Source organism: Passer montanus, unplaced genomic scaffold, assembly GCF_014805655.1.
Source record: "Passer montanus isolate IOZ18808 unplaced genomic scaffold, ASM1480565v1 scaffold49, whole genome shotgun sequence".
NCBI lineage: Eukaryota > Metazoa > Chordata > Aves > Passeriformes > Passeridae > Passer > Passer montanus.
The window spans coordinates 6,577,952-6,701,376 of NW_024369818.1; the positions used below are offsets into that span (position 1 = coordinate 6,577,952).

The 123,425-nt window shown below is 44.8% G+C and overlaps 4 protein-coding genes across 9 annotated transcripts; 2 read left to right on the forward strand and 2 right to left on the reverse strand.

The window, feature by feature from the left end:
* Positions 1-4,682: 4,682 nt before the first annotated feature.
* SLC9A6 (solute carrier family 9 member A6) lies at positions 4,683-29,172 on the reverse strand. The gene is made up of 17 exons (XM_039722565.1): positions 29,132-29,172; positions 27,835-28,190; positions 21,752-21,951; positions 21,314-21,391; positions 20,597-20,673; positions 19,567-19,679; positions 17,923-18,028; positions 15,004-15,145; positions 14,671-14,776; positions 14,356-14,444; positions 14,025-14,138; positions 12,309-12,420; positions 11,271-11,424; positions 10,711-10,741; positions 9,443-9,522; positions 8,750-8,855; positions 4,683-7,978 (listed from the first exon to the last, which is right to left on the reverse strand). Exons 1-17 carry the CDS (start codon positions 29,170-29,172, stop codon positions 7,703-7,705), a joined length of 2,181 nt encoding a protein of 726 aa, XP_039578499.1. The 3' UTR covers positions 4,683-7,702.
* Positions 29,173-33,900, forward strand: MMGT1 (membrane magnesium transporter 1). Its single transcript, XM_039722566.1, has 4 exons — positions 29,173-29,292; positions 29,833-29,885; positions 30,719-30,822; positions 31,795-33,900. Exons 1-4 carry the CDS (start codon positions 29,211-29,213, stop codon positions 31,955-31,957), a joined length of 402 nt encoding a protein of 133 aa, XP_039578500.1. The 5' UTR covers positions 29,173-29,210; the 3' UTR covers positions 31,958-33,900.
* Positions 33,901-43,584: 9,684 nt separating this feature from the next.
* LOC120508691 (integrator complex subunit 6-like) lies at positions 43,585-83,558 on the reverse strand. 6 transcript variants are annotated; one of them, XR_005629046.1, is made up of 19 exons: positions 83,295-83,545; positions 83,134-83,211; positions 64,701-64,850; positions 64,179-64,268; positions 63,686-63,869; positions 62,759-62,887; positions 60,753-60,916; positions 59,551-59,703; positions 57,844-57,976; positions 52,035-52,129; positions 51,169-51,279; positions 49,297-49,512; positions 48,693-48,816; positions 48,013-48,155; positions 47,440-47,671; positions 46,447-46,839; positions 45,028-45,121; positions 44,308-44,609; positions 43,597-43,871 (listed from the first exon to the last, which is right to left on the reverse strand). XR_005629046.1 is itself a non-coding variant. In XM_039722546.1 (18 exons), the coding sequence occupies exons 1-18, from the start codon at positions 83,403-83,405 to the stop codon at positions 44,510-44,512; spliced, it is 2,700 nt and encodes an 899-aa protein (XP_039578480.1). In that variant the 5' UTR covers positions 83,406-83,545; the 3' UTR covers positions 43,585-44,509. The 6 variants fall into 6 exon arrangements, 4 of the variants coding, with proteins under 4 accessions (XP_039578480.1, XP_039578481.1, XP_039578483.1 ...); XR_005629045.1 differs by having other exon boundaries at positions 43,600-43,871; positions 44,233-44,609; XM_039722546.1 differs by having other exon boundaries at positions 43,585-44,609.
* Positions 83,559-108,799: 25,241 nt separating this feature from the next.
* On the forward strand, positions 108,800-117,780 carry MOSPD1 (motile sperm domain containing 1). Its single transcript, XM_039722696.1, has 5 exons — positions 108,800-109,056; positions 109,240-109,315; positions 112,030-112,256; positions 114,181-114,342; positions 116,721-117,780. Exons 1-5 carry the CDS (start codon positions 108,903-108,905, stop codon positions 116,750-116,752), a joined length of 651 nt encoding a protein of 216 aa, XP_039578630.1. The 5' UTR covers positions 108,800-108,902; the 3' UTR covers positions 116,753-117,780.
* The last annotated feature ends 5,645 nt before the right edge of the window (positions 117,781-123,425 follow it).

Sequence of the window (123,425 nt, forward strand, 5' to 3'; positions counted from 1 at the left end):
GCCCAGCCAGCCCTGCAGACAGAACTGCTCCAGCCAGGACTGCCTGGCCCAGCTGGGCTCTCCTCCCTAGAGCAATGGAAGCCAGTCTTGCCAGCACTGCTGAGGCCAAATGCCAGCTCTGGAATCTCAAACTGAATATCTGTAAAGCCAGGATGATCCATTTTTTCCAGGGAGTTTTTTGACCCAGCCCCTACACCCTTGTCACGAGCACTGTGTCTATTATCAGCTCTGTCACTGGAGCACAGATTGCAGCTGAAGCAACAAGTCCCTGATGGAGCTGAGTTTAGGAATGCCACAGTGCCACAGGCCTGGCTTCTCTCTAGCAGGACCACAGCCCTGAGCCCTTTAGGCATCTCACCAGAACTGAGGTACAACACAGCAAATATCTCAGCAACAGAGCTCCAGCCCGTGCAGAGCAGGAACCAGCCACAAGGGAAATTTGTTTGCCTTTTGTAAGAATCTGGACATTTTTGTGTGAGCAGAAGACACAGGTGTGGGGTCCCATGGTGGAAAATATATTCCAGACATAGCCTGTGCAGTTTCAGAACTGCGTCACCTGAGCTGGCCCATCAGAGGAATCCTTGATTTTGCACTTTGAGAAATGGACACCAATGCAAATAGTCACCTCAGACCACTCAGACATCATTTAGCTAAACGGCTTTAGGATGTTCATGGCTATTTCAAAGCTAAAAATTAATGGCAGAGTACATGGAGAAGGGAAGAAATTTGCATTAAACCTGGCCCATCTGTCACTGAGATACACAGCCATTTCCAATTCTCTCTTATTGCAGATGTCAAAAGCTTCAGAACCTGTGAGAATTCACATAGCACATCCAAAGCACCAGTGATTAATATTAACTACCTGAAAAAAGGGAAAAGCAACCAATGCTGCATCTCTTGTTCTCTTTTCTCTTGTAGCTGTGGGAATTCTAAGAGTGAGCTGTATCACAGAAGAGCAGATTCAGCCATCCATCATCAAAGGGTGAGAGGAGATGCTTCAAGGCACTGCAGGGAATGAGGATGCTGTGAGGATGTGGAGACCTGCTGTCCTTAGCTGGTTTCAAGGTCATACCCCTGGAGCTACTACCCAGAAAAGGAACATTTTGGTTCAGACCAGTGCTGAGAGGAGGAAGGGCAAGAGAAAAATCTTTGCTGCTGCCTCAGCCCAGACACATTTACATTGCCAAGTGTTTCCATGCTCAGCCAGTTGGTGTTTTCCTATTCTCAAAGCATCCTTTGCCCTGCAGTGCCTGCCCTGCCCAGCACCCATGTGGGCAGGCTGGCATAACTGCCCTGGCTGCTGCAGGTGGAAGGGCTGGCATGCTGTGCAGAGCTGACAGCTTTAATTTATGCACATTTTCAATCTTTTCCCACATTCCTGGGAGCTTATGCACACAGGAAAGGGAGCAATGTTCACACATATCCTTAAAAGTAGCCATGACCACACTATTGTGGAACATGCAGGCTTAGGAGATTGCAACCATATATGGGCTCCTTGGGGCTGGAGCATCCCTGGCACCCCTGGGAGGAGGACAGCTGGTGGAATTTCCTATGAAAGAACAATTAATAAAGACCCAATCCTTTTGTGTATACACATGTCTAAATATTGGACAACAGATTCAAGGCTTTGCTACCCCAGAATCCTGAACCTTACCGGGCTCCTGCACTCATTCAGAGATTTGTAGCCTCTGACCCAGGTTCCAAGAGCAGGGACTGTGAGGGCTGGAGACAGGAAAAGCACCAAGAGGGGCTGTTTAAGGTCTGCAAGTCCCAAAGGAACATGCTCCAGAGCCCTGGTCCCCAAACACTGCTCTGAGAGCAGACCTCCAGCAGCCCTGAGTGGTGACAGGCTGGAATTCTGCTTTCCCTGGCTGGGAGGGGAAACAGCTCACCCCAACACCTCACCTCTGCAGCACCCTGAGACTTTGCTTTTCTTCTTATCTGAGCTCCAGGAGCTTTCAGGGACATCAGAGCTGCTGTGCCACTCCCTGCTTGGCCACAGCAGGGACAGGGCAGCAGGAGCCAGACTGTGCCCAGGGCTGCCACAAGGTGCAAAGCAGCCCCTGGGGTTAACCTGGCTGCAGGCACCAGGTGTGCTGCAAATGCTCTGGGATAAATGAGGCTGCTCCCAGCTGAGAGGGGGAGGTGGAAAGCAGGGGCACACACAGGGTTTGTGCTGGGCAGGGCTGCCACTCCTACACTGGACACAGAGAGTACACAAACACTCCCAGTCCCTGGGTTCCCTCACCAGCCTGGCAGATTTTGTTAGGGTTGTCAGCAAGGACACAATTTCTCCATTTCCATATTAATTGCCTTGTCTTCCAATTATTCTCCAATCACAGACACATGTGGCCAAAAGAGTTTTTTTGGTTTTTTTTTCATTTACTGTTGTGAGATTATAATTGGGCTCACTGGCATCTGACAGGCCACCTCAGATGGCATCTTCACCTCACCAAGAAGTGTTTGTGTTTCCTCCACAATACTCCCCACATCTGGTGAGAAACACTTTTGGAGTTGTGACAAGAGAAAGCCCTCTTGCAACAGTGCAGGCAGCCATGATGACCACAAATTGGCTGCAGATGTCAGCAAAGCCTGTGCTAGGAATGGCCCAGTGCCCAGGTGATGTGGGACACACACCTGTACACACGGGGAGCTCGTGGGGGAAGGTGCCCTTGTACAGCTCATCTCTGACCAAAAAACTCACCCTGCAGTCAGCTTTGGCCACTGGCTTTAAACTCATCATTCTGAAGCTTAATAGGGGAAAAAATGGCCAACAAGCATCTGGGCTTAAAGGGGAAAACAAGGCACAGGGGAGATGTCTGTGAGCTCCCCCATACTCCAGGGGTTTGGGAAGCTGGTGGCTCCTGCCAGGGCTGAGGCTGTCAGAGCAGTCAGTGCTGCAGCAGGGTCTCCTCTCCTTTGTGCACCCCAGGACTCGGCCGGATGGTGCCTGAGGTCTGGTGGGCCCGGCAGGGCAGGGGAGGGTCCCTGGAGCTGGCCGGGATCTGCAGGGACACGGTGCTGATGGACAATTGCTGTCCTTTCCAATATTGCCATCTAGAGGACCCAGCAAGGACCAGAGCTCCTTGCAGGCCATGATGAGATAAGGAAGAAGAATCAAAGCCTTGCTTTGTTTAAATTTTACCCCATATAAATGCTGGTCCAGCATGATGTGGAGAGGGAGAGCCAAGGGTGCAGAAGTGCCTGTGGTTTTGGGCACAGCAAACAGGATTGCTCTAAACACAGCCCTGTGATTTTTTTGAGGCTGTAGATACCCAGTGCTGGCCCATTTCCCAGCACTTTACTGATCCCCACATGAAGGTGGACAGATGGTACCGACTGAAAGCTGCCCCTCATCAGCTCAGACTGAGCAGAACTAATAAAACAGGGACTAATCAGCAAATGGCAGCTCTGTGCACCTCCCTGCAGGGGAAATCCCCCTCCCCAGATCATGCAGGGGACTGCCTTGTCCCTGCTTGCTGTGCCCCTGAACAGCACCCGCCCAAAACACGTTTGCATGGCTGATATGAGATGCACAGGGAGCCCATCCCAGGGGTGCCCAGCTGCAGCTGCCTGGGCTGGGGAGGCTGGACACAGACCAGGGCATCCCAGCTACATTTTGGGTACTGGGGATACCACTCACCAGTGGTTTGGGGCCTGAATCATACCTTGTTTCAAGGAAACAATGCATTTGAAGGGGTCTGCTGCACTTCTTGGAGGGTTTGGGAAGGTGAAGGGCTGCCAAAAGGCATTTGTTCAGTTGCTAAATGATGCCCTTGTTTGCTTTATACGTGCCCAAGCCCAACCCCAGCTGGGCTGGACAGCACATGTCCAGTGGGATTAGTGCTGTTTATTCTGTCAGGATGTTGAGGTGGGAGTGCACAGCAGAATTAGCATCACTTCCTAGCAAGAAAATCATGTAACACCTTTGTCTCCTGTCCCATTGCTGTGACTTCCAGTAGCACAGGCCACCCACGAGCAGCTGATGCCAGGCACCCCCCTCTCACTCACAGCTTTTGTGAGCTGCAGGCTCAGTTTTGGGACAGCCCAGCAGGACAGTTCAGGACCCACCACCCCACACAAAGGCCACAGTCCCTTTGGAAAGCAGCACAGACAGACCCTCATCTGCTGTGGGTGGGAGATTAAGTGTGGTAAACACCTACCAGGTAAATAGGTGTACAGGTACCTGCCTCCTGCAGCCAGGCACAGCTGTGACAAGGTGGTTTTACACCATCCAAGGGATGAAAGCTGTCCTTTGCAAACCAAAGCCCTCAGAAAGAGATTCCTGAAATTTCTGAGGTGCCCTCCGTACTGAAGGGTTGTAAAGAATTTGAACTTTTCAGCACGTGGCACCAAATAAATTGGTGCAGGTGGGAGTCAGAGGGCAGAATCACCAGCCAGGAGCCCACGTGCAAATTCAACAGTCCCAGGGATATAAAAGCCTGGCAAAGCTCAGGGACCTTGGTTTTGCAAACAGCCCATGGTGATGCCTCTGTGCAGGTCCACTCCCTGCCCCAGGGCTGGGAGTGAGCAGCACCATCCCAGCTGGATTTGCTGCTCCTGGAGGAGCTTTTGGCAGCCAGCATGGCTCTGCTCCCCAGCCCAGCTGCCCTCCAGTCCCTGGGGTCAGCATCCCTGGCTGCTGCCAAAGGCCATGAACAAACTGCTCTCAGAAGGTCCAGTGGCACGTGGTCACTTTGCTACAGATTTATTTCCATGTGAATTAATGAAACGGTACACACAATTCCAAAAAAAAAATAATCATCTTTTATAGGCCCATAATCCTTCTTTCACAGTACAACGCAACAGTAAAGGATTTAGTCAGTGTAAACAGAAGGTCCAATAGTGATCATCAGCTATCACAGATCAGCTGCACAAACACCACAGCTACGGGGTTAATGCCATTACCACACAAATTGACAGTACCAGTACAAATCATAACCTTACCTACAATGCTTTTTCATGTGCAAAAACCATGGAAATTCAATTTACAGAAGAAGGGCACCTTCTCTAAATCTTCATGGGGGCTGTAAAGTTCCTCCTCAGGGCTGGCTTATCTATTTGGCAAAGGTCTCAGGCCCTGGTTTTCCAAGGCACCCTTAGCTCCATCTGCAGCACAAAGCATCAGGGCTCTGCCTCTGCACACCAGGCATTCCCAGCACAGGAAATAATCAGCTGAGGATGAATCCCATTCATTTAGGAAATCACTCAATAATTTAAGCTTAAATTCACTCATTGACTAAGGCTATTCAAAACAGTCCTGGTTATATTATACATGGATCACAGTGCAACCCATAAAATCACCATTGGTTTACTTTTTTTCCTTTCATGTAACTGAACTGCTGTTGGTGTCAAAAGCTGAGGCTTCTGGCAGTGAGTGGATGAATTACTGAAGTCAAGGGGTCAGAGGAAGAGAAGAATGCTACCAAAGCCGTGGGAAAACATCACCTTGTGGTCACCTTGCAGCAAATTTGCACCTCAGCTGGGAATGCCTGGGAGGGAGCCCTGGGGCAGCAGAATGTCCTGCACCTCCAGCTGCACCAACTCTGTAAATTGAATTCATAGTCAGGCTATACAGGAAAAAACAAGAGGTAGTTATTAATCATACCTCTTCAAAAAGGCAGAACGAACAAAAAACAGGACGTAGAAGTGATGCAGTAAACCTAAAATCAACAGGTTTCTACTTTTTTTTCCTCTTTTTTTTTTTTTTTAAACACATGAAGTTAAGTTACAGACATCATATAAAATGCACACTCACTTTATGGAATTCCTGCATAGTAGGAAACAAAGGCCAGTGCTAATCCAACAGCTTTGTTAACAGCGGGATGCCATTTACAGGTGCAAGGAAGATGCCCCAAATATATCCAAATATAAACAGAGCATTACCTCCCTTCTAGGGAAGTCCTATGGCAACACTTACACATTTTGTTCAGAAGGAAAAAGAAAGCATTTTCTTGGGGATAAACTGCCAAAATAATTATCATTTCACATCCATAAATTTAAGGCAATGTTACTTAGACCTGAGAAAATGAAAAAAAACCAAACAAACTGTGTAGATTTATTTTCTCAACTATACATATACAATTGAAACTTCAGGATTTTCTGTCTCCTCCAACTCTCAGGTGGTGCTGGGGAAAACAGCTGTGGGGACACTGCTCTGAGGCCTCAGGGTCAGATCCTGAGAGATGCAGAGTTTGTTCCAAAGACAGCTAATGGGAGCTGGGAGTGCTCGGACTCACCTGGCTCTCTTTCATGTATTTTCATTTTAAACACCTCTGTTTAAGCCCTCTGGAGAGGGTTAACTCCAGAATGGGCCTGTAGTGCACCAGTAACCCTGAAAGGTTTGTATAGAAAAACTGTAGATAAAATAGACAATAAAATTACATACAGTAAATTTCCATGATTCCCCCTTTCCGGGATAAAAAAGATGTCAGGGTTAGCAGTTTCACTGCACCTTTAGCCATTCCCATAACTACAGAATAAATCCTTTAACACTAGTGTGAAATCGCAAATTGTTCTGTGCTCATCCTTGAAAAAAAACAAACGTAAATTAAAACCAAAAATCAACTCACAAACATTTGTCATTAAATGATAAGAGACACAAGAAAGGTCGGGTGGGGACTGCAGACACACAGCATGCTGAGGAGTTACCAAACAAAGTGCAATGGTTTCTGACTCTGCGGGAGGACGGACGGACAGACGGACGGCTCCCCTTCGGTACCAGCTGATGCCTCTGGAGAGCTCCGGAGGTACCGTGTGGATCTGCAGCCTTAAAGCTCGAGTTTGAGGATGGCTGTGCTCCACAGCCCCATGTGCAGCTGCAGCTGCAGCAGCTCTGCACACCTTGGCTACATCTGTGACCGCAGGACAGGGATTGGCCCGCGCAACGACACGGCCGCTTCCCGCACGGGAAACTGAGTTGCCAAAAGAGGATTTGATGGCTGGGTCGAGAAAGCTGCTTGAGCCACAGCTGAGAGATGGACTGAGACCTAAAATCTGTGCACGCCTGGTGTAGTTTCTGTGGGATTGCCTCCTTCTCCTGAACACAACTACGGACACCAACCATCCCTCTCTCCTGCTCCCATCCGGGCACCCACAGCCCCTGCTGTCAGCTTTGGCTGGGGCCTGCCATGAGCCCACTAAGGCAGGGCTTGGGCAGAGGGTCACTAAGAAGCAGAAAGTCTCCAAGTTCCCACAGTGAAACAAGTTTATCACCATCCACTGCCTGGTAAGAGGGTCTGTGAGCAGATTTTTTGCTGGTATTTCAAACGTGACTATCCAAAGATCAGAGACCAAAAGAAACTCAGCAAACCTCATCAGACCAGGAAGCAATTTCCACTGCTCACCAGCAACTCCCTACCCTCCTCTCCCAGGTTCAAAGGATGAACAGGGAGTCACAGCTCCTTTACTCACCCGCTGGGAACTAAACCCTTCATCAAATCACACATTAACAAAGCTCACTGTGTGCAAAAGACTCTGACGCTAAAACAGTTCCACCCTACATAGTGCAGTCAACACAGTTTTTAACTTAAATTTGCAGCTTGTTCTTTACAAGTGCTTGGCAGAGAATATTTATATTCTTTTGACACCATATAAATAATATTTATACAGCTTAGACATTTTGAGACATGCATTAGACTTTAGGTAGTACATACTTCTTGATCATATATGCAAATATTACTGTCAATTAAACCGAGCAACCTTAGGCTGGGCCGTGTCTCGCGCTGTCCAGGACGTTTGAGGGGGGCTCCGAATCGTCCATGGGCAGGACCAGGCGCGTTCCCCGGATCACCAGTTCGTGGTCCCCAAAAGCCAGCTCGCGGTCCAGGGCGTCCTCGGAGCCGTTCCCCGCGAAGCGCCGGGGCGCGCCGCTGGGCGCCACGGCGTCGGCGCTCACCGCCGAGTCCCCGTACGTCAGGCTGATGTCCCCGTCGTTCAGAATGAGGTCGGAGTCGTCGTCCTTCAGCTGCTCCTGGTTCTGGGGAACAAGCAGCAGCAAAGTGCTGTTCAACTCTTCCAGAATGGCTGTTTACAATCGCGTGGTGATGGTGACTGAGCAGAGACACGGGCACAGAGCCACAGGCTCTCCTGCACCCTGACCAGAGCCAGACGTGGCACACGCACATCTCGGAGCCCAAGTGACTCACAGCACGCAGAATTTCTCTGCAGACTGCCTAAAAGGGCTCTCCCAGCTCTTTTCTTTCTGGTGCCATAGCCAGGTACAAGGGGAATGCAGCACTGAGTGGCTTTAGCCACACTCATGAACACAGGAATTGCATTGCTGATCCCTCACAGCCATTTCTGGTTTGTCAGGATGCTGATACTGTGCAGATAGCACAAGAAGACTCCTGGCATGGAGAGCTGCCACTGCAAGGGGCCCCTGGGCACAGCAATACTGGCTGCCTTTCTGGTAGTGAGTGATGCAGCTGAAAGGGCTGCAGGAATGGCTCAGCTGTAAGGCTGGAAGCAAGCAGGGGACAGGGAATTGTGTGTCCTCCCAGCTGGGCCTGAGGAAGGACAGCTGTGACAACTTCATTGAGCCACTCACTGAGGAATCACCATGAATACACCCCAAACCCTTCCATGACCTAACAGCAGGCTGGAAAAGCAAAATCCTCATGGGAATTAGCTCACCAATACCTGATTTCCCTCATGCCCCCACCTTGACACTACAGAGCAGCATCCAAAAGAGAAACATAAACACATCAAACCCACAACACTGTGACAGAAAGGACACTAAAGAACTCACCTCATACGCCTGTGGGCTCGTCAGGCACCGGGCAACAGGCCCACAGCACCCTGGGAGTGTGGTGGTCAGAGGGGGACCACTGTGTGTCAGGAGAGGCTTTAGATAGCTATGGAGAGGGTTAAGGAAAAAAGAGGAACGGGGCCATGTTGGTGAGTAAAGGGCTGGGAGGGCAGCACTGAAGGACTTGGCATTGTGAGGAAATCACAGAAAGAAAAGGAACACAAATGTGTGCAAGCACAGAAGTTGTAATGGTGTGCAATGAGGATGCAACCAAAGACAGCAGGACACAGTTCTGGTGAGATGCTCAGCAGCACTGCTTGTCCCACCCTGTGCCCCTCAGCCTCACATTGCTCCTCCACTAATTCACAGCATCTGGAAAGGAGGACAGGCACACATCTGCCAAGGGGAGCTGCAAGTAAGAAAACCCCCATCCTCTCCTGCCCACCTGCCCCTGGGATTAAGGACCCCCAGGATGCCAATCTTGGAGAGCCCAGCTTTGAACAGAACTGCTGCTGCCCTCTCACAGACAGAGGGTGGAAATCGTCATTTCTTGCAGCCACAGACAGGAGCAGGTACAAAGCAAAACACAGCAATGTCACAGGAAAGCAAGCACTGGCTCCTCTGCAAGCAGGGAGGAACTCATGGTCCCATGAGAGTGTCTGGCAGCACACACCCACTGCTGCCCAAGGATACTTGTGGTCGAAGTTGTACCACATGCGGAAAAGCCAAGCGCTCTCAGCCTTCGTGCTCCTCCTCTCGCTCTCTGGGACCCCCTGTGGGAGAGAAAAACAGTAAAGAGGGGCAGGACAACAGGCCACGAGCTGGATCAGGGCCAGGAGACCCCATGGGACACTGGATTATCCCCCAGGGACACAGAGACACAGACTTTCCCACTGCCTCTTCAGAAGAAGCCTTTTGGTGGGTGTGTAAGGATGTTCACACCACAACAGGCTGCATTTAGCAGCATTTGACTGCCTCAGGGAGGTGGCATCAAAGCACAGAGTGACCATTTTGCTGCTACAGCCCTCCAGTGTCTGGCCCCAAGGTTTAAAAGTGCCTCAGAGCCAGCAGCTGCGCCCAGACACCACATTTAATAGTGACTGACAGATCCAACCTCCATCAGATCTCGCCTGACACTGCTGCATGCAAATAATTGTGTGGTATGGGAACTCCAGGCTTCCTTTTAGTCAGAGAAAAAAATATAAAACTGTTTGGAGGGCACTGTGAGTTACAATTACATATTTCATAGAAATCTGGCTTACAGATTTATGGCCCTGGGCTGCCTGTCACATTTGACGCTTTCTCTCCAGGAGGTGAGCAGCCCAATAAATGGGTCTGAATAAAATGAATCTCCAAGGTGCAGAATCCACACTGAAACCAAGGACAGCCACAGCCACAGCACGACCAGCTGCAGACACATGAATGAGACAGCTGGAACTACCAGGCAGGAAAACTCCCAGGGCTGTGGGGCTCCAGCATTGATCTCAGTGTGGTCAGTGGTGCCAGGGCTGCCACGGAACTACCCATAGGAAAATGGGTAAGCAGGGGCTGAGGGTGCCCATGGGTAAAAGTGGGGCAGATGCTACAAAAAGTGAGTCAGTTAATGGTGTTCCTGTACTGCCCTGGACACTGGGATGGGGCAGAGCCTCCATGTCATGCTCACTTTGGGATTTATTTCAAACCCAGCAAGGGAGAGACCGACTCTATTGCAGCAGCAACATGAACTGACTAAACAGTCCAGCATTGCTTCTGTGCCCTTCTTTCCAGCTGAGTCAAAACAAGGCTCATGAACACCAGAGAGCACAGAAAAGCTGTGATTCCCACTGACTGCAAACTCTTTCACAGGGGGAGCTAACACCTCCTGCAGCTGGAAGGAAGCAGAGCAGACAGGCATTCACAGGGTCAGGATGTGACCCCTGCCCCGAGGGCGCAGTGTAGCTTCCCCAGCAGAGCACACTCACCACGTTCTCCTGGTCTGCATCCACACCGACCCTGCAGGAGAGAACAAGCACAGAGTCACACAGCACGCCTGGCCTGGGGTCTGGGGGAAGGACAACACCAGGGATCTGAGACACGAGCAGAGGAGCTGGGAGCAGGTTGGGGGAGGCTGTGCTGAGGCAGGGCAGCCCCGCACTGACCTGCTGTCATCATGTTACAAAAGTTCCATACTGTTGTCTCCTCATTGCTAAAGTTTCACACCTTCTTGGTGTTTTCTAGTGGGCAGCTCCTCAGAGCACTGACTCTTTCTTTCTCACAAAGTCAAAGTCACCAACTGACTCCAGTTCCTCACAAAGTCACCAACTGCAGTTCCTTACAAAGTCACCAACTGACTCCAGCTCCCCTCTCAGCCAGCCAACCCACTCTTTTACAGCACTCTTCTTCTCACTGGTGACAGCTCTGGCCTGTTAGAGCCAGGCCTGTTCCTAACCTTGGTAACCGGCCCAGCTGCACTCCTCAGGGGTGAGATTACTTTCTGCACCATCTTTATTTTCCTCCATCCCATCCCCGCCCCGGCACTGACCGGATGTTGAGGCAGGACAGCATGGCCGTGGTGCCCCCGCCGAACACCCAGACAGTGAAGAAGACGATGAGCAGGGTGGTGCTGAACATCATCTGCCGCGCGTAGGTGGCCGTGTCGCGGATGGCCAGCGCGAAGGCCATGGCTCCACGCAGCCCTGCAGAGGGGCACAGAGCAGCTGTGGCAGCTCCCCACGTGGGCTTCACCTCCTGCTGCCCCTCTGCCAGGACACCCACCACCGGGGGAGAACGGGGATGGTTTTGTCACCCCTCTTTCCGAGCCCTGAAAGGCAACCCCTCCTCCCGCCCTGTAGCAGTGTGGGTTTTGTTTTATTAGCATGCTTGCTGTTTGATTTGTAATTTCGTAATTTCCTCACCCTGTCGTTTTTGTTCCTGTCGTTTCCCCGGAACTTTCCTCACTCCTTCTTTCATTAAATATCAGTCTTTCCCTGAACCTGCCTTCCCTCAAGAAACTTCCCTGTCAATTTTGTATTTCTCCAAACTTTATTAGTTCACTGAAGCCGTTCTCCTCCCTTGAAATTCTTTATTGGTTTATACATTGTATTCCCCGCCTTGTTTCTCACTCCAAATTCTCCTGATTAGCTAAAGATTGTATCCCCCCTTGAGACCTGCCCCCTTACATACGCTGTTGTTTGCCCTCAGTTCAGGGTCCTGGGATGCTGAGGAGGAGAAGTTTTGCCATCAAATAAAGCTCCCCCAGTTCCAGCCCAGGACCCTGGTGCTGCTCTTTTGTTTCCACGCTGCACCATCACTGCTGGCTGGGATTCAGCAAAGCTCAAAGGAAGGGGGGCTGTCACACCCCTGTCTGTCATCATCTAGCCAGGACAAGTGACACTGGCCCATGCCAGGTACTTGAAGCAGGACAGGAGGAGCTCATTCCTACATTTCACACCATGAGTCCCTCCCTGCCCAGCCTCCCCTCCAGACATTGCCCATAAGAGATTTAGAGTTGAATAAGGAATGTTTCCAGGATCTCAGGGGCAATGGGCCACGTGGTCAGAGGAAGGATGCAGCAACGTACCAGCAAACATCATCATGTGCTGCAAATTCGTTCCAATCTTATTTCTTCTCCCCAAATTCAGTAAAAATGACAATGGGTAAATGTTGGCAGCTCTTCCTAGGAAGATAGCAAGCTGTATTTGCACATGTTAAGGAAATTGCTCTTCCTGTGTCTCCCATCACATCCTACCTGCACACAGAGCCAGTTTTGACTGCCCAAAGGAAACTGGGAGCCGCAGAAAATGCTGGTGCAAAGAAAATAACCCAGCCCTGAGTGCTACAGCACTGTGGGCAGAGCAGGCTACTGCCTCGCTGAAACACAGCCCACACTGCAGTTCAGGAATATCACACAGAGACAAGCACAAATAAACACAGGTAATGATGAAAGGACATGTTAGACAAGTGAGAGGAGAGAAAAAACACCACTTCCCCGCAGTATGCTCTCTGCTGCCAGGCCCATTTTGCACCCCAAGAATTATTTGTCTTCTGTGAAGCTCAAGTTATCACAGCTATGACAACCCCTCTGACACTCCCCAGCATGTCAGCATGTCATTCCCCATTCCATACTTCACAGCTGGGTTTGAAGCTTTAAGCCAAGTCTCATTCCCAAAGATTATTCAACAAAATGAAAGCAGCAGCAGTTGAGAAGGAAAAAAAAAAATCTAATACTCTTTCTGTTTTCATAGCCTGCGAGATACAAGAATCACCAGCCCCTTCATATTGCTTTTTATCTTTGAAGCTGTATCTTTTAATACCAGCACCCAGATGGCAAAAATAATCTTGGAGCCAGTATTCAGCACAGCCTTGAATAATATGGAAAATGCTTCTAGCTTTTATGTTCTTTCCTGAACATCACAATTTGCATAAGAGACGTATTTCATGATCTCTCTCATGAATGAGCTATTTCATCAGTGAGTTAGCCAGTTCCCACTGAAGAGGCACAGCACAAAATTCCAATATAACAGCCCAAATGGCATTTCTCTGCTCTCCACCCCTTCTGCCCCACTGCAACCCCATAAAAGCTGATCAGGGAAATTCAGCTGAGCCTGCTGAAAACCCACGGACCAGCACTGGCAAAAATGTTTTGTTTACCAGTATAAATTTGCATCAGTGCTGACAAAGGGTGAAAATAATTCTGCAGATTTAACTGGCTTTTCTGTGATGTGAAAAAAAAATCCTTCAAAATTCTTGTTTTTCTGAGACATACCAGGGCCCTTGTTCCCATTAGCATCAGGCTGCAGAACAGGAAATCCTTTCTCATGACATCATTCAGAGGCATCTAGTGTAGCTGCAACTGTGCTGTTTGACCAAAAAAAGGCTTTTTTTCAGGGTTAACCAAGTGCACTAGCAGAGAAGAGGAAATAAATGGCTAAATCAGGCAGCCCCCCTTTGCAAAGCCTCCCCTGGTGCCACATGACAAAGCCAGGCATTGGCATCTTGGTCACATTGAATGATGAGTCCCTGCAGCAGCTGATTCAGATGCCCACAAGAGGAGAGAAGACAGGGAAAAAAAAATAAAAAATAAAACAAAAAACAAACAACAGAAGAGCTGGGAAAAGAATCTCCATCTTCTTAAAATAACCAGCAAAGGCACCACTACGTGGCAGAAATCCCCTTTTAAAAATAAAGCTAGACTGACTGAAAAAAAACAAACCCACTCATTTGAATGAAAAACACAAACTGGAATGAGGCACCTCTCCCTTTCTTTCTGTCCTATAAATTGGGCTCCAAAGGATACAAAGGCCCCCACCACAAAGGTAGGGTTGAAGACATGGTTCTGGAAGGTGAACAGTGCAAGTCCCATGTAGGAGAAGATGAAGTTTTCTGCCAAGAAATTCAGAAGCTCAAACAACTGAAAGAGAAAAACAAATGAAAAGTGAGTTAGACATAATATAGATTTAACAAGAAAAGCATGTTAGCCCATCTGTCATGCAATAAATACTTCTGCAGAAGCAACCCTAGTGAAATGCAGCTGTAAGAAGACAGATGCACCTAATTCTGGCTAGAGGGAAAGAAAAAAAATTTAATTTGAAATTCAGAGAGGCTGAAAGGGTCTGAGGAGTTCTCACCTGCTTAGTTCTGTGTTGGGACTCTGTAGATAAGTTGTTATAGGTATAATGAGCCTGTGTGATCCCACAGAAGAGCACAGCCACCACACCTGGGGAGCAGAGCATCACATTAGACTCCTAGTCGGGAAAAGGGAGCCAAGCTGCACCCCAAGCCTGTAGGGAACTGAATGCAGCAACCCCAAAACCCAGAACCATTAAACTCCTGCAGGCAGAGGGAGAGCCCTGGCTACAACTGATACTGAGAGACGCAAAACTCAGTGGCCCCATCAGCCCTGCAGATCTCCAGGCCAGAGGCAGGGCTGTGCTGGAGCTTGCCTGTAAAGCCACACGCTTCAGCCAGCAGGAATGTGCTCCAGGACATCAGGAAGAACAAGCCAGTCTCCAGCAAGGGGAACTCCCGAAGTTTGGTGAACTTGGTGACGTTGCAGATGGTTAAGGACAATTTGGAGAGACACTGCAGGCTAAGAGCATATCAAATTCCAACTGTGTATCACAGCTACACAGTCTGCCCCTAAAAAGGCTATGGCACTGTCCTTCACTAATTTAGGGGAAAAAAATTAAACATCTGGGTGAAATGCAGTGCAGGAAAAAAATAAATAAGCTGTTATGCAAACACTTGGGAAAAAAAACAAACAGTGAAAAGGATATTAAAGCTGTCACAACTCCAGTAGCTGCTCCCATTGCAAAAGATCCACTGAATATCCCCAGGAAGATCCCGATGGACTTGAACATTGCTGTGACATCAAATGTGTGGCTGTTGTCACCCGCTGGCTGATACGCAACTATTGAGCTGGAAGAGGAGGGAAACACAAGAACAGAACTGCTCAGTCTGGAGGGAGAGGCACCTCACGGTGCTACACAAGCCTTGCAAAGTGCTACAACTGCTGCAAACACCGAGCCTGAGCAACCAGGGAGACACAGCAGCCTGCCATCCCCTGGGATCACAGCGTGCAGTGGCTGCACCCCATCATTGTCCTGGGGAGTTTGGGATCAGCCACCCCCTCTAGACCTGGATGTGCAGTTACTCCTGGACATCAGAGAGCAGGGGACCAAAGCCCATGCCTCATGTGACATGTGGTATTTATGGTGGTGTTTGGGGGATTTGGCAGCAGCTCTCTGTAATGCCAGGTGCTGTGGGACCAGGGAGCATTCGAGCAGGAAAGCTCCATTTCTCCAGCGAGGCGGCTGCTGTGAGCATCCCTGGAGAGCTGTAACTGCTCCTGTTCTGCCACATTTAACATGCACTGCGTTTAGTCTGCACTGCTCTGGGCTCCAAAGTGCAACACCACAGGGTAGCCAAGGCAGACAGTGCAGCAACACCATTCCCTGCATCCACCAGACCTCAACAGACCTCTGTGATGAGACGGCAAACAGGTCTGCAGTGCTCTCAACCTGCTCCCTCCTAACTCCTGATGAGCTGAGCCTTGCATTAGTCATTGTTCTACCTGGAAAGGCTGAGATACAGGGGGACCCTTATCCAGCTCCTAAATCCCATTCATCAACTCCTTACATCACCTTCCTTGATGTAAACTTTTCAGAAACATTAACTTCCTAGTTAGCAATCCCCTGGCTCACTCAGTTAAAGCTCCTGGATGTGAACTTTAAACGTCTGCTGTTTAAACTGCTGAGAGCAGACACTTACTGCCCTGCACACACATATTGCAGCTTTCTCCCCTAACTATACATCAACATTTTTCTGCAACAGAAATTACAAACCTTCCCTTTCCAACACAGGTAATTTCCCTTGCTAAAATTCCCTGCTTTTAATACAGCTCATTTTTCTGCATTGCCTTTCACACTGCAAGCTGCAGATTTCTCCATGCTTTAATTCCTTTCATCAATTCCACCTTATACTCCTCATTCACCAACATGCATTCATTCTGGGTTTTCAGGTTTTATTTTTTTTTTAAATCCAGACTGGTTTCACTTCCCCTCCATAACCAACTCTTTGAATGTTGATTTTGCATTTTAACCTCTTACAGTTCTCCTTCTGGCTTTGTTTTTTGCATTGCCAATAAGACACTATTGCCAGCTGCCCTTTATTTCCTTTTTTGCTGCCCATAGGGCTTCCTGTTGTGTTTAATCCCTGTGAATCCTCCCTTTGGAAGAGGCAGGTTGGGAGCCTGCAGCTGCATTTACCCCTCTGCTCCCAAACTGCAGCTCTGGCACCTCACTGCCCACCAGCTTTCAGTTCTGGGTTCAATTCCTCTTCATCCTGCTACAAGCCACACCAGGCCAAGACAGGAACAGAAAGGCACAGATCCTGCTCCTTAAGCATGGGAACAATTTGCCCAGGGCTGAAAGCAGGCAGGAGAGGAGCCTTGGGGCACCCAGACTGGGCAAAGCCCCTGAAGAGCCCAGCTCCTCATCCTCCCCTGCCCGCAGTGCTGAGGCAAAATAAAATAACTGCTGAGTGAACTCAGAGCTGCTGCCTCAGTGCAAATTATCCTGTTTTGGGGAGGGGGTGGCCTGAGCTCAGCTCATGGAGAGAGGAAAGCAGGAAATCAGAGCAACAGCTCCAGAGCTGGCACCGAAACAGAGCAAGAGGCAAATCTCTGCGGGTGGTGCTGTCACCCACAAACTCCACCACAAATTCCATCGCTCTGAAGATGAATCCACCCACTCCCACCCAGAACCTGCCAGCACAGCCTGCAAGACCCCATCCCTTCCTCACTCATGACCACTTCTGAAACACAACCTGGCTGTGCAGCGTTTCCTCTTGCACCAGCAGTGACAAACACAGCAAAAAAGCCAGAGTGAGCAACACAAAGAGTTCCAGAAACCTCAACAGAAACAGTCAATTCAGTAAATACAACACACAGCTCACAGTGTGTTACTTGCTGCCTCCAGTGAAACCCACACAACCAGCAGCCTGGAGTGACAAGTATTCCAGAAATATTTTCTCCATTAGTCTTAGCTATATGTTAAGCTGTCACCATTGCAGGTATTATATATTATGGAACAAATTGCCATGATGACAACACAGTGAAAACGCAGATAAAATATGTCCTGCATGCAAAGGACATAAAATATTAAAGAATATAAAACATTCTTTAGAAAGGCAGCAAGTTTCCCATGTGTTTAGTCAAGGGCATTAACTCCAGCTGTAAGAACATTAACTCCTCAAGTGGGGAGAGAAAGGAAACAGCTGCTTTACCAGCTATTTCCACCCAAACAAAAACAAGGGTTTGTGGGTGGGAAGCGAGGCAGGTAGGAGCAAAGCCATCAGCAAGGGGTTTCAGTGGGACCTTGTGGCTGAAAAGGAGACTTGGTGCTTTTCCTGTTCCAGAGCGATATAAAAACTTCCCTGTGGATGGGTCAACTGACCACAAAAACAAAACAAAACCATCCATCAGGCAGGGGGAAGATGTAAAGGCAATCCATAATCCCCAGCAGTGGTAAGCAGCGAGGGCATGCATCAGGATGTCACTACAGCTTTTTGGGACTCTTAAGATGCTCTTGCAAACACCCATGCTCCTGTTTGACAGGGGCAAGGCCGAGAGGCTGCCCTCAACTCCTGACATGCAACACACGGAACAATTGTAAATGAAAGCAGGAGACACTTACGAAGACAGCACTATGGCAACGGCATCGTTGAGGACGCTCTCGCCAAAGAGAAGGGCATACAGCTCCACATCGACCTGCAGCTCGTGGAATATGGCAAGGACAGTCACTGACAAACAGAAAAATAGAGACATTCAAATAGGTGCTGTTATTTCGCTGTAATCAAAGACTAAATGTCCTTTTTAGAAAGCTGCCTTCCTGCACATCTGTGCCACTGCTGCGATGGTGCCAGCTGCCCCCCGTGCTCTCTTTGATAGTCTTCCTTCTGCTCTTTCAGATTTGGATTTGATTCATCATTTCCCTCCTCCTTTCACTAAAACACATCTTGGCCTACTGAATCTTTTGCAGGCAGACAAAAACAAACTCTGCTCGGAGCTTCCCAGGGTCTGAGCTCATGGGCTGGGCCATAGTACCAGGCTGGCATGAGCCACCCAGCTGTAGGGATGCTGTCAGCTCAGAGCACCAGGGAGAGCCTTCCTGCACCTGCAGAAGGCCAGAAGGACCAGGCTTGTCCAGGATGATGACTGCTTTTTCTTTCCATTCCTGAAACTCTGAGAGAAATCCTTGGATTCAACACATTCTAAGTGCCAGCACAGACACAACATTTCAGATCTGACTGGAAATAGCCAGGCATCAGCTCAAACCCCATGTGGGGGTTTCTGTGATTTAGGACCACATGGCAGAGATCAGAGCTCCCTCAAGCTCTTCTGTGATTCAGCAGCTCCAAGAAGATAATGGAAAGCAGCAGGTTTTGCATATCAGCCTCACAGAGACACCACAACATCCAAAACTAGCAAGACGTGACACTCGGTGCATTGGGCTGAGCCAATTCCAAACAACTTCTGTGAGGCTTCTCAAACAGCACTCTGGGCACACTGAGGGGGGTTTAACCCATTTATGCACAGGGAAATGCTCCATCTCCACCTGTGAAATCTTCTTGTTCCTATTTCAAGCCCAAAGAAGGAACACGACACCAACAGCTCATCCGCAGCATTTCTAAGCATTTGAAGATTTGCAGCCCTGCTCAGCAAAGAGCAGGAGCAAACAGAGCCCTTTTTGTGGCCCTGTGTTTCTACATGAAATGAGAGCATGCAAGTGAACAGCTACGACATACAAGCTATCATGAACTAACTTCAGTTATTTGGACAAAGCATATTTTCCACAGTTTTGACTTAGAAAGTGCATCATTAAACCAAGGTGTCACTACTCCTCAGTACTGCTCATTAAGGTGTCTCATTAGTCTAATTTCAATTAGATTAGCCCCTGTCAAAATCCAGCCAAACTGGAAGCAGGACAAAATAGTTTAACTAACTAAAACCACCAACTGAACCCTCCTCACATCTTGTTCTGCAACAGCTGCTGGCACAGGGAGGCAGAGACACAATGCCAAACCCCAGCAAAGTCAAAAGAGAAGTTGCCAAGGACTTCACTGCAAACAAGGATTCAGGAAAGCAGAGGTTTGCTAACTGTATTGCACATAACTGAAGAAAATTAAAAGGCACAGAGACAAATCTGACTTCTAAGAATGTCACAAATAAATTAAGCTCCAAAATTCAGAAGGAAGGAACTCACAGAGGTTTCAGACTTTCTTCCCCTCTGCCCCACAACTCAAAACAGGCTAAAATGTAGGGAAAGCTTGTAACACACCTGGGTCAGTGGCTGACACGATGGCCCCAAACAGGAGGCAGTCAGTGAAGTAGAAATCTCCCCCGAGCTGCCCGGTGACTTTCATCAGCGCCACGCAGCCGTACACCACAGAGCTGGGGATCAGAAGAGGCAGTTACACATCTCTGCAATGCACTGAAACAGCATTCACATGGGCTTGCTTTCCCTGCATTTACCAGGTTAAAGCTATCCAAATGCCAGGACACCAAAGAGCTGCATGGGAAGCACAGAGCCTGGTGAAACCCCAGGGCAATGATCTTGGAGGTGAATGCTGGACCACACAGCAAAGCACCCTCTGAACTGGAGCACAAACATGCTGCCAGGAGGGAACTGGGGCCAGAACCCCTCCAGGAGCACAACATGCCTAAAGAAAAGCAGCAGCCAGGCTTATGGGGTCACAAAATTACTTTGCAGTGCTGCACATTAACACAGTTCAGTGAGGTCACCTTGGACTGACTCTGAAATGCCCAAAACTTTCAGTGAGGAGCAGATAATGCAGATGTTGAGTTTGCTTGAACCCACTGGACTCCAGTGGAGAACACCCTGTGTCAGCCTGTGTGCTACTATCCAGAGTTGGAACCACCCAGCAGCTCTGCACTGAGGGATAAACAATCTGAAACACATCTGTGCTCACTAGACACCCATCTCTATGATCCTGCCCTCTACTCTTGTGCCTCGAGTTTAGGAGGCCTTATGCTTCCAATAATTTGAAGTTGCTGATTTATCAAGACAATTTTCTCTGAAGTGTGAAACTTTTCTTGCCATGAATAAATATTCTCATGGGATGCTCAGATGCTGAGAGAGCACTTCACAATTAGACAGCAACCATCCTGCCCACACAGCAAGAAGTTTGCACAGTAAATAGTATTATTTGCTGCTGCTGAGCAGCAGTAGCAGAGCCTGTGTGACCTTTCAGGGCTGGGATTAGCAGCTTCAGCTCCAGGCTTAGAGCACTTCTCCCAAGCACAGCTCAAACCCCTGTGGAAGAACCAGACCAGCTCCATCTACTCACCCAATCACCAGGCAGGAAATGGCGGTGCCAAGGAAAGCATATGCCAGGATGGATCCCAAGTTTCTGAAGAAGTGCCTCTAGCAGGAGAAAAAAGCCAAAAAACTGAATTATATTTGCTAACAATTTATTTCAAGCCTGCACAGGCACCCATAGTGTCCACAGCAACTTGGACCCAGCTCAGACACCATGAGCTGGACAGGCACAGGGTGCCCAGCACAGCCCAGTGCCAGACCAGGAGTTAATGCACCATTAATGAACGTGAATGCACCATGTTCTCATGGTGGGTGTTTAATAAGGTGCTATTCCAAGTCCTGGGAACTGATTTCCTAACCCAGCAGCATTCCTCCTTCCTTCTCCCGCAAGCTAAACTGCATCATTCTCCTCTCCTTCCAAGTCAGCATTTCAGAGAGCTGCTGCTTTCTAAAACCTTCCCACACTCCCATGTGCTTGGAGAGCTGGGATGGCTGAAATGACCCCAAAAACCCCTGCTGGAAACAGCTGAAGTCACTGACCCTTCCTGACAAAGGGTCAGGAAGGGGCAGACGAGAATGACAGGGGCACCCTCAGCTCTGCTTCCCACAATCCTACATTTGCTGGGTAAAACCATACCCACCCCCACAGACCCAGCCTGCTGAGCAAGCATTAAAGCACTCACAAGTATTAAAAATTCTCTGGAGGCAGAGGAACTAAAAACATCAGCACTGTAAAGACACGTACCCTTTTCAAGCTGTAGCCTGCATAAAATATAATGGGGGGAAGCAAAATGTTGAAGAATACTTCAGGATCAAAAGTCACCTGTTAAGAAAGAAAAAAATCCAACAGTAAAATGATTTGTTAAAATTTTGCAAGACAAAACACAAATAAGAAAGTAACATATGGAGGAAGCCCCATAACCCCACCATGGGAATCCTGTTGGGTCAACACTGAGGATGTGTCTGGGATCTTCTGGAGACAAATCTCAGAGTCTGAACAGCCTAAATTAAGATGAGCCAAAACTAGAGTTTCATTACATTGTGTTTAACATATAAATTACTGTTTATCACAAACACAAGTTAAAAAACCAAAATAAAAACACTTAATCTAGCAGATCCAGGACCCGTTCCCATGGAGAGAGCGGGAAGCACCGCTCACCTCTCCAGTCACTGCCTCCCTTACCTTCCTCAGCATCTCATTATCCTGGACGTTGTTGAGCTCCTGGGCACTGATTTCCCCCTTCAGGGTGTACTCATAGAACTTGCCACTGACGTTCACCAGCAGCGTGGCCGGGCTGCTCTGCACCTGGCAGCTCAGGGTGACGTTGTTGACGTCGCTGGGGACGTGGATGCCGTAGCGCAGGACCACGCCAACCAGGACACCTGGGGAGGGACACAGCTCTGTGAGACAAACCACAGCAAAGCCCAGAATGATCCCTCTGAGCATGGATGCAGCACCAGGATCCTGACCCCCGCTCAGCTGCTGAGCACAGCCACAACCCAATAATTGAACCATCCTCATCCCCCATGAGCCAGGTGAATGCTCCGTGCTCATTGGGAGTTTCTAACACAGCCATGGAAAGTCCTGAAGGATTTGAGCCACCCAGCAATCAGTTAAACCCTCACTCCAGGGCAGCCAAACATTGAAGGCACGCTGGGTTAAGGTGAGCAGCTCATACTGCTGGGCCAGGTGCTGCTCCCACGTGCCCAAACTGTGCCCCTTGCACCTTGAAACCTGACATTGATACATCAAACTCTTCATTTTGGCAGGGATTAAAGATGATACCCAGCAACCACCCTGATCACTCTGAGGCTGGCAAGCATCTTTCCTAAGGTGCTGCAGCACTATGCAGCCTCCTCCCAGCCCTCCCTGTTTTTATAAAACCACATTTTGAAATATAAACATATAAAACTGTTTTCCAATCCACGCCAACCACCCAGATCTACTCCTTGCCCCTACAAACTTCAGGTCTGCACCACAAGCAGCAGCCCCAGGGCAGCCTGTGAGGCAACTCTGCCTCCAGCTCAGCAAAGCAGGGGCATTTTGGAGTTAATTTGCAAGTCAGCAATTTATAAGGCATTTTTCTTTTGTTGTCTGAGGTCTCAAATCCAGACTCAAGTGTGTTGAGTGCTCTCCTGGCAGAGTGTTTTGACATCTGCAGGCTGGGGAAGAGGGGTGTCCCACAAGACACCTTTCCACGCAGCCTTCAGCACAAAAGGGTTTGGAAACTCCTTGATGAGGGCGGCCCCGAGCTGCCACAGAAATCCTGGATCTTAACCCCATCTCTGAACCACACATTTATGAAAAGCTCTCAGACACGTGGGAACTGAACCCAGACCGCAACGCTCTGCGGGCTGCTCCATTTGCCTCCCAGGACTCCTGTTCCTGACTGCTGCCTCAATTACAGCCTTGCTCTCTGCTTTCCTACAGGGAGGGCACGGCCCTGACTGGGAACACCCAGCTCTTCCTGTGCCACCACCTCTCAGAGCAGAGCCTGGGCAGGACACTGTGGGGCCACAGCTCGTTCAGCACCTCCTGCAGCCAGCTCCTGGTCAGCCACACACTTTTTGACTTCTCCTCCCTTGGCCATAGTTTTTCCAGGACAAGATTTGCCATTTTTCCTGATGGCGAGAAGAAAAGCCCCCAGCTCCCATCTCAGGGGTGCCACACACAGCAGGGCCACCAGAGCAAACACCCAGGCCACGAGCACAGGCAGAAGAGGTGGCTGCACACAAAGTCACCACTGAGCTCAGCTCAGGGACTGGGCAGACCCAAAACCCTGGTCTAACACAGCACTTTGCAGCACAGGTGAGCTGAAAGGCTACAGATGCTTTTAAGCCATGCACATCAACCATGTGCTCACCACTCTGGGCTTTATCCTGCCCTGCATCACCCCAAGAGTCACAGAACAGCTCCCTCTGGGCACAGCCTGGCACCAGCAGCTCCAGCAGGGAGAGTTCAGGGCACATCACACTGTGCAGAGCAGCTGAGGGCTGCTCTTACACCACCACCACTTAGAGGAGACACCAAAAGTAATTCTTTAGCTTACTTTTCTGCCAGCCTCTGCTCCTCTGATCTTCCAGTGCTCCAGAAATAAAAGTATAGAATGAAAGCATGTCAAGCACATCATGATGCCACAGCATGTATTCACAGGAGCATGTGGCAGTGGCTGCAAGGCACCACAGCAGTGGGACAAAACACCCCATTTTCCTTTCACACACAAGATGACAATCCTAGAGATACCACGGGAAACAACCAAAACCCCTCACTGGGACAAAAGGAATTTCAAAGGGCTGTTAACATCTGCTTATGGCTATTAAGGTACACCATACTTTGCAGCCCTCGAGAACTACCTGGGCTGACTTTTAAAAAGTTTCTTCTTTAAAAAAAAAGTATTTCAGAGGTTCATGCAGGAATCAGAAACCAGCAGCTGTCTGCCCTTGCTCAGATGGAAGGAAACCCACCCAGCAACCCCTTTAACACCCAAGCTGAACACTGTGAGATGAGAGACCGCACAGGAGGAGGGAGGGACAGACAGAAGGAGGCCCTGCTGTGAATTCAGAAGGGATCCTGACTCACAGCCTCTCCACCCTTAATCCCTGTCCCAAAGCAGTGCTACATCTGACAGCACCCCTGCTCCTCTGCCATCTCCTTATCCAGGCAGCTGCTCCTGGCCCTGTGTGCCAGCCAAGCTCCACACAGGGCCAAATTCCCACTCTGGCCAGGAATGGGGTAAGAGAAAAGGGACAGAAAAACCTACAACATCTGCAAAGACCCCTGTTTGGGAGTCCCCAAATCATACTTTTTTGTTTGCTCAGTAATAGGCTGCCTGGGAGGCTGCCAGCTGGGGAAAGACACCCACGTGCAAATACACAAATACACAAAATTCTCCTGGGCATTGAGTGTGACCCTGCCAGCAGCCCTGACACAGAGACACTGGCAGAGGCACCTGCAGGGAAAGCATCCTGCTGGACACCAATTATCCCACCAACATTAAATGGCCCCACCAGCAGCCCCTCCTGCCCCATGGTGGGTCTGACCAACCCTCCCTATCCAACGATGCTCACAGGAGGCACCTGGGACAAACCTGACATGGTTTTCCAGGCACCAACCCAGTCCTGAGCTCTGGCTACCTGGACCAAGCCCAGGGGACCCTGCAGGTGCTCCTGGCTCCAACAGGCTCTCAGGAAATAGTTCAGACTCTCCTGGCACACACAGGGCTGCCCCAGCAGCAACCTGTGAGCCAGTATCGACATGTGCTTGCTGCCAGAAGCTTTACAAAACTGAGCCCTGGGAGGGAGCTGAGCTGAGCTGAGCAGAGGGAACCCAGCACTGAGGAAGCTGCCAGCTGAAAGCTGCAAGGAGTTGAGAAGCTGAAGGCAAAGCCGGCAAATTAATTGAGTTCTTTTATGCAAAGTGCAAGAGATTATTTTCATTGCATTTCTCCTGACTTCATTAAAAAGAACAAAAGCCCATGGGCTTTTTCTTTAGGTGCTGTTGAACATTTCCGAGGTAATGTTTTAAATGAAGACTAATATATTACCAACCCCAGCACTTAACAACAATGGAAGCAGACAGGATCCCCAGGCGAGCATTAATCTGGACACCAAAAGGGAAGAGAAATGTAACAACTGAAGACATCCTGACAACAAGCAGTTTAGACACACACAATCCACGGGTCAAGTGGGAACAAGCACGAGGAAACTAAACTTCTAGAGAAGCCACCATCAGACTCTGAGAAGAACTGAAACAAAATTGTTCAATTAATCATCCCAAATGCTGAACACCTCAGATGTGGGAACCTCTTTTTAAACACAAAATGAAGCTTAAGGGCTACTAAGCACTTATTTTCTGTAACTGAAATTACTCCAGCCAGTGTCCAGCTCTTGAACATCAGCTCTGAGCAGACAGTGTGATTTGCACCATAGAAATCCACCTGGAGCAAGAGCTTATAAATTCCAGTAAAACAAAGAGGACAAAGAAACTTATGTGTTTTGCCAAAAGAGATATATGCAAAAGTTTTGACTTAGTTGTTGTTGGGTTTTTATAAACAGAAAAAGACAAGCTTTTGCAAATTGCTTCTCTTGTTCAGATTTCAGGGTCTGTTCTGCAGCCCCTTCCACGTTTTCAGTGAACTTCCTTGGGGCTAAAAGCATTGCAGGGAGCCAGGGACAGCAACACCTCCTTTCTTCCCTGCAGATTTCAAGTTGTCACAGTAAAACAACAGCATCTCACCACTCCCTGGGAATCACACATCCCTTTTGCTATGGTACCTTCCACCACCTGAGAAGCAAATGCCAAAAGCCTTGACACCGAGGAAAATTTGGGATTTTCTGTGTGATCAGACAGGTGACGTTACTGAATTCACTAGCAATTCCCTAAGCACAGTCTGCAGAAGAGCAGACAGAAAAGGTGCATTTTGTGGACCAGCAGGAGACTGGAACAACCCAGGCTGTGCTCTGAGAATTAAGTGAGCACTCAGGTACGTCAGGGAGAGAGGATAGTCAAGAGGAAGAAATGTCCAGGAGAAGAAGAACAATGTTAAGGGGAAGTGTGAAAGCATGAAAGGAATAGAAAGTCACATGTTGGGAGCTTTGGGGCAGCAGGAGAGAGAAGACCTTCCATGCTGGAAGCACGTTCACCCACAGCACAGCTCCTGTCCCAGGAGGTGGCCATCCCCACCCTGGGCAGGAGGCCAGAAACATCTGAACCCCCCGAGTGGTGGCTGGAAGGAATGTGAAAATGCAGAGCAGTATTCTGTGCCCCTGAAAAAGCAGAGCAGTATTTCATGCCCCTGAAGGAGCAGAGCAATATTTCATGCCCCTGAAAATGCAGAGCAGTATTCTGTGCCCCTGAAAAAGCAGAGCAGTATTTCATGCCCCTGAAGGAGCAGAGCAGTATTTTGTGCCCCTGAAAATGCAGAACAGTATTTCATGCCCCTGAAAATGCAGAGCAGTATTTTGTGCCCCTGAAAAAGCAGAGCAGTATTTCGTGCCTGTGCGCTGACGCAAGTGCCTCCACCCCTTCATTTGGAAGGACACTTCCAATTAACTGAAACTTGGGATCACAAAAGCCCAAACAGGTCAAGTCACAGCCTTTGGATCAAAGCTCTCTGCTGGGTGGGAGATTCAGCCACATCCAACTCTGTGTGGTCACACATCACCCCCAGCCAGCAAGGGCCACGCAGAGGACAGGCACTAACTACAGCACACAGCAGATGCCTTCTCAACCCTAAACTCAACAAATCTTCCCTAGATACAGACCCATGGCCATGTTAATCATTCCCCAGCACACGTCCCAGTCCTACTCTGGTTGAACTCAAAGTCATGCCAGAGAATCCAAGGAGAGCCATGCACGGCCTTGTCATACCCTGCTTCAGGCCTCCTCACGAGGCCATGGCACCTCAGGAAATCACAGGCCACCACTAAAACCCAAATGTCCACAGCCCCACTGCACTGACCCCAGCCTTGCTCCGTTCCTGAGGGAATACACATGGGCTCCTCTCCAAGAGCTCCTGTCACAGCAGGAGGAACCCCAAAGGTTGTGCACCCAGATCCCCAGGCAGCAGGACAGAAGGCTCGTGGGAGAATCCCCCAAATGGCCTCTCCATTATTCCTGGGCAGCTTCTGGAAATCTGGATGCTCCATGTTGGAAACACAGCCCCAGCATGTGGGATCACAGAACCACAGAATGGTTTGGGTCGGAAGGGGACCGTGAGGACCATCCAGCTCCAACGCCCTGCCACGGGCAGGGACACCTTCCACTAGAGCAGGATGCTCAGAGCCCCATCCAGCCCGGGATGCGAGGCTCCTGACCAGTGCAGCAGCTGGTCTGTGCTGCCCCAAGTCCCCACTCTCAGCCCTGGAGCAGGTAAGCGTGACCCGCCAGGGCCTGGTGACACGCCAGCCCATGACCCTGCCAGCCTCACCCCGTGAGGCCTCTGGAAAAACCCAACCACATCTCACTGCCAGGGATTCGGGAGCGACTCTGCCTTCCAGAGCCCTCCATATCTGGGGTTTGGAAAACAACCAGCCCCGACCCAGCACCGCCCAGATAAGGCTCAGCACAGCGGCGCGGGGCTGTCCGGGTGACACAGCACCCACCGAGGCTGTGCCGCGTCCCCCAGACAAGCCCCGGCACAGCCAGGGCCCAGCAGGAGCGGGAGAAGGACGGCTGCCCCGGGACAGCCGGGCTGGCCGGGCTGGGCTCCCCGCTCCCGGGGCAGCTCCCGCACGGCTCTCCGGGGCGCGGCGGGCTCCGCTCACCGTAGATCATGGCCAGCCCGGTCTCGTGGAGGAAGCGAGCGCGGCGGTGCTTGAAGAGCCAGATGGTGAGGATGGTGAGGGTGAGCAGCAGGATGAACACCAGCAGGTTGGCGCTGTCCTGGCGGTGGCTCTCCTCCGCCGCCTTCTCGGACACGATCTCCTCCTCCAGCGCCCCGGGACGCGCCGCCGCCACCTCGGCGCCCGCCGCGCCCCGCGCCCACAGCCCCGGCCCCGCCGACACCAGGAAGCGGCGCTGGGCGCAGGCGCCGGGGGCGGGAGCAGCGCCGGGAGCCCGGATAGGGACGGGCGGCAGCGACGGAGCGGGAGAGGGGAGCGGAGAGCGGGCAGGGCAGCGCCTGGGGCGGCGTGGGAGGGGGAAAGCGGTGCCGTGAGCCCGGGGACGAGTCCTGGGGAGCGGGATCGGAGTTCCGAGGGGTTGGCAGGAGGGAACAGAAATGCCCAGATGGATTTGGCGCAGGGTAGTTCAGCGCGGGTGTTGTTTGTGCGGGATGTCCTGCGGGACACAGCCCGGCTCACGGGGACACGGGGCCGGGAGGATGCTGCACCGTGCCAAGGCGTGTCTGTGGTGCCGAGAGCCGCTTCAGCCCCCCGGTGCGGTCAGGGTAGACTTCCCACCTTTTTTACCAGGAAATAGAGGGGGGATGCGTGGAACCGGTGAGTCAAAGGTTACAATAAATGCCAATGATCAACTTAAAGGTGACATGTGGGAAACGTCCTCAAAGAATTGCTTTTGTGCAATAAAGAAATAGATGGGGGGATGCGTGGAGCCGGTGGGTCAAGGTTGTAATAAATGCCAATGATCAGTTTAAAGGTGGCTTGTAGGAAACGTCCTCAAAGAATTGCCTTTGTGCCTTGGGGGCATGGAAGACCCGGGGTGTTCAGCTGTGCGGGACCCCGGTGTTTTCTCGCTTTGCCCCAGGCCTGGCTCGGCCAGGGCCGTCCCTCCTGCACGTGTTGTGTGCTCCCCTTCGTGTCGCTTTTGCTTGCACCGGTTTCTCAAGCTTTGAGGTTAAACACGTGCAAAGTGGGAATTAACTCGGGCGCCGCTGGCCCCAGGCTCTGTTTTCGGCTGGAAGGGATCCGGCCTGGCCCGGCGGAGGGAAGGGGCGGTTCGGGGGGGTCGATGGACCCCTTCTCCCGCAGCCGACCCCCAGGAGCATCCCTGGCTCCCGGATCCACTCCTCCCCTGGCATTTTATCAATGGCCCCGCGTGGGAAAGCGGCGGCGTGGCCCCGCCCCCTGCCGCTCAAGCCACGCCCCCTTTGCCCCGCCGCACTCCTCGGGCGCGGCCCGGCCCCGCCCCCTCGGTGACGCCATCCTGGCGCGCCGGGGCGCCCTGGCGGCGGCGGGCGGCGATGGCGGCGGGGTCGGTGTGGAAGGGGCTGGTGGGGCTCGGCCTCTTCGCCCTGGCACACGCGGCCTTCTCGGCGGCGCAGCGTGAGTCACCGCTGCGGGACGGGCCGGGGCGCGCCGGGGCACCGCCAGCCCCGCACGGCCGGCGGGGAACTCCCGGGGCGGGGGCCGGGCCGGGCCGGGCCGGCATCATCATCATCATCATCATCATCGCCCTCAATAAACAGCCCGCCGGCGGGGGCGGCCCTGCCCGTGGGGCCGGGCTGGGGGAGAGCGGGGCGAGCCCCGTAGCGGCGGGAAGGGAGGGAGAAACGAAGGGTGGGAAGGGGGAGCTGCCGCCCGCCGGGTCGCGGCTCCAGCCCGGCCCCTGCCTCCTTCTCCAGCCCGGCCTCTGCCCCCCGCTCCCTCCGGCTCCAGCCCGGCCCCTGCCTCCTTCTCCAGCCCGGCCCCTGCCGTCCCGCTCCCTCCGGCTCCAGCCCGGCCCCTGCCGTCCCGCTCCCTCCCGCCTGCCCGGGAGGGTCGGGCTGCCGCGAGTCTCCGCAGCCGTTCCCCGGGGGCTGGCGTTGCCGCGCTGTTCACTCGCGGGCAGTGTTTGATGGGTGCCTGTGTGTTTCTGTTTTGTAGATCGCTCGTACATGAGGCTGACAGAAAAGGAGGATGAAACGTTGCCCATAGATGTAAGTTCTGGCGGTGTGTGAGGGGTGTAGCTGTGGGGTGGCTTAGTCTCTCAGTTGCTTCCTTTTGATGTGCTAGGCAAGCATAAAGGGTAAAGTCGTTTTTAAGCTGCACTTTCACTGGAGCTCTCACTGTCAAAAAGAACCCACACTTTTCATCCCAGCTTCCTGATCATGGTGTAGCTGTCAGTGAAACCAAACCCCAGATCCAGACCTCCCTCTCCTTTAGAACTACCCTGGAGCTTCTTGTCCAGGATTCCCTGGATGTGGCTCAGAGAGCTTTTCCACCCATGCCCTCCTTTGCAGCATAAACATCCTGCACCCCGTGGCTCTGGGGGGCTGACACCTGTTTACCCAGTGTGGCTGTTTGGCCCTGCACAGCCTGCTTCAGGGAGGGGGCTTTCATTTACTTTATTTGCTTGCTTTTCAAATTTCCACTTCAGTCATCTGTTCCCTGTCTCCTTAACCAGAAGGGCAGGGAGACCAGGAGAGCCAGGCACAGTGCCTGGCCCAGGCTGCACAGTGTTCCTGGCAGGAGTTTGGGTCCTGGAGAGCCCAGAGCACAGGGCTTGGTCTCAGCTCTTGCTGAGGAGCCGTGTGAGTTGGTTCAGTCAGTGCAGCCCAGACCTGTGCTGGGGCAGCTGCAGCTCTGCTGTGCACACGGGAGGGAATTTTAATTCTCCTGTGCCTCAGTTTCCCCCCTGCTGGACTGCCCACCTCTGTTTGCTGTCACTGGATGAAAAGCAGCAGAGATCCTGTGTGGGAACTGAGATGTTTTGGTACATGTGCAGAGCACCTGGTGATGTGTGTGTTGCACTGTGCTCCCTCTGTTGCAGATAGTCCTGCAGACCCTGCTGGCCTTTGCAGTCACCTGCTATGGGATAGCACACATTGCAGGAGAGTTTAAAGACATGGATGCCACTTCAGAACTCAAAAATAAGTATGTTTTATTTCTTCTTTTTGTACGTGCTGGTGTCTGCTTCTCTGTACAAACTGAAATCACTCATCTTTAGCTCAGTCCTTCAATGCAGTCTGTGGGCAGTGACCCCAGGGGAGCAGCCACACTTCCAAAAGCCAACAGTGCCTTGAGTTCTAGGGAGAGTTAGATAACAGGCAGAAATCAAATAAACTTCTTGCTTTTCCTCATCTGAAATGCTGCTGTGCAGACTTGGTAGAGGAATGAAATGTGGAGGTGGGAAGTGGAGCTCAGGAATCACCACCTGCTGTCATGATGTGGTCTCAGACTGCACGTCTGAGTCACTGGAGTCTCACACAGTGTATTCAAGGCAGGACATCTCTAAGACTTTAAGAAAATAAGGAATTTTGAATCAAGGTTTTGAAGAGGATGGTTAGAGCATGCCAAGGTCGTGGGTTCAACTGCTTTATGAGCCATTCACTTTGGAGTTGGACTCAATGATCCTTGGGAGTCCCTTCCAACTCAGAATGTTCTGTGGTTCTGACAGGAAATTGGATGGGCAGACGTTGCCTCTCAGGCCATTTCCAAAACCACAGGGGAGTATGGGAAGTGAAAAAGTTGACCTAATTGTATTTCAGAGTGCTCACCTAAAGCCTTTAGCCTGAGGCACCGGGGGATGGAAAGCTGAGCATCATCAGGTGTTAGCACAAGTGACAGCTGGACAAAGGCTGGCACGTGGTGTGTCTGCAGCAGCACCCACGGGCTGCCTGAGCTCCAGAGAGGAAGGGGAAGTTGGTGACGTGGACATCTTGTGGTCTTTTTCACAACTGGCTGTGAATTTCCTCATTGGTTCAGTTTAGAAAACTTAAAAGCAAGCAAGAGTTTGTATTGAAAACTTGTGTTTTTGTGTCTGAAGTCAATACACCCCAGAGTGACTGTTCTAAACTCCCTGCTCTGAGAGAGTATTAACCTTGGCTTTTTGCATTTATCTTGAAGGACATTTGACACATTAAGGAACCATCCATCTTTTTATGTATTTAATCATCGTGGTAGAGTGTTGTTCCAGTCCCCAGACACAGTGAATTCTTCTTCAAACCAAGACGCTTTGTCATCCAGCTCGGCACTGAAATTTCGGAAACTTGAACCTCTGCGCCGCTAAGACTTTTACAGATGACACCAATAACCCAGGACACTGAGATGTAATATTCAAGTCGGGGATGTAAACACTTTTTTAATTTCTGGAGCAGTATTTATATTGATCTTCCAGACTTTATAAAATATATATATATATAAATATATATATATAAACTAATGACCTTCTTTGTACACTGTTAATGAGAATGACTGAATTGTGGATTGGCAATGCAGTGTAAATTCTACAGTTATGCTGTGAAACACATCTTCAAAGTTTCAGATATTAAAATGAGTTGCAGCTAACTTAACTTCAGTTAAAACAAAAAGCAAGCTAGTATTTCCTGCAATTAATGTTCTTTGGCAGGAGGGAATGTTTGAGTGTATTTATTTTCTCAGTTTGCTTGCACTACAGTCTATGGATCCCCTCTGAAATGCTGTGTGCACTGCATCACTGAACAGCAGGAAAAGGGGCACCACCTGATCCTAGAATGCCTGTGGGACACCAGCACAGTGTGGCAGGGGAAATCAAAGAGATTGCTTTCATTTTTATTTGTTTTACAATGCTGAAAAACAGTTGTGTGAAGGGTTATTCTTTTTCCTGTTTTTCACTACCACATTATTTCCTCGTTGCCCTCCTTTGTTCCGTGTGAGTTGCCCCGGGTTGCCTGGGCTGTGCCTTGGTGCTGGTGTGGGGAGGCAGCTCAGCTCAGCTGCCACACTCCTCGTTCTCCAGCTGTGAACTGGGGAATGCTGAACGTTGTGTGTGTGCTGAACACGGTGTTGGCACCAGGTACAACCTCCAAGTCATCTTCATATTTAAGTATCAGTAAGAGCTGTCCCTTCTGTGAGTGATCCAGGGGTAGGGTCCAGCAGCTTGCTCTGTTTGCTGGCACTAGTCCAGGACAGCCACCCCTTTTCTGCCAACAGAGCTTTCCACTTGATTTTTTCAGCTGAGCCCCTCATTGATTTAATATTACTGTCTTGATTTCATGTATTAGAACTGATCATACTGTCCTTAACTCTTACTTATGTCTAAATTCTTATCCCCCCTCAGGGGCTGAATCAATGCTAAAATCTCTCTTGGTCTGGCTTTTCACCTCCATGATGCAGGAGAGGGAGGGTAGGTTGGGTTACTGGCGAGGCCAGCAAGAATTTGGCCTGGTTGGAGGATGTTTCACTGACACAGTGGAAACTCAGCCTTTTGTCCTGGCATATGTTGTGTTTGGTATTTTTTTAAACTGTTAATAACCATCAAAGGCAAAAAGCTTGGCAAAAATACTGTGTAAACCCAAGTCTCTTTCTAGCTCTGCCCATCCTATGGAGTGGGTGCCCCAGTGCTCGAGCAATATCCATGGCTGCTGCTCTACAATCACTCCTAAGCATCTGGGTTTGATTAGAAAGGGTTACTCTGCCAGCTGAAAGCATCTGAGCTGCAGGATTAGTTCCTAAAGTGTCCTGGTTCTCCTCTTGCTGGTGTCACAAATTGGCTCCTGCCAGCACCAAAGGCCTCGGAAATAGTCTTGGGTCATCCCTTCACTGCACAGAGCTGAGGCTGAACGTGGGCCAGGTGCCCTTGTGGGGCAGAGGAGAGACAGAATGAGCAGAGGGAGGCAGAAGCACAGCAGGAGCTCAGTAGCCACTGTCATAGACAGGTTCTGCAGCCATGGTTGCACTGAGCCCTTTGCAGAGGGCCTTAGAGCAGAGCTGCTCACACAGAACATCTGAGAAGCCTCGTTTGTGCTGCTGGAAGGCTACAGGGACCTGCCTGAGTGTGAGGTGCTGCTGGGACAGGGAGGTGGAGAACATCACCTGCTGCTCAGAGCAGGTCCTGTGGGAGCACCTGGGGCTGCCCCAGGGCCCTTCTCATGAGGAGTAGCCTCACTCTGCAGCGGTGGTTCTATCACAAAGCTGTACAAATTATTTTTTCTTATTGATCTCACAATGTCAAATAAAAATTGATATCCTAAAGTGTTTGTTTGTTTGTTTATTTCTGACCATCCTGCAGCAGCAAATCCCGGGTGAGTGACTATTTAAAAGTGACTGCCCAGCACTGACATGAAGTGATTGCCTTAATTATGGCAGTTCTGTGTGAGAGTGCTGTCTGGCCTGGTGTCCATTACTGGGAGATAAGATCAGAAGGGGGGGATCAAAATAGCTGCAAGTAGCTGAGTAAAACACTTAGGAGGGAAATATTACCAGCCTGGGGATCTGCTTGCCTTTGAGGCTCCTCGTCATCCTCTCTGGCAGAGCTGATATATTTTCTGTCTTCAGTTTAACCACAGTAAAGGCTTTTCTGCCATGTGCTAATCTACCCTGCCAGCCCACGGGACAGGCTCCTGCAAGGTCTGCTGTTGCAACAGTCACTGGGGGAAACACTCGGGCTGCTCCCGGGGCTGGCGATAGTTAAAATCCTGGACTTGAGCAAGATCAGTTTTCACTCCTTGCTCTGCTTTTCCACTGGGGGAGGTTGAAAAGTTAGCAAAGCAGTGGAGGAGTTTACTCAACTACAACATCCATCAGGATTGCACCAGAGAGAGCAGCAGTCTCACCCCTCATCTGCTTTCTGTGCTGCTGCAGTTCTGCACCCAGCACAGCACACAAGGGGAAAACACCAATGAAAGGAGTGTTTGGGGAAGGGGCACCTTAACCAGCTCCCAAAGCCACCTCTTGCCTACCTTGCAGCAGGGGGTTCTTCACAGATGAGCTTCTCTTCTTCAAAAGCAAAGCAAGAGCTGAGCCAAGAGTTTCTTGAATTAGACTGGAGAGTTTCCAGCCTCGCCCAATGCACATTTACAGCCGTCACATCTTGAATTGCTTTGGCTACAAGCCGTGATATTTCTACTACATTAAATAGTGAAATAAAAAATATGTGCTGGTAATTTCCATTCATTGCTGAAGTAGCAGCTTTAATCTGCATTAATTTTGCTGGGTTTTTGAACTATTGCAGTGAGAGCTCAGTGGGGATTGCTAAGGAGGGCAGCAGTCATTTCCACCCTTGCAGGTGGGGGCATGGGGACCACGGTTCGTGTCAGAGATTGGTCACTCGTGCAGCCCTTTGTGTGAGGCTGGGATGGGAGTGCAGCTGGCAGAAGCACTTATTCTAGAGGTCAGTGAGGGCTGAAATGCAGCACCATGTGTGGAAATCCCTCCACATCTGATGTGTCCCCTGTGTGTCCCAGACAGAGCCATCGCTGCAGTCTGCTCCCATGTCCCCACTTCTGCCCAAAGTGGAGCACAGCTTTGTCAGGAAAGCTGGCAGCTCATGGCCCCTTCCAGGTGCTCTGGAGCGGTCACAGTCCCCCTTGCTGAAGAAAGCAGGGAATGACTATTACTTTCTAACCTTAAAATGATTTTTTGGCTTCCTTACCACTCGCTTCCCATGGTTTGGGTTCCCTCACACTTCACCACACTGCAGCAGATCTGCCCTTCTCCACCTCTGACACCTTCAGCAAGGACATTACTGTGGGGACATCCTCCAGCTGCATACAGCCCCCCACCGAGAGTGGCCCCATTTCTGCTCCCTTCTGCCACCTGCACCAACAGCAGCAGTTTTCCACCAGATAATTTGGGAAGGCTGTAGCTCACCCCGCAGCATCCAGGGTCAGTGCTGCCCCCAGGCTCCCAGTGGGAAGCCCCCAGCCGGGCAGGGAAGCTGCAGCTCTGCAGTTCCTGCTGTCCCAGCCGTGCTGTGCCAGACTGGCAGGCTGCCTGCAGAGGGGAAGGGCAAAGCAAGGCTATTTTGAATGTTAAACAAGCAGAAAAGACTTTGGTACCAGCTTTCCACAGGCAGCACTAACAGCAAAGGCAAAACACTCCTTGGATTTGGCCTTGAGGTTCACCTTGAAGCCATAATCACCAGGGGCAGAACCCCAGAGGAAATAAATCTGATATTCCGGCAGGTAAAAGCCTTTTAATCAAGCCCAGCTTGGTCTCAGTGACACAATGCCATTTCAAAACACTTCGGACTGCGACGAAAGCTACATCCTTAAAATGGCAGCTAATTAATTTTCCTGTCCTGCTAACTTAATCCTTTTTCCAGCCAAGAAAGGCAAATGGGAGTTCACAGAGGCAGCCGGGAGTCTGGCAGCGTGAGCAGGAACACAAGCCCCAGGGCTCCTTGGCAGGGACCCAGGCTGTGGTGTCACAGCTTCCCAGGCCATTTTAATAGGAGGGGAGATGGAAAAAAAAATAAATAAAAGGTGACATTTGCATTATCAATGGCTCACCCTATGCCAGTGGTCCTGGGGAACCCACAGCCCTCCACACAGAGAGATGTGGATGTTTATTCCCACTTCACACCCGTGCTGCCAGGCAGAGCACCCACACTGGCAGTGCCCTCCCTGCCCAGGCTGGTGCTGGCTGAACCAGTTTCCCCGGGATCTGCCGGAGGCAGGCCGTGCTGCAGGGGCACTTCACTTTGCATTTCAGAAAAAAATAATAGAAGAAAAGATTCCCCTCCTCCCCCAAGGTATTTCTGCTGTGTATTTTAGAGCAGTTCAGGGCCAGCCACAGAAGGCCAGTGCTGATGTCCCCAGAGCCCCAGGCTGCTCCAGAATCCCTTGTGCCTGCCCCAGGTCTCTGCTCCAGTGCAGGATGCAGGAGGAGCATCCTCTGCACACAGCAAAGGCTGAAGCAGAAGAGCACAAAACAGGATGCAGCCCAAAGCAGTTTTGGAGCAGCCAGTTTGGCAGGCAGTGCAAAGAGGGCCTCCTGTTCCCCACATCCACACCAGGCTGTCACTCCCTGGCCCATTACTGAAGCCTCCAAGGCACCCACAGGCCTGGGGGAGCCCCCAGTGAGGCTCCCAGCACAATGCCAAGCTTATGGAGGGGAGAAGAGAATGCCCCCTCCTTGCCCAGTGCCACCATGCTGCTCTACAGCCTCCTGGCACACACAGATCCCTTGGAGGGACCTTGGAGATGGTGGCACCATTTCACCACCACCACCACTCTGAAGCTGGAGCCAGCTGCTCCTTCCACACCTGCTTAAATACACTTCAGATCACAAAGGGAAATGCACAGCAGGGTGAGACCCATGTTCATCTCCACGGGAGGGACTCACATATCCTACAGGTTGCACCAGGGCTGGTTAAAAACCCCGCTCTGCTGGTGGCCAAGCACGGCCACGGCCACGCTGCTGCCTTGGGCTGTCCTGGGCTGGCAGGGAGGACAAACAAGGGAGCAGCCTGAGCTGTCTCCCAGCATGGGAGCAGTGGACAGGGGAGTCTCAAGGCACTTTGTTCTCTGCCTTTGCTTCTTGTGCTCAGGCAGCATCTGCAGAGCTTGAAAAGGGCAGACATGAAGCCCAAACCCACCAGATTCCGGGGGCAGAGCAATGGGATGCTCCACAGAGACAAAGTGCAAGTCAAAACAGGAGCAGTGAAATAAGAAGTGAGTCAGGACAGATGAGCTCCAGACAGAGCAGAGCACTCCATCTGCACAAAACCCCCTGGCAGGGCCCCACGCCAGCCTCACACTGAGCACAGCCCTGACCTCCCAAACTCACCACTGGCCAGCCCCTCAGAGGAGCTCCCACCTCATGCCTGAACAAGGAAAGGTTTTCAATCTCCTTCTGCTTTCCTACCATAGCAAGAGCTGTCCCTTTCGTCTCACCTTCACAACCCCTTCTCCCTTCAACAGTGGGTACACCAGGGCCAGGGTGCAAGGAGGGCCTGTTGTATCTACATTTGCAGGAATTCACCTTTGGCCACTGGAACCCAGACAAAAACCAGCTTTTAGCTGCCCCACGAGGTCAGAGCCTCCTCAGGGTCCTGATGTGTGAAGAAAAGCCACCACCATCGCTCAACCCATTATGCAGCAAGCGTTTCCCATGGCAGCCCGGGCCGTGACTCACCAGGAGCTGCCGCTCCTGCAGGGAATTCAGACAGTTCCCAGGAGTGGCTCTGACCCGGTTTCACCTGCTGGGAGCCGCAGGCGCTGCCGCAGCAGCAGCTCCTCGGTGAGAGCCCTCCCAGCTCACCGAGCCCCAGCACGTCCTGCCCACATCCAGCTCCCGGCATTCCTGTTCTCTGACACAACTCCCGCGGGAGGGTTTGATGGATGTGATACACTTCAAACAGCCTCTTCCAGAGTCCCCCACCGTCTCCTTTTCCACTAATGATCATTTTGGATAGCAGCTCCTAAGTTCTGTGTGTGCAGAGGGAGGAGCCCTGAGCCCAGGGATGCCAGCACAATTTCAAAATGTGCTTTCAATGAGCTGGGAAAGGAAAGGTGCTGGAGCAGCTCAGGTCGGAAGACAAACTCCAACAAAGACGCAGCATCACCACAAGTGGCAAAAGGCTTGGGCAGCTTCTCTGCAGCCCTCCTACCTTCCTTACCAAGCTCCTGCTTTTATCCAGCCCCAGAAGAACACTTCCAGCCAAAAGGAGCCACTGCAGCCACCTCTGTGTGGAAGCAGTAGGGAGCCAGCCCTGCCTCCACCGCACGCTGCTCCCATGCCAGAGCCAGCTGGGAGGTGGGAGAGCACAGGGAAAAAGGAACCCACTGACATTACAAGAGCCCAGCAACCAGTGTGTTGGTTTGTGGTGGGATTGTCCACACCAGGGAAATAATTCAAGTGTGCAAGACCAAATTAGGGCACAGATTTTATAATCATCTTTGTTAGTGACACACTATATGACCTTGGGTAAGTCCCTCCATCCATCTTTAAAGACTCAGAGGAGAGCCACAGGACTTTAATTAGCAGCCCTAAAAGTGCTCAAGATAGCTTGTCTCTCTTCCAAAATAACCAACTGCAGATGAATTGGAACAATCTTATTTTCAAATTCTGCAAGCAACTGGGATCCAGGCTGCTCTCAGATCAGTCACTTCGACAACATAATCAAAGTTAAATGTGCCAGCTGTGCATGAAGGGTTTTAATATGCTGTGCAGACTGGAAAGCAGCTCAAAGAATCAATGTTATTTTTCCATGGCTGGGATGTCACTGTCGAACAGCTGCATTATAATCATCTGCAATCAGCAAAATGCCCTTTTTTTAAATCACTTTCTAGTCTTGGGGAACAGGGCTCATTTTTATTTCTGCCCTACTTAGGAAAGCACCCTTGATCCCTGAGTCACCCACTGCCAAGGGATCAGGCAGCCACTACAGCAACGTGTCCTGACCAGCCCTGTGGCTGCTCAAACCCAAATACCCAACAGCCTCCTCAGCTCCACGAGTTGTGCCCAGACAGGAACTGCTCACACTGCTACCACCACCTCAAGGAACAGCAAGTGCATTTCCACAAACCCAGCAAAAATCAGCTCCATTTGCCTACTGCCACTGATCCAAGAGCTGGGATGGTTCCAGAGCAGTCTCTCCCTGTGGAAAACCTGAGCACAGCTCAGCATCCTCCTCTGCAAGGGCCACCTCTGCACAAGCACATGGGTCACAGCTGCAAGATGAAGCAAAGGGGGAGGTCTCCAACTCCATCCTTTATAAAAGACTGAACCTCTTTGATATATTCTACATACTGACTATTTACAAATACAATTTAACATTAAAATATACACCTGCTCTGGAGTAAAAGACAGGAAACAGGCTGACCATGCAAAAAGAGCTTTGCCCCAGTAACTACCAAAATGCTTTGTAACCTCTCCTCCTGTTCAGCATTCTGCAGGGCTCTAACTACTTTGTAAATGAGCACACACCACGGGGATCACTCCCAAAAAGCTCTGTCCCTCCTACCAGCTGCTCAACAGTGGCAAGTGGAGCACTGGGATATAGCAAATTGCCAGAGGTGTCCAATATTTTAAGGGACATTATGCAAGACTGTTTGCATTAGAGGAGTGACAGTGATGGAGATGACAGCAAGCATATACAAATGCCAAGGATCCAGCTACTTCCACTGCAGCTGGAGATGGTCCAGGACTAGGAAACAGCCATCAAATTCCCACTGCAGATGAAAAGATAAAACTTCCCCAAGCTCTCAAAAACATCAGATCTCCAGCAAAAATCTCATCTCAGGTTTCCATTCCACCACCTTTCCCAAGCCAAACTGTTCTTCTGGACTTCAATATAAATTGTTTGAGAGCTTCATCCCGAGCTCAACAACCTGAAGAAATATGTAGCTGCTTTGAGCACATCTCAGCTCGTGGTGAAGGGCAATTTTCCTTACATGGTACCAGCAGTCCCCATTCCTGGCAAAGCCATGTGGGTGAAGGCATGTGCAGCTCAGTTCTTCCACTGCCTATGGAAACATCCTCCAGCATTTACCACGAGGCTGTACAAGTCTGTACAACAATTAACTCCTTCCTTGGCACATCCATCCTCTGAACTCTGAGTAATCAGCTGCTCAAGGCACCAGATCTGTGCTCCCAGCCCTGAAAAGCATCTTGTGCACTTCTGAAATGAAGGCTCTGGCATGGAAGAGGTGAAGCTGAGCCACCTCCCACAGCACACAAGCAGCACCTGCCTTTTCCACCAACTCTTCTCACAGCCCCTGTCTGCATTTCCAGCTCCAGGGACAACCACAGGGCTCCCCTGCCATGCTGCTTTAGCCACTACCAAGAGACAACACCATATCACAGAGAGAAGAAAAACACCAATGCCAAAGCCAAGCCAACAGTCTTTCCGTGATGAAACAACATGCCAGATTGCAGCTCAACTCAATGGATAATTTCAGGAAAGTTCAACATTTTTTGTTTAGTCCATCCTCCTTGAAATGATCTCAAGATTCAGATTTAGAATACAGTTTAACAATTCCTGCAGGCCAGAAGATTTTTGCTAAGTCCCAAGGCATTCTTCTTCTCCAGTTTCTTCCTTTTCCACTTAGGATAGACTTCAACTTGTTTTTGCAGACCTGCAAGCAGCAGCTCCTTTTAATTCCAGTGACTAACATCCTTCCTTCAGCTCTCTGCCAAACCTCCTGTCTGCCAGATCTGGTGTCTTTGGCCTTGTTTTCTGCTTAACTAGGTTGCACATTCTCAAGACAAGCACTCTCAAGTCCATTTGCTAAAGGTGTGATGTTGCCACGTTGCTGGTATGAAATACTGTAATTGAGCTATATAGGTTTTTTTAACCATTTGTTTCTGTCAGGTAATGCATTTCTTGTATTTTTCCATCAGAAGTTTCTTAGTAGATAGTAAAAAACAGACCACAAGAAATGAAACTCAACAGCCTACGCTGCTGCCATTTCAGCCAGGCAGTTTAGAAGAACCAGGAGAAAACTACCAGATGGAAAAAAAAAAAAAACCAAAAAATAGGTTTGGGGTTTTTTTACAGTTTCCTGCAAAGGGAGACATACAATTGCTTGACCACAGTACAGTAACAGCCTCCGCAGCTGCTGTTTTGGAAGATGACAATCACTCTCTGATGCTGGTTAAACCTGGGCAAGAATACATGTGCCCACCATAAATGCACTGCACCCCCAAACTGGGAACAGCAGCACCCAACAGACACCTGCCACAGTGACCAGCCTTGGAGCTGCATGGCTTAGGAGGGAAAACCCTTGATGTCTACAAGGGAAAAAATAAAGCTAACACACAGAGAGGAGGCCTAGTTAAGAGAGGGTCAGAAAACCCTCAGATGCAGCAGAACTCTCACTAGTATCCAGACTCCAAAGCACCTAACAACCCTTCCAACCCAAGGAAGGCAAGTGCTAAATTTGTTAATTCAGATTGTGCTCTTTACAGGAAACACAGAGCTGCATTTCTTCCCTACTTCCCAACATTCAACTGTGCCACATTATTTCAACCTTACATAAACAACAGCTCAAACCCTTAAGTCTGAGCCAAGCACAAATAGCTTCCAATTCCAGGATGCATCAGTGGACCCATCCTCTCTCCTGAGCCTTGCTGAGGGACACTCCTGCTGCCAGAGGCTCAGCTGTCACACAGGTACAGTCCTGGTGACACAGCTCCTGCTGCTGGCTATGGTCTGTACCAGGAAAGGCAAGCCCTGACAGCAGTGTGGCTCTCCTGGCTGTCCCTGTAGTGCCAGCACAGCTTGGGACTGCACTTGTCCAAAAGCACATGCCACTCACATCCAGCACTGGGGTCTGGCTCACAAGGAATTCTCTCCTTTAAGACTCTTCTTAAACCAGTTGCAAAGCATTTTCTGCTTCCTAAATGAAACATTTCCATGTGGAATTCAGGGCTGTGTGTGCTCTTCACCAACTGGTGTTGCTCCTTTTTCTTTGTCTCTGCACTGACACAATCCCTAAGAACATCTTCCTTCCTTCTTATGAACTCATGTCCAGTTCACTACGTGGTTTCTGCTGCTCTAATATTCTAACCCAAATTCAATCTGTTCAGGTAACATAATGGTGAGATCAGGGAAAATTCCCACTGCTCGCACTTGAATATTTTGTAGCTTCTCAGGTTCCAAATGCAAGATTCCAAAGGAGTGCATGGAAGTTACCAGCTCCCTGCAGCTGATTTGGCAGCCAACTGCATCCCACCAAAAGAGCAGAATTACACACTAGTGCCAAGGTCACTAGTGAAAAATATGGCCCCTGCTCAGACACACAATGATCAAGTGAGTGACTCTGGAATTAGTGATGGAAACTGAACAGCCATTAACTACAAAGAAGAAAGCTGTCTCTCTTATCACCTACTATTTCAAGAATAGCACATTACATGCAACTTGATGCATTTAACCAGGCCGTTTTACAACGAGGTATATCTGACCCTCCATAAATAAAATGCCTTAGAAGAGTCCAACACTTGGCATGGGATGTCCATCACAGTGACAAACAGCTGCCATATGAAATTTGAAGGAGTAAATCCCCCTTTGTATAATTTCAATGTATTTGTGGAGTTTTAAAACAAATATTCAATTTTATTCATCTGCAGAGATGAATAAAAGTTACTTCTAAAAATCAGGGCACATTTATAGTAATGCATTCTCCTGTGTCACTTCATTCATATACACGGTGACAGAGATTTACTGTTGCTGTATTTCATTTCCTTCTTGAATTTCATTTCCTTCTTGGATTTCACTGGTGTCATTCCAATGGTCAAACTGCATCTTCCAAGGAAATCAAGGCCACTGCTTGAGAGCGGATGGAAAAGATGTCTCACAGGCTGGTTTGTACTAAAAATACCAGCAGGAACAGAGAAGTACAGGCTCACCATGAGAATCTGCTTCCCTGCCTGGCCAGTCCACTGGAATACCTGGGACATTTCCCATACTAGGCCAAGAGCACAAGTCAGCATGAGCACAACTTTAACCTGTCTTTTAAAGAAAGCTGTTAGAGGATCAGAGGAGGTTATGAGCAAACACCTGAAAATTCACACTCGTCCCACGAGACACTTCATACTGGCACATTACTGGTACTGTACTGCTTTAGAGAGAAAAAAAAGTATATAATTATATACAGGTGGCTTCAGTCTTCTTTGTATGTTCTGTCATATATGGAATTGCCTTTGGACAAAATAGTTAAGATGAACAAAGGAGAGGATACCAGCTCAGGTAACCAAGGGTTTGGCAAACTGGAACTTACAGCCCTTAAAACTGAGTAAAAATGTGCACCCCAGAGGCCAAGCTGAGTGACACCTGGACAGCTGCTCCAGGGTACAAACACATTCTGCAGCTAACACCACAAGCTGTGTTTGAGGATGTGAAAGACCAGGTTCAGCTGGTTTTACAAAAATATCCTCAGTCTGCTGGTAACAGACAACTGGAGGAACTCAGTGCTGCCCGCTACAGACTCCTCAGATTAGCACTTCTTAAAAATTAATAAAATGGTTTATTTTATATATACATATGTTCCAAAAAATTTATACAGTTAAAATATCAAATTAGTGATCTGGTAACAATACTGTTCAAAATAATCTCTTTTGTATGAACATTAAAATACACGTTTTTAAAAGCATCTCCTTTTAGTGCTTCCAAAGCACAGCGTGTGCCAAGGCCACCTGAAGAATCTCCGTCCTCCTCACAGGATGAAAGAGAACTGAAGTCGGGGACCTGGGAAGCCTCAGGTGCACTTTCATAATGTCTGCAGACAAAACAGAAGAGAGTCTGAGGTAGATTGTTTAGTGACCATCAGGTGGTAACAGTCACAGGGCTGTCTTTAGCTTTCATTAACACAATAGCAGTTTCTTTACTCTCAATCTACACTGAATCTCAAGTTTAAAGGCATGGCTAGCAGTTCTTGGGAACAAGACCCTTGTCTCTGTGGTGGCAACATGCAATTTTACCAGTGCAGGTGTTTCTGGGAGGGTTTTTTTGGGAACACACGGGCTCTCTCCACGATGCAGACAGTGTGTGCATTTGACAGTGCCCCATTTTAGTGCAACCTGCTGCCTATAGCACGTAAATGTCTAATGACAGCGTTCAAATGAGTAAATTCTCATCACCTGCAGGAGGGGCAGCAATGGTTATTTTCTTCCGCCTGTTGAGCAAAGAGCACCCTCCACAGGAAAAAGCCACACCTTTCATAGCAAATCCTTAAGGTTATAGCCCAGCTTCTGCCGAATCAGGCTCTTAAAGTTAAAGCTCCACTGCTTCTTCTCAGACTGTGACAGTAAAATGACTTGACTGCCGAGATGGTGAGGGCAGCAGCCACGTCCTCTTCCACTCTTCTGTGGCACAGCAAACTCGTTCCTGGTCCGCATTGCTCTGGCTGGTGCATTATTATCTGCTGTTGACATGATTAACTCTGTTGGGTGGGCTGGTGAAATCTAGTTCCTCTAGTATTCTCTCTAAGTGTTGTATTAAGACCCGTTTTTTAAACCTACGGAAGAGAGGGAGAGAAATATCAATTTCTTCTTCCAAAAATACAGTTGAACAACTCAAGAATATTCAGCCATGACAAATCATATTCCCAGAGGTTCTCTGTTTCCAGTAGGGAAGAGCTTGCTTTATTTCTGACATTAGAATGGCTAGAAAATTTAATTTACTACATTTGCCCCTCCCCAACCCACTCATATTTTGAGTTGATCTTCAAGAACAACCTGTTATCTCTCTAATTAATATTTAAACTTTAATGTCATTCACTACATAAAAATGTAACAGTAGTTTGACCACTAAAACAATTATAATTTAAGTATGTCAAAACAGAAAATCAGATAGCACTGATAAAGCTTATTATTTACTACCATTATCTAAATTAATATTAAATTTATGACTGAGTCATTTCTATCTATACAAACCTTGCTGCTTCCTTGATAGCAAATTCAATGAAATACTTCTGAATTTCCATAGGTCCTTGCACCTCCTCAAGAAGAGAAAATATTTTTTCATAATCTAAAAAAGAGATAAAAATTAAACCAAGTATTAAAAATTAATGTTGCAGATAAAATTTCAGAAAAGCTCAAGAGCAAAAAAGAAAAACAAAGCTCAGTCTCATGTATCTCTGTATGATAAAACATGTAAGGCAAGAAAAACACCTGCGCTAGCTTTAAGAGCAGAACACAGGTGACAGAATAATTCAAAGTAATACTGATGATCTGGGAATTCAAATGTGGCACCAAAGATTAAGGTTCTCTTTAAAAGCAGCAGGTAGGAACATTTATCCTCAGATAAATGGCTGGTAGAGAGAAGCCTCCCATTTCCATGATCACAGCTAACACACACAGGGCCACCAAACCCTGATCTGCCCTGGAGCCATTGTTTCCATCTCTAGAAAGGCAAATTATCAACCCTTAGTGTGAGCAAAACACGACTCCCACTGGTACAGGGTAAATATGTCCACTGCAAAAGAATAAACTGGACATACTAAACTGGAAACAAATTTAAAACCAGCATTGTTTCACTATTTCCCATAACTGACCCCTGTATTAATACATTTCTGGTACTGTGACCAAAAGTCTGCCCAGAGTGGGCAGAGGGAGCATAAAGGGTCAGACCTCTAAACAGATTACATATTCAAGTCACTCCAATTTAGCTTCTTTCTCTGATGACAGCTTGAATCCTGCAGCAAGACAGGTGACTCACACTGAACACAGTTTTACTAGGCATGAATTTGGTACAAAATTGGATGAACCCACTTTTCAGAGTGTCACTTTTAGCCTTCAATTCTTAAGTGTTTGCAACTTTTACGTTTCATCACTAATTAGTCTCACAAATTTATTTTTTTTTAAATCACTGTGCTGTAAGCTGTTACTATTCCCTTTCAAGCACAGTCCAAGATGCACACCCTTACAGAGATGTGCCTTTGCCCTGCAAAAGGGAGTTTTGATGGACACAGAGCAACAAGTACACTTTGTGTACACAGGAGCAGTGCAGCCTAAGGCAGAGTATTCGGTCTCATTAGATCATCTGTAACAAAACCAAAACCTCTGAAAGGTGCTGCTTTTACAGGGCACCTCTTACACCAGTTAACCTGTCTTCAAGGGCAAACCAGGGTGACTTGGCACTTAACCTCCTAAGCCCAAGTCTAAACTTCAACTCACCTGCCCAGCATTTCCTCTTTTTTTACCCCTCCACTGCTCATTTATGAGCAACCAGAAATTACTCAAAATCTGAAGTTGTGTGTATATTAAAAATAGTTCTTTCATTCCAGGAAAAGTCTCCTCTCTCACACCACATATAATATACACTATAAAATAAAAGAAACCCAAATAACTTACTTCTTCCAGGTTTGCGAACCTCTTTCATCACTTTAATTTTGATGTCAGCATTGCTTCCCTCCAACATGGTAGGTGTTATTTTGAAGGAATTTGGCACAGATTCAGAAGTAGACTCCATGGCCCGCTTTTGGTCATCTCCACTCACACTGTAATTCACAGGCCCCCGAACAAGGGCGTTGGTACCAGGTTTATGATCCAACCCATCTTCACTTAAACAATTGAATTCAACAGGTAAGGAGTCTAAGTCGTTGGGTAACATCTCATCCTCTCCCACAGCAGCTGGAACCACAGGAGCCATTTGCACAGGTAAGCCATCAATTTGCTTCTCCATTGACTGACAATTTTCTGCTTTCTTCTCTCCATTGCCATCTTGGACAACACTGTTACTGGTATCTACAAGTGAAAAACATATATCTTACTGGTGCATAAGAGCAGCATCAAAAAAAACAAACAGAAGTACTTCTGTATCCTTTTTGTCTGAAGTGCTGTGTAGCAATCTGACAACACTGGACAACACTCCAAAACCTTTATTCAGCTGTGGATGTGACCAAGAGAATACCTCCCCTTTGGACTGCTGCATCTCCTATCGTTATTGTTAAGTCACCATGTTCTGTACTCCTAGTGCAATGTCATGACTCCTAAGTAAACTCATGTTTTCCTTCTCTTCCCCAAACCCAGCTAATGGAGTTTTCTTCTGACTCCATTTGCTGCAATAGGTGGGTATGAAAATTCCAATTTGTGGGAAACGAAACAACTGTATTTTAACTTTCCTTCTTCACCACAGAATGAAAAACTTAAAGCTGATCTGAGATACTTTCTATCTCCAAACAGCTTTTTAAATTTCACATTAGCTATAGCAGCAACCTTTTCATCTAAGCCAACAAAAGAAACCCACTCCTACGTAACAGCGAAGCACAGACGCGCTGGCAGAACCTTTTCCCTCCCTCCCCAGATCCCCCACCACCCGAGCTGCTGCACCACAGCTCAGCATACCTTTATTTGCTGGGACACCCTTGAGGCCCAGGTAGCAGGGGGAGCCAGGGGCAGCGGGTGGCCCCTTGCCACCCACGTGGTTGGTGACGACGGGCGGTGCCTGCGGCCGCCGCAGCAGGGGGGACATGCTGCGCCGCCGCTTCAGCGACGCCGGCGTGTTCGGCTCCCCGGGACGCTTGATCTTGTTCTGGGGCCCAGCCACAAACTCGTCAGCTTCATCTATCATCATACCCTGAAAAGGAAGTAATAATTTCAGCTAGCAGCACAAAGCAGCAACTGTTTCACCAAGCCACTGATGAGTTGAGTCCCTGTGCGTTCAGACTCAAGTGGCGTTCAGAACACTTGACAGCTCTCAGGACAGATACCCAACGTAACCAGAGAGAGCCCAGTGCCACTCTGTAAAGCAGCACGATTCCATACACATTCCTCTTGGACCACACGGGAGACATCCCTCCTTTCCACAGGCTGCACAGGTTAGCAATATATTGTAGTTGTGGGGGAGAAAGTCTATGCACAAACGATTTCAAGCTGCATTAAATATAAAGGCAGAGCAGGCAGCAAGGCCCCTCCTACCTTCTTGTCCTGTTTAAATGGATTGCCAAATGTATGGAGTCTTTTTGGTTGATCTGGGTCAATTTCCCGAAGAGGTGAAGGCATCATTTTCAGGTATTCCTGGTAATTTCCCATCTGAGCAACAGGAACACTATGAAGGCAGTCTGCAACAGAAAAGAGATCTTAATTCAGTCTTAAAATTAAAGTAATACAAACTTCACACCTCAAGTGTTAGCATTTAACTGATTATTTCTTTTGACTACGGAGGATGACCTGAAGACTACAATTGTGGAAATAAGCCAGGCAATAGCTGAGCTTAATTGGCAGAAGAATAAAAAATAAGCGAGTTTAATTTCTACACCAACAACTGCATCTTTAGACCACCAGCACCTCACAAAAAACAAAGAGAGCTCCTCTCTGCCTTAAGCCCCCATTACTTCCTCACTTCCTAACACTAAACCCTGGTGAATGTGAAAGCTCTCCCATGGAACTTATTTTCATATTTCAAAGCCAGCACGACATCTTGCATGACAGAAGGCAAAGATCTCCTTCCTTCCCCTTCGGAGTCAAGAAAAGGGCATTGTCTGACTCAGCAAGAGATGCAATGGCCACCTCTGCCCTCACACCAAAAACACTGCCTTAAGGAAATAACAAAAATAGCTGTATTCTCTTCAAACTATTAATGAACTGTGATTCCTTACCTTCATCCTGCCCCAAGATAAGCCTGTGTGTTTTCAGAAGATTGGTTCTCATTCTAGTTAGCTGGTCTAGAAGACTGCGACGAGGAATATCATATGCATTTCTGAATGCCTGTGGCTTCAAATCCTAGTTTTGTAACAAAATAAGTAACTTTCAGTTAATCCATCAGTTCTCATGCATGGAGAAATTCCACTAAGAACTGTAATAACATTAACTTTTAAAAAATATTCTTAAGTAACTTTACAGCTTCATAACTGGATACAAGCAGCTCAGTGGCTGTCTTTTCAACACGACCTTATTCAGCATTAGTGCTTTAAGCTCCATTAAGAGTAAGCACATTAATTCGTGGATGAACAACAATAGCTGTCTTTTACAGAGATTGGCACTTAAAACACAGTCATTTTCATTTACTACCATGGCATTTTCAAACAGTGTCCCAAAATCAAGTGCAAAAAAATTGCATTTACTCTTCTCCCTCTTTATGTCTATGCTGTACTCATCACAGTTCAGCGAAGGTACTTCCTTCTACACTAAGCCCATAAAAGTTACCCACATAAAACAGATGAGATTAACTGCTTAGTCATGCAAGATCACAGTGCTGTTTACCTTGTTTAAGAGTCCTATGTGGAATCCAGCAAATTCTTTAACATTCATTTCTGACAGTCTCAGAGGAGATTCCCCAGTGATCCCTTGCAGCAGTTGTTTAAAATCCCTACTGTGTACCAAGGAGAGGCCACTGGAGTGATTTTTCACTTTTATTCCAATTTCTTGTGGAACTTTCTTACCCACTGAACCTATTATCCGTTCCGATTCTATTTTTGTCTAAAATGGAATCACACCGTGAGTTAAAGAATCAGCAGGCATTGCACATTTCCAGTACAAAACACACAGTACATTAGCAGAATAAAACTATAAATTTAGTTCCCTACTACCTACCCAGGGATACATTGGATTACATAGATTAGATCTCAAGCATAAAGAAATCCTAATGTGCTAGCATATGGAAAAATATTTAGCCAGTGTATCTAAATTTATATGCCAGTAGGAGGTCTGTGAATATTCCCTGATTTTGCTGCAAGTCTTTAACTATCTTGTGTCTCTGAAGAACCATCTTTAAATGGAAAGAAAAAACAAAATGGAAGGTAGGACGTCTTAGCTAACAATAAAGCTGCATTCAAAACAATAGTAATATTCAGATATAGTAATATAATTTCAGTTTATTTCTGCAGCAACCTATGAACTAAGGTTTGCCCTGTATTTTTGTAACAATATAAGGGAGAAAAGTTGCAAAAGAAATCTGTTTTATGAGTACATTTCTAAAATGTATCACTTCTCCAATTAGCACAGATTTCTTATTAGAGCTACAGAGCATTTTACTGTATTAAATTCTAACTGCATTCAGAGTTAAGGTTTTTTTACCCACTAGCAATACCTCCAAAGGAAAAAAACACCCAACCAACCAAAACCCCAAAACCCACTGTGATTGCAAGCCACTTCCCCCAGATCTCCTCTGCACAGTTTGCCTCATTATCTGTGGGAAATTGAATTTAAGGATAGCAGAAGCACAGCAGAATTCTGGAATTGCCTGTGCCTATAGAGGAGCTGATAATGCATTCCACACATTCAAACTGTTCCATGTGCTGAGAACGTCTGTGAGAGCCACAGCAGCCATCTCCAGTCATTCCAACAGTGCAGATAAATCACATCAATTTGCATATCATTACATTTCCAAAATACCACAGAAAGTTTTATGTCTAGTAGATGCTCAGTCATTCAGAGGCTCTGGGATGTATTTTGTGCATTCTTTAAGGCGGAGGATTTTTGCTTTGTAATTTTAAAGGCTGCTTCCCCCACTGCCTTTCAGATATTGAACTGCTGTTTTAAGAGCTCCTCATGCTAAGGAGGAACAACTTCCAGGCCCTTACACCTGGAATGGCAGAACTGGCAAAGAGAAAAGGATATGTAGGACTATTTTCCACCAGGTCACACTTAACAGACAGAAGACTTTGACCTGAAGGAAAGAGGAAGCTCAGATATAAAGCTTGAACTGTGATTTTACTCCCCACGGACAAGAACATACTTTTACTTTTTTGGAAAATACACATTGCCCAGGGACACATGGAAATAAACATGAGACTGAAAACAAGCCTCTGACTTCAGCTGTGAAGAACAATGGCAAGAGCAGGCATAAATCCAATTAATGATTATCTTTGGAGTTTTAAATCTAACAAATATTTGAAGTATAGCTGAAGAGGTTTCATTTGCATTCCTCTCCACCATATACAGAAGGCACAATCACTGGCTACAGAACCATACTGGATTCATCCATATTTGCAGTTGAAATGCTCACCAATCTTCAATTATAATATATGCTGCACACCCATATGAACTCCCCCAGGGATTAACTGCTTTATAATGAGATTACCACAAACTAAATAATCAACGCACTTCTAATTGCAAAGGTTTCATCAATACTACCTGTTGGCTGAGTTTTTTAAGGTAAGAGATAACACTGTAACTAAGTCCACAATCTAAATTATCTGATATCAGATTTGGAGCTCCCATCATCCTTAGGGCTTTCTTTAATGGCTATAAGGAAAACAAAATACACAATAGTAAGAGAATAAGTATTTAAAAAAGAAATTTATAAGCTCAATTATAGGAAGCTAAGGCACATAGATTAGTGCTCTAGCTTTTCCACTTTTGGCCACTAAAATTCAAGTCTATTCAGATAACATGTGACATGAGTTTGGTGTCTAACTAGCTCACAATGGACATTATGCCACATCACCAAGACACCACACAGCGTGGTGCCACTGGCAGGTTCCACTCCAAGGCTCAGGTCCAGAATAGCCGGGATGATGCAAGTCCATATTGAGGTGCATTGTCCAAGCTACATTAAAAGGTGACACAGTGCCTCCCTCCACCCTTTATTTGGCTCAGTCAATATCAGTTTCCCAAGTTGTAGCACTTGGCCCACATTAACAAACAACCTAATCTGCATTTTCCTTATTCAGCTACCAAAAAAATGCCAAATTTGGCTTATCTGAATGTTCTGAAGTACTTTTGATCAAAATTCATTTAATATTTAATGATCAGAAAACACATTTATTAAACACTTAAGATATTAACATAGCTACTCCTCGTCCTCAGTATTTCTTCAAATTTTTTTATTCTTAAAAATGTTTACTCTAATCTACATACCTCTGAAAGGCAGAATGTTAACTACCTAAAATGCCATCATAATTATGTAAAAAAACTTTACTGGGAAGAGGTATGATGCAAAGGACTCTGGTCACACCAGCCATTATACCCCAGAGGATGAGATGAGAAGAGGAACATACCAGTAAGTAGTAAGGAGGCATTGTTTTTAAGTAGTTGTCAAAAGCCTGTCGCCACTTCAGATTTGGCTTAAGTTTGTGAACCTTAAACAAGTCATCTGCAACAAGGAAAACAACAACAGGAGGTGTCATTTATACAGTCCCACAATTTTAGCTTTGTCCAAAATCGTACGTGCCAGGTTTCCCCCCGTTTTCTCCCCCCACCCATGTCCCAGTGGGGCTTCCCCCCAAAAACTGCTCTTAGCCTGAGGTGTGAAGGATTGGGAATCCCCACTCCTAGCTGCAGTAGGTAATCCAGAGCAAGTCCCCATTACAACCAAACTTACAAGGTACACCAGACTTAAACACTGCACACAACTACCAGCAGCATGGAAGGTGCAACAGATCCACCTGTTAAAGAGTTTCACCTCCCTTGCCTCTCTCTTGCACATCAGGGAGTCCCTGTATCTGATTAAATCAAACAACATTAATTTGGTTCCATTTCCATTTTCAAACCAGCTTTCTTCTGTTCAACCTGTATGATGAATTCTGGTCTCCAGTAAAATTATTCTTTGGCATCAAAGGGAAAGAACAAAAAAAGTTCAATCAGAGAATCCTTCTGGACAGCTTTGCTGGACTTGCTGCCAACAGCAGCAGCTGCACCTGGCAGACAAGGGGTTACCTCCAGCCACAACACCTGCCTCCTGCCAGGGCAGCAAATCTCCCACAGGTATAGACAAGAGAGAGAAATTAGCTACAAAAACTGCTGTCCTTTAAGAGAGGGGCAAGCAGACATTCCTTGCTTTGGGTAGTGTTTTAGAAGCACGTGGCTCACTCCAGGTGTGCACCTGGCTGCTCAGGAATGGCTGAGGTGAAGTGTGGGCCCCTTTGCTGTGCACACTCTGAACTGTGCCTGTGGTCTCTGCACCAAACACAGCATCCTGCAATTTTCCATTTGCAATTATGAATTATCCACTGAAATGAAGGTTCTTAGTAGGATTGTAGCACGCTAGCAAAGTGAGGCTAATGGAAGGATATGCAGGTCTGGAGAAAGGGACGTCCAAAAATTAACTGGGGAGAGCTGCAGGAGACAGAGATGCACAGAAGAGGGTGTGCAAAAGACAGATGTAGCAAAGAAATAGTTTTCTCCACACTGAGTTTTCAGGAAGATGTATTTGGAGAAGAAAATTTGACTTGCATAGTGCTCTGCACAAATTGAACAGATGTTATGATACTACTTCCCAAGTTCTCGTAGACACACCACACTCAATTACAGGTATTTTCCATGAATTCTGGATTACATATAAAAACCATACTACAGATGCTACTTCTTCTCTTCCCTGGCCTGAAGAAAGTGGGCTGGAGTTGGACAGGACAAATCAAAATTCCATTTAAAAATCTCAATATACTTCAAGCTTAGCACTATTATTCAAAAGAACCTGGGGTGATATCATGATATATGGCAAAAAAGAAAAAAAATCCATTCTTATTTCACAGACCTATTTCCTTTTTGCAGCAAAATGCAAGTTAAACTACACCCGTCCCAAAATTCAACATAAAACCAAAAACTTAAAAAGCAAGATGTTCAGTACTGTAGTATGTCCTAATATTTTACAGTCTATGGGTTGGTTGAGTACAGCTTGAACCTTAAACCCCTTATCAGCACTTGATTAGTGTCTCACTATGGGCACTGTGACATGGCACAGGCACTCCTCAGCTCAGCCACCTGGGGACCCAATCCACAGCACACTTTTAGTCCCAGACATCAAAAGCAAAAGCACCTCCCTGATCTCTGCTACCCCAGGAAAAAGTTCTCGAACCTACGTAGAGCTTCAGCTTTCAAAATCAGTCTCCCCAAAGCACAAACTCACTGCAGGAACTGCCACCTTCTCAAAAGGGAGATAAACACAGCCACAAGTTTCAAAGAGAACTTCACCATCAGCATCTTACCTGCCTCTACCTTGAGAGTTTGAGACACACACTGTCAGCAGATTGCAACACAGGCCACTTTTCCCCCTGTGCCCTGGGCTGCACATGATGATTTACACAAATAAGCAAACTAAAAATAATCCAGTTAACTGTGTCTTTCACAGACTAAACCCCAAACTTTTGCAGATAAAAATCAAAAAGTATTGAAAAAATCCTTACACAATTTAGTTTTACTTCTACCTAATTATTTTCAGATACTAATTTCTGCAAAGTCTACTTAATGCAGAATTCTTTTTATTTCTGAACTCAGAGGGAGCTAAAAGCACTGCATAATGGGAACATGGTATTAAAAAACATTAGGAACAGGCTGCAAGCAACAAGGGATCAGGTAAAATCAAACAGACCAGTTAACTGAAAAATGCATTGCAAAGTCTTTATCTGCTTCAGATTAATGTAAAAAACAATCAGATTGTGACAGGACACAATATATACTTTTAACACTACAGAAGGGGACTGGACACTCCTTTAAAGCGAACAGTTAAAAAAAGGTGTGAGAGAGAGGAGAGTGAGCAGGTAATTTAAACAGTTCAGCTGGAGCCTAAATTACAACAGTTCATGCACCAAAGTAAAACTTCAAACTTTTTTTTTTTAATCACCACTCACATTAAATTCTACCTGAGCAAGTACACCACCATTCCCTGTTGACTCCTGTAATTGTCCAAATTATGCACTAATCCTCTATTCTAGGTAGTAGATTCATGATTTTACACTCACAGAAAACAGTATCCTTCCCTACAAACCATCTAAGCAAAAATAAGGCACTGCAATGGAAAGCAGCATCCATCATTACCTAAGACAGGTATTTGTCACTGTTTCCCCACTGATACAAAATGTATCAAAATGTATTTGGCTGTTCCTCCCAGGGGCACAGCATGCTGTGTTCACACCGGTGAGAACATAACACTTAGTTTCCAAAATATAAAATCATTACTTGCAGGTTCTCTCACAGCGCCTGTATCAGCATCAAAGGAATCTCTCCATGCTGCAGTCCTTCACAGGCAGACATTTTCTAAATGCTCATCCTGTTGCATATTTAGACTCACAGAAAAAGGGTATTTAACCACTTTCTCGAGGCATTTCCTGCATGGCTGTTTCACTGCTGCTTCTGCTGACACTCCCAATGAACAGTCACTCCTACTGCCCAGCAGGGCTTGCCCTCCCACCCATGCAGCTAAAAGGAACCAAGGAAACACCCTAGGCGAGGCAGAAGCATTTAGAAATACACCTCATCTTTACTTAGCTCTCCCTAAAACCCCTCCTTCAACTTCTGCTTCATGAACTTGGCTGTACAATGTTTTTAAACAGAACAGCACCTGAAGTACAACAGCTTTGCAACAATCCTTCAAGAGGAAATTTCTATAATCTGTGGGCCAAGCATCCAGCACTGAAACACGTCAGCATCTGCCTGTGAAAAGCTCTGCCTTCAGCAGCCTCCCACTGAACAGAAAGAACTGCAGCCCACCTCCTCAGTTCTGGGAGCAAACCACCACCAAGCTAGTCAGGACTTCTCTCTAGCTGCCTGAAAGCAAACTGGAGCTGCTCATGCCACATTACCCACCATGGCTGGACATGGACCAGAGAGCAGGGATTTTGTCAGCCAACCAAACACAATGCATGAGCCCAGTAACACACAGACTTTGTGCCTTCACTGTTTTATCAAGGCCTATTAAGGGTTCCTTTCCCTTAAAGCTTCTGAAAGCAGGCTCTGAAGTTAAACACCAGCAGAAGTTACAGCATTCTCAAATCCACTCTTGCAGAAACCAAGACATAAAATCACCAAAGCTACAGGATGTGGTACAATTCACCTCCTTCAGCCATGGACCAGTACGAATTCTTTCAGTTTTCTCAAGTATCACCTGCAAGCTGCCTCATACCTACCTAGCTTACCTGTTTGTAGGGCTGTCTTACATTATTCTTCAAAAAGAGAATTAAAACTTTACCTGCTCAGGAAGGCAGGAGGAAAACAAAAATTCAAGCAAAAAAAAATCTTTAAACATCTTACTGTCTGTTTATAAGGTTGAATACATTTGATAATACAGTACAAATTTACAGTTGTATAGTGGTTTTGTCCTTGAAAGAGTGACCAGAAGGAACAGAGGTAGATTACTCATGGTACTGTCCCAACCAGTCCTCCAACACAATATTCTACCAGGAGGGCAGGAGCCACTAGAACCACACTGAACAATATGAGAGGTAGTGGCTGAATGGAGCAGAGTCCTGGTCTTGGGAGTTCTCCACATCCTTTTAAATCAGGGTGAGAGTAATGAAAAATTTGTTTTACACACTCATCAGTCCTCTGCTGAACCATCAGTATCCACTACCAGTGTGTATGAAGGCACACACAGGAAGAAGGTTTCTACCTACAGAGCCAAATATAGAGTCAGGATTGCTAAAAACATCTGCAAATAATAACCAGGTATGCTGCTTATCATTTCACTCATTTTCCATACTGCTAAGTAGTAAAGGGTCCAGATCTACTTTTGTGTTGAAGGTATATTCCACAGAACTCAATTCTACCATGCCTTAGAGACCAAGGATAAACAAAGCCCTGGAAGGAGATCTGAAGGCAACCCTGTGTGTGTTTGTATGAACAATATGGAATGCATGGGATTCATGAGCTCAAGAAAACATCCACTTTACAACTCAGGCAATGTGGAAACTCTGCATTCTCCTTTGAAGATCCTCCAGAAATACAAGAAATGGATTACCAGGTGAGTAAACTGCAGAACAGCACTACACAAACTGAAAAGTGCCTCTCCTCAAAGAGAAGAAAGAGCTTTATACCCCTGTAAAAAAAAGGCAGGGGGAAGACAAGAGCTGCCAGAGAAGTCACAGCAGAACTGCAAATGTCAACATCAACATGAACAGGGAAGTTAACTTAGGATCAGTGATGGCTTTTCAGCTAGTGGATCTGCTGCAGTATTTCAGGAACCACAAAGTCACTGGAACTCTCACCCTGCTTGCACATTTTGGGACAATTACCAGGCTACATAGATAACTATAAAAGACACATTATCAGCAAGCACAAATTTCTTCTTTTTTGGTTATGACCAGGATTACAAAAAAAGCATTCCTAAATTGTGTTCTGATTTTTTTTTCCTAGAAATGAATAGAAAAAAATCCTGTGTAAGACAGCAAGACTCAATTCTCTTGGTCACTGTTCTTCTGTATCACTAAAAACACCCACAAAAACTAGAACAAAAAAGCCTTAACAGCATCTGCAACTGAAAGGGTTAGTGGCACTCTGGAAACTTCTCTCTGCCATTACCTTTATGTCTTTATACACAGCACTTTTTCATAATATCTTTCCTTAGAAAATAATTTCATTGTGGGAGTAAAAAAACAAAAGCAAAACCTGGTCCTTTGGGCAGGAAAGAAATGCAGACTGTTTCACTGCTCAATTCCTTCTTACTGCTCTGAACTGCATTAGGGAATTCCCTCTTCCCAACACCCGTGACAAACACTGCATCTCATCTTCCAGTAAAAAATAAGCTGCTACAAGAGCAACTGCAAAACCTGGATACACCACACCCTAAATGAGGGAAAAGAATGGAGGTTGAAGCTTACTCCAGGTTAAGGAAGAGGCTACGTGTCTAGGAGGTGAACAGCATCAAACATGCACTGGAAGCAGGTAGCTCTCCTCCTCTGCTGGAGAGAAAAAAAGGGAGAGGGGGTATGAAAATCCTCTCCTCCCAAAGTACGTTAAAAGAGTTTGCAACATTCTCTACTCTCTGATCTCCATTATTTTTTAATGTCTCAAACTAAGGCAGAACACCAACCATCATTGTTTTGCTTTTACTCTGGAGCAGCTGCACTGGCAGTCCAATGCAGATGTGTTACCTACCTAGCAATGGAAGTAAAACAGGGTAGTTGTAAGGCATCACAAAGAGGTTTACACAGGTTAAAGTAGTGCTTGCTTTTAAATACCCAAACGGGTGGCCGAGCTCGCTGTATTTTCCACTGCTACTCACAAATACCTGACAAAGAATAAGAGAGAGCACTGTGTTAGAATGAAGAATGTGAAGAATTGTAAGTATGGGGCATTTAAAAATTCAAATCAATCTGAATCCAGCTGCATTGAGACAGTAAATTTATCAAGCACAGACAAATCAGGGTGAGTATGGACCTACCCTCCCCAGTCACCAAACTGAGACTTGCAACATTTAGTGTACACCCAGGAAGTGTGGAAAGCTCTTCACAGAGTAATCTTTACTGCTTTAGTGAAACTACTGTGAAGTGATGCCCTGAAGAGTTTTTGAAATTATTTAAAACAGGTTAGGGACATCTGTTGAAGGAATGTTAAATAAACAAGCTATTTGGAATTAGTCTTCTGACTCAAAAATAGCACAACTAATGTTTACAACACGATAAAAAGAAATGCAAAACGTTTTAAGCATAGAAATTAAACAAAACAAACAACCACTCAAGAAATGTCTTGATTATGCCCAGTGCCAACATTCTGAAAATTGACTTAATTTTTTTAAGCGCACATATATGAGGGTTTTAATCCTGAAAAGCAATACATGTAAACAATATTTCAGCAGGATAAAAATGGTAGATGTTCTCGACTGAGGCAAGCAAAATAACCCACATCTAAGTCAAAAATAGTTTTCCTAGAAAAAAATAAACCTTGCAGCAAATAGCAAGTGGTTTTCCTCTGTTTTTTTCAGGGCATAAGAAACTGGGTTTGTTGCATGGTTTCTATGACAATGAGCCTATTTCTCTGATTTGTAAGGGTCTGATGTGTAGCTGGGAGAAGAAAAGCCATTTTTGAAAAATAGCAGAGTAATTTTAGTAACTCAGGCAAATAATGCCCCTAACAGAATATAAAGGACATTTTTGAAATTAGTTTTTTTTAAAGTAACTTTAATTTATCTTATGAATATGTCATATTTTCAACTAAGCTGTAGCATTTATTAGGGATACAAAAACAGAGACACCTCCAAATTCACTTTTCCAACTAAAGTGTAACACTAAGCATACTCCTGATGTACACATTAGTCTAATATTTAAAAGAACACCATCAAGAAGGGAGCCTGATTTTAGAGAGGACACAAACTTACAAAAAAATAACAAAAGTATCACATGACAGAGGATTTCAGCAACAGAACTTCAACCTCTGCAAGGCCAACCTAGTCAACAGGATCAACAGCTTCCATTCAATTCCCATTAGCAGCCTCAGCCATCTAGTGAAAATGATTTGCAGCTGTTCATTAGGTAACATGATGGAAACTAGTGCTGGGTTTTCCCTGTAAGCAAATGGAAGCCTGCAGAGAATTTCAATTTAGCCAAAAATGGAACCTGGGGGGCGTATTTCTTAGCAAAATGAGATGGACCTAGAAAGAGAATTAAATGAGATTACAAAGCCTGTGGAGGGAACACTCAATTCTGACTCTTAATGATTCTCTTAGAAAGGAGGTAAGTGAAACCTTGACATGCTTCTTCTCATGTGCTGCAGAGTTTGAACCAGACCCCAATTCTCCAGGCTTGCAAAGACTGAAGCACCCCAGATTAGCCATTACTTTTCTAGAATCAAATAAAGGGCAAGTACCTGCCAGCAGGTATGGGGAGACTTTCGTTCCAGGATGTACTGGGTGAGGGGTGAAGGCTCAAGCTCATACTTGTCAAAAGGAAGCTTGTCTATGACCATGGGCTCACAATCCACACAGGAGAACCTCACCACGGGGTGAGCTGTGCGTGGAGGCTGAAAGGGGGGAAAAGGGTATCAGTTTTCACATATTTATGGTAAACAAACAAATTCTCTTAAAAACATCCATAAGCGGGTATTTCACCATCCTGAAAGTCTTAAAACACTCTGTTTCCACAGTATTCATTTGAAGAAAATAAAATACAAGCTCCTATAACAGAATATAAACTAAATATTTCTCTAACTGAAAAAAAAAAAATGATCACACACTGATACACTCTTCCCACCAAGAGAAAAACATGGTTAATATGCCACTATTTATCTTTAAAAGCCTTCATGTCAATTGAGCTACAACACAGACTGGCTTAAAGGAAACTTCAACTCTTCTTCCCAGCTTGAAGTCCACAGAAAAACAGATGGGAGAGGGCTCTCAATTCACAAAGAATCTCACACAGAACTCTCTACAAATCTCTTTTTTCCCCCTATTTAATCAGCAAGGAGAATGGACAGACAGTACCTTGTGCACTTGCGAAGTGCAGGAACAGAACATGCCTAACAAAAGAGAGATGTTTAGAAAGGCTAGGAAGGCATGCCAAATCTATGATCATTTCAGTAAGAAAAGGAGAAACTAATACTGTTTTCTCCTCCTTTTCTGCAGGGAATAGCTCTTCTGTTTCAGTTTTAATTCTTCCTGCTAGTGAAAGTGTCCACACATGAAGTAATACTAAGTAAGAAAAATCCATGGTTGATCTTCTTTCAAAAACAAATACCCCTTTTTCCATGTTAATGAATTTTATAAAGCTTTGCTTAAAATTTAATAGGCTCACTATGATTTGTGCTACATGAAGTAACTTACAGTTCAATTTTTTTAATCTTTTAAAACCATTCAGCAAATTAACTAACCATATACATAGCAGTGAACTTTCTGGATACAAGAGATGTCACAGGTTACAATATCCACATTAGAGGATACCATTCTGTTAAACTTTTAAAGCAAAGTCACATTGTATTATTAACAGAAAGTAAAAACTACTCTAACCATTATTTATTTCCAGTCTGTTCAACTATTAGTGTAGAATCCTTTTTTCAGTTCTTATTTTACTTACCAGTGTTGGTGAATTCTGATCAGGCCAAAAAGATTCTGGGATTGGCCAATGCCCCACAGGAACACCCGTTTTAGGGTTAGGCCGTACATAAATGAGTTTATGACAACTATGCCACGGCTGAGAAGCAAATGAATTGATGGGCCTGGATGAATCAACAAGTCCATCTAAAATTTAAACAAAGCAAAATAACAAAAAGAAAATGAAAAGCTACATGCATGCATTTGTCTGCTAGCAAAATTTCTGTATTAGCAGCCAGTAAGGCATTTCATTACTCTTGTTCCAAAGACATAGAGAACTTTACATCAGAGGCTGAAATAACCTATGCATCCAGGTGTATCACAGAACCATCTGAGAAACAATTACAATATCTGCCCTGATCTCCCTTCTGCTCCTGTGGCACAGCCATTACACAGTGAGTGCAGCAAAGCTTACTCACGTAGTATGGAAAATGTATTTGCTGAAGCTCAGTGTCTGACACAGCTCCCACAGGCAGCACCAAGCTACTGCTGCTGTTCTGCTGCACCTGGAAAGGCTGAGAATTGGCATTTTCACTTCTACATGGGCTGCAGTGCTCACTGACTGATGCTGCCACACAGGGAAACTCAAAAGGAGCGAAGTTTCTTGGAGAAGCTGGATCCATCTTGCAGGAGGCAGCTTTTGCCACATTTTCAATTACAACAATTCACAGATCACTTAAACCCCACAGCCTGCTGCAGAGGCCAGCATTCCCTGCCAGCCCACCAGCACAGACTCTCCTGCACACTGAGGATAAAGAACTTTGTAGCACTACAGATGTAACCAGCAGTTTTCAGACTGCTCTTGAAAGCAAACAGCACAGCAGAGATCACCCACTTAACCAATCATCCTTGTTTAAAGATTTTACATTACTAGTTTTCCTTGCTTTAAAGAATTAGCCAGTAATACTGTGGACACCATGTTTCTGTCACACATCAGTTTGGTTTGGTTTCTCTGCATTATAAAAACAGTGATTTTTACAGCTTGGGTAAATCCTATCATATTTCTCTCTAGTTTAGAACTTTCTCAATTCCCATAGAAAAGGAAAGTCTTCACATTTTTTATACATCCATATCCACAGTCCATCTCTATTCAAATGTGACAGAAATGAAGGTAACAAAATCCTCGAATTTCACCAGTCATTCTGCCACACAGGAGAGAACATTTGGGCCACCAGAGACATGGGAATTTGCTGCTGAGCTGTCCAGCACAGCATTACAGGAAAGCCTTCTTTAAATAAGCAAAAGGAGAAAACAAACATAGAAAAAGCTGATTCCAGAATGAAAGCAGGAATAAAGCTGGCTTTGCTAGAATGTTCTGGTAAAATAAAATAGCTAAAAGCTACTATGTTTTCTGATATTCCAGGATCCTAACTTCCTAAATTGCAACTGGTCAGCCCTCTCCTCTTCCTTTAAGCCATGAGCTTCTGCAAATCTGAAGAACTGCTTCACATTTGGAGTGCACTTTCCTTTTCTCCTCTTATGCACTTGAGACTCATAGGGAGCAAAGTAATTCTTTGTTCTTTGCACAGTTTTTCACTCACAGCTAAGAACATTCACCTGCATCTTACTGATCCGTGATCATTTAGCAGAAAATCTACAGAAAATTAAGCACTGAGATTGCTTTAGAGATGTTTAAGAGTTTAAATACACTATTGCTAGATTTAATTCTTTTAAGTACAGTCCTGACAACACTGTAATTCAAACTTAAATGCTTCCTGCAAATATTCACTTTCCTCAGCCATCCAAAAAGAGGTAAAAAGAGTGACACAGAGCCAGCCAGCAGTAGATGATCCATACAAGCATGTGCAGACATATGGCATCATTTAACTTAGCAAGGACCAAACTAACACTTGTAAAAGGTGTATCCTGTACACTACAGGGAAAAGCTGGCAGGAAGGATATGGAAGACACTTAAGGACATCTACACACAAACAAAACATTTTGTCTTAAACATTAGGAGCAGGGAAAGAAAACCAACAATCACTGTACCTTCTCCAATAGGAGCTGGGTCTGGTCCTGACTTCTCAAAGTTAATAACAACTCCACTTTGGACTTTTTGAACTAAGGATTCTAAACACTGATTCAACATTCTTTGTGTCCGGACGCAGTACGAACGACCTGTGCAAGAGACAAATTACATGGGGAAACAGAAAAGCAAATTTTGAGTAATCTTACTTAAGGAAGGTGTTTTATTACCTAAGTCACACTGCCAAGGCTTGCAATTTTATCCAAAATAACAGCAACAAACTCTATACTAGTTTATATAAAAGCCAAAGTACTTTGCAAATGCAATACAACCAAGAAAAAGCACCAAAACCCCACAACCTGCTGAGATTTTGTTACTAAAAAGAGGCCATTAAGGCTTCATCAGGCTGGACCAAGGCCAAGTTTACAGAGGCCCTTATGAAGTCCTGATTTCACCAAGACTATGTAATCTATCTGCTTTTGTCTACCCAAACCTCCCCCTCCCACACAACAATTTCTCCAAGCACCAATTTAAAAAAATCTAATCAACATATCAAGCAATAGGATCCAGAATTAATTTTTTTAAGATTAAATTTAGCAGCAGAATTAACATCTCACCAATAGCAGTCCTGCTCAATTCAACACTTAAATAACAAAAAAAATTTTTAAGAACCCTCATGGTGAGCAAAGCCAACATCCAGAATAACCAAAGAAATTTTCCAAAACCTCCCACTGCATTTATAAAATGCTCTCACATCTAGATCCGAAATAGGAATATTGCTTTATTTTAAAGTTCTCCTGTGCTACTGAAATCCAGGAAACCACCACATGGATTCACATGGACACAGAGTAATTCAGACAGAGAAAACAGAGGTGAAGGTGAATTAAAGGAAAAGACATATTTCAAGGCAAATGCCAAACGTGAAGCAAAGCAAAAAAGCATCCAGTTACCTCCTGTAACCTCACACATCTGTGTGATAGCAGATTCATCAGTAGGCACACTCCCAAGCTGCTCTGGCTCAGCAGATGCAGCTCCTGGCAGACGCAGCACCAGAGCAAACAGCCTTTGATCCCAGCGGAATGGTTCTTTGGTTAGTTCACTTCCAGGCAGAGGAGAATTCAACGGAAGATGAAGCTGGTAAAAAAAGATTTAACAACATTTTCCAGTATTTGACAAACTAGCTAAAAACATCATATCCGAATGCATTCATTTATCTGTAAAAGACCACGTTTTCTCCAACCCACTAATTTATCTGAAGTTCTCATCTCAAAACCCTTAGATTATGAATTCAGGGCTGGGCAGTGACAGGATAGCTGGTTTCTATTCTCTATAAAAACAGATCAATGATGAAGAACAGCAAGCAGGAAAAAACTGATTAATATTCATCTCAGCATAGCACCAACCTGCACAACCATAACTTGAAAGAACTTAATGGAAGTTTACCTCCTCTTGGACTCCAGCTGTATTTGTCAGTTTGTTCCCATCTGTGATGGTAATCAAAATAGATGGCTCCAAAAAGAACGGATTCCTTCCCTACAGACAAAAGCACAAGAATGTTAAGAGTAACCTTAACACACAGGCTGAGAGGCTTGTATTTTTGTAATTATAAAACAAACAGTAAGATAATCAATCTTTCAAAATAATCCTGTAATTTTTTTAATAGGTGTGGAACCACACGGAACTACGCAAGATGGGCTACTCCTGTGTGTCTACAGTTGGGACATTTATACTCTGCTTCTTTGTACTTCAGTAAGGAAAAAAATGCCAGCATTTTCCAGGGTCTTTTTAATAGCCATAATAAGAAAAAATGAGTTCCCCATTTCTAGCTCTTACACAGAGCTCTCCAACATTTAAAAAAAAAAGTTAAATGCAAAAAGGAATTTGAGCCACCAAAATCCCTCACCAATTATAATTTAAAAAAACATAGAAATATAAAAGACAGAAGACTAGAGATAGATTTGTTACCTGTCCATAGTTGTCTATTCCAGACACTAATCTATTGAGATTTAACAAGTCAAACGATGACCTGAGTGCCTGACCAAGGGTTGTTAGTCCTGAAGCCTGAAGGTTTTTCAGTTCATTCATGAATGTTGCGTGGTTTTCCTTCCATCCAGCCTGTTACATAAAACAAAAAAAAGCTTATTAGTTATTCTAGCAGCAAACTGCAATCAACTGCAAGTTGGCATTTATCTCTCTTCCCAACAAAAATTAATTATACTCCTGATTAACGGATGCACTGCACCATTTACCTGCAGCACACACCTAATCCAGGTATGCACAGCTTGATGTGAAACATGGTTACACCCACAATGGGAGACTCAAGAAACACACTGCCAAGCACTGGAAAAACTTTGCATTAGCATGAAAACTGCTGTAGAGATGATGCTGTTAATAGAAGTATTTGGATTTAGCAGGTAAATATTTTTTTAGGAGAAACTGCCAAGTTTGGAAATCAGAAATGCAGCTGCCAAAGTAACAGCAAAGGTAAAACCAAGATAAAAGCACCATAATGCCACTGCCTCTTCTGGCATACACCCATTTCCTTTTTGTCCTTTCTTCCATACATTAAGTCTGTCAGAAAAGGAAGGAGTGGCTGCAAATACCCTATTAAGAATCAAATCACTGTTTAGTGTCTCAGGGTAACAACTTAAAATTTTGGAGGTCTTCAAAAAAGTTATTGGGGATCAAAGGAACAGCAAGTGGTGAGAGGTAGATCAGTCCAACCAAGCACTCTGGACCCTCTGGCAAGCAGGCCCAACAGGTGTGATTCATATACCCTTCCCTTAAAAGTGCTTTCCTGCACAGTTGGGAAGCTATTTTAGAAAAGGCCAGCTCACAGGGAATTGGTACAGCATTTAAAGATGCCTCAGCTAAAAGCCTGGAAGTCCTGGATATTCCTGTAACTCTCAGCCTTGCTGTTACACCAGACTCCAAGCCACTCCTGCAGCAAGCAAGCAGTTCTTCAGCAGGCTCCCCATCACCTGGCACCAGAGACATTCCCACTGCTCCACCAGGAATCCCAGCTCCACAGACATGGAGAGGATGATTCCAGAGAGCCTGACTTCTGCTGGGACAACCTCTGAGCAGCACATCCTCCAGGTGAAGCAGGTTCTCCTCCCCAGGCACTGGCTCAGCAGCAACCACCTGCTGGCTGTGCCAAGTTGTGCAAGAACACAAGAGGACAGGATTTTCCTGTGCTTTTTTAAGCAGCTCTATCCCACTGCCAACCTTCAGTACACACTGAGGGCTCTGTGAATGGTCTTAGGATAGACATGTTCAGAACAGTAAAAGATATAAGAACGGAGTAGGAAGGACAAATGATGATCAACACTTCTGTTGAGTTGACAAGCCTAAGCTGGGTGGATTTCTTTTCAGAATGGAGAATTATCATAAGATGATACAACAAAAGCATTTTGGTCAAGTTTAGCTCCCTTAACCAGTTCTTCAAGCTTGAGATTAATGCAAGGGATACAAGTGAAAAAACTCTGCAATGGGACAAACAAAGAACAGACTTCCTCCAAGACTGGTTTAGCTTTATGATTTAACTGCCCTGGAAGCTCAAAAGAACTAGGTAATTCTCAATAAAACACCAACACTCACACACAACCACAGCTTAAAATATAGCATCTCATCAGCAGAGCCACAGCAACCTCCCACACCTGTGGTCAGCTCAAGGCAAAAATGAAATGCAAGCATATAGCCACTGTTTTGGAGTAAAAGTGACTTAGTTAATGGTACTTTTTCAGAGTGAAATAGCACCAAATCTCAGCAAGGTGATTTGTCTTATCCTAAAAAAGCTTCTCTTAAACAATTTCCAATGAACAGTTACCAAAATTGTTTTGTCTGAATTCTACAGATCCATAAATGTAGGTGAGGCTGCTCCCTTTTGTCTGGCAAAAACACCCACCAGTGAGTCCATCAATGCTCTTGGGAACAGCCAGGCTGGAGCTCACAAACTGTTTTCCAGCAAAGACCATTTGCCTTATGTTGTTACTAAAGCACAGGGGGGAACAAAACATTTACAAAAGAAACACTATTCCCAGTCTACATTTCTTGATTTGAACACCAATGAATTTAAGAGTATTCTTTATAAAATAAACAGTTAGAGTCTTCTTCACTGGTATTTGGAGGTTCTGCTATTTTCCTGCTGTAAAAATGTTTGCTCAGCTTCCAGCTCTCTGTTTGATCTTGCTGCAGTGTGGTCACTGCCTGCAAAATAAAACATGTACCATTTCCCCAGGCAGAAGTAGGCAAGCTGAAGTTACAAGGAGCAGCTGATCACCAGTGGTTGGCTGTCCATGGAAACTATTTTTCATCTTACAGCTCTCACAGGATCTTTAAAGATAAAGCCAAGGAGAATTGTATTTTTGAAATAAACAGAGTAAAATGGAAGAACTTCTCATGAGAACAAGAGCAGCAAATGCAAGATTTCCATATCCACTCTAACTAAAAGTCTGATTAGTTCATGTACTCCATTCTCTACCTTATCCTCAAAAAAAAGATTCTTGAATCAAAAACACTTAAATCAACGACAAGAAAGTCTACTTCTGTAAAATGTTTTTCTCCAGAAAGACTCAAGCCAATGTATATAATGAAACATGTATTTCAGAGATAGAAACTCCAGCCCCAATGAAGTCTGTATATTCTCCTTTCCTTTTATTCAGTAGGAACATTCTTAGAGCAAAACAGAGTCAAGTACCCAACACCGAGCAGATGCACAATGAGTTCAGGTTGAAGTGATTAAATAATAATCCTTCCTAAATTTAAAATACTGCCACTAACACTGCTTACAAAAAACCCACTGGCTTTACTTGCCAGGATAAACACTAATGACCAAAAAAACTCAATACCAAAACCCCACAACCTTAAAGAGCAAACACAAAACATATTTCACAAAACTACGAATCCTCTACAGGTCAGTAACTAAGAAACCAGAACTGAATATTAGTTATTTCAGTTGTTTATGAACCAATTTGAACAGTGAGAGTATTTGCTTCTAATCTTCAATATTACATTCCGACTCAGTCACTTTTATGCCCACAATTTATTAATAGCAATCTGAGCAGCCTTTACCTTGCCAGTATATTACTGGCCTTTCCTTTGATAATTTATATGAACAAATAATTTTAGACTCTAAACACATACCAGAAGACTTTCAAAGATAGCTAGGAAAAAACAAGTACTAAAATCAAAAATCTCACCCTCTTTGCTTATGCCAACAACAGACAAAAATGCACTGTCATTTGGCCTTCTGCAAGCTCTGGATACCATCCTACAAACCACCCAGAGATTTGGAAGCATCACACCACTCTCCAGCTCCTGGCTCCGGCCTTGGCAAGCAAATCATGCTGACAAGAAATAACATACTTAAGAAGTAACATTTTTCTCTGCTAACTTAGTTTTCAGACAAATCCGTGCCCTGCTCTATATTTCACCACACAGCTACAGAAGTATTTCAGCTGCTTCAAGAAGCAGGGAAGGTCAAAACAGCTTATTTCGGCAGGAGAAAGGCCCAGATTAATGAGAATTCAAGCACCAAGGTGAAAAACCCAGTGAAGAAAAGGAGGCCTTATTTAGACCAAGCAGAATCAGGACTAACTGAACATCAAAAGAACAGAGTTGAGCAGCAAAAGAAAATCTTGGTCAGAGTCAGTAGCTTATAAAAAGACCTTCAAGACTTAGGAGAAACAGATTATTTCAGTTGCAAGAGTCTAGAAAGAAAATCTTATAAAATGCTGTACCAGGAGGTAAAAAAAAAACAAAACCAAAGCACTCTCCCCCATCTTTATCACATAAAAGGGGGCAATATCAATGTACAAGTTTTGAATACATGTAACACAGATCTTGAAACCTCAGCTACACTGGCTTATCTGTCAGGTTTACTGGTCTTACTGTAGCTTTTTACTGGTTCATTGTTGGTTTGTTCTGGCTTTGATTGGATGCTGTGCCTTTTTTCTTTCATTCTTTCCAACTATTTCTTGGCACAGTTTTGTCAACTTGTAAAAAAAGGGGCAGAGCCAAAGGCTGGGCATCAGAGCACAAGAATTTCAGGTCCAAACTGAAACCTCAGCTACACTGGTTTATCTGTCAAGTTTACTGATCTTACTGTAGCTTTTTTACTGGTTCATTGTGGGTTTGTTCTGGCTTTGATTGGATGCTGTGCCTTTTTTCTTTCATTCTTTCCAACTATTTCTTGGCACAGTTTTGTCAACTTGTAAAAAAAGGGGCAGAGCCAAAGGCTGGGCATCAGAGCACAAGAATTTCAGGTCCAAAGCAGTTCCCAGTTTCACCAGCTTCAGGAAGTCCAGGGACATGGTGCTCTGGAGGCTGCAAGTCTTCATCTTCAGAGCTTCTAACAAGCAATGCTGTAAGACTGAGCTGCACAGTTTATTGTTCACTGGATTGCTTTCAGATCCAATTCAAAAACTGCAACATTACTAAAAATAATGTTCCAAGAAGATAATTTGCAATCCTGCATGCCAATCACAACAGCCTGTGTTACAGTACGTTCTCAATAGTTAGTCAAACATATAGTTTTTCAACAGTTCTGCTAATGTTTACCTAGAAATAACAACTGCATTTCAGATATTACAACTTCTTTAAAGCATTGAAGTTTCTCAATAATTCAAGCTATTACTAAATGCACCCATCTTAGGAAAACAGACTACCTTAAGACAATATGCCTGTGGCATCCTAGCTTGTCAGTGGCAATCATTTGGAAAAAATAAGGTAAGAAAAAAATCCAGCTGTTGAAATCCGAAACCACTCCTGTTATGGAATTTCCAAGTACCATAGGGAGACAGTGAAACCAGCAGAGCATTTTGCCTCCCAAATCACCAGAATGATTCATTTTTAAATTACCTTTCTGTTCACTGGTGACTGTACACATGATCACAACTCAGACCTGCTCATGTCTGAGCCGAAGTCAAGCAGGTGCTTCTTTTGTACAGTAGTGTATTCTTTTGGACACCCTACAATTCAGGGGGCTGCTTCTCAACTGCCCAAGTATCTCCACCTCTTTGTAATCTCCTGAACCCAGCCCCAGCACTGCTCAGTGGGTTCTGCAGCAGGGAATAACAATAACCTCCTATGTAGCCTTGAGCTCCCCTGCCTGAGCATTGACAACTTTGGGACAGGAGTTTTAGCACGCCAAGGCTGTCTTGGTCACCCCAGTTCTGCCACAAACAGGGAGAGGGAGAGGTGCTGGCACCTTGTGTCCCCCTGCCCATGAAGGACAGGGTAAGGCTGCTTGTCAGTACAGAGCAGCCACAACGCCCATACTACCCTCACATGTCTGATGTGCTGTTTAAAGATTTGCTAGCTAAAAATAGCACACAGGAGAAGAAAGGTACTGACTACACTATGAACACCAAATACATTTCTATTTAATATTTTTCATTTTCCTAAAATAATTCAAAATCATATGACCAACTAAACACCTACTAATTTCATCATCACAAACTTTTGTCTGTGCAAATAGGGCAGAAAAACAACTCTAAGAGACACTTGCAGACACTGACTCTCCTCCAAATACTTATGAATGCCATTTTTGAGGCAACAGAGCTCTCAGGTCTTCTTTACCTTTGGCTGCAGGACTCTTCAGCACTTCTAATCTCCAGTTTGCTCTGTGCAACACACCAGTCCTGTCACTGCACAGCATTAAACAGCCCATAGGAAAGACTCCCAAGATCAATTCTCTTTTGTTCTTGGCACAGGAGAGCAGCACAGCACCCACCTGTGGTACCTGAGATCAGCAGAGCTCCAGCACAGAACGACAGTGGCACACGGGCCTGAACTCAGCTCAGGGGCACGGGGGTCTGAACTCAGCTCAGGGGCACACGGGCCTGAACTCAGCTCAGGGGCACACGGGCCTGAACTCAGCTCAGGGGCACACGGGCCTGAACTCAGCTCAGGGGCACGGGGGCCTGAACTCAGCTCAGGGCTGGGGTGGTGCTGAGCTCAGGGAGCAGCAGGGCTCTCTGCCTGCTCCAGCAGGTGCACACTGCTGTCTGCTCTGAGACCTGCCTAACAAAGACCCTCCTTCCAAGCTCTCACTGAGGAGTATCTGAGCAGGTAACCAATTCACAGGTTTAAACTACTCCCTTGATAACCACACAAGCAGTCAAGTACAGTGAAGAGTACAGAAGCATCACTTGGTTCTCCTTACATCAGAGCTAGTGAGCACCAAGTCAGAGTGTTAAGGCTAAGTATTGTGAATAGTAAGTGAATTGTTTCTTCCTGTAAAGTTATTTCTGCTGCTTTTGTAGGACACTCAAACTCAAAACTATCCATCAAAAGTCCTTCTTGAAATCCAGTGGGAGCTTTCTGAAGATTTAGTTTTTTAAAAAGCACATAATTCCAGTCAAATAAAACATCACAGAAGTTTAATATACATAAAATCTCCAAAAGACCAGAAAAGCACAAACTGCTTTAAAACATCTTTGGAGGAAAAAAAAACACATCTGAAAAAAAGAAGACACTGAAGTAGAGGATTCCTTTGATCCCACACCAGATTTTTAGTAGAAAGCTGTCACTTTTCACACTCTGCTATCTCCATCCAGCTCCAGGCACCACAATTCTTCCTTTTTCTCAGGGACACACTATGTACCTTGACAACACAGAATCTCTCCTGCCCTCACCCACACTGGTTTTCCCTACACAGCTGGAAACAGTGCAGTGAAGGTGTCACACATCTCCAGCTGTCCCTTGGGACACACCAGCCACACCACAGCCCCTCCTGGACACTCACCACTCAGTGCCTGGGGAGCAGCCTCCAGTTTCACTTCCCTCAAAGCAATCCAGGCTTGCACTCCAAGGAAGGGCTGCAGAGTGAAGTGAGATGCCCAGATCCCCTTCAATTGCACATTTCTAAGCTGAACTCTCCTCTACCTGCACCCACCAGACTAAATAATTTCTAGAAACAGATCGAACCAGTTGGTTTTCTAAAGCACATTAGTGAATGTTAACTACATTCCAGCACAGTATGGGCCAGTTTTTATTACAAGCAGTCAGCTACACAGAAAACTATTTCATCTTGTATAGAATGAAGTATTTCTCCATGAAACCTTAAAATAAAAAAAAAACAAGTAAGCTTAAACGACACCATGCATTTCCCTATCCTTTCAGGATGACTTCACCATTAAATAAGACACAGAAATGCTTTTCCTTCAAGAAGAATTCAAGATGTTTGTGTTACGAACAACTCAAATAATCTTTAAGCACAGCACCCCTGCAAAACACGAGCAGAGGGGTTTTTAAGCTCCAGTTACAGAACAAGTACTGGGGCCTTTTGTTAATATCAGCATTTAGAAAGAAGCAGCACCTTCTCCTACAGGAATGCCAAATGTAGAAGCTGTATGAACAACTCAAAGCTGGAAACTGCTTGGAACCAAGAGATAATAATCAATGCCAAGCAGAAAGAAAAAAGCCTACACTACCTTTTTATTTATTACCTGCTGCTCCTGCTTCAATTCATCTCTGGATTTAGCTTTTTGGTCAACAGTATTTCATGTATTTTGACAATTACTCTCTCTGCACTTTTTCTTGTACAAGAAAAAAAGGAAACACATGAAGAAAGGAAAGTATAAATACCAAAGAGATCATGGGATCACCCTGTTCCAAAAAGCATTCTTATTTAAATAGAAAAACACTGTCCAGTTAAAAAAGCACCTATTTCTGAGGAAGACTCGAGAAGCCAGGATATTTCAGTACAGAGCTGAACCAGAACAAGCTGCATTTCACACAACAGCTTAATGGAGAGGGAACACAGGAGTAATCACAGTTTGCAGCCTTAGCACAGTAAGCATAACAAGAGGCTCCATGCTCCTGTTCAGCAGCATAGCAGTCATTTCAGAAATACCATTATAGGTGCATCTTATCCAAACACTGCAGAGAGGGCAACTGCAGAACTGTGGAGGTTTCAATCAAAGATTTTCAGCTACTCACAGTGCCTGCTGTTCTTTCAGCCTACCAAATATGCTTTCAACACCAACCAGCCCCAGCTCTGTCCTTCTCCTGGTCCTTTCCTACACCCAGCATGGCTGGAGAAGCCAAAAGGAACAAAGGTTACAGAGCAGCTGCTATCAACACAAGGGATCCCTCATTGCACATTTTTGGAAATCAAGTGGAAAGCATGATACTCCAGTTTTACAGCTCAGAGCTGAAACAAAACAGTATGTTTCACATTTATTTTGCAAAATGCCACATTCCTTCCTCCTTCCTTCCAAAAGCACATCACAGAACTAGAGCAGCACACCAAAGTGCTACAGGTATTGCAAATTTACTTCATAACTCAAGAATCTACAAGGAGTCATCTAATCCCCAGCTTTCTTCAATTCATGTCTGAAATGCTGTTCAAGGCACTGCTGAAGAAAATAAATACTTTAGATGGCAAATAAATTAATATACTCATGGAAATATCAATTAGCCAGCCTAGCAAATAACTTCACCCTTACATAGCCAAAAATACACTGGTGGCCTTGGGAGCATTATTATTGGTCAGATTTTTACTTCATATGATGGCAAGATTTAATTTATTTTTAATGCAAAAGTCATCTGGACCCAAAGTAACCACCTGAGCTTAAGCTCTTCTGAGCAGAGCAAGCTGCCCCAGGCCAGGCCCTCTGAGGGCAGGGCACATGGTCCTGACCCAGGCCAGCCCGGGAGAGCCATGGGGAGCCCTGGCAGCAGCTACAGGCACCAAGTGTTCTGCCTCAACAGATGCACATTCTCCCACAAAGCACAGCTTAACTTTCTTTTTTTTTTTTTAATCAAAACTCACTGGCTGAACCATTAACAAGCTATGAAGACCAGTGCTAATGCATTATACTCACTTAGAAGCAGAGCATAGCAACACCAGCTTAACCACACTGTAGATCTTTGTTTTCTGTCCAATTAATTGCTCCACAACATGCATCTTATCAAGATCCTTACTTTTTAAAACACTGTTTCACACGTTTAAGATTTTAAAAGCATCTGTGAGAACACAGACAAACCAACAATTGCCTTATCTTTAAGAAGTAAAATTAAGGCATTCTGAACTATTAGTTTTTTTAGTCTACAACACTCAATAAATGTAGTGCTGCTTATGCTGAAATTTGCATAGATACACAAGGAAAGAATCAAACTGGGTAAACTGTGGGACAGAAAATCATAACAATTAAAAAAATAGCTATTTAAAAATAAAACAAGACTTGTTTACTTATCTGACAATAAGGAGCTCAAGTTTCAGAGATCCTTGTCAATCTCAGTTCTTACACCAAAATAAAGTTTGTTTTTTCAATGCTCTGCAGAGTGAATATACAGATCAATACAAGTCTATGGGCAACTACAGATTCTGATCTGCACAATAACAGTCTCTTTACAAGAATTAATCTCTTTGCACATCCTTAAAACCTTCATCCTAAAACATGCTGCTTACAGCTGAAATTGATTGCTACGTGTTTTCTAAGTATTCTGAAATTAACCAGAAAAAATACACAGCAAAAAAATTCCTTTCAATTATTGCCTGCTGTATTTTTTGGGGGGGTTAAAGCATAAGAGTTACTTTATTACGAGGTGCACTGTAAGAATAAAGTTTAAGAAAGTAGAAAAAATTCCAAGATTCAATCTACAAGAGTGAATTATTTATGTAACAATCTGCATTTAAAATTGAGAACAGCACCAGCTGCTCTTTACACTGTTCGGAGTTGTTTTTTTTTTTTTTGGTTGGTTGGTTTTCTAGTGGGGTTTTTCTGTGGTTTTGGGGTGGGTGTTTTTTTTGTTGTTGTTTTTTGTTTGTTTTTGTTTGTTTTCTAGTGGGGTTTTTCTGTGGTTTTGGGGGGGGGGTTTTTTTTGTTGTTGTTTTTTGTTTGTTTTTGTTTTGGGTTTTTTTGTTAGCCTATGTTATTAAATAAAATCAAGGATACAGCCAGTGAAGTGAATCACTAAGGCTGAAGCCATCTGGAACCTTCTGACAGGGCCCTTGGAGTTGCACTGCTCCCCCCTCCAGAGCACTCAGAGCACAGGTCACACGGTACAGAACGTGCTTTTTCCCACTGGATCCCAGCTGCCTGAGGTTTGACAACACCCTAGGAGACAGCACTAAGATACATCTTTTCTAGATCACAGCAAGCTCAAAACATCATTGTTGCACCACTGCTGCAAATCACACTTCCTCCTGGCAAGCTGTTATAAAATATGCAAGGGTGAACAAGGCAGAAGTGTCTGCAATCTTAATTACCTTTTTCCACTGTTAAAATGTGAGCCAGTCAAATACTACATCAGCTCTCATCAAGTTAAAAAAGAATGACCATTCTCAAGGTATCACACATGTACTTTGTGCACATTTAGAGCCACACCACAGGGTGCAAGGCCCAGGCCTTTTTACGTATATGTATATACCAACAAAAAAGACATCTCCCAAAAACCTCCCAAGAGAAACTGAAATAATAACAGCACAAAAGGGGTAGAGGCAGACCACGAAGATTCCATGTGCCAGGAACCACCAACTTCAAAAAGCACCTTACTCCTTACAGAGGACCTCCCTACAAAAATATAACTTGGGATATAACTGTTTGATTCCACATTTTAAGCTTCTATTTTTAAAATAAAAGTGACCTTTGCACTGAGGATGAGTAAAGCCTCTTAATGCAAACCTATCTACTTTTGTCTAGTTTATCCTGTAGTCTTAAGGGCTTACATCTTTGAATGTGTCCAAGCCCAAATAAAGAACCAAACAAAAAGATGAAAATATAAACTGCTATAGTGGCTATGAACAGATGATGGTTTCCATTCAAGGCCTCTGGCATCTCATCTATTGTACAGCACAAAGCAGAAACCCACCTCACATGAAAAAGCAAGCTCTTACTTTGCAGATTCCTGTAGGAGCAGAACCAGTTAAAATATTTTCATTCACAATTAACTCAGCAACACACACTTGTCCTTCTGTGAAGACAGGCAGCAGATGAAAGCACAAGTTCCAGTATTTAACTGCTTCAAAATTATAATAATAAAAAGGACAGCTAAGCAGAGTTCAGTCCCTCATATCTATCAAGTTAATTTCTGAACTGTCCTTCCATTTAAATAGATTTGTTTCAAAAATTTAACCATCACCTTGAAGTTCTTGCATGAACCTGATTTTTTACAAAATACCTCAATTTCAGAAGGCACAAAGCTATACCTTTTAGAAGAATGAATCACACTGATTACTACTGCTTTGTTTTTTTTTAAAGCAAAAGGTACATTACTTTTCACCAAATTCCTCATTATAATGTTCTGTCCTCATTACACCAATTCCTGGAAGAAGTTGCTTACTACAACTCCCAGCCAGGACACAAAGAAGTAAAGCAGCATGCTTATGCATGTTTAAAAGCATTTTAACATGTCTTACACTACCCAGTATGATGTCTCCCAGGAATGGGAATGTGCCTTTTAAAGGACACTCTCTACAGGAATCAATTTAGTACCTTCATAAGCTAAAAGGGACTATAATACTTTCTTGCTTGTTGCAGGGATGCCAACTGATGATTCCAAAGATTTTAGTAAAACACATTTTTAGATGTTTTCAGATTCTGAGACACATACACTACAGTATGTAAAATACAAACCTACCACTTGCACCAACAAGAACCTTCTGGCTATGGCCTTACTTATCCAATTTCAGAATAGATGCCTAATTAAAAAAAAAAAAAGGAACTTTTTTGTACACATTCTTCAGTCAGATTTAAGTGATAAAGCTTAAATTGAAAGAAGCATGTAAAAACTGTTTGGTGGTTATTCCCAAACAGTACTAAGTTCACTTTATTTTGCCGTCAAAAAAAAATTTACAATCCTATCAGCATGAGTGTTCCTTAAACAAATGACTTCTGTTGCTCTTCCTTAAGTCATTGTGTTTAACAGAGGAAAAGCAATTGTTGGCTTTAACCTGCCAGTCATTTCTGCACGAAGACAGCCTTCTGAAAACACACAAATTTCACAACAAAGCCTCAAACAAGCACAGAGGAAGACGTGAAGGAGAGGTGTGTGTAGTACTTCCCAGGCAATGGAAGATGCTGGTGCTCAGAAATAAAAATACTGCTGTAACTGACCCAAGAAGTGTACAGTGGTAGAACAGGAATGGTTATCTCTCTCCACTGAACAAGTACAGAATACAGTCTCCTGAATGACTAATCAAGAACAGACACTGTGTGTGCTGCTCACATTTCATCCAGTCCCTCAGTACCACATTCAGCACCTTTTTTCCCCTTTCCAACGAAGCCTGGCTAGTGGGTTCACTAAGTGTGCACATCATTAACAGCATATCTGCAGAGAAAGATAGGCCTCTCCCACTGACCTCAGCTCTCTTCCCCTTTTGCAGCTCTCGGATAGCAGCCTCCCTCTTGCCCCTGCAGCTGCTATCTGCCTTGCACCAAAAATTCTGCCTGCACACCCCACTGCCAGCTTGTAAACCTCCAAGGGTATTCCCAGCTGCTCACACCACCCCTTCCACAGCACAGGCCAGACCACCAAGTACTCATGCCTGCCAAAAGTCAGACCTTTCATATATAAAACCCATTGATTTTCAGCATCTAAATGCTCCTGTAAAAACTTAATCAACTTAGGCTTATTCTGTGGATCTGCTACAGTTAAGCTTACGAGGTATCCCTCAGGTTTTCTTCCTTCACAGACGTGAAAAAACACACCAATGCATTTCCTACCACCTCAGGCAGCATTCCTACAGATCTCTGCCTCAAACCCAACAGGATTCATGGTTGGGTTCCTCTTTCTCCCTGCAGCTCAAAGTCAGGAGTTCTGATCTAATTTTTTCCAGGACAGACAAACAGATCTCACATCTCCCTTTCAGTAGCACAGCTTATTCATTTGCCTCTGCCCTGTGCAGAGTGATTGGTAATCAGTTCCATTCTGCACCAGCACAGGTTCTCCATGAAAGCAAAATTTAAAAATGCTGGCAGAAGCTTCTGTGCCACTGAAAAATAGAAGACAGCAAAGTCAGTCTCCTCAAGCGTGACCTTATGAACTCCCAGTTTTGAAGCACTATTTCAATATCATAAATGAACAGGTTATTTACATACAATTAGTACTCTTTGACTCTTTGACAGATGTTTAAAAAAGCCTCCACAAATTCCTGCTCCAGCCTCGAAGATATCCCAATCCAACTCCAGAATTTCAGGGGAAAAAAGAAGAGGTTGCTCAGAGTCCACCATGAAGAGCTGTTTCCACAAGGGAGCTCTTTAGCACTGAAACATATGTTCAGGCTAGCAGGGAACAGCAGTGGAACTGGAAGGCATCCTATCCATCAGTCCCAGTTTGCACATCTCAAACAGTGCAGTGTTTCACATACACTGTATAAAGTAATTTGAGCTACTTCTTAGACAGCTACGTACATATTTCTGCACGCAAATTCATGGAGACTATTTCTGCAGTGCAGTCACAGCTGACTCTTGAATTCAGTATAACACAACAGAAGGAGGAAAATATGTATTTCAGAATATAACTTATGTTCTCTCAGTCCTCTGACTTGTGACCAGATCATTTATGAAGGTCAGACAATAGAGTCTCACAAGAACATAAAACAGAAGTCATATTTCTGTGACCAGCTAATAAATAATATTCCTCGAGCCCTGAGGAAAGGCCATATCCTACCAGCAGCCAGATATCAGTCACAAGGGAACTGGGCAGTCCAGTTAATCAATAACTTCACATAAGGCCACCATTGTGTTTTTTGGTCTGGGCCTGAACTCGCCGTTTGCAGCCCAAATCCACAAGCAAACCACAAACTGCAGGATGCGAGGTTTCACAAAAATCGAGAATGGAAAAAATAAACTAAGAGTTAAGCCTTGCTTTCCTTTTCAAAAAACTCTTTAGGCTAAGATTTTGGCATGAGCTCCATTTGCAGACAAATCTAGATAGATCTTGCTGAAACATCATCACTGGAAAATAAGAAAAGCTTGCAGGAAAAAGGGTAGGTGAGAAGACTGTTCTCTTTTCTCCGTACTTTTACTCTAGCACCATTACTTCACCAAAAAAAAACAAACCACCAACCAAAATGGTTTAAGATTCTGCCCACTTACACCACAGCATGGTGGTGTACATGCATGTTATGCATGCTTACACATAAGCATGTGCTTATGTACAAAAAAAAAATCTATATTTGACAGAGGATGCTGAAATTTATGTGATTTTTTTAAAAAAAAAAAAATCAACTGGGTAAATATATGAAAAAAGCCACAGAAGACCATGAGGGCCACACCAAGAGCTCACGACGGGTCCCTGCCCCACAGACCGTGCAGAGCTGTCAGTATGTGATTTTTAAAAAAAAAATCAACTGGGTAAATATATGAAAAAAGCCACAGAAGACCATGAGAGCCACACCAAGAGCTCACGATGGGTCCCTGCCCCACAGACCGTGCAGAGCTGTCAGGAACACGCCTGGCCTGCTGCCACCCTCCTGGCCAGGCACTCCGGATCAGCCACGTTGTGCAGGAAGGGATGAGAAGGGTGGGGCTGGCACACAAGGCTGGAGGTGCTGCAGCCCCAGCTCACACCACGGCTGGCATGGAGCAAGATCCGGGCTCAGCAATCCGCGGACAGAAAGTCCTCAAAACAAGGACACATCAGGAACTGTATTCCCTGAACAGGACAATGCACTTCTCTCAGCCAGAAGGCCAGGAACATCAAATACCCTGCCAGGCAGCAAGGCTGTTCTTGAACCCATTTTTCTTGCCCAACTGGATACACACTGCAAATAAACTCCTCCCATAACTAAATGTAAGCACCAGTGTTTTAATAGTACCTTTTACAAAGGTGCTTTACTGTACATCTTACTACCTTCCCATGCATGCCAAATACCCAAAATCAGATACCCAAATACCAGAACACACTGGCTCACTTTCATGTTAACATGCCACTAAGACAGACTCGCTTGATAGCACCCTATCACAATTTCAATCTAAAAAATTCACTAAAAACATTAGGCTGAACATTCTTACTTCATAAAGTAACATACTAACTTTACCTCCTAGTTCATGAAATGAGAGCTTGACCCAACATCCAACAGAATGTACAGGTATTTTTCCACTGACCTATACAGGATCACATCCCTTGACAATTACAAGGTTAATATATTTCATAACATGCTTTTAAAATATTAAATATTTGACTCTTTCTGTAGAGTATTTTGGAAACAAAGTAAGAGTTATAAATGGTTGCACCATAATTGCTGTCACAAATCACCACCTATACATTATATAAGGAATAGGAACCAAACAGCTGACAAGGTTCCAGAGGCATCTGCTGCCAGAGTGGGGCTGAGATTCCTGCCATCCCCATCTTCCTGTCCCCACCTTCCCAGGACAGCATCCTGATCCTCCTTAGACACTTGTCATCACAGCTCTTTGCAGAGCCCCACTGCAAATTGAGAGACTAAATAATGTCATGTTTAAAAAAGAGCTATAAGCAGCCAAACAGAATCAACAGGTCCTGTAAATAATTTCAAACCATCTACACTAAAGACAGTTCTAAAAATAGCATCTTACTTTCACAGATTTTGGCAAATCATTTGTGCAATAGCATGATTCTTCCATTAGCCCAATACAATACATATGCATAATACTTTCTTGACATATCCTTGTCTATTAAAAGTGAACTGGTGCTGTTGGTTTTAAATACTTTAATGCTACAGAAAATCAAACTGTGAAACAAACCAACCCAAGGCACATATCTCAGCTAACCCTGCTCCAAAGCTCAAATTGCTGTAATTTCTCTGCCTTCTAGGTGGTCTCAACTCCACCACCATATTATTTCCCTCAAGTGTTTCACTGGTAAACTATCTGAGAGACTATGTAATTTAATTAGTATAAATCATCAAGAAAACAAGAGGATAGAGCAGCCACTGCTGCACATACTTGGAAAGCAAGCCTGCAAAATGCATTCACTTGCCAGGTTTGTTTTTCCTTCTCTAAATCAAGAGAAATAAAGTATTTAACTGCAACAGCATTAGCAAAGAAACCAGATTTTATATCTTTTACAAGCATGTTCTGTAAGACATAGAGAATCTGGCCTGGACCAGGAAGCTTTCCTGGAATAACTGTGGTTGTTAAAAAACAGAACTGAGGGAACATCATAAATACCAGAGCAGGTCTTGAGAACAAGTCTCCAAACAGGGAGTCACCACTGCTGTGAGGCTTTCTCTGCCCAAGGAACAGACATGATGACAGCCCAGTAACACTCATTATTCCATGAAGTCTTTACGCAATAGCTGAGCTGCACTTGTGATCATAATTACTATAATCAGATATTTATTGAATCTGCAGCCTGCTCCTACAAAAGTTACTAATTTTTGAAAAAATATTTTAAGATTTGCTTAAGGTTCAATTTAGAAATCAGTGTGCTAAAGGCACAAATATAAATTTCTAAGAAGAAATGTTAGCAAGTTACAACAACCACAATACTTTTCCTTTCCCTTGGCTATTTAATGTATATTAAATATGACTGAATGCTATGATGGGTATCACAGCCCCATTTATTTCAATTACTATTTACTAAAACTGTCAACAGTCAGATGCTCATTAGCACATCAGAATGTACACAGATGCTTACTAAACACAAGGATCTTCCTCAGCAAATCTGAGTACAGACGTGGTAATAACCTGTAGCACTACCACAGATCCTCCAGCTGCAAAGCCGTTTTTTTATTAAATCACCAGTATGCTTGCTGTCACTGCAAAGAGCAAGTTCATTTCTCAAACATAAGATACACTTGTGAAATATTTGACAGAAAACTAGAAGAAAAATCTAGGACACAAGAAATGCAGTTAACACTGGCATAACAAACACTTAGGGTTTGCATCCAGCCACAAACACAGACGGGGCAAATGGTGTGTGCATTGTGTCTACAGAACACCTCTCCTGGGCAGATGTAGGTTTTTTGACAGTAACTTGCTGTGAGTCAAGGATGGTTTCAATTCACAGAAATTACTTCCACACCTTCTTCTGAGAAAATGAAAAGTGCAACACCAAACAATAAATACTTACTTCACTCTGTGACTTGTCACTTCAGAAAGCTGTGTAAATTTATTACTGATGAAAAGAGCCAAGAGTCATAGCTCATGATAATTACATTTCCTCATTATCAAAGATGTGAATAAGTGAATAAGCTCACAGCACCAGTGAACCCACTTACTTCTTAAACATCTCACAAAGTTCTAGAGATGGGAGAATATGGGAATTCTGGGAGATCTAGAGAATATTTTCCCTTCTCTAGGATGACCAACAATGTATTTGTACATGGACTTCTTTGGCGTTCATAGCATGGGTCAACAATTCTCATAAGCAGTGTATTACTCTGAACAAATAGTCCTAATCCAGGACTATTCAGGAGGATTCCAAAACTCCCACAGCAATGCTTTCTGTGACACACTTTACCTAAGCGTTTCCAGTTAGGCCATTTCCATCAGCAAGCTGCAGCCTACAGCATAAGGGATGCAGCACCATGATTTTTTTATTTTACTTCTGCCAAAACCTCATGGTGCAGTTAATGTGATGAGAACAGCACGGCTGTACTTGCCTCAAACTCAAGGAATGAGAAAACAGGGACAAGAGGAGCCAGCCAGGCAGACTTGTTTACTCTCAAGGAGGCTTAGGGCAAACCTCATCACTCTCTACAACTCCTTTGCAGGAGGCTGCAGTAAGATAGGGGCTGGTCTCTTCTCATGTGTCTGCAGTGAGGACCAGAGAAAATGGCCTTAAACTGGGACAGAGGACCAGATCAAATATTAGAAAGAAAATTTTCAGGATTTGGGAGGTCAGGCTGTTTAGGGAGGTGGCAGAGTCTCTGTCCTTAGCAGTGTTTATGAGGTTGGCACTGGATTATGTGATTCAGTAGTTTAGGAATTACAGTAGCAGCACTGGGTTGATGGCTGGACTTGGTGATCTTAAACGTGTCTTCCAACCTTGATGATTCGCTGGCTCCACATCCAGCTCACCACAACCCTGCACGGAGTGGCGGCTGCGAGCACCTTCCACGGAACCGGTGCAGGCTGCCGTGCTCAGCAGGATGAACGGGCCGGGAGGAGCGGGACAGGGGGGACACACAACGCCAGCACTGAGGCTTCTCGAACCGCAGAGGCGCAAACAGCCGTGGCTGCCGTCCCACAGCCGCGCCCGGGCCGGGCCTCCTGGCTGGCCTTGCCCCGCGGCCGTGAGGGGCAGCTCGCCCTGCCCTGCCCGCCCCGCCCTGCCCGCGCCCGTCTCCTCCCCCCCCCTCCTCCATCTCAGCAGCGCCCTCAGCCTCTCTCCTCCATACAAAAGCAAAATGTCCGCCATCTTCACAGGCTGCTGCTGCCGCCGCCGGGCCGGACGGGGCCGCGCCGCGCTAAGGGCGGCCCCGCCGCGGGGCCGAGGCGGCCGGGGGGGTCATTACCTTAATGCAGTAGGGCGGCTCGTCGAACGTAACCAGCATGTACCTGTCGCCGCGGCTGGCCGGGTCCCGGGCCCGCAGCTGCGGAGAGAGCGGAGAGAAGCGGCGTGAGCGGGGCGAAGGGGGCGAGGGGGGCGGCGGCTCCCCCGGCGCCGCGCACTCACCTTCATGAAGATCTCCACGGCGCCCTTGGCGATGTCCAGGTAGCTGGTGCCCAGGTACGCCCGCTGGTTCATGGAGGCGGACGTGTCTATGAGGAAGAGGAGGATCGGCATGGTCCAGGCAGAGCCCCGGCCGGCGGGCTCCCTGCGGAGGAGGCGCGGCGCTCGCCCGCGGCTCGCTCGGCTCTGGCGGCGCTGCCCGAGCTCGCCCGGACTCAACTTCTCTTCCCTGAGCCTCCACCAGCACCATGTGACCAGCGCGCACGCCATTGGCTGGCAATTATACCGACATTTGCATATTCATGGCGGCGCGCGCGCGCGCGCGGGGGGGGGGGGGGAGGGGGGGGGGGAGGGGGGAGCGGGGTGACGGCGGGCGCGCGCGCGCCGCACCTGTCACACACACACAGCGCCCGCCCCGCCCCTCTGCGGGGTCCCCCGCCCCGCGCTCCAGGGGCCGCCCCGCCCGGCCCCTCACGGGCCGGCCCCTCACGGTCGGTCCCGGTCCTAGTCCCGCCGCCTGCCCCCGGTACCTCCCGCTACCCGCGGCTGAGTCACCGCGCCGCCGCCTTGTGCTTCCCGCCACCGCCTCACCTCGGCCCGAGTATGCAGGAGCTGTGTGCTGGTGCCGGGGAGCCGAGCGAAGCGTCTCAGCAGCTCACCCGGTGACATTATGGCACCCGTTCCTGGTCTCCAGAGGTTTCACTAAAGCACTGAATCCCCAGGTCCCCACATGCGATCCTTTCCCGGGTCGGGTAACAGCCATCTCCCTCAGGCAGTGCCTGGATCTGGCCATCACACGCTGACAGGGTGCCTCAGTGTAGCTGGGTCAATGCAGGATGGCAACAAACTAACTGTGGCAAAACTGAAAATACATAAACCCTACAATATTTCCTACCACTCAAAAATAATTTTAAAAGTATTATCTGAAAGGAGGAATCACAGACAATTGGCCTGGAAAGTCTCTCTGAGATCAACCGCTGGCCTAGCACCACTTGGTCAGCCAGACCCTGGCACCGAGTGCCACATTCAGTTTTCCTTTAAACACCTCCAGGGACGGTGACTCCACCACCTCCCCAGGGTGTCTGTTCCAATGTCTGATCACCCATTTTTGTGAAGAAATTACTCCTAATGTCCAACCTAAACCTCCCCATACAGCTCAAGACTCTGTCCTCTTGTTCTGCCACTAATTGCCAGGGAAAAGAGCCCAACTTGCACCTGGCTACAACCTCCTTTCAGGTAATTTTGGAGAGAAATTAAGTCCTCCTTGAGACTTCTCTTCAAGGTTTCCTGCTCCAAAGGGCCTGGCAGCCACCACCAACAGCAACCAGATAAGGGGAAGGAGGCTGAGGAAGTATTTAGCACTATGTCCACTCATGAATGCTTGTTTTCTTCTAGGAGTAAATCCAAAACACACAAAAGAAGCACTGCCAACATGAATCTTACTTTAAAATAATAAAGAAACTGATAATATTTTCCAGTGCTTTTAAATTCAAAGGCTTGTTCCACATATTTTTTTGCCATTCATTTTAACAGCAGCAGAATCACTTTCGGTTCTCACTCCATTTTTGTGAAGCACTTGGACAATACTGGTGTTGCACAACATCACAGGTGAATTCTAATTCCCAATTACAAAGCATTACAAAATACAAATGTTGGTAAAGATACCATTGCCCATTTGAATCAGAATAATCAAGAGATGCAAACTCATTTGATTCAGGCATGTACTCATCCCTTTTGTCCCCAGAAAAAGCCCAACACCTGCACACAGGACTTGCCAGGTCTCCATATTGCCTTTAGAAAGACATTTGTCTTTTAAAAAAACTCTACAGATATTTTTCAAATAACATTATCTCATTAATTAATTCTATTGAACCAAAAGTAGGTAAATTAAATAGTTGAAAAACAATACTGTCAAACTCAAAGACTCCATTCCATTATCCAGGCCCTCCATAAGCTGTGCATGTGTATCTGCAATTAAGGTTTCTGATTTTTAACAATCATAGCAGAAAGGCCAGGAGGGATAAACAGATAAATATTTTTACGCAAGTCATTAGTGCACATGAATGGACCCAGACTGAAACAAATGGGATTTGAATCTCTATAGATAAGATAAAAATGCAGATACTGTATTTTTCTACTGCATGTTAGCCTGGAAAGATAACTCCTGGACAGGAATGGATTTGCAAAGGCCTGAATGGAAACTGAAGGATTGGTAAAAGATGCCACCTAACACTGCCAGGTCCTGGCACTGGGACTCGATGAGGCCACCTTTGCATTGCTCTCGTGTCACCCAGATGAGGTCAGAGACTCCTTCTGCCTCCAGCTGACCTCAGCCAATTCCAGCTGGCAACCCAGCGCCCAGTGTCCTGCAGCCTCCTGTCTGGCTGTATGAAATGCTAAACAATTACAAGTTCATGTCCTCACCTTGTTTTTTTTAAATTCCAGACCACCAGATACCTAAAAGCTACTTCTTTCCTATACAAACGTAGTATTTAAAGGTCAGAATGAAACTCTTGTTTCCCATTTCACAGGCTGACCTTTCCAAGGGCAGCAGCAGGCAAGGTTCACATACTCTCCCTCCTTCTCTCTCGAGGATCTTGTTTTTTGGATCCTGCTCCAGCTGGACACTACAACAGCTAAAGTCTACCAGTCTTCTAGGTACAATGCAAGACCTTTATTTAGTTTAATGAGACACTTTTTATTCCTGAAATTACAGACATCATGCTTGCTAACATGCATGAATACAGCTAGAGTGGCTTTTACTCCTCCTCCATGCAGTTTGTTTTTGCAGTGCTGACTACCTTGCAGCTCTGGCAGTGGACATTCATCATCTCCATAAAGTTTAAACTTTTCTTGGTTTTTAATTGAAAATCTGCTACATTTCTTCAGCTGCAATAGTTAAAGAAACTGTCTTTATGGGGAAATTAATCACAACAGGTACAGCAGGTTAAGCTCTCCTAGAATTAAATATTTTGAAATAATTTCTATGTAGATATTCTATCCCATAGTAAAAAGGAACAGAATTCTGGATTGCTAATTCTAGCAATTTTTGAACCAAACAGATCAGTGGTATTTTTCCCTGTTGTGCTGATAAAGTATTATTTCTCTGTTTCTTGTTCTAACACAGCTTAACATCTAAGCTGTTGCCTCTAACAGGATTTTAGCACTAACAGTTTGTTTCTTAACACTTTTATATTGCTTCATCTTACTTTTTTCTCACCTAGCTGCTTTTGGCCCTGAACAAGTAACACACCTGTGAGACAGAAGCCCTGCTGCTTTAGACAGTGAAGGTGCTCAGCTTTGGCACCAATTAGCCACCTGAATTTGGGGCACACTGGACACATTAGTCAGAAATTATCTCCTTAAAATCTGGATCAACAGCTAAACCCTTCAAACCTCCCTCTGCTGCTGTGGCTCCCTGTCTTGGTCGTGTAATACAGCTGCCCTGATGACTTTCCTGCTTAATTTAAAACACTTCCAGCCAGAGCAGAAATGGTCACTGCTAAATCACTACAAAAATACAGATTAATCCATGCTGTGTGCTGGGAGGTATGATCCCTATCACACAAAAAAAGAGGCTGTCCCCAGAGCTAAGGGACTTACTTGGCACCACAGAAGGTGCATTTTTCAGTCCCACAGTGAGAATTCAGAAGGGTTTAGATCTTAGGCAACCATAGATCTGTGCTGTCCCTTTCAGAAAGGTGAAATCCCCTGTTAACTTAAAGAATTTGTGTGCAGCTGGACCCGGGTGTGGAAGGTAAGAAATTGTTCTAAATAACAGCTCCTTCACAGTTATATTCAAGATGGCAGAAGCTGAGCAAATTCAGGTCCTGTGATATTGTGTGCTGTATCAGGGCAAAATATTCTGCCCTGTCAGCAGTTAGCTGCTCTTAAGCCAGACACTGGAAAAGGCCAGGCTGCTTCTGCCAGTGTGTCACACAGCCCCTTGTGGAAAAACAAAACAGAAAAAACCCCAAACCAACAAACACAAACAAAACCCCCAAACCAGTATTTTCCAGGATATTACTCAGCAGGACCTTTTTTCTTTTCTGTAACTACACTGCAAACTTCCACAAAATTGTAACTCATCCTTGAAGATTTCTGCCCCTTTCACTTGCTCCATCTCCTTTCTGCAATGATTCCATTCTAGAATTTGGGAGCCTGATTCAAAATTTGCCTTTTCACTGCTTCTCAGGAATGTGGGTTTGCAGATGGGAGGACAGTAATGGAAGCTGAGGAGCAAACCCTGGCTACTGTGAGCCATCAGAGTTTGTCTAAGTCTCCGGCAGAGATGTGCACCTGAATTTCTTTTCACAGGCTTCAGCAAATTCAGGAATTCCATTTTCAGCTAAAATATAAAGAACAGACTATGGATACATGCCCTGACTGCAGCACGTTTTCTGCTGATTTATTGACTGTGCATAAATACTGCACTATAACTGTCATATTTAACTACAAAAAGAGAGAGCTGTGTGCTCAGGAAGATAATTCAGGGCAACTCTGAGGTTTTTCATCTGTCTTCTACGTACTTCAGAAAAAGCAGCCACTTAGCAAAGGGGCAGAGTCCAGCCATCCTGATTTTCTCCCCTTCTCCCTCAGACATGTTAACCCTTTGCTGTTCACAAGGTTTGCTCTTCCTGCAAAGTTTTTATGCAAGCACAGCTAATACTGCCCAGAGTCCAAAGGTGAAAGCCAGATCCACAGCCTGCATAACAGCAGACAGTTTAATTTCCATTTTGCTTTAAAGACCAGTGAGAAGGGGATGAGGAAGCGATTGGTTGCCTAAGATGGGGGATCGTTTTGCAATACTGGTAGATAAGCAAAATTCTGACAAAATGTCTCCGAGGAGACATAAAATGAACCCACGAAGCAGCACTTTGAACAGCAAAGCGAGCCAGAACAGATTTCCAGATAGGCAAGGCTTTCCATATGAGAACAGGTTTCAAAGTCCAAGAGTCTCTCCAAAGAAGAAACAACATTCAGAATAAAAGTTTGAAAAATATTCTGGCTGCTGAAAAAGAAACTGAAACCTTCTCATGTTTAGCAAACTGGAGAATTGTGTTACTCTAAACCTCAGAATTAAAAAAAAATTTAAATCGTGCACATACCTATACAGGGAGATACAAAACCGAAAGTGTGTGCTTCAGCCTAGTGCATGTTTGTAATCCAACAGCAAATAACATCAGATTAATGACCCCAGCCCCAAGCCCCCATATGTCCTGCCAAGCTCTCCCCTAGGAAAGATTTATCATCTCTTGCTGATAAACACTGGGAGAAAACAGAGCTTGTTCTTGGGGGGTAAGAGAAAGGGAGAGGGATTTGTGGCCGAGACAGGAGCCTTGCATCAGGCAGTCACAGCCACGGGCAGCAGGGGCTCACGGGCAGGGGATGCTCCGACTGTAGGTGCAGTTGAATTGACAGCCAGCCAAGAACTGCGTGAAATTCCCCCTTACTTCCTTTTACTGGTCTTATGCTAAGTGTTGCTAAGCTGTACCTGGGAATCAGGCCAAATCAGCTTGGGATCTTTGGATGAAAGGCATTTAAAAAGAAAGGGGGGAAAAAAAAAAGAAACAGTATTAGCAATGTGGAAAGCAACAATTTGAATTAAATTAATGTACCAGTGGCAGGATTTGGATTTTATTACTTTCTACAATGTGAAATATAAAGACAGACTAAAAAATTGCCACTTCTGAGGAAAACTATATCCTTCTGCCTGGGTTCCTGTGAGGAAGAGTCATAAAAGCAGCATACCAGAACTGAAACCTGAAAATACATATGTTTAAATAGACTAGAGCCAACAGGGACTGGTTAGGAGAGTCGCTTTCCCAGGCTATGCTACAGATTTGTGCCACCAAGAGAGAGGTTCACACTGTTTCATCTATTACCTATCAGCATTTATTTTATAGCAAAGAATACTCATGGGCTGGGGACCTGCTCTGAACTGACAGGATTTATCATAAAGCAAAAGCCACATTTGGCTGTTTCATTTCTGGACACAGTTATGATTTTTTACTATAGACATGGCTTGCCTGCAACAGAAATTCTCCCTTGCAGAGTTCAAAGTATCTCCCACAGAGAAAGTTTAGCTAACCTGACTGCACTCCACGTGCTGCTTGTGCCTGATCCGAAGCAGACCAGACCCTGCTGGAAGCCTCAGCCCTCTGATTTCAGCTCAGCAAGTCACCTTTCACCCCTCACCATCATTTCACTGCACTGGGAACACCCACTGTCCCTCACTGGCATGGCATCTTGTGTCTTAATAAAATTGGGGACAGTCTCCAAAATATTAATGGGACTCCACTCCATTAACTCTGTGCTGAGGGCATCTAAAATAACTTATTGGTCCCAAACAGTAAATATGATTATTTAGGGATGAATATTAACATTTCCAACATATCCTTAACAGATCATCATCATCTTACAGAAAGCAAACACTTCCATGACATGAATATGTTTATCATTATTTAGTTGTTTAATTATCATTGCATTTTACTATAAGCCATTTTCACAAAATATTTTTCCCCTCAAAGGAATCCCATATTTAATCCTAATGACTGTTTATTAAAGAGAGTTACAAAAGCAGACAGAATGATCTACTTGGAGCACAAGGTGCCACGTGAGCTCTCGCTGGTTCTGTTACAGACCTTCACCAGCACTTTCCATGGGTACCCAACTTTCCTACCTTGCTTTCCCCAGTTGCACAAGTGCTAATTTTGTTGTTTTCACTAAACAAAAAAAAAAAAAAAAAAAAAAAAAAAAAAAAAAAAAACCAGCTTAAAATTTTATCAGCCCTGCCCTGTAGTTCTCACCAGCTAATTTCAGCCATGATCCAATCAGTCAGTGAGTGGTAACAAGACAAAGAGGTGAGACAGGGTGGAAAGGCCCAAGCAGCAGTGGGGACTTAGCAGGAAACTCAGCAAAAATCAAATGCATGGGAAAATTAAACCAAGATCTTTTCATCCTTCAATATTTTTTAAAAAAAATTTTTTTAGATAGACAATGATGAAGAAGAAGAAGTGAAAGCTCCTCTCCTAAGATATCTGGTATCTTGTTTGTAAGAAACAAGTTTCCAGGAAGACCTTAGGCAGGGACACAACCTCATCTTTTGAGAGCAGCTCTCTGTGTAGGGACATGGAAAGGGGAGATGGCAGGAGGGGAGTGCAGGGCAGCAACACTGCCAGCAGCACACAGCAGATGGGAAATCCAAAGAACTGAGACACAGCAGGAAGGAAGAAGTAGGTGTACAGAGTCTTGAAGAGTCAGCTCGAATGCGACAAGGTAGGAAAAAAGGGCACAAGGTGGAAGAGCTTTGTGACTTTGCCAGACTGAAAGGACAGCAAGGTGCTCCCTGCAGATGGCTGTGCTCAGATCTGGAGACATTTGCATTTGTCTCTCTCAGATGGAGTATTTGTGCCAGATAGGAACACAGAAACTTCAAATAAAAATGTGTTCTCTTTTACTCCTCTGTCCCTTCAGATTTAGACATAATAGAAGATACTGTGCTTATTCTGGACTAAGTAGAATAAAAAGCCCCACTGTCTCTGGAGATGCTGTGTCCTGTTAGTGCTGCTGACCTTGCTCAGTACAGACTGAATTACTGAACTTCCTGAAGTCTCAGGTCCCAGTTTTGTCACTTCCTTGCACTCACTCAATTTTTGTATATTAAGTTGGAAGTTTTGTTGGCAACAAAGGAGAACTTCAAACCCAGATTCTTCTGTTTATTTGCTGCATTCTCTTACCTAGTTTTGTATATGAACACAATCTCATACTGAAGGGGATTACAAAAACAACATTTTCCCTTCCTTTCAGAAGCTTTTGGTAATTTCCAAGAGCCAAAAGGTAATTATTTTGGCACAAAGAAGGACCAAAGAAACCTTTAACCATGGCATTCCTGTACAAGGTTTCCTTGACACTTTTGTCTGAATGGAGGAAAAAAGAGAGGCGTAATAAAAAGCTCACATTTATCTTTTTTTGAGATACAGAAGTTTCACTGCAAGGAGAAATGAAATAGACAAAGGCTCTTCAGGCTGGAAAAAAAAAGATGACTGCAGAGGGAAATTATGGCAGTCTGTAAAACCGAGAAGGTAAATGCAGAGTAATTGTTCACTCAGTACAAAAGCTGAGGGGGTATCCAACAAAGGCATTTAGCAGCAGGTTTAAAACAGACACACCCAAAAGGAAATACTCTTTCCTACCATCCATAATTGCATTGTGGCAGTCAGTGCCTCAGGAGGTTGTGGAGACTGAAAATGGATTTTAAAAGGCATTAAAGAAATTCATGTGGGACAGTGTGATCAACAGCAAATAAACACTGTAGCTTTGGTGAAACTTTTGTGCTTTCAAACCCTTCCCCAGAGCTGGGAGGAGGCACCAAGTCAAGATGATTCGGTGTGTGGCCTTTTCCTCCCTCCCTGAGTGCTGTTCCTGGAAACAGCGTGGCAGTTCCTGTTGTTCGTGAGCCCGGGTGTTGCACATCACCAAGGACCAGAAACATTCTCTGCATTCTCCTGCCCGGCTCTGTCTTCTAGCAGACTCCTTCAGGAAATGCTTCTGACAGAGCTTTGCAATCCAACCCCCCATTTTCCATAGAGCAACCACACTTATAATTGTGCAGAGAGGGAATATTGCATTAAGTCAGGTTAAACCAAGGAAAATTTCAATCCTATGTTTGGGTATTTAATTGTAGCATTTATCTCATATTTAAAGGGTAGAAAATGTAGCTCCCCCCATTATTCATCAAAATGCTTGTCAGTCCCCAGTAATAATTCAGTACCTTTTACAAAAAAAAAGAAAGACAACCAAACAACTGATCTCCATAGCCAAGTGAAAGTAATGATTTACCTCAGCCAGCGAGAAAAACCAACCAACCAAACAGAACAACCAGAAACTCTGCCCTGAAGTCACTTGGTTTAATTTTTTAAAAAATAGTATCTGCAATAAAAGACATTATATTCAACATCCATATAGAAGACAAAATTTTCCAATTATTATTTTGCTCACACTTTTATTAAAAAAAGGCTGTAATAATGCCAATTCTCATCCAAACATTTTCAAACTTCAATTATTCCCTAGTCAGCTTAACCCTTTCTGTTTGCAAGGAAAATCCAACTGAACTGGGAGTTTGTGCCAGCCCTTTCCCATGTGACAACAAGCTCATTCGTCACCCCAACACTTCTGCAGCCTTGCACAACACACACTGCATCACCACTGAGCCAGGGACAGCAGCTTGTCCCTTGTCCCCAGCAGCCCCATCCTCCTGCCACCCCCTGTGCGAGCTCCCCTCTCCTCCCTGCACACACATCCTGCTCCCTCATTTTACCATCCAGCAGAAGAGCAGGGGAGAGAAGAAAGCAGCAGACAAGGAGGGAGGGAAAAGGACATGGTGGGTAATCAATGCTGTGCACAGGCCTTGTATATGTATATTTACAAGAAATGAAATTAAAAATTCAAGGAGGAAGACCACAACAGCCTAGTGACAGTCTGGCACAGTGGAAAGCTGTGATGAGCTACTGGCGAATCAAGGTTTCCACAGCACTTGTATTCTCAGCTTGGGAGCAGGTTAAAATGGAAAACAGAGGCAAATGGTTACACTTGCACTAAGGCAGGGGGATCCTGAGTTGTTCAGCACCCCTGGTGCTGTGGGTCTTCTGGGAAGGGAGTCACTGGGACTGGACTGTGCCCCTCAGGGGTTGTATCTGCACAATGCCTTGGGGTTTCCAGCTCAGTGCTCACAAAGCCTCTTCCCTTCACCACTTGCTCAGGTCTTCTCAGTGCTCACACATTAAGGAACACAGATAACAGAGAAAATAAAATGCAGGGAAAATGATGGATAGAGACAAAATAAAGGAATAAACCTTTGAAAAGTAATTATGAAAAAAACAAGCAAAGAGAGAAGCACAGTTCTACAATGTTCCTGCTGTTTCGAGGAGGAACCACCATGATGTAAAATACTTAACTTAATGCATTGAAACTATAAATTACACTTTGATACACATAACAGGAGCTTACTTGAATCATGTTTCAGGAAAACAATCACCCGATAAAGCTAAAATAACCATAAAAATATAAGTTAACTTTTTTTTTAGATTTAGAAATTATCACTAAAGAAAGTATTTAGCCATCAGACTGCTTAAAAAACAAAACAGTATATTACATCTTAGTGTATCAAGGCAGAACATTTCAGAATGGTGGCAACAAAGGAAAAATTAGCCTCAGCTTTCAGTGAAACTCAGACGTTTCAGTTAATGGGCTTTGACTGTGGGTATTTTAGCTCTAGGCAGTCTCGCCTGGTGCACTTTGAGCTTAATTCTCTGAGGTATCAATCACTCAAAACTCCAGATGAACTCAGGAAGATCAGCAGCTGATGACAGTCAGAGTCAGGCCCAGCTGTCCCAAAATAGTTAATCAAAGAAGCATTAAAAATGTGAATCCAGCAAGGGGTTCATATACTAAGAGGGCAGCAAGACCCTAAATCAGATGATATTGCCTGCCATCATGGCAGAGAAAAAACAGAAATAGAAGGACTTGTGTCCTGATAGTGATATCCAAACGTATTCTTTTCCAAATGCAGCACAAGCTGCAACATGCAGCACTCCTGCCTGAGGAACAGTCCCTGGGCCTGAGGAGCAAGCAGGACAGCACCTGTAGCCATGTGGGTTGTGGCTCCTGCAGGGAATGCAGCTAGGGCCGGTGCATTCCTTGCTAATTAAATACAGTCCTAGGCTGCCAGCCAATTACCCCTGCAACCCTCCCAGGGCCACGTTTGCAAACCCCTGGTCAAATATGGGATATGTGGAACACTTGAAAGGTAAGTAAACTCAAATGTAAAGCCTTACTGCATACCAGATACAACCATAATATTTTTCTTACTTGTTCACTATTTTCAAGCAAAGGCTGGACTCTCAACTTCCCATTGCTTGCAGGGACTCAGAAAGCTCTCCCATGATCCCCTTGCTTCCAGGCTCTGGGGCTGGCACATCCACAGCACCCTCAGCTCCCTGGAGCTGGTGATGTGGCAAACAGGGAGGGCAATAAAACGAGGTGGGGCAGTGCTGCAGCAGCACCATGGAAAACTGCTGTACTTATTGTGAGTGTGACATGGAGACTCCTGCAGCAGTGCAGCTCTTTGTCAAAGTACAAAATGAGAATCTTATCTTCTCCAAAGCTTTCCTTGAAACACTATACAGAGCTGCCTGTGTGTGAGCTTTATCCTCAGCTGCTCCTTTCCCAGCAGATAGGCAAAAGAGTGTGATCTGATTTCAGAGGCCAGGGCTACACTCTGCCTTCTACCTCCAAACTGAGCTTTTCCTTAACCATTAAAACAAAGCCAGCTCATCTAAGAAATGGGACTCTGTAGACGGTGCACTTTAGGGGTTTGGTGACAGTTCTTTCTCACTGAGGTTTGTTTTCTCGTCAGAGCCTAATCATGAGTTTTCCAGTGGTACAGAATATACACATAACTCAGCAAGGCAGCTGGCAGTGGCCACATCCCTTCAAAATCCAGTGATGAGGATTAAACAAGCTTGGTAAAAAAACTCGTTTTGTGATTACTCTGCAACCAAGAAAGCAGCTGGGAATGATTCTGTCACTACCAGGTCTTCCCACACATCCTGCTTTCATCTTAATTTTTATTCATTGGAATATGTAAATTTCCAGTGACATGGGCTGGAAATTGCTTCTACTGCATTTCCAAAAGACTTCAGAGGATTTCAGCATCAGTCACTGTGTCACACAGGCCATTAAACAAATTTTAACGGACAATAGTGGAAAAAAATCCTGAACTAAGAACTAGCACAACAAACACACAGAAAAAGTCGGTTCTCCCCCGGAAACACTATTGTTATTGCTGTCAGGGTCAATGAAACTATAAGCAAACTGTTTCAGCAAGCCAGGCAGATTTATGTGTGCTAATATTCCGCATTGTTAGTGCAGAAATATTTTAAGAGCAGTTAAAATCAGAAGAAGGCAGGCCTCAAATACAGCAGTGGACAAAAACTCTGTTGGCTTGAGTGTCATTGAGGCCAATCTGCTGCCTGTCCAAAAGTGTCCCTTCCTTTCTGAATCTTGGGAGAGAAGGACAAGCAAAATTGACAAAAGGTCAATTTTTGCAAACTCAGTGAAGAAAGTATGAATTTCTGGCCTCAAAGGCTAAGGACTCTCTGCTGCTCCCCCAAGAGGACTCAAACTTTATCACTTTATCCAGTTCCTTGAGCCATCCCAGATGTCTGCCCCAGAATCCTGCAGAGAAAGGAAAGAAAGTCCCATAAAAACCAAGTACCACCATGCTGGAAGAAGCTCTCCAGATGAGCCCAGATCTGGTCTAGGATCATAACAAATGGAAACACTTCTACCAACCATGGTTATGGGCATGTCATACATCTCTTATCATAATTAAATAATTCGTTTGTTTGAAAATGGAGCCTTTTGTATTTCAGCAAAAAACTAAAGCAGGGAGCATAACCAACCAGCAAGACTGAGCAACAGAGACACTCCTGTTACTGGTGTAGTTGCCAATATTTTAATTTAGTGACAGATATTAGTCCCAACTGTTAACAGTTGTATAAACCAATTCACATCCAACATGTTTCTCGTGGTGTCAGTGTTTTATTCTCATTCACTGAGGAAGAAATCAGTGTCTAATTTGTAGGAGCCAAAGGCACTCTTGTCATTGAAAATCACTTTGCTGCATGCCCTCTTTTCTTTGACTATTGATAACGGGTTTGGTTTGGGTATTTGTTCTTTTTAATTGTACACTTTCTGCCTTTTTAATCTAAGTCAGGTAACATTTGCAGTCTGCTCTTAAATTACTTAGGACAATACAGGGAATAAAAGGAAGAAATTAAAGCAGAATTTTCATTTCCTTACATAAACTTATGAGCTTTACCACTCTCCAGTCGTGCCTCCTTCACTGAAACAGTAAAGTATAAGTGCAGGCAGTTCTGGTGTTCAGACTACATGATCCCAGCCTTCCTGTTTTGTTGTTGCTCGTTCATCCTTTTTATGTAACTGTTGCCTTAGCTGTGAAACCCAGAAAGGTCAACTTGACTCTAAACTGTATCATTGGGAAGAGTTATCAAAATTGCAGACAAAGCATACAAGGTTGCCACACATTTTCTTGAATTTTGGGAGAAAGTATGTTGGTAACTTTATTCTAAATGCAACTGCTTCAGTGAAAATACTTCTGCAATTGAATTTGCTGCCTAAGATTGGGCCTGCAATAGGAGCAAGCTGTAAATAAATGGCACAGTCTTGCTAATGACTGTGTAGAGGGCAGAAATAAGATCAGACAGCAGTGCTGTTGTTTTCACTAAATTCTGTGGATCTAATTTTTATCTCCCATCGCTATAATTTCAGTGGTATTACTTTATTGACTTTTATCCTAACATAATCCAAAGTATCCCAACTGTTCATTGTTTCTTTTAGTAAATATTTCTTGTAAGTGCAGTAAGACTTTGGTGAATTTATCAGTATTACTACAAAAAATACAAAGAAACTAAAAATAAGATACCAACTGCAATATGTATGTGTCTATACTGAACTGTGTTATTAGTGTGATATTGGGGAAAGACTGTACTAGGCCAGGAGTTTTATGAGGATCTGTGTTTCATTTATGCTGGGAACACCTTTCCCAGCTAATGCCCACTTTTACTGGAATGAAATGCTTCAAGCAATCAATAATTTGCTCAAAATTTCATTTTAGAGGAAAACTTCTGAGGTCATCTGGTGTCTTGTTTCTATATTTTCTCTCCAAAATAATTTTCCTGTGACAAGTAGCACAGTGCCTATAAACAGGGGGTACACCATGCTGCAGTGCAGGGGATTCTGAATTAAAGCCCACATTTCAGTCTAACCATCTCACCTTCTGACCGCTGCAATTTTACCCAAATAACAAATTAAACTTCACAAAACAGGTGCCAGAGATGTCTCCCTCCAGCACTGGTGATGCTGCCTCATCTTTCTCCCGCGTGTCCCTGGGGTGAGGCGGGTGCAGCCCTGCAGGAGAACATGGCAGGAGGGCTGCTTTGGGGCTTGCACAGGTTTGCAGCCCCGGCTGGCGTCACTCGCTGTCCCCACGCTCCTTCCCGAGCTGGCCGGGCTGCTGGGGCACAGCTGAGGGGGAGGTGGGAAGCAGCACGTGGAACTGCAGTGGGAAGGGGAAGGGGGCCATGTGGGAGGCAGCAGGAGAGCTGCTGGTGGTGGCACAGCGGGCAGTGCCCACTGAAACCTCCCAGCCAAGCAGAGCCCGGCGCTGAGCGTGGCAGAGCATTTTGAAAGAAAGGTTACACACTTCAAACAAAGATCAGGTTCCCACCAGGTTGTGGCCAGGTGTAATTTAGCCCCCTGACAAGAAGCCATCACCCCTGAGCTGAGCCATCCCTTGGGCTGCACTCAGAGCACGTAGGCACTGCAGGTCTGCCATGGAAATCCAGGTTAGGCAGCAATTCTCCTACCAGTGCCAAAGGAAATCTGGGAACTTCGTTGCTGCCCTTGTCCCCACTGACATTTTCATGACTTTCAATAAGGAGATTATGTGTGAGAGCTGGTTATTACATGGGGGGGAAAAAAAGCAAAGTCATTTAAAAGAAATTTTGTTGTGTTTGCATTTCAGAATAAATGTAAATTTGCACCAGAATTGATGTGGAATGAGACTTACAAGTGTGTTGGTACAAGGCTGCACATGAGGTAGTCACAGATGATTGATACAATGACTGATACTATAATTTAGCTTTTTATGCAGTTTAAATGAGCACTCAATTCTGTACCCTTTAATCACAAAGTGGCATTTCATCTCAGGAGTAGCCAGCTGTAGTTCAATAAAAGAAAGGCTGCCCAACAGGAATAGCCAAAGTAGGCTGAGGCCTCCAAAAGAACCAAGATCAAAAACATTATTTGAAAAATGAAATATTAATATGGGCAAGATTTCCAACTAAATGTTTCCTTTGGTATTTGTTCAAGTGAATGTTATACCTCTAGTGGCAGCAGAAGTGAATTATTTAGCATAATGACGATGGAAAATTCAGGCTACAGTTAAGGAGTTTCTACATCTTGGCTATAGGTGTGTACATACAAAAATGTGTGTCATTTTTGAAAAATGAACCTTAAATCCCCCTGTCAATAATTCACATTGCTCAGAGCCTGAAAGTGGAGCAAGAGAGGATGAGCAAGCCTTTCCAAGTTAAATATGGTGATTTGTCCAAGTAAAATGACAGAACTGAGGCTTCCACACAGAGTCAGGATGGACCCGTGGCTGGGCTGAAGTGACGGGGTCTGGCCATTACCTCCCCTCAAAGGAGAGCTTGTTATAAAAATGCTAATGTGCAGTCCCTGCAGGCAGGAGGGAAGGCAAAGGGCACACTCCAGCTGTTCTGAGAGGGAGGCACACACGGCAGGCCTGGGTGAGGCTGTGACAGTGCTGGGAGTCAGGCTGTGGACACGTGTCCCCTCCCAAATGCAGCTCTGTTGACAGCACAGTCCTCCCCCAGTGTGCCCAGAGGCTGGTGAGCATTGCCCAGCAATGGGTTACCACCCCTCTGATCTGGATATACTTGTTTGAACACACCTTAACCTATTTCAGAAAAAAAAATCAGCTGGCCAGCAAGCCCTTATTACTTAAGTTGTTAGGCCATGGTTGCACACGCATTTTTTCTTCCCTGCAAAGCAAGTTCCATCCATTTCTACTCCCTTTCTTTGGATTTGCTTTAGCTCTGCATTCCCCACCACAGGTCTATACACTATATTGTCTATTTCTGTAAACCTGAGTTGTTGGAGTTTTTTTAAGTTTGATTCCCCCAACACTCCTCATTCACTTAAATAAATGTTACAGTCTGTGCCAACACATCAGAGGGGTTGGAAAAAATCACCAGAAGGTTCCCTACATCATCTTTTTATTCAGAATAAATGTCTTGAGGAAACCATGATCTAACACTCCCTAACCCTCTTTTGGGTTTGGCCTTTGGTAAACGACGTGACTCTGGTTATTTTACAATCACAGAAACAATGATCTTAACCTCTTCTTAGTGTGACCTCCTCCAGGTCCACCAAACTTGGCCGAATCTCCACAAAGGGGGTTTTGGCCTGGGCCTTCACGTAAGCAGTTCAGGCTGTTCACAAGTGATACCCTCCCATACACAGTTTGGAACATGCCCAAGGCAGATTGCTTCTGATGCCTGGAGGCAAAGGGGTCACTGTAATACCTGATGGAGAAATAAACCCTAACCAGTGTGTGTGCAAATCAGGCACAGGTAGGATCTGCATGTCCTCTTTGAGCCAGAGCAGGTAGATTATCTGCACTCTAAGCTTCTCAGTCGTTGGTGGCAGCAAAGCCCAAATCCAGAAGCATTTTGAATTCCAGGTCAGAGATCAACTCCAGCCCGGTTGCCTCCTGGTCTCTCTTTGCTGCAGCATGTTTGGAACATGTCAAAAGCTGCACAACCTAAACACAAGACCATCTGCTTAGCAGCAACAGCAGCTCCTTGTCCTCGACTTCTAGCCTTAGAAAATCCCTTGTCTTGGTCCTGCTGACCACACTAAAGAACGAGTTCAGCAGGAAGGACAAGTGCTCTCCAGAGCAATTCCCAGCAGAACTCCACGAGGAAGCCTGGAGCCTGCCTTGGCGCCATGCTCCAGAAACAGAGCGTGCAGTGTGGAGAGCCCTTCAGAGAGCGGGCAGGATCAGAGAGGGAAGGACAAATGGTACCTGCAGCAGCTTTTAGCAGCAAATCCAAATATCAGGGCAGGCGTTTGCTGAGGCGATAGCAAAGCTGCTGGTGAGGCTGCCCTGCCTCCCCTCCCTTCAGCTGCACAAAGACTCAGTAAGTCACACACAGAGAAGGCTTGAGCAGTGGAGGTGCAAAATGGAGCGTATTAACTGAAGCTTTTAATAAGATTTTGATAACAATGATTTTTATGTTAATCTCTAAGGAGTTTGCTTTTGTAACATATAAGTGATAAGCATATAATCTAGTTTTAATTTAATCTCTGCAGGTGTTTCCCAATGGTAAATGTTAAATTTTTATTGCTTCCTTAGGCAGTAATAATAGGAGAAATGTCTACAGGGCTCCCACCATCCATTTGTATGCAGATAGCATCATATTTTATAATAGCTGTAAATCTGACAGGATAGACTCTTACTGTTGAGATGATATTATAAATATGTGTCAACACTGAATAAACATCTTTGAAAGGAAAATAAAATAGAGATGTTATTAGAGGTCTAATGAAACAACCATAAGTGCTTATTTATAAGAGATGTATGCGCACATCCTTGGAAAAAAGTAGAGCCCATGCTGGGTTTGCAGCTTTCTGATGAGCAGGACATGGAGATTCTCAGCAGGGTCCTGCAGACAATGCAGAAATAGATCCTACACTTCATAAAGATGATGACTGTCTATAAACCTCTAAATGTTTGCTCTCTCTGAGGTTTCAAAATGATTATAAATACCACGGTGTCTAAGACTCAATTATGGCTTCTTTCATACAGCTTAGGAGCACAGCACGTCAGGAGCTCCCACATGAAGAACCCTGAGACACCAAGTACAAGGAAGTGAACCCTGATGCCTGTCTGAAGCGTAATGCAAACACATTTTGGGCAAAATTCACTCAGTACGAGATCTGAAAGGGACTTGATCCCTTAGATCTTACACTTAGCCTTATTCACTGAGCATGCATGAAACCTGCCCTTATTTACACGGAGTGTTTTAAACACAGCGACACTTTAGGATGTATTTTCCTCAAATAATTTTATCTGTTCTGTAGCAAATGTGGCTCTCTGGCATGCTGTGCTCACCGTGTCCATAGGCACATCCCAGGGACCCAGCAGCACAGGCAGAGAGCTGAGCCAAAATATTCCTAAGATGGAACTGGCTTGGCTCCAGCCGGTGGAGAGCATGGGCAGAGAGAGCTTCGAGCTGTCTTTAACTCTCCTGTATAGGCATGCCCTAGAAAGGATTACAGTTTAACAGAAGTCTAGATATTTCCTCAACGGTGCTGTGATATGTGGCTCCCAAGGTCCACATCATTAGTCATAAAAACAAACAGTCTAACCTCTGAAACAAAAAATACACACCAGCTCGTCTAAGTCCCCAGGGACAGGCAATGGGAATACAGCTCGCTGCCACTGGAGGGGGGAAATTTGAAAACCTGCCACATAAGCAAGTCAAAAAAAACCAAAACACTTTTGCTGGTGAATTAAAGTTACAACAAAAGCTTGGGCAATTTAGGTTAAACAATCCTTGCTTCTTTTGTAAGTCAGAGCATGTATGCTGCTTTAAGATGCTAGTTTAAATGCAGTATTATTTCTTCTGCTGGTCTTTAAGAGTGAAAAAAATATCTGTTATGGAGACATTTTAATTAATTGGTAGTAATTAGAAAGAAAACTCCAATCATTTTCTACAGAAAGACAAAGTGAGTACAAATGGAAAGGCAGACAATCACTCCCTTTCCTGAGTTAATTCAAAGCCAAAGAGGATCTGCCACATTGTGCCATGGAAAAGGGAACTGTCAAAAAAAACCAACCATCACATTAAGAATATTGATTAGTAAGAACTAAATGCATTACGAGCTATAGGTAAGACTCAGATATGTAAAGTGTTTAGCTCTCTCCCATCTGCTCGCTTGTTGTTTTTACATCAGATTTTGTAAACATACAATTTAATCTGTGTGACTTCTTCAGACTGAGGATTCATTAAAGGAGGCTCCTCATGAAGTGTTTGCAGTCAGCCTCTGCAAGTGCACAGTGCCAATGCTCCAGGCCCACTGGGCTGGTGGTGAATACAGAACCCAAGCGTGGTACCCTCTGTTAGAAATGCTACACCATGTCCTTATGCCATGACAGATAAAGTGGAATATTTTGCTAATCAAGTGTGCAAAATTACAGGAATCAGGCATAATGCTGAGTTTCTCACAACTTAGGAAAACCTTTTCCGTGATAAATGAGTTGTGAATCTCCCATATGAAGTATTTAAACAGATGGATAATCACCACAGCAACCAAAACCACCAAAGTCATTCAGGAGCATTTCATCTCTGCACACTCCACTGTCAGGTTCCATGCTATAAGGAGGCAGTGTTTTATATAACAGAAGACTAGCCAATGCTTTTAGGTAACTCACAGCAGTTTCTAAGGTAGGTAAAAAATCAGAGCACCAATTACAAGCTGCAGGAACAGCATTGTTTTGCACCTTGGTTGATGCTTAAGGGTCCTCCCAAGGGCACATCCCTGCACAGCGGTCAGGGACGCGGCTTTGGGCTCGCCGGGACAGAACATTCTCATTTAATTGCAGTTAAAACTGGGCTTTTAAAAATCACAAACCAACCTGGACACTAGTGATCGGTGGGTGGGAGAGGAAGGACGCCAGCCCGATTCCTGATTTTCAACAGGTGGATGCAAACCCTAGCAGATGTGTGACAGAAAAAAGCTGGATCCTGGGAAGCTTACAGAGCTTCCCTGCTTTTAGAGTCTGAACTTCCTTTGTAAATGGACTGGATGAACTGGAAAATACCAATTTCTCTAATTAATGTGCTTTTAAGTCTAGCCATTTGAGATTATGTTTTTATTTGATCATTTTTTTGTTATTAATTTGAGCATCTCTGAAGCATGTTTATGTCTGCTGCTTCTTCTGAGACAGGTTTCCAAAATGAGCAGCACCCTCCATTGGATTAATACTCAGTAAAACCACAATAATTTTCTGAAATCCTGAAAGGCTGAAGTCTGATAATATTTTTAAAAACAAGAATTCCAGTTTAAACATTAAAAATCTGAATTGATTTACACTCATCAAGAAACAAAATATTTTGTCAGTTTTTACTGCATACATTTTCAGAAATTTTGACAAGATTACAATTTCTCTATAAAATAATTTAACAATATCATGTAATTTGTGGCTGACAGACTGAACTTCTTAATGAACCATTAGATCTGCAGAAAAAGGTGAGTGCTACAACACACACCTTGCTGAAGTTGGAAAATATATTTTTTAGATTTTTTTTTATTTAATGTATTCCATGATTTTAAATATGTTACTTCCTGTTCTGGATTGTTTCATGATGTTATTGTGAAACACTCCTGGCTGCTGTGTTTATTTCACCGCGGATGTGTGTTCATTTCACTGAGGGGTAAAGCTTGGTAATGGGTAAAAGATTTTGCAATCCTGTACTGGGTGGCTCAATATAAACCTTAATTATTCACCTGACTTGCAACAAAAACATTTTGCTGTACTAAAGATCCTGAAGGTTAGGATGATACTGGGGGGTGATTACACTTGGATTTCTTTGTATTATACAGGGGGGATGTTGGGGGGAAAAACCAGGGGAAGATGATACAGTGGATAACGCAAAGTAGGAGCTGAAGTCCACAAACAGCATAACTGAATGTAAGCGCATGAAGTGAATAAGAGGAATAAAGAACAAAGGTACCAGCACTGGAGTGTTTACAGGGACAGTGTGTCCCGTTTAAGCCGGCTGAGCAGGCGGTCACGGAGGCTCGGCTCTAACCCTTCTGCTCCGGGGGTGACGCTCGCCCACCCTTCAGCGGGACCCGGCAGTGAGCCCTCAGCTTCCCGCAGGGCAGAGCACACGAGCGGGGCCAGACCCAGAGAAGGTGAGCCCGAGCTGCTCAGCTTCCCGCAGGGCAGAGCACACGAGCGGGGCCAGACCCAGAGAACCGCGCGATGAGGCGAAGCCTTATTAAAAACACCTCCCCGCAGGTGAGGGGCGCGGGGCCGCACACGAGCGGGGCCAGACCCGGAGAACCGCGCCATGAGGCGAAGCCTTGTTAAAAACACCGCCCCGCAGGTGAGGGGCGCCGGGCCGGCGCTGCCCGGGGAGCCGCCAGTGCCGCGGCGCTGCCGGGCGGGGGAAGCGCCGCGGGGCCGAGGCCGGCCGGGGGCGGCGGGGCCGGGCCGGCTGCGGGAGGCGCCGTTATCGCGCAGCTGCCTCAGCCCGTATCGCTGCTGCTCCTCGCCGGAGAACAAAGAGGATCAATTAAGAGTGTGCAATTACCGCCGTGCCCTGCCGGCAGCAGGCACGGCTCGGAACGCCTTTCCTGCCGCCGCTCTCCCAGGGAAGAGTGCTCCCGTCTGTTAATCCCAGGCGGTTTGGGGCCGCGCAGCGCTAATGAGCACAGCACGCGTTTAAAAATCAGTCGGTTTAGTGCATTAAACACGAACTTAGAGTGGGGAAATAGAGATAAAGCACATGTGCCCTTGAACGTCTTGTCTAGGATACTTGCGAGCCTGTAGCAGAATGGATCAGAAGCAATGCACAGCTGTTACTTAATTTTTCACCGCTTTTCATGCCTCTTAGTTGCATTTGAATATATCCTTTTGTTAGTCACCTTTTCAGCATTTAAAACAATAATGTGTTCCTAATAAACTTTGCTGTCAGTGTCAGCATGATTTATGCGTGTGGTCATCCATGCTAATAGTTAATGCTCTGAGACTATTTCATTTTACAGCATCCTGGAGACAGTTACTGGTGACATTTCTCATCATCCTGTGAAGGGCTAAGCAGTAGCAGTTTTGCAAAGTCTCAGAGCAGTTCTGCGGGTTCAAAGGGGACCTTCCGCCTACTGAAATACTTTGTAGAATGTGTGTGCCTTCATAGATCAGCAAATTGAGGTGAGGTTAACCAACTTGCTCAAGGTCATGGAGTGTCAGTGACAGAGTTAGCAATAATGGAATCCGGCCATCCTGGCTGCTGGCTCTGTGCTCTCATCACTGGGTGACGCTCCCAAATAATTGCAGGTAGTTTAAACATTGGTTTGCGTAAGTGCACGTTGAGGCCTTCAAAACATTTTGGAGAAACAAAATGTTTATGGTGTGCTTCAGATCCCGTGCTGCATTTGTATGTAGCTTAAAGTGATTGCTCAGCTTGGCATAGGAGGGAATTTTGAAGAAGATTTTGTGGTTTATTTGGTAAATATGTGCTCAAAAAGCATTAGTTTTACTGGGTATATAGTGTAGAAAGACTTGTGTAGATTTAGGGGGTAGATCATGAGATGTAACAAAAGTAGATTACACTGTAATTAGGCAACTTTTAAAGCAGCAGTGTGGAGGCATGACTGTAAAGAGGTTTTCTTCTGAATGAAGTGTTTACCCGATGACATTCTGTAGAGTTATTTGCAGTTGTTATGAAGAAAAACAACCAACAAATGCTCTGGGAAGCCATGGTGATGAGGCTGTTGGAAGTTAAAATGGGAACAAAAAAGTTCCTCAGTTGATTTATTTATTCAACAGATACTTGTTAAGTAAAAACAAATCACAATGGATGTTATTTATGACCCTAGAGAGAAGTTACGGTTCACTTTATGTTTTGCTCTGTCAAGTTAAATTTATGGAGAAAGGGATTTCAAAGGAAACACTGGCAGATCTGTGCTATTGTGACACCAGCAGTATATATTTAGTAACTTTACAGAGGAAAGATCCCTATTGTGCTGAAAAAATACCAGTGGCAATTGTTTGTCAGGACTTCAAAGGGCACTGGGAAGTGAGCTGGCAGTGTTCAGGTGTTGCAGCTGGCCCTGGTGAGTGTTACCTGTGACAGATCCCTGCTCCTGGGGGAATTCCATCCTGGGAGGAGCCCATCTGTGCCCTGCAGATCACAGGCCTGAGACCACAGATCCTGGGTTGGGACAGATTTGGTGTACTTATCTTGATGTGCTGCAAGTAATCATGGCAACTGTTGACCACAAAATGTAGTAGTGGTGGTGGTGCAGTGGAGATGCAGAAGAGCAGCAGCTGAGTTTCTGTTCGTGAACTGTCTGGGGTACATGACCTTATTCTCACCATTAGAGCTGCTGTGGGGTTAATCTGGGCAAAGAGGTTGTGGTGATGCAAACTTCCTCTGTAAAAGTGTTGGCAGTTTCTCATTGATGGGAAAGGTGTGCTGTTTTCAAGATATCAGTACTAAACCATCACATCTCCCTGTCATATCTGTGGTTTATCCATCAGTCTTTGGGAAAAGTGCTTTTACTGCTGTCACTTGGTGAGATGTCCCAGCAAGGTGACTTGTGAGCTAAAACTATTGTCTCAAAAAGGATGCTGGTTTGCTTGCTTAGGAATACAGAATTTTATACCCTGAATGACACTGCTGTGTCAGCAGATGTGTCTGCTATAGGTCAGCCAGACGTTACTTTTGCAAGTTTGGGCGGTAGCTCCTCATCCAGCCAAGTTAAATAGGAAAAGGAAGCAATAATGGGATATTCTTTTTTAAGACTGGTGCCTTTCCACATGCAGGTTGTGGAATCCTGGGAGGTTTGCATGCTGTTTTCCACAGATGTGTAACAAAAATGAGCCTGTTGATAGGCATAGTGATCCATACCTCCTCTGATCCTGGGAATTGTGGGGTTTTGGACACTGAACACTTGCCACGGACTGAGCTGAAGAAACTGAAGATGTAGGATGAAGCCAGGAATTAGAATGAAACCATGTGCAGCGTTAAAATAAAAAACTAGAGCATCAAAACAATACTGATTATTATAAATAATACTTGAAAATTTTATTAAGCATAGTCCATTAAGTTGTGTAGCAGTAACTTGCTGTTGGCTTAATTGTAGCTTAAAACATTTATTTGAAAAAAAATCCCTATTGTTAAAGGTCAAAATTTGCTTGTATTTCTGTTTCATATGATGTGCAGAGTGTAGCTAGATATGAGAACCAAAAACTCCAACATATTCTTACTGCATACTGCCTTGAGCTAACTTTGGTAAAAGACATTTAAATAAATTATTCTTAATCTTCTGCCTATGACAAGCATCAAAAGGTATTTTGTATTCCTGTGTGCTGGCAGTTTTTCCACATTAGCTTTTCATATAGTCTTAGTATGTTTGACTGGAGCAATGAAACTCACTTTGCAATAGTGCATGAAGTTATTCAAGAAATAATACACTTGCTGTACAAAGTCGTTCCAGAGTTTGTTGATTCTTCTGAAACAAAAGGGATTCACCATAATTCCAAGAAGCACTCAGAACCCAAATTGCCACTTAGCCATTTCTTTTTCTAGACTCTTCTTAATAAGGTAACAGAACATCAGCTTGGAACACTGTCATTGGGGATTTGTTTTCAGAATATTATTAGTAGCATTTCAGTGAAGTGGAAACAAACCTGTGCTCTGAAAAGGAACTGGATCATGGGGAAAGACATTCCAGTGAGATCCATGAACTTGAATTCTATGGGATAATCTGCTATTTTAATAAATAAATAAAATTGAAAGGTTAGTTTGTAAGTAAGAATCAGAACCTGTAAAGCTGATGGTGTGACAGATATACTTTTGTAAACACGTGAACGTGTGTCATGTTTCAAGTATGGAATATGTATCTGGTGCTTGGAAGTGTGGTCGTTGTGAAGTTTAGAATGCGGAAACAAGCGTTTGTTTTTGATTGTTCATAATGTTTGGGTTATTTGCTGCTAGAAATTTCAGAAGCTAAAGTCTTTAAGGTGCAACTATCCAGTGTATTGAGCTGGAGAACAGGTAAAATGTACCTTATTTTAAAAAGCTCTGTGGGAAGTGGAAGTGACATCTAATGAGTCATTAGGAAGTTTTGTTGTTTCAATATTTTTTGCTATAAAGTTAGACCTCAAAGGACACCTTCAGTTTGATAATTAATCTATAGAAGCTGCAGTAAAATATGACCTTCTTTGGGGGAGGAGAAAGACTTTGTTCTCTCTGTCATGTGTTGAGTCAATGGTATGTGTGCTGGGGAGTCTGGCCTTAATTTTATTTTATGAATTACATTTGGGATTGTTTCTTGGTTGGGTCATTGGTCCTGGTTTTAGTTCTGGAATGTCACTCAAAATAAAACAGAACTGTGGGGGGGTGGCAGAGGGAAAATTGTGATGATTGTAGTTTGGTTAGAGGTAGTGCTGGAGAAACCTGTCATCTCTTAATAAAATAGTGAATCCCAAATCTGTTTGCTGTTACTCATTGTCATTTTTCCATTCATTACCTGTAACTGCAGTTGGAACAGGGAGTTTGTTTTAAACAAGGCATGCAGGTGTTCCCCATTCCATTGTTCTGAATCCCTGGGATTTGACATACCTGGGTGCCTAGGTGAGGAGATTCCTGACGTGTTATACCTCATCCAGGGAGGTCATCCCCACGGAAAGGTTCCTGCCCAAACAGTGACTCCTGCTGCCTCAGTGTCCTTGTGTTTCCTCCTTTCTGCCCTCGTGTTTCTGATGTGTTGCTGTCCTGAGGCAAGGATGGGATTTCTTTCTGCTGTCATTGTTTGGTTTGTGTTGCAAAGACCCAGCATAAGCAGCCCTAGTCATGGGCTGGGCCCCCAAATGCCACTGGAGAGGTGCTTATCCATTTATTTTGTAGCAGCTTGTTAAATAGATGGAAACCCAGTGCAAGTATTTTTTCTATTTCAGTATTTTTGAAGTAGCATAAGTAGAGCATAATCAAGCATCATGTTTTATATTTTGCACCTTTATTAACTGCCTCAGTTTAGTATAGACTTATGGAAATAATCTTCTTGCCTTTTCTCTTTTTTTTCCCCTTTTTTTCCTTTAGAATTGCCAAAATGCTTTGGAATTCTTAAACGATTCAAAAGCTGAAGTCTCTGAGGATACAAAAGCATAAGAACACAAGAAGCAGCAAGGAGGATTCAGTGCCAATGCAGCAACAAAAAAGACAGCCAGAGTTAGTGGAAGGAAATCTTCCTGTTTTTGTTTTTCCTACAGAACTTATATTTTATGCAGATGACCAGTCAACACACAAGCAGGTGTTGACTCTATATAACCCCTATGAGTTTGCCTTAAAATTCAAAGGTGGGTTTCTTAGGTTAAGTTCTATTTAAGGGCTAGTTGATGATCTTGAACAGTCCAATTATAATTCATGTAACAAATCATATTTGTGACAAAACCAAACTCGTTTCTCTACATGTATCTGTTGATGAAGCTGGTGATGTATTAGTTCATGATTTGTTACCACTCCTGTCCTTCTCCTTGCAGTTCTTTGTACAACTCCAAATAAATATTCGGTGGTGGATGCTACTGGTGCAGTGAAGCCTCAGTGCTGTGTTGATATGTAAGTAGAAGTTGGTTGGGTTTTTTCCTGATATACAACATTGTATTACCTCAATTTCTTTTATTATTTAAGAGGTTGTAAATGACAGCATGCATGTTATAATATGTAAGTTGGATAAAGATATGTTTTCCTAATCTCCTGTATATACTTGTTCTGATTTTTGCTGTTCTTTCCCTCCAGAGCAGAGGTATTACAATATTGGAGATATATACTTCTTGAATTTTGCCTTTGGGCATAAATGATATGCCAGTAAATGCATCTTGTAGTGTAGTTTGTAAACCAGGAGCGAGAGTAATATGAGCCTTCTCTGAGCACCTTTTTGTTAGAAATAACAAGAAAAACAAAACCCCCAGGGTTGAAATTTGTTTGTGAGAAATGCTTGTTTGCAGATTGGGAAAATGGAAATGCGTGCAGTTCTACTGGACACATTTTTCTGGGCTATGTTTACAAAGGTAGTTTAGCCTGCCTTTCACTCTGACCACCCATCTCATTCTCAGGTCTCTGTGTCTGCTCTTTTTCTCTCCTGTCAGGTGTCAGCCCAGTAACTCAGAGCAGAAGGAGGCTGCCTAAGTGACCACTGTAATGTACAGGGTCTGTGGGCTGCTGAAAGCTGAAACAGAGTAGGTGTAAAAGCTAAAACAGACCAACCCTTTTTATCTTCTATTTGCCACATTACTTCTGTGCTGATGTACAGATACAGCTGAAGAAAATCTGAAGTATCTCACAGAGAAGACTGAACTTTTTGAATAGACATTTTCCAAACTAAAACACCACATGGAATCTCTGTCTGACAAATGGCCATATAGAGAAACCCTTTGTCAGATAAATAATAACTGTTCTAGGGGAATGGTTATTCCTATAGACTGTTTTCCTTGGGTGCAATTTGAAAAATTCCAAGGACTCACTAAATAGAAAGAAAGTTTAGAACATGAAACTGGAAGGTTTCAGTAAGCAGGGACAACAATGCTAAAAATGGAACTAAACAGGTCAGACTATACCAGTGTACCAGTGAGCTAATCCATTCTTCAGAAGACATTTACACAAGCTTGATTACATTTGGTTAAACAAATGTGTTTTATTAAATAAAGGAAAATAAGACAGAGACATGTTCCAAGGGGATTTTTCTGTGTAGCAAAACCCCCCATCCCATTCCAGTGGTTGCTGTCTAAGGACAGTGTTTACTGCTAGGATATGAGCAGCACTATGCAAGTGTGGCCATTTGCCAGATAAACAGATATTCTACAGAGCTTCCAATTATGCAATGATCTCTAAAAAGAAACAGGAGAATGTGTCTGTTTATAAGGGTCTGCAGAAAATATCTCCTTGCTTGGCAGCAGATACATGTTCTCCTAGCACAGTGTTATGTAAAGATTCTGTTTAGGTTGGTAGTTGGTACCATGGTACTAGGAGTAGGAGCACCAATTTAAAAGGAAGTGTTAAAGGAAGAAATCAGAGTTGATCTGCTGTGTTGATATGCTGAGAGCTGGATGAATTAGGGTTGTGGGGGTGAAAAGGTTTTGTTTTAGTGAAGGCAGTTGCCCAGCCAACACTCCACTTGCTGGAAGCCTGTCATAGGCACCCTCCTTTGCCTCTGAAGTGACGTAAAACATCACTGCAGCCTCTTGCTGAGGGGATGACTTGGTCTCTGTTTCTGTGCTGAATAGTCTATTCAAACCAGATACCAGTTGCAAGCACTGGCTACGTGCTAATGCTTGTAAGATATCTTGGTGTGGTATAGGTCCTTTAAATAAGGGCTGAAAAATAAAAATCCATTTCTTGCAGCATTTTAATGTAATTGGTTTCTTGAAGCAATTTTAAGGCTACTGTTCTGTGTTACTAAGGGTACAGTAATTTTTTTTCCCCTCATGAGATGGCAACCTTCTTCTTTGTATGTATGTTCTTCAGATCAGCTGCTGTTATCTTGGAAACTTGGAATAACCTTTAACAAAAAACATCTGGAAAAATAGTTGAAATCCTTATTTACCCTAAGAGCTGATACCACTTCAAAACCTAAATGTTGTAGCTTTTCAATGCTAGATATGTATTCTCATGATGAATCACAAATGCAGGGAGGAGGCAGTTGAGCACAGCACTGCTCAGAGGTCTGTTTTGCTGTTGATCAGTGCTATTTTAAAGCTGTGCTTTTTATAGGTTCCAAACATGCTCTCAGTGGTGGGTTTCTGATTTTGAAAATCCCTAGCTGACTCTTGTCTATAGAGGGAATGAGTTTTGCTTCTGAGAAAGTAGAAGTGTAAAGCTTTGAGCCTGGTTTCCTCCAGGAGCTGGACTGTTGCTTGCCAAACACCTGTCCAACTCCTTTCCTTCCCTGGCCACTCCAGTCCTCTCAATCCTTCTAAAATCACTGGCCAGCATCAGACAGCTTTGATACAGGAGGAGGAGGCATCTTTCAGATAATTGATGTTTCATCAATTGGCTGCAGGACCTCAGATTGAGGCAAAGATGGGCTTGAGATAAAGACTTAACTGTCCTGTTTGGACAGGAGCATTTCTATTTGAGAATTAAGCAAACATAAGGAGGGGAGAGAGGAGGTAAGATCAGGGCTTCCAGAACATTGAGTGGTGGAGAAGGTCTGGATTATTCCAGTTTATCTGGAGGAGGGGGACAGAGGGCAGACTTAGTGATATATAGAATGTAATTCTACAACAGGCATGCTTCTTAGTATTCATCTGTTTGAAAATGTTGTTTTTCTGCAGTGTGATTCGTCACAGAGACGTTCGGGCTTCTTACTATGGTGTCATAGATAAATTCCGCCTCCAAGTGTCTGAGCAGAGCCAGAGGAAAGCGTTAGGGAAAAAGGAGATTATTGCTACTCTGCTTCCATCTGCAAAGGAACAACAACAACAAAAGGAAGAGGAGGAAAAACGAATAAAAGAACACCTGGCTGAAAGTGTCTTTTTTGAGCAGACTTTGTGTCAACCAGGTAGCTGAAATCTTTTTCCCCTCCTCTGTTCTGAATTGGTTTCGAATAGCTCAAGTGACTAGACTTAAAACATTTTAAAAATATAAACAGAAATACATTTTAAAATATTTCATTTTGCTTGCCTGTAAGACTGCTGTCTTTATCACTTGAGGATGACAGTATTCAAGAACCCAACCTGTGACTATTCTGTTGATGCTGTCTTGATCAATCAAGACCTTTGCTGCCCTGTGTTTGCATGTCATACCTTGGAGAGTGCATCCACTGTTCCTCTGGAGCAGGAGTTCTCATACAGACAATGGGAATTTATCTGTGAAAGGATGCTAGTTATTTTTTTCCCTTGGGCTCTTTCAAAACATATGCCCCTTGTGAGTTTGTTCCAAACCCTTAATCCCCCATTTCCTGATGAGCAGGAAATATTGCCAGAACATCTTCTGAAGTGCTCCTTGTTCTGTGCCCTGTCCTTTGTCTGTCCCACAAGAACAGAAGAGCACAGTTGGTGGCTGAAAACTGTGTGTTTCATACACACAGTGAGGAAGTGAATCAACAGGCTTGAAAACCTGGGCCACACAGTAAAATTGAAGGGATAAGTGTCAAGTTGTACCTGAAATGAATCTAAACTGATTCTTGATGGTCTACATTCTTCTTTTACTGATTCATACTGAAATGTTCTTGTCACTTATATTTTTCAGGACAACAAAAACCAATACCAGAAAATAGATGAACCTCTTTGACAGTATTCATGCTGTTAAAATGAATGTTTCACTGTTTATACTGAGTTTGTTGCTGGTGAAACACTTTTTATTTAAAAAAACCCCTCATAATAGATATTAGTAGGATACACAGTTAAAGCAAACCTACGAAGGTCTCTGGGGTCACAGAACAAAATGTTCCTGTGATAGTTGATCCAGGACAGAGGGCCTGAGCCACCCTGAACAATCTGATACTGGTCTTATTCCAAATGCTGTTTCTCTGCTCAAAAACCTCATTGACTATGGTATATTGCAGTAAAAGAAGAAGCAGTAAACAAAGAACTGCAGTTTACATGTAACCTGTAACCTGGAAACAAGAGATTTATGGAATTAAAATAGAGCACATATTGCTAGTCACTGAGGATAGGAGAAGTTGATAAAAACATTGGCTATTTTCCTGTGGGTCTTAAGGATTTGGTTAGAGGTATTCAGCTAACATGGTAACAGCTCTTTTCAAAGATGACACAGTGGGCCTTTGAGTAGGTTCCAGCTGTTAAAGTGCAGGACAGTAAAGACTATGAAGGACTCTTTATTGTCTGTGGTTTGCATTTTCTTATTCTGATAATACTGGACTGTCAGAGCCGTTCACTCGCACAGTTTTAAAGTAAAATTGAAATTTTCCTGATTTGTGGCATCTAAACTGACTGGCTCAGGTATAGCCCTTGAACCCTGTAAAGAATGAAAGGGAGGTCATCTGGCCCAAGAACCTGTGCTCCTGCAGCAGGTTTTATTCAGGAGGTGTGAGCAGTTACCTGCCTGTGCAGGTCTTTTGGGTGCTCTGACTGATTGATTACTGATCACCGAAGGAACATATCAAGTACTGGAGTCAGGATGCACAGGGAAACCTGAAGCACTGCTGAGACATCCAGCTGTCCTGAGTGTGTATATATAGCAACTGGGCCTGGCAGGCTCTGTTCCTCCAGAAGGGAGTGGTTTGGGAAGTCATGTGAAAACAAGTTCCAGCATCAGAACAGGGAGCAGCCTCCTCCACTGCAGAATGCAGAAGGTTTAGAAGGGTGGGTTTAAGACTTGTCTTCCACCCCCTGCAAACTCCAGAGCAAAAAGGAAAATCCGAGGATATTTCAGCTCCCATGTACTGCAGACGTTTTTCCAAAATATTTAATGTTTATATTATTTAGATCTTCCTTACAATTGGTGCTGTTTTGCTGTTTCAGAAAACAGAACTGCCTCGTCGGGACCTAGTTTACTCACAGTCTTCCTTGGAGTGGTGTGTGTCGCAGCACTAATGCTACCTACATTGGGGGAAATGGAATCCCTGGTGCCTCTCTACCTCCACTTAAGTGTGAATCAAAAGTTAGTAGCTGCTTATGTTTTAGGTAAGTACTTTGGATTTTATAAACGTTTTCCTGCAAAATCTATGAGTTTGGAAAACTTCACCTGTCTTTGCCAGCGGCCTCAGGAAACTGGATGGAAACAAAGCACCACGTTAGGTTTTGTTCTGCATCTCAGCTTACATCCTAAGTTGTAGCCATGGTGATAGCAGGGTAAATTAGTTATTGTAAGTGTTTTAGACCAGATTTGAGTTGATACCTATTGCACACAGGCCCCTACATGCTAATTTCAGCTTTATTTGATGATGGGCCAGCAACAGTCATCTGCCACCACACCTGAACGGAATGTGCTGTTTCTTACTCCTGCATTGCAATAGTTACTCTATTGCAGAATGTGAAATGTGTTACTGTGTTTCTCTCCAGCCCCCTGTGAGCTGTTTTTTAAGGCTTGAGTCTCAGTACCTGTTTCATAAGGAGTTGATATGTGTAGCAATAAGTTATAAACCCTGTCTGAGACCATTACCATCCACAGTTCTTCCTGATTGGTAACTTGCGTGTTTAGCATTAGCAACAAATGAGTTGCACATTTCATTTGTTATGACTATTTCTCTGTAACTATTTCAGATTTGAAGAACAGTCACACTAAACTCAGTTCTCCTCTCCCACTACCTGGCAGAAATGAGGATTTAAAGGAAAAGAGCTAGGCAGCTCCAAACTGATAGCTAGAGGTGAGGTAGTGATGGGGAAAGGTGCAAGTTCTGATGGTTCATGCACACTCTGCTGACTCACAAAGGTCCATCTGCTGAAGTGGTTAGAAATCTCACTTGTGGCTCTTTGCCCAAGCTGATGCTGATAGATTCTCAGATCAGGACCTTGCAGTAATCCTCACTTTGTTTTTATCTCTGCTTTTGAAAATTACTCCATGTCCTGCTGGTGTCAGCCAGAGTTTTAAGCCTTTTGACTTTATACTTTTGCAAGAGCTGAATCTGTTTCTAGATTCCCTATGAAGTTTTGAGAGGTTTTGACTTCTTTGCTGGCAGTGCTTTTAGTGCTCATGGACAGATTCTTTTGTGTGTGACTCTTGCTCATGTAGAAAGTCAATTGCTCTTGAGAAGTTGAAACCACTTTGTTCCACAAGAAGTACAACTGGATTGTGGAGCATTTAATTGGAAAGGGTTGTTATACCACACCAACAGGACTGTATGATATTTGAGTAGTATCTGATTTACAGAACTGAGTTAAACCCTTTGTTGTCTGCAAGCCCCTGTACAAGTGGTGCAGGCTGTTCTCCAGAAGCCTCTGCTGTTGCTCTGAGATGATGGAATTGATCCAAGCTGAGGATCCAGCAGCTGTGGAGCACTGATTGTCTGAACCAGTACAGACCTCAATAAATAGCTGAGCTGTAGCTCCTCTTTAAGGGGTGAATTGCTGATCTAATGGAAGGCAGTGTTGCAGCTCTGTTCTGTTGTGCTTCTCCCTTCACCATCTTCATAAAGTAGCCAAGTTCCATCAGTATGGAGTGGCAGGAGATAAAATAGTCTCAGAAATGTCTTTATGCATGGTGAGATCTGTAGGTTTTAGCTGAGCTTTCTGCAGTGAAAAGTAGTTACAGTGACATCATCTGAGCCTGCAAGAAAGTGAGATTGCTCAAGAACTGATAAATTGTTATTTTGATCTTACATAAGGGTGTAATTCAGTGAGCCCCTATGTTCTTCCATCTGCCTCACCTTGTGCAATATAACCCATGGCTAAGACCTGCAGATTTGCACTTTTTCCTGTATCAGCACATAATTAAAATGAACTTTTCAGTGTGTCATGAGCAGGTTTATTAGCCCCTGTTTCCTGTTTTCATCTGGTTTTAATTCTTTTTAACCTCTATCAGAGCAGGCCTTTTTTTCCTCCCTCTTTAAAGGTCACAACAAAGAGTCTGTTGAAAGCTCCCTCTGCAAACTGACAAGGAAGCTTAACATCTTTGTCTAAAACTGGTCTTTGATCAGTTATTATTCACAGAGCAGAAAAAAGCCTTGGAGCCTTCAACTGATCTGCCTTACTGGTGATTCAGCATTGGAATGACACTGCCCATAACTGGCCCCTGTGAGGAATGGGGTTTGGGTGCTAGTGTTACACTTACCCAAGTCAAAAGTTCAATGTTAAGATTTTCCAGTAGAGAGGTCAATAGTTGTTTGGAATATTGCTGTCTTCTTTGACATTCAGTTATTAGATGCACCACACATCACTGCTGATTTTTGACTATGTCAAAATTTGGAGCAATACTTCTAATATTTAAGTGTGTATCTAAATGCATTCTGCATGCATTTGTGTACTCCTACCATATTTTCTGGCCTGTGACAGGGTAAACTCTATTTTAAATGTTCTATTTTGAGTGAAATAGAAGTGTTTAGTTCTTAATTCTTGTCTTTCAGGTCTCATCACCATGGTTATTTTGAGAACATGAGCAATGAGTTCATAGGATGTCAAACACCTTACTGTATATTCACATCATGAATGTGGACTGCCTTTTACTCCCATTTGGCTCATTAAGATGCTAGCAAAACTGTTCAGTGATTTAAGATACCTTCAGAAATGTAATATATTTTAACTGTGTATAATAAATGAAAGACTCAAAGCACTTGGCGGTGCTTCTGTAACAGACAGCTATGAAATGTTCAGTGATACCTGTGAAAATAATTTGAAAAAACTTTTATATCTATGCCTACTGTAAAAAATCCTTATTAAAACAACATTTGTTATTTTTAGTCTATGTTCACATCAGTGCGTGATCACTATAAAAGCAAACTGTCTTCTGTAAAAACGCTCATTTGGTTTGTGGTTGTACCTGCTGAGGCTGGCACATAACACTTCTGTATATACATACCAGAGGGGTGAGTCGTGACTGATCATTGAAGAAAATGAAAAATTCCTTCAGTGGAACTATGAAATAAACCATGAATTTTAGGTGAAGAAGTAATTCTCAAATTTCTTACTTCATCATTACCAATATATTGTTGAGTGCTCATTTTCTTACCTGGGGAAATAATTTCTTGCAACAGTCATTTTGTACCACAATTACTGCACAATAAAACCAAGTTCTGTAATCAGATCCTTCATTTCTTAGGGATGCATGGAAGTGGCATTAATGGAAACTGAACTCATACTAATACGAAATTAATAATTTTCTCTATTTTAGAGACCAAACTAAGTGAAATAGCAAAGGCATTTCTCTACGTCCCTCCCCCCACAGCTACCACAGGGACTTCTTTGCTATCAGAAACTCCTGCTTAAATGCCAGTTTCATATTTGAGGTGAACATTAATCTTGTTTCATACAACAAGTATTTCCCTTTATTTGACATTTCATTGTCGAGATGTTAATTCTAAAAGGGCAGCTATTACTGCGTTGGATTCATACAGACAAATCTTTGTTTGTAAGAAGTCTATAGAGTATGCTCTGATATGAATAATAAAGTTTGGAAATCAAACCTTCTTTCCCCCTGCATGTTTTGGGTTACTTTTCTGCTTATGCATGGAAATACGAAAAAAAAAAAAACCCATGCAAAGAAGTGCTTCTTAAAAAAAAAAAGGAGAAAGAGAAGTTTAAAAAAGTTGTTAACTACTATATTTTTTCTTCTACAATGCTACTCCGGTTTGATTCTCGGAAGAACTGGGGTTGTGTCATCCATCGATCAGCATCAGGTGATAAAGTCAAACATTAACATTCACTGAGAAAAAAACCAAAAAGGGTTCCCAGCTGGTTTACAAGTCTGTGTGCCAGGGCCTGCTGGAGGCACAGCACTTCCCTCCAACACTGAGCTCGTGGCTGGGTCAGTGTTTTCCTGACACTGCAGGGCTGTTCTTGTAGCTTCACTGCTCCTCAGTACCTACACTGAATTCTGATTTTCACCAGGTGGTTTAACCTGCTGCTGCCTGGGGAAAGGTGAGGGAGTGGAGCAGAAGTTACAGAGATAAAAGTGCCACGTGGTACTTTATCTTAGCACCCAACAGCCAGGCTAAATGTTTTGTTGTGCCCAATCTGATTAAAAAAGCTCAACACAAACCCTTTTTTCCCCTATGTCCTGGAATTCTGGTCATGGACAGGGATCATGCTTTGCCAGGCAGGTGCAGAAGTGCCAATCTCACCTGTGGGAACCCAGAGTCACTGAGTGACTGTAACCAGCTCTGACACCTGCAGCTGCCTCAGTCCTGCAGGACAGTGCATGCATGGGGAGGGGAAATCACAGGACACACATGCCAGCAGTTGTTTTCAAGAAATCTGAAGGGAAATGATTGGTTTAGAAAAATACCTTGACCAAAGAAATCAGAACAAAAAGTTATTGTCAATGAAAAAGGCTAAGAACATTGGACCTTTTCTTTGTCAAGGCAACGGAGGAGCAATACATAGAAAAAAAAATTAAATGTGCAGAGTAACTCAGCAGATGTAGATAAAACTGGTTCTTGGGTGAAATCAGGATGACAAGTGTGAATTTTGACTTCCTTTTCCTCCAGGGAGGTTGCAGCACACTGCAGAATCACAGATTTATCCCAGTTATGAAAACAAGACCTGGGGACTGTTTCACTTCAGCACTGAGGGAGAACATATCAAATTATGTTCCAGCATAATCACAGCAGGGCACCAGTGAAATGTTACCAGGTGGATACACAAGATCTTGAAGCTATATCCTGATGTTACGTATATTTATGTGCATGCACATACCTCTAGTACTTATACTAGAGTTTCAGAAAACACTGAACACCTTTGGAAATAAGACCTGGGACACTGAATATACCTCTTAGAAACACCAGGAAAAACAGTTAAGTGTTCACGTCATTTCCCATTCCTGACTGCTAACACAAACAAACAGTCATTTCCTTGCAATGGGCAAGTGTTTGCAGCAGACAGTTGGGAGAGCTTTGAGATCATCCAGCAGAAACAATCCTGGTGTTTACCCACGCCTGCCGGGGCACGGAGGAGCCGCGCTGGCAGAGGAAGTGGGAACGCTTTGGGGAGCGTCACTCCCATGGCTTGCTACATGATCTTCTCTAGGTGTCTGCACTTGTCTGGCTCAGAAAATCCTCAGGTGATCGTGTTTCTCCGGAGGAGTGAATCACAGAGTGCTTGAAACTCCAGCAGACCCGGTGCACTGTTGCAGAGCTCCAGGGACAGGAGGGGCTGCCAGGGAATCGGTTCATTGCTCCAGCTGATAATGGAGCCCCGGGGAGCTGAAACAAATCAGCTCCTGCAAAGGGAAAAGCTGAGCTGCTGCTGCTGCTGCCATGTCTCAAGACATGCCCCAGGAAGACAATGGGACATTGCTGTCAGATGGGAAGAGTCACTGCTCCTCTTGAAACAGCTCCACAGGGATGTTTGCAGCAGCTCCAAGAGGAGCCCATGCACAGAACGGTGCTTTCAACAACAACAACAACAAAAAAGCAGAGAAATCCTGCAATCAGCTAATTAAGAACTGTCAAAGCCAATCATATGTTATTTCATCTTATGCTAATATGTACAAGGATCTGATGACCAACAAGTCTAAACTGGAAAGAGGCTGTCAAATAGGTTTGGCAATAAATCATTGCATTTTAGTCCTTATTTGTCAATGTACACTTAATATACCTGGCTTTCCTTATAACAGCTTTCCTTATAAATACCAACTTCCATTGCCCCTTTCCTTTGTCAGGAGTGTGACTCTCGCACTTCAAACTTACACTCAAAGCAACATCAGTTTTAAGGATCAGGTCTTAAAAAAGCTCTTGAACAGGAGGCCTTAAAAAACCCCCAAACCTTGATTCATCTCTGCCAGGTGGGTTTTGAGTTGTTGGGCTGGAGCAGCTCAGGAGCTTTGCCCTCTGACCTTGCATGAGCCCCTCTGGGCAGAGAGAAGGGAACACACTGTCCTGCAAAGCATGCAGGGCTGAGCAGTGCTGCTGCTGACCCTGCTGCCAGCCGTGTGCAGATAGAGGGGCCGAGTGGCAAACAGGGTCCCTCCTGTGTCCCTGGGAAATGGGGAACTCACCTGCTTGCTGCAGGGTGGGGAAGGCACCATCTCTCACTGGAGCTGGAGGAGAAACAGCCGAAGCTAAAAGTGCTGGGGTCCCTTTCCTGCAGGCATAGTGTGCTGCCTGAGGAAATTAAATTAACACTGAAACCACTGAAGGAAAGTGAAGTTCGCTGCTGCCAGCAGCCCGTCAGTCACTCGTTCCTGCCCCACAGGAGCTGAGGATCGGGAAACCATCGCCAGGCAGACAGCAAGAGCCATTTCCAGATAACGACCGCAGTGAAAGGAGCCTGGACAGCAAGTGCACCCTCCCCAAAGGAGAGCTGGGGAATGAACAGCAGGCACACGCAGCATCTCAGTAAAGCCAGGAAGGGCTTTACTCACTCACTTCTGGGTGTATCTTTGTCTTCAGAAGCTCTCCACTGAACGCTAACGAGCTGTTGGATAATGAGCTGCAGCTAATGCACATCAGCTCTAGGAAATCTGCAAAGCTGTATGGCCACGCTGACGATGTAATGTGGGATTACATGCACGTTGGTTTTCAAAACAGCAGAGACTGCAAAGAAATAATTAAGCAAGAGCACAACCATGATTACAGCTATGGGTGTCTCCTCAGTGTGAGGAGAAAGGCTGGTAAGGTATAGCTGAGTAACAGGCACCCTGTAATGGAACTTAAATACATGTTTCCAGTTTAAAAAGAGAAAAAAAATTAGCCATAAAATTTTCAATAGCAAAATATGATTTACAGTAACAAAATGAGTGTTCTCTAGAAAACGGCACAGGTATGAACATGAAGGCATTAGAGGAACATTTGCTTTAACAAACAAAAAACCACCATCAAGAGACAGAACTGCAGCAGGGAGAAAACCCTGTTCCATCAACATCACCAAACCCATTAGCGCCTTTCCCTCAGGAATGTGCCAGGAATCTCCACAATCCAAACCGACTGCTGAAGTGAATGCACTTTAAATGAAAGGATGTTGATGTATTTTTAGCAGGAAGTTTCTTGCAGCGATTTCAGTGCAAGCTGTATTTAAAGTGGCTTGAGAGACAACACAGTACCTGATTTCTGTGCCACAAACCCTGACGTGTGCTGTGCACATCATGGGTTTGATTTTTCTCCATACAAGGACAAAAAGCAACCAGGAGAGCCACATTTCCAAAGATTAGTCCCTGCAGCAAAACCTGCTTCTGCTTGAGCAGCTCTTCCTACCTGGGTTGACATTCAGCAAAATTCCAAACATTTTACTTACAATTATTTGTCATGGAAGGAAGTCTTAAAATAGCAAGCATTTTCTAAGGTTCTTACAAAGCAAATAAAAGAATGAGAAACCAAACTAACAGAAGAATTTTAAATTTGATAAATGCCAGATTTGTCTGAGGAATCTTTGTGGCACTGGGGATGTTTCACCAGTTCCTTGAGAGACACAGGGGAGCCAGCACCAAGGGGTGTGGAGGCTTTGTTTGGTTTTGGTTTGAATGCACCCAACTCCTCCCTCTTCTGAGATTTCTGAGCCAGCTACTGAAAGTCAAACAAGGTTATTCTCCTGCAGCTTATTTTTTTTCACCTCCTGTCTCATGCTTCTACCACAAAGCCCCAGTGATGGAAACAGTCTCAGCATGTGTGTGGGGTCTGGGTCTTTGGGAGGAAAAGAATCTCCTGAGCAAGGCCTGGGCTGGATGGCAACTGCTCTCAAGTTTATCAAACAAGGATGCTCCCACCAGATACACAGAAATGGGAAGGCTTCACTGGTATTGGTAAAGCAATCACTCCTAGAAAATGAACCCGAGGTGACAATTTTTACACCCAGTTATTGAAAAGGATTCTTGCCAAGCACTCCTCTCTGTGTCAGTAAGGTTTTAATTACTCTGCTGTAGCTGTAAACATTCAGTTGCATGTACAAATATTTTAACTTGTTGCTTCCAGGAGAAGAGGGATCAACTTCAACTCCATCTGCCTGTTGGTGATGAGAAAGGTTGCTTAAAGGAGGATAGGAAGAGCTCACACAGTTTAATTATGACTCCTGAAGCTCTCTATTTTAAGTAAATGAATTATGACTCCAGCATATGCAAGAATACAACAGCATAAAGTGAACATTTCTGAAATGATGACTGCTAAGGGAGGCACAAGCTGTTCTCGGGCTCAGGGAGTGCTGGAGGTCCCTGCAGTCACTTCACCAGCAAATCATTGCACAATAGCAGGGCTGGACTGACAAACAGCACCGATACTGGAACCACAGCACGCATCTATAAATGGAAATATCTCTGTCTCACCAGGCTTTGGAGACTTGTTTTGTTTCTATGGGTTGGTGATCATTTACATTCAAGTTTTCTGAAAAAAGGTGAGAAGTAAGAATTTAGGATCAAGTTCTTACCCTGATCTCAGGAGGACCCTGGGCAGTTGCTCAGCTGAGCACTCAGGTCACCTGCCTCGCTGGCAACACACAGATCCTGCAAGTCAATCTAGCTCAGGCAGAGGCTCATTTTTCCTGGCATTTGTACCTCTCTTCCAGAGGGAAGTATCTATCCCTCTGCTAAATGCAGCAACCACTGCAGGGTTCATTCCAAAAATACAGCCCCCTGAGCACTGGCACGGTTACCGACGTTCCCTCAGCAACTGTCACTCTGCAGAAGGTGGAAGGAAGGAAGGAAGGAAGGAAACACCCATGTTTGTCAGGGAAGACACAGGGGCCCAGGATCTGATTTAACTGCCAACAAATCCTGCAGGATAATTTTCAACCAGACCAAGCAAGTGCCAAACCCAAGTGTGATTTTTGGAAGGTGCCATTCCTGGCAGAATCCCAGAGAGAAGCAGAGGCAAGATTAAAAACATGAGTTACTAGACAAGTACAGGGTTGATTACGTGCCTTGTATAACATCCTGATTCCCTGTATCCAGATACATATTCTGGAGTATAATTAATTCCAGAATTTTTCATTTCAGTGGAAAAAACCTTTGTATGTGTCACAGGACTCCAGGGAGTGAAACTGCAGCTTCTTGGTGACATGGGGATAAAACACTGAGATGCTTTCCCAGAATTTCAATGCAGTTTCTGTTCTGCAAAAGCAGGGGAAGGAACAGATACAGATAAGTTACTATTTCACTCTCCTCCAACAGCATTAATTGACCTAGAGAG

What these genes read in the sequence shown, in the direction of transcription:
- SLC9A6 (XM_039722565.1), bottom strand. Translation starts at nt 29,172, where the DNA reads ATGGCGTCACCGAGGGGGCGGGGCCGGGCCGCGCCCGAGGA. An exon ending in CGGGCTGGCCATGATCTACG is followed by an intron (nt 21,952 to 27,834) that starts GTGAGCGGAGCC and finishes GTCCCTCCCCAG; the next exon opens with GTGTCCTGGTTGGCGTGGTC. An exon ending in GCACATGATGATGTTTGCTG is followed by an intron (nt 11,425 to 12,308) that starts GTACGTTGCTGC and finishes GCCCCTCTGCAG; the next exon opens with GGCTGCGTGGAGCCATGGCC.
- LOC120508691 (XM_039722546.1), bottom strand. Translation starts at nt 83,405, where the DNA reads ATGCCGATCCTCCTCTTCCTCATAGACACGTCCGCCTCCATGAACCAG. An exon ending in CCGTGGAGATCTTCATGAAG is followed by an intron (nt 83,212 to 83,294) that starts GTGAGTGCGCGG and finishes CTCTCTCCGCAG; the next exon opens with CTGCGGGCCCGGGACCCGGC. An exon ending in AGCCGCCCTACTGCATTAAG is followed by an intron (nt 64,851 to 83,133) that starts GTAATGACCCCC and finishes TTTATGTAACAG; the next exon opens with GCTGGATGGAAGGAAAACCA.
- MMGT1 (XM_039722566.1), top strand. Translation starts at nt 29,211, where the DNA reads ATGGCGGCGGGGTCGGTGTGGAAGGGGCTGGTGGGGCTCGGCCTCTTC. An exon ending in GGCCTTCTCGGCGGCGCAGC is followed by an intron (nt 29,293 to 29,832) that starts GTGAGTCACCGC and finishes TCTGTTTTGTAG; the next exon opens with ATCGCTCGTACATGAGGCTG. An exon ending in ACTTCAGAACTCAAAAATAA is followed by an intron (nt 30,823 to 31,794) that starts GTATGTTTTATT and finishes TTTATCTTGAAG; the next exon opens with GACATTTGACACATTAAGGA.
- MOSPD1 (XM_039722696.1), top strand. Translation starts at nt 108,903, where the DNA reads ATGCAGCAACAAAAAAGACAGCCAGAGTTAGTGGAAGGAAATCTTCCT. An exon ending in GTTTGCCTTAAAATTCAAAG is followed by an intron (nt 109,057 to 109,239) that starts GTGGGTTTCTTA and finishes TTCTCCTTGCAG; the next exon opens with TTCTTTGTACAACTCCAAAT. An exon ending in CCTCAGTGCTGTGTTGATAT is followed by an intron (nt 109,316 to 112,029) that starts GTAAGTAGAAGT and finishes GTTTTTCTGCAG; the next exon opens with TGTGATTCGTCACAGAGACG.